At 41.6% G+C, this 123,876-nt stretch overlaps 2 protein-coding genes across 2 annotated transcripts; both read left to right on the forward strand.

Annotated features, from left to right (window-relative positions):
- The first annotated feature begins 1,203 nt into the window (after nucleotides 1-1,203).
- Nucleotides 1,204-15,229, forward strand: hepacam2 (HEPACAM family member 2). Its single transcript, XM_072370215.1, has 9 exons — nucleotides 1,204-1,414; nucleotides 5,237-5,596; nucleotides 5,683-5,970; nucleotides 9,286-9,585; nucleotides 10,997-11,122; nucleotides 11,489-11,510; nucleotides 11,607-11,641; nucleotides 11,954-12,027; nucleotides 12,131-15,229. The coding sequence occupies exons 1-9, from the start codon at nucleotides 1,357-1,359 to the stop codon at nucleotides 12,239-12,241; spliced, it is 1,374 nt and encodes a 457-aa protein (XP_072226316.1). The 5' UTR covers nucleotides 1,204-1,356; the 3' UTR covers nucleotides 12,242-15,229.
- A 2,146-nt stretch (nucleotides 15,230-17,375) lies between these two features.
- On the forward strand, nucleotides 17,376-107,894 carry vps50 (VPS50 EARP/GARPII complex subunit). The gene is made up of 28 exons (XM_072370028.1): nucleotides 17,376-17,535; nucleotides 18,012-18,080; nucleotides 26,100-26,222; nucleotides 27,151-27,222; nucleotides 33,024-33,077; nucleotides 38,500-38,570; nucleotides 39,176-39,293; nucleotides 39,817-39,852; nucleotides 40,261-40,343; nucleotides 46,869-46,911; nucleotides 47,908-48,006; nucleotides 49,836-49,976; nucleotides 56,994-57,126; nucleotides 63,936-64,027; nucleotides 64,178-64,272; nucleotides 65,888-65,986; nucleotides 67,304-67,394; nucleotides 68,076-68,261; nucleotides 69,353-69,471; nucleotides 70,756-70,862; nucleotides 71,917-72,038; nucleotides 75,380-75,460; nucleotides 94,044-94,192; nucleotides 97,170-97,266; nucleotides 97,840-97,998; nucleotides 101,514-101,635; nucleotides 105,028-105,217; nucleotides 105,363-107,894. Exons 1-28 carry the CDS (start codon nucleotides 17,503-17,505, stop codon nucleotides 105,480-105,482), a joined length of 2,904 nt encoding a protein of 967 aa, XP_072226129.1. The 5' UTR covers nucleotides 17,376-17,502; the 3' UTR covers nucleotides 105,483-107,894.
- Nucleotides 107,895-123,876: the final 15,982 nt, after the last annotated feature.

Below are 123,876 nucleotides of genomic sequence, written 5' to 3' on the forward strand. Positions count from 1 at the left end.
TCATTTTATCAATCAAAGTTAAAAATGAAAATTCTGAACCAAGAAGTGTCTCAAAAGGCAGGGCACGGATTTACTTTGAATTAGCCAAATCATGTGTTCCGAAAAACAAATACTGTATTTGCCTGATTAAATAAATAAATGAATACATAAATCCCTGTCCTCAGTTTTTCCTTTAAATAAACACCCCATGATTGAGTACTTGACTGCAGAAAAATAATCTGTTTCTTTAATGGTGCCATCACCACACCAGGCACTCATTTATTCAGCCCACAATGGTCTAATTCATTCACTGTGGAGTCTATTCCCAAACTAACTACATCCTTTCAGAGGATGGGCATTTATTGAAAAAAAAAAAAAAAAAGTTCTACACAAATAACAGGGGGACACACTAAGTGTTTAACATGCCACTTATTTTTTCTAATAATGAACGATTAAACACGAATCGTCGAATGATTAATTCTCACAGAGCGTGTGCACAAGATAGGCAAATTTCTATTGAGATATGGTGCCACCAATTAATCTATCTCGTGTTTCCCTGCAACCATCATTTCATGGACTGTAGCTCTCTGGCGTCTTTGTCAGACAGTAAGAAATTTCCATGTCTCCTCCCAGGGAAAGCAATTAAAACTATAACATAATAATATTTTTAGAGGCTTATTCTTGAGAGAAAAAGGTACAGGTTTCTATTAATATAAACTTTATGCAAACAGCTTGTGAAATGAGGATTAGCTAATGTATTTCTTCTATTTTCTGTGTTCCCCACCGTCTCCCTGAAGGCTGAAAGCAATATGAATATCTTTGAGGAGACATTCCTCACTCAGTTTCGCCCCAGTATCAGTCTCCAATTTACCTCTTATTTCCAGACTTACAACAGGTTCCTGGTCCAATAGCTGATTGTAGTGTCCACCAACAGCTCTGTGGCTTAAAACAACTAAGTGATGTTAGCTGTTAAACGCTTGGTCTCACAGCCTGGGGCAGCATGGAGGCAGCAAACAGCTGGTGCATTATAAGGTAAAGAAACTCAGCTATCACTTTACAGTTTTATGTCTCAGTTTCTCTCTGACAGAGTTAGATCTTCTCCCTAAGGGAGGCTTTTTATGTGGATGTGTGTGTGTGCCAGGTGGACCTCTTCTTGCTCCGAGTGTCACTTTGGGAGGGGCCTATAGCTGCATGCAGGAAAGCTACTGTAGCTCCTCTTATTTCCCTGGCAAATGTTGTCACCACAACCAGTCACATTTCTCTCCTCCTCCTCCTCCACCACCACCTCTTTTTCTTCCTCTTCTCTCCTCCGTCCTACATCCCTCACTCCCTGCCTGCCCTTCAGAGGTCCCAGATATCCCTAAAGGATAAGATGCCATGGAGGCCACCGGAAGAACAGCGCTGTGGGTCTGCTCTGTTCTGTTTGTCTTAACAGGTGAGTGTTGTGCTTCAAAATGTTGTGGTGGGATGCTGTGCCTGAGTTGCCAGGGTGGTGTTTGTGCAACAATAGCAGTTACTGAGGTTGCTGTGTTTAGTTGGTTGGTTGGGTGACACTAAGGGGTCAGTTAAGGATTTTGTGCTTATTGTGGAGTGGCCAATTGTTCATGTAAACCCTATGATTTTTGTCTTTAATGGGTTAGAGAAGCAGTGATGAAATTTTCTTTGCGAATTTCAAAAATAAAAGCATAAAAATGGATCATATCTGGCACGATTAGTCAGTTGCAGGACATGTGGTGTCTGTATCTAAATTTCTTTCTAAATTTGTACGCAATTGTAAACTTTTGAGCAAAACTGTAAATTTATCATTGGGTTTTTTTCCTTCTTTCCTCTTTGCAGCCCTTTTTAATCCAAATTTGAATCTTAAAGTCCATCTTGAGGAGTGGTTTCTGTTGCACGTCCTTTTCACAGTCATATCATCGTGACAATACAGAATTAGCTCTTCTGCTATTGCTGGCTGCAAATGAAGCTAAAAAGACACGGCCTGCGGAAAGGAGAAGTAACCAAACTATAGTTGTGTGACTCAGAGATAACAAAATGGACTAGTGACTCTCACACAAGATGAATCGTAAAAAGTCCCTCAAACACGGAATATCCCCTGCTTTGATGTTTGTATCATCAACCCTCCTTGAGAGGCTCTGTTTGTCTTCTCAGAATACTGACAGAGGATAGTGGTGCTTGAACACGCGCTCCCCGACTTTATTTAGTATCCAAACAATTTGGATATGGGGCGGGGGGGGGCAGTGATAAGGAACAGGTGCTGTTGGTTCTCCACATGTGGCCGTTTCAGTGCGTGTGGGTGGGTTTGCTAAACGAAGATATTCTCTCACCTCAAAGCCCATTGTCAGTGTAATCTCCTCTCTATCACCACAACATTATCCATGGTGTTTGGGGACAACAGTGAAGGAGCGGGCTGGGCACACTTCTCCTCATTCTGCCTTTTCGCTAGCTCTCAGCTGGCGTAAACACAGGCACACTCCTGCTACCGACAACACACACAAACGCACACACAGAAACTGGCCTGCGGGCTTGAGAGTGGAACGTGTCGCAGTGGTGTGTTTGCACTGCATGTATTATTTAGGACATAACACCAGACACACAGAGGATCTATTGTGATGAGCAACTTGGGCAGCAGTGAACAGAAACCGGGCTGACACATGCTGGAGGTCAAGGGATGGAAATAGGGATCAACTCGAGAGAAAGGCGGAGAAGAGGATGGAAAAGAGAGAGATCAGAGAACCATGGAGGAAAGAAAAAAATAAAATAATAATCTTACGATTTTTTTTTTTAAGTCTTTATGGAAATATGAGGTTAATTTGAAACGGCAAACAGAAAACAAGGAAAAGGTGTTCAGATACATCTTCCTGTCGTTTCGTCAATGCTGAAACAGAGAACGAAGACACACAAACAGAAGTGAGACTCGCACAAGAAAGAGGAACTTGAAAGAAAATACTATGAACAAAAAAGTTTGGGTTTACTCACATGGTGTTGTTTAACTCAACCTGGCATCCATGCAAGCACAACCATTTTACCACAGTTTTAAGTCGTAACATCAAATATCACTGGTGGCTCAAATCTGAAATCGACTGAAATAGAAATTTACATGGCAGATTGGGTGATGCTACATAAAAGAGTGAAAAATTCCAATTGAAACGGTGACATCTGCTAAAGAACAATGACTCTGAATTCCATTTGTGTTGTATCTAAGTTGTCCGCTTTGGGTCACTAACCAGTGAACAATCTGTCCTAGCAACCAGTCGCAGGTTAAACAGACAAAGAGGCACAATGGATCAACAATTGTAGTAATATCAGCAAGTGAATGTTTGTTTCATGGCAAGTCATGATCAGACAGGCCCTATCCTTCATTGACAACAGTGATGCCCTGTAGCGTGTTGTGTCAATATTAACGCCCTACAGTTTCAGGACATGGTGAAAAGCAGGATCCAGAAAAAAAAACAAAAAACGGTCCATTTCAGTTTCATTTTATTCCTTTCAGCTGGTCTGTTTGGTGACACAATGGCTGAAAATGTTTCTTCCAAAACTCACAATATAATTTTTCATATAGGACGTATATGCTGTTAGTTTTAGAGCGTGAAAAATCCAATTGACACACCGTGAGACAACAGGAGCCGCAGTTGTAATACACTGTTGTCACACACATAAGCTGTCGGTAGCTACCTGTGATGGGTGGAGGGGTCAAAGCCAGGGCACAGACAGGTAAAAGTCCAACAGGTGAGGGTTATTTAATGGAGCAGGGATAAAAAAAAAAGCAAGGCAAAATTCACTGACTGGGGCAGGGCAAAAAGCCGTAAAACCTAAGCGAGCCGAGGTCGTACACTTAAAAGAAATCTCACAAAATGAGCTCCTTGTGACCAGGAACAGAGACAGCCTGACAGAAAACAAGGGGAGCAAGGACATACAGTGAGTAAATACTGATTACAACTAGGTGTGGGTGGCAGAAAAGCAACATTGACAAAATTAACTAAACACAAAGCAGGTGTGAAGCAAGTACAGGAAGCAAAAAGAGAAGAAACGAGCAGGGACAAGATCAACAACAAAATAAAACAAGAAGTGAATGAAAAGTAGAGTGAAACGAGAGAAGACGGACTGTTTTAAAACCATGTGTCACGCAGGTGTGCTGTAATGGTGGAGGGCTCAGACATGGAGGAGGCTCTGGTTGCCGGCAGGAATAGAAACAAAACAAACAAACCAAAAAGGAAGAAAAAAGGCGACGCATTAAATCATAAACTCTGAAAAAGGGAACTGGAACAAGGCAAGGACAGAGATACTTTGGCATAAGGGGAGAAAACATGGCAAAAAGCTAATACATCAGAAGCTGTTTTGGACACAAAGGATAGCCTAGTGTATATGAGGTAAGAAATGAATCAAACACAGCAGGTATGGCAATAGGAAATTAGGGCCAGGTGTATGGGGTGAGAGGAAAGCAAGATTAACTGAAACACAATGAACAGACTAGAATATGACGAAGAATAAAATCAGCAATTTACCATAAAGATTGCTCAGAACCAAACACAGAACCCATATCATATGGAAATGACTATGGAACTACATAAAACCTTAATCATACCCATAGATCCTGATACCATGACATTACCAATATTGATCCATACTTTTGTGTTTTGGTCAACAATGGACAGATTGGAACCTGGCATGATGGATTCTCTCGTGATCACAATCCTGATCAGATCAAGCCAATCTAGCTGCTTCATAAGCTAACCATCTCGCCCCCATGTGCTTCAAAGCTTTTATTTTTTTTTCATGTCAGTAAGGTTGACATGGACATGCAAGCACAGATAGAATTTTTTTTTTAAAAGAGTCATAAACCAACCTATACTGCCACTTTTTGGAGGAAAGTCCAAATAATCCAGATATTCCCCCAAAGGCATTGGGGGGAAAAACCAGAGAATGAAGAGGTCCAAGTGAGCACCAAGGTTGTCACATAGCTGGTGGATTTTATGACAAGATTGTTTTGTAGCTTTTTGTTTGGCCTTCGAGTGTCCAAAAGTAATTTATTGCAGGTTTAAATGTCATAACCTAGCTGTTCAGCTCAATCTGTTAATTGACGTCAGGAACTGCAAGAGAGCAGACTGGAATGGCATTTTCCTTTCTTTTGATTTCTTTTTAGTTGTAATTGTCAGTTTGAATGCCATATCTCACATATGAGGTCTAATGACTTATCTTATGTCATCTGTTTTCGTCCTTCTCACTTAATTTTTTTCTATTATCTCCACCAACTCAGAGGTCAGCTCCAAATTTATTCATATCCCTTCACTGGTTCGTCATGGCATCGAAGGGAAGTCCCTGCTTCTGTCTGTTGAGACCCACTTTCCGCTGGATGAAGCTGAGATCCAGGGAACTTGGTCTCACACCAAGCTGAGTGGCACCAGGACCACATTGGTCACATTTACCAAAGAAATTTCCATCCCTAACATGGTGTACAGCGACAACCTCGTCTTCAGAAAACCCAACGTGTCTTTGATGATCCAAAAACTAAACCAAGACGATGAAGGGGATTATCACCTGAGCCTCAACATAAAGTTTCATAACAAAACCGGACTGGTTATCAAGGAAGAGAGAACTGTTCATGTAACTGTAGACGGTGAGTTGCATGGTTGCCTGATCTGATTATTTATGATTGGATACTGCCCAAAATGTTCCAACACGTCTTTTTTTCTTTTTTTCTAGTCCCTGTCTCCACTCCAGTCATTGCGAAGAGCCCATCTTATGCAGTCATAGAAGACAGAGCTAATGTAACTTGGACTTGTTCTGTTAAGAGAGGAACAAGAGTTGCGTTTCAGTGGCTCAGGGATAATGACCCACTGTCTCCCGGTGAGAGATACCGCTTTGCTCACGACAACTCCACACTGTTTATCAGCCCTGTGAGAAAAGAGGACAAGGGAACGTATCGCTGTGCGGTCAGCAATCCAGTGAGCCAGAGCCTGGACAGCAGATCAGTGGAACTCAATGTGTACTGTGAGTAGATGTGTCTGTTTCTTCCCCTCCCCTTTACCCTCTGAACAAAAACCCATCCCAACTGGAGCCCAAAAGAGAATCTGATATATGGTATATGGAAAAATGCTGCTGATCTTTGTACATTTTCATGGAAAAGTATCTGAAATGAATACCAGCGGAAAATGTGTTAGATTTCTGAAACGGCAAGTTTTTTGGGACCATGACACTAGGGAAAATTAGTCAAATTCAACCCCTATCTTAGAAACAGCAAGTTGACTTCTACTCTTAACGTTTAGTTTCGATGTAGCGCTATCTATGTATCGGAATCAACAGGAAGTTTCAGTCCAATTGGAATCTCTGATGTCTCTGCTATGAGTGTGATAAATACAATGCCAATTTTGAACTTTGCTGCGGTTTTCAGAGGCCACACTGTCAGTTAGAGGAAAACAAGTTGGTTAACAAGCTAACAATACTCATTTAAAGAGATAATTATTTTTCTAAGCGGGATTGTGTGAAGTGCTGATGAAAAGTCAAAGCACTTTTAGTGAACAGAGGTCAGAGCCTTCTCAGTTTGGGGAATCAGGGAGGAATTCTGATGGGGAAGCACAGATAACAGCAACATTTTGGCCATCTAAAAGACATTCAAAAATGTCATTGCTGTTTCAGTAAAAGATTTTACATGGCATCATTTTTTCATCAGGCAGACCTTGTCACTATTTTCTCAACCAAGGTATGTATATGTACATTTTAAAAGAAATCAAATGAACTAGTTTGGAAGTTCCTGTTCCAATAACAAGCTGTAGAGTACGTCGAGTTTTCGCTTTTGCACATTGCCCTGGAAGTATTGGTCATATGTAAATTTCTGTGAGATCAGCCTATTCGCTGACAGCTAAAAACATATGACTCTTTGGGGAGGGTATTTGCATGGGAGCAGGTTTATCTCACAGGGCTCTCTTCTACCTTAAAAAGCATAGTGTACACTGATAAAGCTTTTCTGTGTTTCAGTTTGAGGTTAAACAAAGAGCCTGATCTGTGAATCTGTGAATCTGTGAATTTGAATCTTTTCATTTCCACAAAAGCCATGAGCCATGTCCTCTGTAATGCATTTCGTTGCATATTTCAGTCTTCAGCGTCTCAACTAAACTCTTAATCCTTTAATGTCCCGCTCTTGTGTGTGGTAGAGCCCATGTTTCAGCGACTACACAGTTCTCATAAAAATTGTGGCGATAAGCCTGCATGAGTCATTACTACAACTCAAATTAGGTATGTAAAGTTAAAGTGCTTGCCTGTTATGGTATCACTTTGCCAAATTTGGATTATTTCACCATAAGGTGATGTATTGATAATTTGTTAAAGTCATTGATTCTAAATATTCTTGCTATAAGGAAATTAAACTATACAACAAAAACTTCCACATTGCCTTTTTCTCATTGAGGACATTAAAGGATTAAGTATCTTGTGCAAACAACTTGATAAAGTCATAATTTATGCTGGCATTGGCAGCGTGTGTTAGATAAGTGGAAATGTATGTTGTTTTAATGCAATGATGTGACAATATTTCTAGCTATTTACTTTAGCTCTAAGTAAAAAGGGGAGAGAATTTGACATCTTGTCGGTATCATCTTTTGTCTTTGACAACTACCCTGATACAGATTCTAAAACTTGAAAATTCTTAACAGTTTTTGACAGAACAGTATAATAGTAGCATTGTATTACAATATCTAGTTTATGCATCAGTGTCACAGTTGTAGTATTTGGAGGAGTTTGCTTCATGTTATACTGTTGGACAAATAACTCATTTTCATTAAATCCTAATGACAAGTAATGTGCTTTCTCTTACGTGAATGTTTTCCAGCACACGCTCAGGGGTGCCCTATTCCAACTTTGCTTTTAAACACACTGTGCAACTAAAGGTATCTTCAGAAATTGGAGACATAGCATTGCTGGCTTCATCAGTTTGCAAGAGTGACCGTATTCAATTAAGACATATTCCCCTTTTTCATCAATGCTCCTCAGTGCTCTATGCAGACATACCCAAAACAGTGAAAGAGAGGACCATGGTATTTGTAATATTTGCCAAATGCACAAGAATGAACAGCAGGACTGGAACTTTACAAGGTTGTACTTTCTGTGCCCACGACTTGGAAGATCCTATCTGATTTTAGAGCCATCATAAGAAATTGTATGCAAGGCTCGCTGTGGATGACCCCTTACCCATTAATTTGTTGTAACAGGCAGTATTATACACGGACTTGATTTGCTGTACACATGCTTGTCAAACTGCTTTCTGTAGATTGCTGATCTCCTGTTTTCTATGTGGAAACCATAATAGAAACATGCATATTTCTGCGGTGGGCCAAACTTACCTGTGTGCATATCCCCTACTCAAAACTGTTTCAGAATCAACAGGAGTCACGCATATGCATTTCAAACTTCACTGGTCTTGTTCTTTATTCAGTCCGAGTTGGATGACAAACTCAAGTGACGGCCTGCTGCTCTGCTTAGCTAAAGTTGCTTGCCGTGGATAGTTGGCAAAAGTCAACCTTTCAAGCTTCATCTCAATAAAAAGGCTTTGTCCCATGACTGATCGTAGCTTGATTCTCCAAACCTCAGGCATGCCATTCTTTAACACAATGCATTTTGGGAGTCATGCTTTCCTGTCCAATCAACATAAATGACATGTAACTGTCTGTGCTGCACAGGAACTTCTGATGAAGTCCCACAAGTGTTAGCTTATTTTGATACCAAGATGCTTTGCACGGAGTTTGTAATTGCAGATAAATTAATTTTGGGCATGTAAATTTCGAGCAGGAACCCAGAAAGACTCCTGGGGCTGAACAGGTTAAATAGACCAATTTATGGGCAGCTCAGCTCACCTATCTGGTTTCATCCTGAAAGCCAAACCTGTGATATTGTAGTTAGAAGTTGAGGATGAATACACATTCAGCATATTCATAAAAACAAAACTGGGGAAGATATTTTCTTTGTCGTAATGCTACTGTTTATATATTGTTTGGAATCCACGTATTACTACTGAAATTTAAGCTAACAAAGTGTTTTGAATCCTCGATCTCACCACCCTTTGTCATTTTCAGAGGCAAACCATATCTATTGAAGATGCTTTCTATTACTCGCATTTACGCAATGTGCCCCCCATATCATTTAAAATATTGTACTCTGCCAATGTTCTGGGCCAGATCACCTTTCCAGGCACTGTAGCTAATGGCCTTTAACCCATTGTGCATTATAATGAGACAGTACAAAAAAAGAAAAAGATAGGCAATATACATTGAATTTAACAGAGCAAACTGTCATTTTTCCCTAACCCCCCTACAGATGGCCCCTACAACTTGGAGGTGAACTCTGGGCAGGGCCTTCGGACAGGGGAGGTGTTCACCATCAACCCTGGAGAGCTGGTCTTTTTTGACTGCCAAGCCGACTCCAACCCGCCAAACAGTTACGTCTGGATCTCCAAGAACCGCAATGCGACTCAAATAATCACAGAGGGCCCGCGGCTGGAGTTGCGCTCCTACAGACTCGCCCAGGCCGAAGAGTACCTGTGCCGTGCCTTCAACAATGTGACGCAGAAACAGGACGAGGCCCAGTTTACTCTGGTGGTGGCCAGCTTAGGAACAGGTGGGTAGAGGGTGGAACACGGCAAGAGAGAGCAGAGCGTGGGTAGGTTTTTGGGAATCCTCTTAGATAAACACTCTGTAAATACTGCGTCATGCCAAAAAGCAGAAGACTCTGATAAGCTTTAAGAGATGATACTTGCCAATAATCACTGGCTAGCTTTGGGAACAGGTGGTTTGATAAAATGCTGGAGCAGGAGCATTGTTCTGCACAACAGCTGAGTAGTGAAGCAGTTTATGGATATGACATGAAATATGCGTGGCTAATCTGAATCTGAGGTTTTATCTCTGTTGCTAGGTTCCAGTGCCTGCAGTCTGTGTTAGAGTTCAATGACTGGGAAAGTAAACAGTGCATGACAGCTGTTGTATTTGTTGACTAAGTTTTAGAGCATTTGGAGTTTCTGTGTGCTTAATGTGACATTGATATGTTGTCTTGGTGATACTGAGTAAGGCGCATTGATGTCCACTGCTGATACTGGCTATTAAGTTGGATGAGTGAGCGGAAGTTGTGTCAGAATTCTATTTTTATTGACATCAAAATCTCTTGCGAAACCGTAACATGAGGATCTTCTAACGACTACATCTTCATAAGATATTTTAGCCCTGTTTGGAGAATCAGGGAAGAGTTCAGACAGGGGAGCTGAGCTAAGAGCTAGTCAGATGTCCTAGCAGTTTGAGCCAGTGCTATACACGGTGAATTTAGTACGAGTCACTTTTGAATTAAACAGATCTTCACTTTTTCACTACTTTCCTAACTGAAGAATGTCAAAGGATAGTGAGTGTTTGTGCTTTTCCAGGCTTTTCATTCATTTTGACTTTTATAACTGTTCTCTTTACTGTCTCTTCTTAGTAGCCATCCTCTTAGTAGTCCTTTGAATACTTCTAAAACAACTAAGTCACACAATACAAACCAAACAACATTCAACAGTAGAACAGCAATTCCTGTGTTGTGAGTTAAAAGTGAAATAACTTATGGTATTCAGTAGAGTGTATGTGAGGATATATCATCTTTAGATTCCTGTTAGAAAGGGTCATCATATGGCAAGCACAACTAACAATTAAAACATTCCAAAAGAATACTCATATTGGCCTTTTTGAACTGATCAGCCATGCTTAGCTTCCTGTCTCTGACTGTGGCTGAGTACCTGATTATACCTTAGGTCAAATAAACATTCAAAAGACATGCATGGGAACTCTAATCTAAATGCTAAGATCATCACACCTTAAAGTTGCCATTAAGATTCATCCCCCGGGGGCCATGAATGTCAACAGTTCATGGAAATCTAGAGAACATAATAAATGTTGTGAAGTGTTTTAGTCTTGACCAAATAGATGACCCGACCATGACATCCATAGAGCCATGCTGTTAGCTTGCCTAAAAACTTTGTGCTCACATCATTGTTGTTTATTAACAGGCAAAGAGAAGCACATCCAGGAAGGTGGATCTTTGTCTCCGCTGGCAGCCATCGCTGTCAGCTCTTTGTTTATCATCGGCTGCATGCTGCTGTTCTTCCTCAGGAAAACGTGCCATCCCAAGAGAGGTGAGACACTATCCTGCTTTTGCTTCGATATAAGAGTTTTCTTCAAGATTGTTTTTTTTTGATACTCATGAATTCAGGCTAACCAGTAAGTCCTGCATTCTATTTGACACGTTCAACACCTAAAATGTGGCAATCTGAGCTGAGATGTGAATATTATCGCTTTAAGATTGCAATCTTTTCCTGGCATGTTGGACTTTGTGCGCTACGTTCTTACATGTTGAAGTTACTCAGAAATGTAAATGTAAAATGCAAATGAAGTCAAACAGAAAGCAAGCAGGGCAAAGTAACATCTCTATTTGAATAAGACAAGGTAATGTTTATGCATGTATTAATAATTATTTCTTTCTATCACTCTGATATCAACAGTGCTCATGAGCATTTATAACAGGTAAGTGACTTTAACATTGAATCAACACCGACATTTATCACCTGCCTTTAAAGCAAATATGTTTTAATTAACTGCTGCATTTGATCATTTTGGCAGACCATTTACAGAGCAGAAAAGGCCTCATCGTTCAGGTAAACTGCTGTTTTTCTATAGATTTGTTTTTACCTTCCAGCATGGTCAAACACTGCATTCATTAAGGTCACCCGCACAACAGATAATGCTCGCTTATTTACATAGAAACACGCCTGACATTATAATTTGGAAGACATTATTGCAAGAAGACTATATTGTAGCAAGCCTGGCTTTACTTCAAGTCATTACTGAAAAACAGGTTTGACATAGTAGGAACCTAAACATGGGCAGGATAACTAAACACACAAAACTAACTAAATTTGAGTCGTAAAAAAAAAGGTGTGTGTGACATAAGAAATATACGTTAACAGGCCACGAGGATGCAACAGAGGATTTCGGCATCTATGAGTTTGTCTCCATACCTGGGAAAATGGAATCTACACAGGTATTTGACATGTTGTACACTTATATGAATTATATTGTACGGTGAGCAACAAGCTCGCTAAAAAATTGTGGTTTTAATTTTCCAACACGTCGCGTTTTTCCAGGTGTCATGCAGATCCCTCTCTCGCCTCGAGTCTATCCAGGACATGCACACCACCATCTACGATGTGATCAGACAGGTTCCCGAAACCCCCAGTCACAGTTTGCTCAAGTGACCACCAACTGGAAAGTTGGGATACAACTTAAAGTCGTTTCACTTGAAAACTTCTGTGTAGCTTTATTCTCTCAAGTGTCTGTTGTCGAAAGCTGAAGCTCTGGGTTTGGTGGCCCAATTTTGTTTGCACAAGGGAAGAGGGAGACTCACTGGAGTAAACAATCTGATCGTGCACTGTTTTATTGTTGAGAGTCTGGGACATGCATTAAATGTCTTTTACTGATATAATTGTGAGGTAAAAACATATGTATTGTTTGGTTTCTTTTTAAATGTGAAAGTGGAACTGAAGTGGAAACGATTTATCATTTCCTTTCAAGAGTGAAATCTTATTAAATCTAGCAAGTCAGTTGCCAGTTTAATGATATTTTGAAGATCTTTTAAAGCAAAACTTCCCAAAATCCCACACACCGATTACTTCTTAAATATAGTCAATTTATTATATGAGTTTATCAATATCTGTAATATATTCTTAATCTAACTTTTCCTGCTAATAGAGTATGTTTTTCGAGAAGTGTTATAATGAATGTGTTTTCTTGTATGAAATTAATTCTGATAGAATGTAAATATTGTACATGGATTACCCTGAAAAGTCTTTATATATATATTATTCTATTACTACATTTTTCCCAAATTCATTTATTCCAACAGAAACTGAGTCCTGTGATAGGAAAAAGAGAAAATAAATCTGCTGATCTGTTTTCGAAGTTGATCCAAACTCCTGTATTTCTGTGTTTACAGCTGGAGAAATAGATTTTACTGAAGCAGATGGAAAAAAAAGAGGACATTTTCTGTCTGGATTTCATCAGAGATCGCCCATTTACAGGCACTTGAATTTATTTGGGGCCCCAACAGGAATAGATCAACATTTTTTTAATGTGAAAAATGTTGTTATTTTTCCCATAGTTTTTCTTGTCCTTAACATTTCCCAGTCCGGGCCATTTTAATGACTAACCCAACACCCCATCCCTCATCATCCATTTTTAAAAAAAAACAAAAAACACAAGATGCCTTGTCAGTGTAACTCGTCACTTGTAACTAATTCCAGCAGTGTAATAAGTTGATAAAGACGGGGAATTTCAGTTTTTCAGTCGACTTAAAAGTTCATTTTTAAAGAGGAGACATGCAACCTTGCAGAGAAGTTACAGCTTCAACTAAGCTTTCAGTGTTACTTAAGACCTTACTTAATATGCTTACGCAGGGGTAACTTAAGGATGGAAATTTATATGGTTTTATTGGTACGAATTCCATTATCTATGTGGCTTATCTGACTCTTAATCAATTCTCTCACTGATTCCTGATGCAAGGAAACAAGCCCATTTGCACAGTTCTTTTTCTTTTAACGTATTTCTATAGCCGATTATAGAAGACTATGTATCCTACCCTACAGTAAATAGGGGTCCCTTTACTGTTGAGCATTGGTGCAACAAATTCTGTGAAGACAAGGTGACTTTCATTCACCCTTTCCTCACTCATCACTTTCTCTGTCTGTGCAGGAAGCGTGAAGAGGTTTAGCTGTGCTGTCTGAAGCTTGAGAGCTAACGTTGGTGGTAGCAGCAGTTTTTTGGGCCACATTTAGGCTTTCTCAGTTAAAGAAAAATGTGCCAGCTTATGGTGCTGATGTGATTTTAATGCAGAATATAGGAACAGATGATCTGCTTGGTTGGTAAACATTAGCAGTAGCACTTGTGTTGCAGAAATACACAACAATCCTAGTACTGAATAACATGTTGTGGAGAAACATTTCTGAGTTTTGCTGTTAAAATAATAATTTTGTGGACAACTAGCACTGCTCCCACCTTCCTTTCTGAAATGTAGCCATGTTTTGGGCTCCTTCTTTTACCATAACTTTGTTGCTATTGCAGCACATAGAACCAGTTCTCAAGTCAAACATGTTCTCACTTCTGTGTCACTTAGGTCGGCCAATGACTTGCGTCTGCCTATGACAGTCTCTTGTGTCTGAAATGCTCCATTGTAAATGCTCCATCTCTGAAGCGTGGCAAACTAGCCACTTGGCAGGCATAATACAATTTTCTTTCATTGTGACACAAGCACTGCAAACGAGGTGTTAAAACTGCTGAAGAGCATCGCCTTCTGTCTGAGAGAATGACTCTCTTTAGTATGGACTTCAGCCCGTTAGTTGACTCATAAGTTATGGAATGCACTGAAGGAAAGGCTTCAAGATCATAAAAACATGTAATGTTAAAAGTGTGTTTTTATACTCATAATTTCAGTCACAAGGGACTGATGTACTTACCTATTAGCAACTAATTTGCCATAGTTTCTGCAAGCATTTCTACAATCCTAACATGTTTGGACCTCTGAGTCGTACCAAAGTTCCCTTGGCTTTGGTACTATGTTGCTCTGGCTGCAATAATACCTGATTACATACATGAGCATGTACCTTAACAACCAACAACTATGTCTGCATAGAAAATTGGATGAATTGCAAAAACATAAAATGCTAACACTTTATTTTAACAGCTGGTCTGCTTCCTGGTTTTGGAAAAAGTTTGCTGTCATGCCTTTCTGTCTTAAAGTCAAGAGATATAGTATAAAAGAGGAAGTCCATGCAATGAGGATGTTGTGGTGAATGAAAGGGTCAAATACAGGACTCTCACTAAAGAGACTGGGACTATCATTTGAGACCAAAAGTCACTGACTGATTTAATATTTTCAATTTTAATCTTTATTATTGCAAATTTCCGTTTGCAATTTGGTCAAGTTTAGGCCATGAAGTCAAATGTTATAAGGGAAAAATGCTTCCACTTGATCAGGCAGAAAATGGGTCACCAGAATTTTGTTTTCCTATCTGCCAACTAGGGCGTCTGTATTTGACCCTGTTTCCACAAATGTAGCATTTTTTTCCTGCTCACACTTACCTTAATTAAATGCTTCAATAAGGAAAATTCTTAATGATAATTAATCCATTTTTGTACAGTTTTCATATCTGTGTTTGTTTTGTACTTTATTAAAACTGAACTGTTTACTATTCCGTGTCACTCGAATATATGTGTTTACTGCCAAAAATGATGTAGTTCAACATGTAACTTTTGATGTTACACTTGTGTCTTTCTTTATAAATGCCTTTTTTTTGTGAGTGTGTAGAATGCTGTGAGCAGTCAGGGCTTGAAATGATCACTTTGTCTTTCACACATTCTGAAAAATAATGTGTAAATAAACGGAACAGTCAAAGCCAGGAAAGCTGTCAATTGTTTTGCTGCTTCACAGTCAGTCTTTACCTGATGTCTTGGCTGTGATATCTCTTTTCCCAAGATTATGGGTCGTATTTATCGTTCCAAAATTGCAGCAGAGTGCTTGTTTATGTCAGCATTTGGTGCATAAGTATGCTGTGTACCTGGCGTAATGTAGAGGCTGGCAGTGACAGACGGATGGTTCAGCATGTGGGAGAGTGCCCTCCACCTGCTCCTGCTGACACTTTGTCACGAGTACATAGGGAAATGTGTGTGTGGGCTTGGTTGGACTAGTGTGTGTACGTGTGTTGAGAGTTAGAATTAAAGGTGCTTTGTTAAGAAAATAGAGACCTGAATTAATGTGCAATTTATCAAATTAGTTATTCTCCCACAACTTTTCAAATATGAATCCCTTAAAGGAAACATATTTTGCTATGATGCAGCTTATTTGCAATAGTCTTTTGAGTGCCTCTAGACAAATGCTACAGCATTAAAAAAAAATCAGCTTCTGAATACTGTAGTACATCAAAAAATGTTTGTCACTTTTGGTGGTTTGTCACTTACTTGTGATTTCAATGATTAAATATGGAGAAATCCTGCATTGTGTGTCTTGTCTAATGGTACTAAATACCCACAAGACAAGGAACTGTAGTTGCATAATTGATGCATATTCACTAATTATGGATTAAAAAAAGGTCAAACTCTGATACCAATCATGATTTATAAAGTGTGGCTAAACATGACGCTCCCCTGCATAACAACAAGTGGCTTATTGAATCTAGCTCTAATTATAGCTTCCGAACAGACCAACTGAGTGTGCTATGTCTTTGTGGTGGCATCTCCGGGTAGAGGTGACCATCTGTTCCGTCTCAGTGTATGCTTTGAGGGAGGCTCCGCAATGTGGACGACTGCCTAACAAACAACAGTGAAGTAAACTCACCTAAGGAGAGCAGCCTCACCTTCATTTGACTGGGAAATAGCTTGAGGCATCATTAACCAGGAACTAGATCTCACAGTGCCTACGGCATGCTGCCTGCTTTTAACCAAGTGCTGCTTGATAGAACACCTGCTGGAGCAATTATAAAGCATGGTGAATTGGTCTGTGTGCACTGTTTTTGTAAATATTTGGAACAGTTGACAGTGCAGAGCCAGCTCTAATTGCTTGGCAGATATTGGAGCTACATGGCACTGATACATAAATTACATAGCATGTTGACATGATTGTTCTTGCCCGTGAATGTAATGTAAATGCAGTTTGCTTAACAGTGCGGCAGTAATAAAGCTCATGAATATAATGTCAACATTTCTAATGCCAAAGGATGCATTTCTGATTGCATCTTGAATACCACAAAACAGTGGACATACAGGTAAAAATAGCTGTTACATCATAAAATACTTGATGGAAGTATCGGTAGGATAATACTGCATTTAGATACAGTATTATACTGCTAATACTTGCATACAGTTTAAAAACAGTTACAGCAAGTTAAAATAATCTACAACTGGAGTAATATAATAAGATTACCCAGTCATCCACAGCAGCTTTGCCTTATTTGGCCACCAAAGGAACAACATGGAATTTCCTTCTTTCTTTCTTTTTTTCTGTAGGCAACATTTGTACTTTTCACACTGTGACACAAGGAGACACAAATAACTATTACTGTGCAATATTCAATCCTCAATCCTGCTCCTCCTCATCTGTATATTACTACCATCCAGTGGTGTTTGACAGCAACACACATTATCGTTGTACAATATAGTACAACATATTTTATTTTATTTTTTAAAATCATTTAATCGTTTTCCTTCACAATAAAAGTCCATACTTTCAATTCCACCTCGGTATTTTCGGTTTAATACGTGACTGATTCCGAAAGGTAACGTCACTCATACACCACGTAAAGAAATCCATTTCCCGAGATGCTTCAAAACTTTTCCGGTTCCTGCTGTGCCAGTCACGTGACAGTGAACTATGGCTTCCCTCTCGCAATGATGGCTTCGCACTGTTGACAACAAGGCAAAATTGAAGCTATAGTTATTTATTTCCCCACGCACATACGTTGGACTTAAGATGCAGAAGATCAAGTCTCTTATGGCCCGCCAGGTGAGTACAGCAGGTCTTCACAGACTGAGCTGTCTCATGACAGCTGCAGATAGCTAGCATGACAGCTAGCTAAGCTAACCGACTAACTTGACAGCTCACCGTTTGGCTCTTTAAAATACACAGTCATCTGTTAATAACTGCAGTTTAGTATGCGATCTTTTTTGCCTCGTATGAAGACATTTGTATTCGTGGTTACACTCACGCCCTTGTGGAACGAGTGTTACCACAAGACAAGCACCCAAAAACAGAGCACAGCAGTGAGAGCTGGGCGGTTAGGGAAGTCCTTAGTTTACACTTAGCCGTTCATTGGACACAACAGAGCACATCACTCTCATAAATATGCCTGTTAGTTCCACTTTTTGCTTAATACTGCAGTGGGCTGTTGAACAGTAAACATAGCGACAACGGGAGCAGTTGAACTCGGAAAAAGAACAAACAAAAACCCTTGGTGTTTATTTGCATCTTTCTTTTGACAGGGCCTGAAAAGCCCCCAGGAGAGCATGGCGGATCTCAGTCCTGTCGAAAACCTGAGGATCCCGAGCAAGGTAAGCTTCACGACGAGGCTGAGACCGAAGCTGTCAGGCTTGTTGGGGGTGGCTGATAGACTTGGGTTGCGTCATATGTAAAATGGACGTGTCACTGAAAAGGTGGGTTTAAGTTGTGTTCTAACAGTGGAGGACAACCTATCCCCTGTTGAAGGAGTCACAGTGAAGGGAGACCTGAGTAGGTCAGCGTTTTACTTTTGACAGTTTTGCAGTCAGCTAAAAATAAAAGTAGCTTTTAATAGCTTTTTTTTTTTTTTTTACCTTGAGGTGAAGAGATCTACACTAACTGCTTCTATGATTGCTGTATTGTGCTTAGCCACTGCAGCACTGTTTAGTGATAATTTTTTATAAAACTGCAAAAATATTTGAATTTTTTTTGTGTTTTTTTTAAGGAGCACAGATTCTGTCAAATACAATTGTATGATGGCTTGATCGTGGTTATGTGCTCTGACCACAGTTGTGTTGCATTCTTTGGAATCACATCTATTTATACTTAATGTGGAGGATATGCATAATTAAGTTGTTTATTTGTGGTGCATCTGCCTACTGTCGTTTTTTGTTTCCTTCATTCAAATTTCACGACCCTAATCCCATCTGTAAATGGGATTAGTCAAACACACCCACAGTATTTTCTAGATGGTAGTAGAAAGGACCGATGCCTCTCATTAACATAATAAAGTGAAATATAGTCTGCTGCGAAAGCATTTCAACATTCTGCCATGGCAGGCTTTAAAAAATATTCCCAGTCAGGCTTCGTCACAGGAAGCATTTGTCATTATCAACTTGTACAAATTCAATTTGTCATGCGCTGACAGAGCAAAACTGCACAGTGGCTTTATATAATGTGCAATCACTTACTTGTCGACACCTCGGTGCACTTTTCGCTCATGGCTTTGCTCTGACTTTGCCTTTTAGTGATGACCTTCTTAATAATGAAGCTGAGTACAAGGCGGCCGACTCTATTTATTCACTGCCGGGTGACATCAGTCTGGGCAATTGAACAAGACGTTTAATTTCTCCCCTTCCAAACTTTTACCCTTTTTTTTTTTGCCGTTGTTTTGAGTGTGACCCCTAGTTTTGCCCGCCAAAGTGTGAGTTGAGTTTCCTTTGTTGTATCCTATTGTGTCGTGTAAGTCTTTGTTGCACGGGTTGAAAATGACCGCAGAGGATAGTAACAGAAGCTGAGTGAATTAAAAAAAACTAACACAGTTTGCCAATAAATGAAAGAAAGATTCAGGGTTTAAAAAGCTAAGATAAGATAGTTATTATTAAGCTAGAGGTGGTCATATGAAGTCGAGGTCATTCATCCTGTTTGTGTTAAGTTTTAGTAGATATTATGAAGCTGTTAGTTCTGCTTCCCACAATGTCACGGTTCAGGTGTAACAAGGGCTGAAATGAAAGCAGGTGTGAGTTTTTCTGGGTTGAAGATTGGTTAATTTTTGTTGACTGCATGTCTCTCCCTGCTTTGGGACTGGTGTCGGGTGACATGCTCTCACTGGGTCGGCCGTAATCAAACTGGGCTTTGGTTTTTGAGCCTGAAATATTAGCCTTTTTTTCCTGCTCGTCCCGAGAGCGGCTGTAGATGTTATCACTCCCGCTGCGTTTGGCTTCGGGCGGCACGAAGCGGCGTGGAACAATGAGACAGAAAATAATGGCCGACAGTCAGCGTGAGTGTGAGGATTGTGTGTCTTCACACCGCTCTCGATCGCCTATGAATTCACGCCAAAACAGAGAGGCTGATTATTTGATGATGTTATGCTTTGACTTAATTTACTTTGCTGCCTGACGTCTCGGCTTACAGGAAAATGAAATGACGCCCACACCGGCCAGGCTTTAATACGCCGCAGTCCTTCCTGTTTCTAGGTGAATAATCCATTACCACTGTCACAGAGGGGAGACTGTATGACTTAACACGCTTCTGCGTGGAGGATAGTGAGGCTGAGGATGCTTCATTGTGTATTATTATGGTGCCGATACTTTGTGATTGGATCCATTCATGTGTTCCCAACCATTTTAGCCCCGACTCAAATCATTTATCATCCCCCAGCAGTTGACAGCAACATCTGGCTAACTGTGAGACGGAGAACTGATGTGGTGATGATTGATAAATTTGCTCTCCGTCTCTGTTTGGACTTAGCTTGAGTTTGTGATACAGTCTGAGTAATAAGCAGGGACAAGCTTTTTGCTGTTGTCGTTTTTTGTTTTGCTCTTTGTCAGAAGAAAATAATAATGAATAAAAAGGTTTTATGAACTGAACAGTTGAGTTTTCAACATTTCTTTGTGAACCGACACTAATAAACTCCACTGTAAGCTTCAGCTGCGGGACATAGACCACAACAGGTAGCGGAGGAAGCTTCCCCGTAGAACTTCCTGTTTGTCCTGTTTGGGTGACAATAAAGGTTAACCATCACCTGGCTTATAACACATGAGCAATATTGAATATTGAAAGTAGTGCTTCTGCTTTATAGCAGGAGGATTGGTCTGCTTTAAGATGTAGCTGTTATTTCTGCAGTTTGAACGGAATGTAGGCTGCGTTATTAGTTGCATTTAGGCCATTGTTCTCACTGCGAGGTAAAAATGAACAAAGACAGAAATGAAATGCGTTCCAGTTAGAATCAGAACTGAGTGGCACGAGCTTCAAAGCATTCTGTTTAAAACTGGAGCAGAAACGGGCATTTAGTTCAAATTCTGTTCAATCCTTTTTGCACAAATCATTTAATTTGAGTAGCATTTATTATCATATGAACCTGTTGTCTATCTAAGATGCTAATTGGATGTAATCTCAAGTGTGGTGGTGTTCTTTTAAAAAAAAACAAAAAAAAAACAACTAAGATTTCATTCCCTTCAAATGACTCTTTGACAGCTGTGATGTTTTCTTTGCTTTTTGCAGTCTGTCTGTGACTCGCCTCTGTTCACTTGTGTGTTCACCCATGTTCTCATGACCCGAATGCACTATTGAATGTCGGTTTTACGAAGAAAAGAGAACCTCATCACAGCATTAAAGCTCATTAAAAAGGACTATGTCCAAAGGCGCTTGTTAGGAGATCTTTAAGTCCCAGTTTGATATCAAGACGTTTCTTTGAAGAGTCGTGAAACTGATGTGACACTTAACTTAAACCTGCTGTCAGATAGTGGAAAGGATACCCCCTAAAGAGCTTTAGGCCGAGCTCGAGCTTTCACAGATGAGCCATAGGCCTTCTGGAGCCGGTTTCTCACACGAACACCAGAACATTTACAGCATCAGGTCCACGCTTCGTCTTCAGTTTATGCTCACATGGGGACTTCATTTGTAGGAAAAACTCAGGGTGAGGCAAACTTTTTTTCTTTTTTTTTTTCCAGCAGTGAGGTGCAGGTAGAAGGGCACAGGAAGCAGAAAGTAACCTGTGGAAATAGCAACGTTTTAGGACTGGCAGACCAGACTGTTTTCGCGTTGATGGCAACACTACACGGAATTTGACAGTGAAAGAGCGACGTATTGCTACATGCAAAATATATATTTACAGAGAAGCAGCTGTTTTCAGCACACCCGTCTGCTCATCTTGAGTTCTTTAGAGGATTACTAGCTGTATTAACACCCGATCTCATCATTTTTTCAGTTATTACTAGTTAGCTGGCTGGGTAAACTGCATTAAGCCCAGAACAAATGTTGTGGGTATTTGTATTCTCATGTGCAGCCCCTTCAGAAAATGTCTCAAACATTTCAGCGCTGCAGTGCATGTGTTGTTGCAGCATGTTTTGTGCTCAGAGGAAGCCAGAGTAGATTTCTTTTGAGTTTTGGTTTAGTTCCCCAACAGGAGACCGAAATGAAACCCATGAGGAAAGGAGCACGTGGCCCACAGTGGAACACGATGGAGGCTGCATCGTGCTCTGTTGCCTTTGGTACTGGAGGCACTGAATGTGTCTAAGAAATGATGAAATCAGGCAATTCACAAGGCTTTTTTTATTTTTTATTTTATTTAGCTGTAGCTAACAATGTCACAGACGTTTAAATGTTAAATTTTATTCAGCAGCAAGATGAGCTGCAGCACGCACCCAACAGACTGAAGAGGGTTTAAATGCATAGTTGTGAGAGAGTGGCAGAAACCACCAGAAGACAAATGTAAGAAGGTTATAGGTGCGAAAAGGCTAATAATTATTCAGGTAAGCTGATTCAGAGTAAATATGGCATCTGTAGCTTGTCAAAAGTTATCCATTTGTATTTTAATGTTATTGTATTTTATTGTAGTTGTCGTCGGGATCATTTTAAACATGGTATTATTTTTACCATATTAGATTTGTCTCTGCATGACATGTACTTTTATTTTTCTTATTATTCCCATGAGCTGATTTGAATACTTACGGTTTATTTAACCTCTTACGGTCATCCCAATATTCACCCTTTTTTAAAAGCACCGTGGTTTGGCGTTGATTTGTTTGAAAGGTGCAGTATAAATAAAGTTGTCTTTATTCCTTCATTTACTCATCTATTTTACCGGGTCATCTAAAATGTACTGACGTCTATGTGACGCAGTGACAAATTTGAGGAGAACTGGTAAATTTTTATTGTGCTATTAAGAGGATTGTTGGCAAAAGGAGCTTTTTTTTTTTTCCCCCTGAAAGGCTGTTTTTACTGCAGGTCCATGCAGTAACAACTTCCCACCAGCAGGGGTCACCCTCAATACACTTATTGCACATTCATTCAAACACTTTTCGACTCCAAGAAGCATTGCCTGCTTAATACTTAGGCATTCTCTGAAATGATACAACTAACACGGTGAGCTGACTCCCAGTATGTGCTTTCTTAGCACAGGGATTAGGGATAGAAATGTGTGGAAGGTAATTTTTCCATTTTTAGTTGACTTATTAAATAATGAGGGGCAGCTCACTTCGGCAGGACCCAGTCATTTGTTTATTTATTTTTTTTACAACGATTAGCAAATGGGTGATTATACATTCAAGAGCCAGACTATGCACTGACTCATACAGCAGCATGACATCACGAACTGCATGTTTTTCAATCAATGAGCGACAGTGCTGAGTGAAAAGTGGAATAATCACGTACTTCCAAGCAAAAATTCAATATCATCTGTTAACTCAGCAGCTGTCAGCAGCGTTGAAGCCTGGATGGTGCTGTTGGCTGTGATTGTATCCTGATATCCCAAAAGACAACCGTTAAACCCCTTCTCAATAGCAGACGGGGATGGAAACCCAGTTAGACTTGTATACATATTCAACACTGAGCACAGTGGGGAGGGTTTTAATTTGTTCATCTAACGAATGATTCCACAGAGGAGATGATTGTCCCCTCTTGTCTTTCTGTTTATCTCACAGGATTTTGAATGAACCTCCTATTATTTTCACACTCTTTTGTTATAATAGGAGCACTGTGTTGTGTCCGGTGCTTTACCCCCCCCCCCTCCAGCACAAAATTCCACTTTGATTCCTTTCTAAAGCTTGTTAAACGTCCTGCACTTTGGATGCAAATGGATATCCTATCTGCACAATCAGATGACAAATTCATTAATTTGCAAAGGATGATGGATGGTTTGTTTGTCCCCCATCCTTCAAAGTGAAATTGGATCAAAGACTTGCAGCGGCTCGCGGTTTTGGGCTTTCCACGAAGGGGACAGGGGTGTTTGTTTAGCTATCGGCCCACACAAGAGCAGGCGAGGAAGGCAATTTTTTAACCCAAGTCTGCCTCACAATTAGTAATTCGCTCAAACATGTTTGAGATTTCGCAAGTCGGTTATAGTGAAAAGAGAAGCCGTTATATGCCAGAGATGCATTTCCCCCAACTGAACTGCAGTGGCTTCAGAGGAGGCGCACCATTGTCTCGCTCACTCCCCTGTCGGCTTCTTCCTGCTGAACGTTTCGCTGTCGGTGAGTCATCCACTCCAGCCCCCCTCCCCTTCTCACTTTCCCTCTCATTTGAGCTGATTTTCCCACCCACCCTTTTGATAGGAAAGCATGATCTCCTGCCTCTCTGCTAACACTCCTTTCCAATCTCAAGCGCTCTCCCACACACATTCTCCCCCCCACGAGGCTCCGGCTCCTTCACCTGATTCAAACGTGGCGTCACGCATGCTTTTGCCTTAAGGCCTGTGCGCACGCGTGCATTCAACACGTTTTAATGCTTCATTTGAATCTTTTCCCCATTTGCACTGTATGAATATGACATGGATAATATTAAAGGGACTCTATGGGTGTGATTACATTAGGTGCTGTTATATTTTACAGCAAACACTAAATTTACTCACCGAAGCATTGCCTCATTTTTAAAAAAATCCCTCATCTGGACACACTCACCTTGACGCTTGCTTACTGCTGGTTGAAAATAGTTGTTATGCAAGATTGTTAACAAAATTTTCTCGATCACTGTCTTCCGAAGGTGTTATTTTAAGAAGTATAATAGCACATCCAGGTATAAATATTCCAGTTATCCCATTATTCCGTGTTGTTATTAAGGGATCAGCTTATTATTAAGCTATTAAGGGAACCATCACACTGTAATGTGCTAATGAATCCCTCATATATATATATATATATATATATATATATATATATATATGACTGAACTCAGCATTAACATGAAAAAAGGCTTCCTGTAACTGCTTGTGTACAGTGAAGCCTCCCAGTATGACACGTGACATGGTTTTATGATGTCATCTTATACAGCAGGCGTGCAGTATTCAGCATTGATGCATTGATGGGTGGAAAGATGGAAGACTTGAGTACCGCACAAAGTTTTTCCCCCACGTTTAAGTAAATTCCCAAAGCTCAAATGAAATGTATAAAGCTGGGTGGCTTTTTGCCATTATTTCATTCGCGTATCGGAGATGTGAGCAAGAAAAGGCGGCTGGAAATGGTAAAGAAATCAAATCGACTAATGCATATAAAAATGATTGAGCTAGCTTGTGAGCTCTAGTTTTTGCCTGTTTCTAAGAAGCAACTTAGCGAATCATGTCTGACCGAAGATCGAAATGATGCGACGAACTGCTGTTTCTGGTCTAAGCCGACAAAACGACGAACTTGCACAAGTTGACTCCCTTAATATAACGTAACATCTCGCATATTCCCGGAGATTAAAGTCATTCCTGAAGAAGAGCTCTCTCTCTGTTTTCCTCTTGTCAGTGTCCGCCCCAGCAGTTTTTGCTTTTTCCTCCTGAAGGCGTGTTTCCTGTTTGGGCAGCTACTTATTCTGGCTCTTGCCTCTTAAGCAGTACTGCCGCCCCCTGGAGACACCTCGCAGCCTACTTTATTCACCTTAAACCAGCCGATGGATGCGTCTGAATTTTTCGTTTGGCTTTTCAAATGAACCGATTCGCTCCACTAGTGAATGGACACCTCACTAATTATAGGGAATGACTTTGTGACTTTTTTTTTTTTGCTCTCTTTTCAGAACTCGGCTTTAACAAAACAAAAGCCCCTCTAACACTTTTATACTGACGCATGACTGCAACTCAGCTCTTCGGGGCAGTCAGGAGAGGATGTGGGCTTAAAAGTTCTTTGTCTGAAAGACAAGCGGCAGCAATAAGCCTTGCTGGATGCTCAGCATGTTAATCAATAAGGCTCTGATGTTTCTTAGAGATTCTCAGAGGGGCAATCTTAGTCCTTTTTATTTTTTATTTTTTTTGTTGAGTAATTCATGTGTTCCAGTCTTTGCTCTCATGGCTGCTTGCCATCCCTTTTGACAGCTGTCCAATGAAACAAGATGCAATCCTTTTCCAAAGCCCTTGATTAACATTTTTCTCCCCCCACCTTTCTGCCCTCTTCTCACACCCTCTCCTTGTCCCTTGTTATCTCGTTATTCTGGTGTCTTCCCACCTTGCTCTTCACCTTTACCTTCATCCCTAACTCTTCTGCACCTCTCCTTTCACCACCTGCCTCTCCTTCCTGTGTTGTTTTCCTCTCTGGCAACTTGCTCTCCTGTCGTCCTGTTTAACATCTCACTTGGTGGTTTCTATTTTCCTTGTTTTCATACTTTCTTTTAACACCGTATCCCTCTTTTTTTTTCTGTCCATCCCCATCCTGTTTTTGCAGGAGGAGTTGCGGGAGCTGAGGCAGCAGCCCATTGACCCCCAGGCTGAGCAGGAGATCATTGACAGCATCGAGGAGGTCTACTTCTCAAATGACTCCTTCGACATGGTGCAACATGAACTGGAGGTCAGACACTCTGCATGAACGCCAGAGCTTCTGTTATCGAGTGAACGATTACAGCTCACTTTAAAACGACGACAAGAGATTTGAGTCCCCCCCCCCCCCCCACCCCCCGTCCCATAAAGTAACGATTCCATCGAACCCACCACATTTCAATAACCTTGATAACAACAGAACTGCATTTCTAATGTGAATGACTATGGCTTATTGTGCACTGAGCCCCATCTGACTGGCAGGAATAAAGCTCTTTTTCACCTGAGCTGCTGTCTCTTACACTTCTGCTGAGCCGCATGCATATCATTGAAGTCCGGATTGATGGATTGCATCCGCTCAACAGAAGAAAGGTGTGAAATCTCATTAGATTTATCTTGGTATTGCTACACCATCTGAAATGAGACTCTCAGTCAAGAGGAAAGTAATTACCTATCATCCTTTGGGCCATGGGTTTGTAATATCTTCTTTCCCTAGCAGAGTTTGTTTGCTGTTTACTAAATGACATCCTCTACCTTCCCGAGTAATCTGGCTCATCATCTGGCAAAGTGTATCGACCGAGCAAATTGTATTATTTTTTTACACTTTTTTAAAAAAAATATTTATTTGAGGTTGAGCGACAGCTGTCTTCAGTCACACCAGTGAAACGAGCTCGAGCTCTTTGAAATGCACAGCGGGATATCGTTTAAAAAAAAAAGAAGAAGAAGAAATTAAGATTCTCAAAAGCGAAGATTAGCTTGATTGCTATAAACGAAATCCCTGCCGAGATCCTTAGCGCAAGAACTTTTATAATACCGTGGTTCTACACGGGGGAGGGGATTGAGGGGGTTAAAGTCTGCGTTTCCACATACAAAAGTGTGTTTGGTGCTATTAGCGGCGTTGGAGGATGCAGCGTAAACAGTCATTATGGTTGCATGTTTAGATCTGATTTGTGTGATTATAGAAACTCCCGCCTGAGCTGAACCTGCAAGAACTGGAGGAGTATAGAGACAAGCTCAAGAGACAGCAGGCCGCGGTAAGTGTCTCCGTGTGTTCCGTCTCGTTCACACAAGCACACACAGGCAACAAAGATCATCTGCTCTAATAAGATGAAGCATTACAGGCTGGGCTAATTATGTAAACTGGTGCAGACATCCGGTCTCTGAAGTAAATGCATCTAGGTTTTTTTTTTCAGTGAATATCAGATTTCTCATTTGCTTTCCGACCTTTTTTTTTCCGTTTTGCACACCTCTGTCAAGGGATGAGAAATCACGTGAAGGCGCTGAAGGCCGTCTTCAACAATGGAGCGTTTTGCCTTTCTGGGTGCAACAAGCTGAGAGATATGTGTCGTCAGAAGTTTGTAGCTCAGAAGCAAAGTTTATTTTCTCCTGATTTTTTTTTTTTTTTCTGAGTTTTTCTCGCATCAAGATCGTTGGAAAGTGTTTTCACTATGGAGGGGGGGGGGTTGACAAACTTCTGTTAATTTCTCCCGTAGCCTCCCGTAGGTCAGCTGTGAAAACAATGTGACAAATCACAATAACCCTTCAATGGGCTGCTATGTTTCTGGACTCTGATCTGAAAACGCTGTGGCGTTTCATTTCCATGGCCCGACACGAGTCGGATGTATATTTTCTGAACATGGTGGCCTTGGAGTTGTGTGTCTCTGGCAGCGGCTGAGATGTGACATTGTGTGTCCTCAGCACCGGTGAGATTAGCTGGCGTCATAAAAAGACTGGATATAAAAGTTTTACGTTTGAAGTGTGGCCATTTGCCGCGGTGCCGTGAAGCTCTTCCCAGGTTAGCAGGGGAAAGTAGTGCCGTGTGTCAAAAATGATAAGAAAAAAAAAAGAGAGAGTCTATTTTGGCCTGAGCAAGCACAGCAAGCACGACCCACAGTGCTGCATCAGCTGTGCAGAAATACAACATTTGAGGAAAAAAAGAAGCACTTAGCATAGGCCCCCGAGTGCAGGATGACTCATCCACATTTTTATTGTTTTCCAGAGAATGACAAGCCGTATAATACCACTATAATACCTACACAACAGATTTCTTTTGTCATTGTTGGGATTGATACTGATGCATAGGTGGCCCAGGGTTCAAGTCATAATGTACAAGAAAATTTAAACAATGCAGTTGATTTCACAAGGATTAGTCTCCCTCTAAGCAGCAGCCCAGTGTGCTAACTATGATTGGAAGAGTCCATGAAAAGGAAAAGACATGAGAAATGGTTGTTAATTGATCAGCGTCTTACAGTATCAGTCTACAGCTCCACAGAGACGTGTTGTTTAAACACTGATTAAGATGTACAGTAAATGTTCCAGTGCAGCAGACCTGGCTGGTATCCTGACAGCAGCCCTGATGTCCACAGAGTCGCAGCGTTAGAAAGAAGGACAACGTATAGATTTTCTTCTGAGCTGAGGATAAATCAATCACGTCTCTGTCCTCACACCGATGACCGATTGATCATCTGTTCTGTCAAAGACAATCGAAGGGGTAAAACAAGTATTACACAGGCAGGATTTTGAGGTTTCTATAGTCTTGAAGTTCTATAACTTGATGGGTTGTGACATTTGCTGTGTGAATGATAATCCTGCAGAGAAGACAGTGGGGGGGGGAAACTAAAAGAGAGATCATGGACTTCACTTAATGGCATTTGAGTTCTTTGTTCCTGAACTCTCGTGGCAGGTTCCCATGACATCAGCAGCGCCTGTGTTGTCTTCCTCAGCAGGTCCATTTCCATAACTCTGAGGTCACTTCGGTACTCACAGTTTCACAGAGTTGGCTTGTCAACATATTCTATTTTTAGAAATATGTGGGAGAGGAGGCAGCTTTTTTTCCCCTCCCTCTGCCCCCGCAGCCTGGTGTAGACTTTACCCACCTTTCTAAGAAGCCTCTAAGCTTTTGCTCATTCTTTTCGCTTCATCATTCCGCCAGCAATCTTCTTTTTGCTCTTTTCCACCTCAACCAACCCCCCCCCCCCCCCCCCCCCCCCCGCCTCACATTCCCCTTTTTCATATGTGCCGGCCATCCTCCACTTCCCCTCCTTTGACAGTTTTGGCTGTAGCCCACAGAGCTGCCTGTTGAGTAAAGACGATGCCTCAGACATGCGGCCCCCGTGGCATGTTGAAACCTGCAAGCCCGCTCGGCCTCAGAGCACACAAGCGTTGTCACACAATTCCTCTCTGAGAGAGAGTGGAAGTCTCTCGCTTCCTCTTCGTTTTTGGCTGTCAGCCCGCAGGCTTCTCATCGGCTGCGGTAATTGGTCCAGTGAGCTGTCAGGCAGAAAATCCGCAACAAGGTTTCTCAGTGAGCTTATCAATGAAAACGTGCTGTCCTGTGTGTACACGAGAGGCCCGGTTTGTCCAGCTCTGTGTTTCGAGTTTTTTTTTTTTGGCGAAGCGTCTTCATCATGTGCATCATTTGACGTACATGTTTAATTTATGGAGATAATAGCTGCTGAATGTTACACTGTTGTGTTTAGTAGCCCGAGCATCTTTTTGATTAGTCTGACCTTTTTAGAATGCTACTGGGAGATCTAGATTACTCTTCTTGCAATTTAACCAGGTGCTTGGTATAAGGGAATTTTTTTTTTTCTTTCTATGTACTGTTCCCTCAGATGAACAGATGAAATTACATCTGTTGGGATTTGGTATTTATATTAAGTGATTTAATTGAGTTCAAATTGAATTTGAACGTGCAATCTGCTTGTTTTAACAGAGCACTCCAGTCCCTCCCAGACAAAGCAGGTGTGGGTATGTGACGTTATCTGTTCCAATGGAACTTACTTAGGTAAAAAAAAAACACACCTCTTCAGTGGTAAAGAAAAGTTGTTAAACTAATTGTTTTCTGTCGTAAAACTCAATAACAATAGCAATAACAGCGAGAGCCCTCCATGAGCGTCACGCTCCGATTTTGGTGAGAACTAAGACCTGATGTGGACTGAAATCAATGTTCTGCACTGCAGATGAGATGCAGGATAAAAAATCCCAAATATGCTAATGGATTCTGGCTTAAAGAGACTGCTGCCTTTTTGAAGTTCTCAACAGAATTGATTTGGCTCCAGAAGCGCTCCAATAAAAGGCGAAAAAAAAAAACACCAAATCCGGCACAGAATGTTTTTGAGATGTTATTAGACTGTGAAGTCATCTGTGCGAATTGTGTACGTGCTGTGGTTCATCAAACTGGTGGCGATCCCCCGCAGCAGATGGGAAGGAAGCGGTAATGGTGCTTTCAGATTTCCCAGCATAGGGTTGCCCTGCGATGGCTCTTCTTACTGATAGCAGATGTGGACAGTCTCCTCACGCTGTACGCCAGTCCGCTACTTTAAGCTGTAAAGGAGCTCAAAGTGGGCATCGGCACTTGGGATGAGAGCGAGAAAGATACTGCACGGTGTGCACCACATGTACTCGAACCTCTGTTTACCATTTTTTTTCTTTCCACTCCTGCTGTGTGGGGAGCTTTGCGTATGAACTGGTACATTGACTCATATTAAGATCTCTTCATGTGAATCAGCGACTGTCGGAGAACACCTGAGCCATTTTTCTGTTGCAGTGTCCAGTCGGAATCTCTGACACACTCCTATGTGGCTCCTCTCAGCGCTGATTGCCTTTTATAGCGTTGAGTCTATGGTGAAACATGCCAGGGTTTGCCAGATGTTTGCTTAATTCCCATGTGACACACTCATTGTAGAAAGCCTTCATTATTACGTATACTATTATTGTATTTATTTAATCATTCGAGCTGCAGTTTACTTCCTTCACAAACATTTCAATGAACTTGATTCGAGTTACACCTTTTGTCCCGAGATTGTAAAATGAGGCAGAGCAACTGCACATGAATATGGTTCAGCACACACACACACATTGACAGAGTTTAACCCAACACCACGTGCTCTGTCTACGTGGAAGGAACTGTCTTTGTAGGAATCTGAGCTCAGTTGATGAGAGGGATGTTGTATGATCACATAAGAAACTTGATAGTTAGAAGTGACTATCCCTTTTTTCCCTTTTTTCCCTTTAAAAAAAGTCATTAGTCATTAGTAATGCTTATGCAATCATTGCCCAGACTTTATCTGGCTCCTTCGGCTTGTTAAAATCTCGCTGGAACAACGTCGTGCTGCGCATAACAAGGTTTCAGTTAGACCATGAAGGATCACATCATAGCGTGATGAATCGGGACACACTTAGCAGTCTTGCAGTGCGATGCATGTATTTTCTTTAACACACAGGTAACAGTCAGTCTGACAGATTTTCTTTTGGCACGTTTCTGCTGGGTCCACTGCTCGTCCGGGTGGTAAACGCGCTTTCTGTGGATGTGCTCTTAATGTCGAGACCCACATCATTTAGTTCTCGGCTCTCTCTGCCACCCTGATATCCGCTGTTACCGAGCAAACTTTTCACTTCTACTGACTCTAGTAGGTGGCAGATAATTTGAATTTAATTGACTGATGCTTGTCTGTCTTGCTAAAAGTAGCAAATATTTATTTTGAGCCAAACACATATTTGAGGTGTTCAGCACCTCTTTATTTGAAGCGAATGCTTGGTAAACTGCACAAGCATTTCCAATCCCTGTAAATAGTGTTTGTTAGCTTTCACTCTCTTACAGTGTGTGAGTTGGAGTGTATTTTTCTTTTCTTCCTTGTTGGTTGCCATTACACACAGTGTGTGTGTTTTGGACAATATTTTGCTCCAGCTGCTAAATATTAAATGCGTCGTGCTTGCTTTGCGACCCGCTCGCTGCACGATTAACCTCCATGTAAATGTGTGTGTGACTTTTACACACTTTAACTACTTTAAGAGGTTCAGTATTGGAAGGTAAAATCAGTGGAATACCAATAGATGGCATTGTGGCTTCATTTTTGCAATTGGCAGTTTTGTGAGTGTTTGAGGTACTATATGCACATTGTTTTCTTTGTCACCCATCTCAAATCCTGTGGGATGAACCGTTTCAGTTGAGCTTCATTTGCCACCTGCTCAGGTCTTTAGGTGGCAACAATGCATGGTTAACACATGCTGAAATGTCATCGCCTCCCCTCACCTCATCCACGGCATACTAGCCAATGCGGCCGCCTCCTCCTCCTCTCTACTTTGAATAGACCTGTGATTATTCTCCCAGAAAACTCCTCTTGTTTTCTGGAAATGTTGCGTCGGTACACAGCGTGTCGCTGCACAAAGTAGCAGAGCGATCTAAATGGAAGAGAGAAGTCTCACTGTGAGTGGGAAAAAGGTTGCTGATTAGAAAAGTTTTAACTGCTGTTCCCATCCGCACGAGTGGACCCCCGCCCTATTCGTTCAGCGAGGCCTTGTTTGTGGGAGCCCTCACGTGAGGTTAAAGTTGATTCGGTTTCCAATGCCCCATCTGCGTTTTCCTGCTCTATCCATCTCGGCTAAAAGCAGCAATGCACCTCACGTTTTAACAGGGGGCTCTTACTGACCTCACAACCACGCTTAATACGCTGCTGTATTCCAAACGCAGGACAGTAGCTCTTTAAATTATTACAGTTCCGCCGTACATCTGAATCAAATTGGTAAAAAAGCACCATGCAGAGGGTAGCTCTTTAGAGATCACAGTAAGAAACCACGGTAATGGTATTGAGGAAGACTCTGAATGAAATGAAACTGAGAAAGCGAGACACTCTCTTAGAAGGGTTTGCTTATTTGGTGCTGTAGATACAGACGGCACTGATTGTTATTCTTGCCCCATCCTCAAAGCAAGATTACAATGCCGTAGCTGTTTCTGTGGGGGGACATGTGGGAGGAACTTCAAAATGTGTTTTTGCTCTCTCTATTTTATTTTTTTGTATTATTATTCTCATCTTTGCTCTTCCTTTCTCTATAGGTTTCTAAAAAGGTTGCCGATCTCATTCTGGAGAAACAGCCCGCTTATGTCAAGGTAAGCTTCCAGTGTCGACTTGAGGTTTTCATCTTGTATTAGTTTGTCAGCTGCTGAAATTTAATCCCAAAACAGATCAGTTGCATTCGACTGTCTGTGTTCGGGAATCGCTCCTTTTCTCAACTGGTGACATGCCGCGGTCGGACGCTGTCAAGGTCACTTTGACGCTGTCAAGGTGTCTGAGAATGTGCTCATAAGGGCGTGTCACCCCCTAAATGACAGGTAACCACGACGATGAAAAATCTGAGTCCATCCACAGATAAGAAAGAAGGGGGCCGTTATCTTGGTGTTCTTCATAAAACAGACAATGTGCTCTTTGTGATGAACGTGCACAGCATAAAGTTTGCAGGAGACCACATTGTCTGTTGTGATTAATCAATTCGTCTCACATTTTGTTTTTGAATAAACAACTTCTGTGGATTGTTGAATCTTAAGCCCTAAATAAAGCTCTATTCGACCGTTTGTGCTGCAGCCGAAGCCGTTCTCGACACACATCTCGGTGTTGGGTAACTCGGTAAACTTGGCTGTGGTAAATTACAGGTGATTTATTGCTTATCAAAAGAAGGACTGCCAGGAGACCAAAGTTCTGCTTTACCAAGAATCATCTTGATTTATCCGATTCAGCCAATAAACTTCACAAGTTCTCAATAGTCCCATCAGATTTACATCTCCACTGATGTTTGGTAGGTTGGATTTAGTCAGTTTTAGTGCAGTTGCTGACTGACAGATTGAACAGATTTGGCTTTCAGTGGAAATTGCTGATTGTTACCATTGATGAGACGGTCTATTAACCGATCATTATTTCTGCGAACGTCCCTTCAGCTCTGCAAATTTAAGGTCACAACTGAGCTTTTAAGTAGACATCGGTGGCTAATTTGGGAGGTTTTCCACCGACCCATCTCAACCTTTGTTCTGTCAGTCTGCTGATGCCAGGGGACATTTGTGTCTCAGTGACACACTAAACCAGCTAGCATTCAGAATCACTTGGACGCTACTCCTCTGTAGTTCATGCTGAAAACTCAATGTGAACATACAGCATATCCTTCAGGGGTTTCTTCCCACTATGTTTTTGCACATTTTTCTCTTTTTATTTTATTTTTTAGTACGTGTCCTCTGTGTGTGGTGTTTGATAAAACGGGGACACAGAAAACACACGTCCAAGGGGCTTCAGGATGCTTCTGCTTACAGCTCCTGTGCTGTGCGTAACGCACCAGTGGACACAAAAAAAAAATAGCACAGAGTCATACACTCATGCCTGAGCGCTTGAGATGTTGAACCGCAGAGCGTCTAATATGATTCATAGCTATAGAGAGACCTGTCTGATCACTCCTGGTCCCCCTGGGACACATGGTCTCCACTTGTGTTCAGAAAGCGTGATGAGATTTTCTCAGGTGAAATATTACACGGATTCCACAGCCAATGCTGTTGATTCATTTACCACCGTTTGTTACTCGTCTTTTAGCGTGTATTATTCAGCTGTGGATATTTTTTTTTGTCCCTTTTTGATGTAAAACCTCTGCATTCGTTGACTCGTCTACTAAAAAATTCAGGAGTTCAAGCTTCGACTGGCCTCTCTTCTGTCCTCAGTTAGATTTGGGCAGTTTCAAACCAAGTCTTGGAGTGGCACGACCCCTAGACTTTACTGGTATTCAGTTATTATCTGGTGCAAATAAATATTTTCTGTATGCCACTGCTGTTGCCTTCACCTTTGATCCCGCTTTCGCCTCCGTTCTAAGAGATGTGTCCAGCATTTGTGGTCATACCTCCCAATAACAAAGGGCTTTTAGGCTTTTTCACTGAGGACACTTGAAATTGACAAGAATTGGATGTGACGGGGTGGCTGATGCCGCTAGTGATGTTCAGGTATCAACACGAACCGTTGAATGTGGTGACCTAAACATATTGTAATGAACCCTGCAGTTGTGCATGCTAAATGGCATTCATATTTGCTTCCCATTGGCTTTGATAAACCAAATTTATCGGGGCAGAGCCCAAACACAGGCATCATTAGAGTTAAAGAGGCGTAGGCTTTGTGTTGGAGGGTCACAGAACAGATCTCTTATGAATGGGTGAATAAAGAAAACTCTCTTGGGAGTTCCGAGCTCCTCCACCTCTCACTCAGAGCTGTGATTGTTGACACTGTCAGAGCCCAGTCGTGCAGTGTAAAAATACAGCCTGACTTGACTCTCGACTTTAAAGTAAAGATTTCTGTCAGCCTATAGTACGTGTTGGGATTTAATTAATTTTTTTCAATAGTGACATTTTGTCTCTCTATTCAAAGTCTTATTCCACAAAGCATTTTCTTAAAGTCGATCGCAGCAATGCCCATAAGCTGTTTATTGGCTTTTTCTCTGGTAAAACCATTATTCAGTCCCCACCGCTGTGCATAGCTACTGTTTTTCACCTGTTACATGAGCCGGAAACGACTGTCAGGTTAAGTGTCACAGACAGGGTGGACAACTCAAAGCTGTGACGTAACAGCAAATCGGTGCCTCAGGCTGGACTCTGAGCGGTCATCACGGTGAACCTGCTTGTCTGTATCGATGTGTGAGTATTCTGAGCCGTCTTTTGTTTTTTCCCACGCGTCTTTGTGCACATAACGAAAGGCCAGAGTTTGTCCATGTCATACCACAAGGCCTTTGTGTTTGCTCATCTGCTGTGTGTGGATGATGGCAGGCGGCGTTTTGGGGCAGACTGCACAGCAGACTGTGGTTTTGTTTGGAGAAGATTCACCTCTGTTGGACCCAGAAAGAAGTGGTTTCTTCCTTGACCAGATTTGCCACTGAGCACATATCTGTTGTCACTTCAGAGACATAATTTGAACCGTTTATATAAATGAAACCGGCCTATGTGAAAGCGTAACTGTTTGTGTTTGTCATACCATTATAGTATTGTGTTTTTCTTTCTTTGTATTTAGCTGTGATACTGACTCTGGTACCATGAATTGCTTCTGCACCTCATGTTAAGTTTAGGTTAAATGAAGTTTTCCCTCATCTTAAAGACTATAAATCAGGTATAGTGTAGGTTTACAGTTATTAAAAATGCTGCAGCTAAGGTTATGGCTCCATGCTCACAGTTTGTGATTCAGTCAGCTGGATTCAGCTTATAAAATTAATCTTTCGAAGGCCCTCGTGAGTCATTTCAGTCCTGGTCACTTCCCATTGCTTGGCACACACAAGCATTTTTCAGATTTTAATGTGTGATTAAGTGGGGGTTCATGGGGTTATTGTCTGGGTGAAGCTTTTTTTCTTGTTTGTATCAATCTTTATTAGTTTATGTCTCACGGGATGACAAGTGGTATTAATATAAGGGATACAATATCTGTTGAACAAGTCAGTGTGATTGATTTTAGCACTGTTTGTAGAGGTTGACGGTGGCTGATACGAATAGCGTACTGTTCCAAAGAAGCCGACGATTAATCGCATTTCCTCTCTTGAAGTTTATGTATTTAAATGATAAGAATTAAGGCTCTATCGTTTTCCCAGAGAGTCGCCGTGTGACAGTTAATCTTTCAAATTTTAGTCTACGCCAGTTTAACATCCACCAGAGCCTGCCGATGGCATGTTTGATTGACGCTAGGGACTGTGTAGCGTGTTTCACTCTATTTTTGTACTTTTCGTTTCCATAGCAACAACGCTCTGCTGCCAACAGATGGCCCCGACAGTTAATTTTCTGAACTATCGCTCTACATCTAGCTGTTTTTGTTTCAGTTGAAATGTGTCCCGACGCTAGATCGAGCCGTCGGGTTGCTGAGAAGTTATTTCTAACATTTTAGAAATAAAATACATTTAATGATTGATTCTTAATATTTTGTGCGTGTGTGAGTCTAAAAGAACAGAGAAGATTCAATCAGGAGTTATTTATATGACGACTCACTGTTAAATCATACTTCATGATCGCAACAATCCTGCTTTAGCTTAGCGCTTTGAATAGTAAGAAGTGTGAAAGTGAAGCACAAATGGAGACGTTTTAACGCGTTCTGCTCCTATTGAAGGTCAAATTCTTCTATATACTTTTTCCCATGAAACCACCACTTTATCTTTTCACCAAGTTTTCTTTTTTGATGTGGATTCAACAAACTGGACATAGAATAGTGATAATTAGAGGTGTCGGCAGATGGAGCTCTGCTGCTGTACTCCCTGTTCTTAATCACACAAGCAAATTCCTCCAATAAAACTGCTTACTTAGCTTACAGTACATCAGAAAAGCAGCTTCGCTAAGACACTGTCAGCTTAGGCAAGGACACAACTCTCTTTGGACTGTCCATGAAACGTTTCTTTTTGTTGGTGTTGATGTTGTTTCTATTCCCCAGAAAAGCATCACATGGCGCGTTTTCCTCCAGAGGAAAAAACCTGGCTAGTTTATAAACCTTTGAATAGTGCTCCGAGGACTTATCAAGATCTTCGTCAGCACTCAAGATCATGAGGGCAGATTGGTTTGAATGGAATCACTGATCTTTTGCCCGCGGCTGAAGTGCTGCTGTCCTTGTTGGTTTTCTTTTTATTACCATTGAAAATTGATTTCCCCAGACCATATTCCATCGGTAAAAGTCCAATTTTTATTCTAACACTGGATCTTTTTTTTTGTAAACAAGTGACACAGCGATGGAAACGAAAAAAAACATCTAACAACCAGCTTCTTCCACCTTAGGCATGGCGTCTGGTAGACCAAGAACATAAAAACACAACAAGGACGAGAAGTGTCTGAGGGGTATGTTTGTTGTCAGCGGCGATCACTCAGGAAGGATAACTGAAATCTCTGTGTCTTGAAAGTTGTTGGCACTGACAGTATAGGCTAACAGCAGCATATTTAAGGTTTGTGTCTGGTTTCGATGTGACTTCACAAACCTGACAAATGTTGCCATGTTCTTTTTTTTTTTTGAGAGGGGAGGTTTTCTCCCGGCAACCCTTTGACTTGTTTCAGTCTAATTTTCTTGTACATTTTGTTGTGCTAACGGAGGCTTGTAGATTCTGAGATGTCGCCCTCTTCGGGTTTCCCCGAGCATTGCGTGGTGAGACTTTAGGGTGAGTTCTGGGGCGTCCAACCCTGGGAAGATTGCCAATGTCTTGACTGTTTCCCACTTGTGAAAAATCTTACTCATAGTGAGAGGATTGGAAGTGGGAAATGGCCTCATGACCCTTCCTGCATTGACGGGCAGCAATAATCGCTTCCGCATTTTGGCTTCAAACAGCGATGTGGTGTCATTGTTCATCTTAGCTTGTATTTATTTCACTAATACACACATTTATTTAATTTAGTGGGGGAAGTGGTTTGCTCAGGAAGTGAATAACTCCTGCATGGAAGTGAATTTAACATTCAAATGAACATTTTAAAATGGGTATACATATACACACTGTATATAATATGCTGCTTTGTGTTATTGATTGTGATCTCTATCACTGTTCTTCGTCTTTAATCACAGGAGCTGGAGAGAGTGACGGCGTTGCAGACCAACCTGCAGCTGGCAGCAGTCATTTGCACTAATGCGAGGAGGTAATGGTGTTCCGTTACGTGCCGCCTATTCGCTAACTGAAACAGCGGCTCGAGCAGCTCGTTCGAACTTGAGCTGCATACTAAGTGCTCGTTTCATAACCGCAATAATCTCCCCTCCTATATTCTCCTTCTGTTGGAGATCACAGTGTTTTGGCACAGTTTGATAGCGCAGAGGAGATTTTCCTGAAACGTGGTGAGAGAAAATAACATTCTGCGAATGTCCGGCTCACCTGGAGCCCATCCCGCAGCCTCGGCTGTTGTAGCCATCTTGTGTGCGCGCTGTCCAATAGGCCCTTCAGGCCACTCGCAAGCTCTCTTGCATTTTGGAACTTTGTAGACGAGTAGTTTGAGTCATGTTGTGATATAAGAATGCTTAAGAACTCATTTGTATGAAATCTTTCTCAGACTACACATTTTCACCTTCAGGCAGCTAAATTAGCTTCTGTTGCTGTCACCACTGCACAGTTTAGACTTGGTACTTGTTTACTAAGCCACTACGTACATCTAGTTGTTATCATTGTTGTTTAACGTTTCATATTGTACGACTCGCAGTGTCTTCGAATGACTGGAAATGGTAAACCTGACCTGGGACTTGTTTTTTGCAGACAACTTAGTGTTTCGAAGGAGGGGTTCACTGAAGCCAGCCTGGGCCTGTTAGCCAATCAGAGGAGACGACAGCTGCTGACAGGTCTACTCAAGTCACTGAGGACCATCAAGACTTTGGTAACATACACTTCAGACATGATATGTGTCATTTAAATTGCGTTTTTAGCGTGTTTAATCTGGTTTACAGTGACGCCCGACCACATATCTCCCCTGAAAAAGTCTCCTTAAACTGCAGGATTACAGAATAAGCTGTACCCAGGACCCAGCTGCACAAGTTTTGCTTAAGTCTTTGAATATTCCAACAATAAAGTAAATAAAAGGAATGCTCTCTTATGCTCACCAACGCTCCTTTTGGACAGGACGGTAGTTTAAGCAGAAACTCTGTGTCATGTTAGATGAATCATTGTAGCCCTCGGTAATGATTGTAACTTGTTCTCCACTTAAATCAAGATGAGGGTTAATCAGACATATTTTGTTTTGATCAAGAAATGATCATTTTCTTGTTTGATTTGCTCATCTTGGGAAAATGTTGAAAATATGCCAACATCGTCCTAGCTGGAAGGCATGAAACTAGCTTCGAGCCAGTTGTGTTATATTTATGTCCTATTATTTTCTCCCTCCCTCTCTCTCTCTCTTATAGCAAAGAACAGATGTAAGACTCAGCGAGATGCTTGAGGTATTGTCATCCCCTACACATACGCACACGTACAGAAATGTTCACAATTGACTTAAAAGGCCAAACATCAGCAGGGATCCAGCACTGAAAGCACAGCCCATGCAAACAGTACACATTCACTGACAAATGCCTATCTGTTGTGAAGGTCAGCAGCAGCGTATGGGATGGATTTGACACCCGCTGTGTGAAAATCCACGGTTACCTGGGCAGTATCAACTGTTTTCAGATATTTGTTGTGTTCGACCGCATCAGAAAACTGACACACAGAAGGGGGGGGGTCGCACACGATGCCGTTTGCAGTTTTTCGGAGTTCACGGAATAGTTGCAAACTACTTTCTGTTAACCCACGCTTCGAATCCGGTGCGTTTGCAAAATCCATTAAATGACCTCACTTCTCTGTTCCTTCAGGAAGAAGACTATCCAGGTGCAATCCAGCTCTGTCTGGAATGCCAAAAGGCCGCCAGCACCTTCAAACACTACAGCTGCATTAGGTACAGTATGATCTGATTGATACAGTGACATTTCACTGTATTCAGCAGGCCAAGAGGGCTTGTACCTCATTATCTGGCTGGCTGGAACATTTCATGATATGAAAATGATTCTTTGGTCTGGAATAGTCTGATGTCTGTTCCGCTCAGACAGAAGATATTTAGACATTGATCTCCTTTTAAAGTGTGTTTCCTTTGAAAAGCCCATTGAATAGAGCCAGACATTTTTGTTTTTAACCTGTTTTTCTCAAAGTTGGAAACTAATTGCTCTATTTAGAGAAACCTCACATGAGTTCTTGTTTCCTCTGGCTTTGTGCATCATCATCTCCTTTTGATGTCAAAAATCGTTTTTTTTATTTTTTTTAAAGCACTTTACGATATGCAGATAACGTAGGTCGGCTTTTAGCTGGGAAATGCGTCTTTCTGCAATCGCAGTTTTCAGCGAAGACAAGAATGCATGTTCAATATGCATCTGGCAGCATCCCACTTAAGCATATTACTGCTCATCCTCCGTAGAGAAGGCATCCAATTACAAGATTTAGGGACTCCGGCAGGCAGCCGGTAAGCCATGCCATAGAGACGGTTGCACGGCAACACACTTTAGCAGACATCTAAAACACAAGAGACACATCAGAAAATAAATAAAAAAACATTCCTGTTGCACGCTAATGCTACGAATATGATAACAACAGACATGTATTTCTGTCCTGGGATTAGAAAGGTTGTTCAAAGAAAGGTGTGTGTGGAAAATCTGCGAGACAACACAGGTTCTAATGTTGTGAACACGAATTGTTGATTGATAAGGAAACATTCTCCGCACATCCTCCCAGTGTTCTCTCCCACTTGGAGCTGCTGTCTTCACTGAGCTGTGGATTTACCCCTAACGGAGATGTGTAGAACTGAACTCGTCACCGATGTTAAACCAGTAGTTTCAAACTTTTGTCTCCCTTCTCTGGCATTGATACTGGTTTAAAAAAAAAAACAATGACCACGTGTTTTTACAGTCTGCTTCTCACAAGAGTAAAAAGTGTGTGCCGCCCCCCCCCCAGCTGGAGTATGTGGAACTTTTCTTGAACTCCCCCTTGGTTTTTCTGCCATGTTCGTAGCTGCTTCAGCCTATTCGTCTCCATCCCTGCAGTTGCTCCCCTCCTCCACAGCTCTGGCGCACATAAAACAGATTTCTACCTGCGTTAGGAATGTCGGCACGGACACCCGGTTTAAATCTCATGTTCGCTGTGAAATCCAGAGACGGTTACCTAGCACAGGTACTTTTAATCAGCGTTTAATGAACTTGTTTGGCAAGGGCTCGCATGTAATGAATCCTCACTTAGAAGTCCCACGCTCGAGGCTGTCAGTGTAGAAATGTGTCTGTAATCATCATAAAATGAAGCACAGCTGTGGCTGCAGGATTTATGCTTTTGGGTCGTTCGTCTGCCCGTCCATCCCAGTCTCGCGAACACAATATCTCTGGAATGCCGTGAGGCAATGCCTTGAAATTTGGGATAAATGTTCACTCATACTCTTGGATTACTGAAAGGTCACCGTGACCGCAGATAACAGATTGTTTAGCATAACTCAAAGACCTCAGACACTGATTACAACAAGGTTTCCCATTAATGCTCTCTCTTTTATTGTAGTTCCCGAAAGTTCCAAACCACATTATACAAATTGCAACTTTAACTTTCATTCTGGATTGATCATTTTGTTTCTGATTTGTTTTAGTGGCAGCTGCCTGAAAACATCCTTGCCACGCACACCTGTGCTTTGTTTTTCAATTACAGACAGAATTTGTGTCATATAGATGACACCGTGTCACTTCTGTGCCACAGAGAGCCGGGATTTCTGAGGTGTAATCGAGAGTTGCTGTTACATTTTCCTTAATTACACTATTTGTGATCATTCCAGTTAAGCTTCAGCAGGAGCAAAGTACAATAAGAAGACCTCGCCAGTTTATTCATAGCCACAGTGCCTTCCTGCTCCTCCTTATGGTTGCAGTGCAGGTTCTCTTATGGCAGCAGAATCCCAAGCAGAGTTGGTTCCACTTCATTTCTCCCATTTGCCTATTTGTGGCCAACATTATGTAGCACTTTTACTGTATGCAGAGGCGAATTGATGCATTTCTGTCATTTTCATGACTGCTGCCGATTTTTGGCTGGTGCCTCAACAGCTCTTGTCAACCTGCTTCTTTATTTAGATGCTCAAAATATTTTCGGTTGATTGGATTTTCACGTGAGCTGCTGGATTTTTCTGCCGTAATAGGTGGTGACAGCAGGAAGCAAAGAATACAGAGGGGTCCACTCTGAAAGTGCTGCAAAGAAGTGCCATAAGATGATCTGAACCGTGAAACTTTGAACACGCACAGATGCAGGCAATGGTGACTTTGTCAAGAGAAATCCACGTGGAAATATGCACACGTCTGTGTATTTATCTCTCTGTCTAGGAATATAGGAAAACAAAAGCAAAAAACAAGGAAATGTAGGGGTTGAGAAACAGAAGTGATAGGATTGAACCATTTACAGCTCCTACAGACTCGAAGCCCAAAACTCAGTCACAAGCTTTTTAGCAATGACGTCGGCACAAAATATCTGAAAAGAGAAATGAAATTTTGGTTCGGAAGCGTAAAACTCTGTATAAAACCGAAAACAAACCAAAAAGATCTTATCATGTTCTGTTCAGGCATGATCCATTTTCTCCAATGAACCCTGTCCTCTTCGGCCCCTCAGGTTTCTTTTCTTTTTTTTTTTTTTTTTTACCCACATAACCTCCTCTTTCTTTCTCCGTTCCCCTGCCATGTTTTGCTCTTTGAAGCGCTCCTCTTTGCCTCCGAGCTTCCACCCCTCGTGCCCTGTAGCGGTGGCGAACGTGACGGCAGCAACATGTGAACATCCGGCAGGCCCTTTGAAGCACAGTGCATATTGCCTCTTTAGCGAATCAATGTGGAGGAGCTAATCTTAAAGCCTAATGTATATCTATCGTCTGTGATAATTGAAAAAGGGTAGAGAGTGAAATGTAAAGGGGGAAAAAAAGGCCTCTCTTGGTTTCCATGTGACGCTGTTTCAGTCCTTGTGGTCCCTGCAGGGAACAGATTGTTAATTAGTTTTTTTTCCTCCTCATCTGTTATTTATGCATTCTTTCTGATCATGAAAGCATGGCCGTATGTTGGGAGGAGCTGCATCTACACAGTCACTGGACGCTGTGATTAAGTATTTTGCATTAAACAGGCCACGGACACAGATTAGTGGTGTTTCACAGGCAGTTACATACTGTGGAGGGTTCCTGGTTATACCAGTAGGAGACTTATTGGTTTGGCTTACTTTTGTTCAGGTTAAGTTAAGTAGAGCTTCTAAGTTGATTGGAGAGAGCATCTTTATGAACTGAGTTAAACTGTTTTAAAGGGGTTTTGTTCAAAGGTAAAAACCGAAGCACATCTAAAGAGTGGTATTTGTTCCAAATGAGTGAGAATCTGTTTTCTGTTCTGTGTATTTTAGTTTGACCATTCATTGTGGGTCATATTGAGCCCTGGTGCTGCTCTGTTGTCGATGTTTATCACTCTTTAACGTCTGCCAAGCCGTGGGGACTGGTTCCTGCTTTTCTCTGATTTCTTTTCAATACTATAACCCAAAAGCAGGGTTAGACTAAAATGCTCAGTAATGAACTGGGCCTTGATCCTCTTGGCCAGAGCCTCTTTGGTATATCTCCTTATGGTGGCTGCCAGAAGTCTAAGCCTTTGCTTGCGCGCTCCTGGGCCTTGCTTGTGAACATTCAGATGTATTTCCTCAGTAACCTGGATGTGACATTGATTAGTTCACCTCTCTTTAGTTAAGCCAGCTTTCTAATGTCTTTATTTTCTTTACCCTTGGTGCCTGCTGATAACACTGGCCCTGGTTTTTCCTTCTCGTCCTGCAGCTGAAAATTTCCGGTGTTATCGTTGCCGTGGCACATATTCACCTCACTGGATTCAGGTGGGGAAGTAGTGGCGATCGCAGCCTGTTTGTCATCTTCAGAGTTGAGCTTCGCACACTCACTGTTGGCTGTCGCTCCGTATTGCTTTTGGATCCGTGACCAGTATGACATCAGTATTTAGCTCATTTGGCATCTATTGTTCCACCGCTTAGCTCAAGTTGTGTTAACACATCTGGTAACCAGCTATGTCTCACGCTCGAACACGCACAGGCACACACAGGCTCGTCCAAAAAGGGTAGCGGCGTCTAATTTTGTTACCTGTTTTGCAAAGTGCAAGTGGGACTCAGTCTACAGTCTCCTCTCCGTTTCTCTGATCCCTCCTGCACACTTTCTATCCCCAGCTAAAGCCAAGTTGCTTAATTAGCAATTTGTTAAGGACACTCTCTCCCTAGGGCAGCTGCAGGCTCACAAGGCACAACATAAGAGATGAGCTGACCTGAAAAAGACCCCAAGCAAAGTAGGGACAGAGGCAGGAAAACTGTGGAACAGAGGATGATTATGAGTGGATGCAGTGCGGGTTGGGGGAGTCACAAGGGAATTGACTTTGTGTCTTGGGATCTGCAAAAAAGTTGCGATTCTTGTGGCTGAAAGCATTTTGTTGGATGAGACGAAATCTGAGCAAGCACTAAGGATGTGCCGACATGTCGTGTCTTTGAAAGAATTGCTCTTGCATGTAAACAAGTGCATAGTCACAGCTTTCACCCAGTGATTTCCCTGTAGAAATGCGTAGCTTACTTGTTTGATTGAAATGAATAATATATTTTGAAACTGAGCCAAGGTGAACCCAAGCACAGGACACAGACTCTAACAAAGGTTAAATGCTTTTTCTTTTGTTTGCAAATTGTAGCAGGCTGAGGAAAGTGAGCTGGATGAAACTGAAGGCAGTGGGGGAAGCATGTGGGACAAACCTGAGGCTGATCTGGGACTTGGAATGGCAGTAGAGAGGGAGCAGGCGGGCAAATGGCTGGGTTGAACTGAGCATACAGACTAGCAAAATACTGTAAGCAGCTCACAAACGAATAACCATGGTGGAATTTCAGCTTGCTGTGGGTGTGGGTGACAGAACAACCTGGCAAAGGCTCGGTGGGAAGTTTTGGTCGATGTAATGCTGCATCGGATGAGGTAATGGATGTGCAAGTGTGCCATCTTCTTAACCTTTTGCCAGCCATTGTTGTGCTTTTCGGAGCTGCTGTGGAGCCTTGCACGGATGCAGTGGGTTAGGATGCTCTCAGTGGTCCAGCAATGGTAGGAGAGCAGCACTTGCTGAGAAAGGCCTCGTTTTTTGCCAGCATTCTCAGAATGCATTCTGAGAATGCTGGCAATGTCCCCGCAAGATCACCTGAGATGTGTGTCTCCCAGGAATTTGAAGCTTGAGACTCGTGCCACACGGTCTCTGTTGATTAGAATAGAAGTGTAGTTCTTATTACCGGATCTCCAAGCCAGTTACGAGCTCCGTGGCTTTTTACGTGTTCAGAGCCAAGTTGTGTGCTGCGCACCATCTCACCAGATTTTCCACGTCTGCTCAGCAGGCCGATTCATCAGAATGAAAAAGCCACTCAGTCACTGTTATGTCATCTGCAAATGGTGTTAGTTTTATAATGGTGTTAGTTCTGCGCACAGACACAGTCATTAGTGTAGAACAAGTGCAGGATTGCCCCCCCCCCCCCCCCCAAGAGTTATGCGGGAGGAGAGATGAGTGCCTGGATCCACCACTTGTGGCTTCCCTGACAGGAAGCTGAGGATCCAGTTGCACTGGATGCCCAGCACTTAATGAATAAGCTGGGAAGTGGCAACAGTATTAAAGGCAGCGCTAAAGCCCACAAAAAACATCCTCACATTTTGTGCCCTGCCCGTCCAGATGTGTCACAGCTGTGCGAAGAGCTAAAGAGATTGCGTCCTCTGTGGATCTATGATGCTTTGGCACTGGGACAATGACTTGACGCATCTTGGAACTGTTTCCAGCTCCAGGGAGCGATTGAAGATATCAGTAAAAACCTCAGCAAGCTGTTCAGCACAGCTTCTGAGCATATCTACCCGAGTCTGTGGCTTTCTGAGGGTTAACCCTCTGCAGCGAGCGCCTGCATCATGTGTGCACAGCTTGCTGGTGGGGGGTCCTGTTTTCCTTTGTGGGTGTGATCCCTGCAGGTGGAAATGTGGTTACTGGATTCAAGACGAGCAAATAAGTTCTTAAAGTCATTGGCCAATGTGACATCAGTATGGGGATGAACAAAGCCTCCTTTGTGGTCAGTAATCCCTCTGATGCTCTTCCGCGTGCCCCTAGTGTCCATGACGTTAAACTGGGCTTCCACACGTTGCCTGTAGATGTTCTTCAACCTTTTTTTAAGGATAGACCTGGCAACACTGTAGTCAGCTGCCTCTCCTGTTTTTGAATGCCCGGTCACCTGCTTTCCAGAGGTTTTTCTCTTTGTTTATCCATGGCTTCTGGTCTGGAAACCCAACCATATCTATGGTGACATTATCCACAAATGTGAAAATGAACTGAAAGTTGTTCGCTGACTTGACATTCACCCTTAATACCTTTTTTTTCCCCCCTTTGTTCCACAGTGAACTGAATTCGAAACTACAAGACACTCTGGAGCAAATAGAGGTTTGTGCTTTCCTACTTTATCACCAACTCTATTACAAAAAGCATGGTCACTGTAGACAAAACACAGTGTACAATATTTCTTTCCTGCCTCGTAATCTTCCAGAAGTTTTTATCTGAAAAAGGCATTTTTCTACTCCATTTTGACATTTTCTCTGTCATTTACGGTCTGTCAAAATGTTTTTTTTTTTTTTTTGTCACACACGGAGAGCCGTTGGTAGGTGTGTGCAAGCACAGTAGATTACATCCGTTTAATCTCTACTTTCTGTCATGATGTTTGTGCGCGGAAAATGGTTATGCAGATTCAATTATCTCTGCTCTGCTGCCACTTCGTTTCAGTAGATTAATTATTTGCAGGTTTATCTGTACACAGGAGGTACACGCATACAAAGCCGCTCGCGAATGCTGTTTGTTTACCTGTCAGCACGACTTAGCGAGCGAGCGACGCAAAATCCTCTAAATCAGAGATGTAAACACATGCAGAATGTCACACATTTCAACAGTCGGGTCCCGTAAGTTGGTTTTAGCACACTTGAGTTTCCCTGTTTTGCGCCCCTCCGGGTATCCCCGTTGCATACATTGCTCATTTACCTCATTTACTGTTCGCTTCAGTCTTTGCGTTATGCACAAGTGGAGCTTTGCACATGCGGCTTAAGAAAATGTTGGATGTTGCAAGTCATTTGATCGCTTAGCCTTTGTCAGCGCTTTGCTCTTTGAGCTGAGATTATTGCGTCAAGACTATCACATCCTTCTTCCTTCGAGTTTCTTACGCAACTTGCCTTACTTTCTTCGGCTCTTTTTTCTTTGACTTACACACACATACAGTATATACACCCACATCCACATCCAATTACCTGCCCTTGGCCTGATAGCTTTACATCTGAACATCTATGTGCATCCCAATCCCCGGTCTTAACGTTGATAATCCCTCTTTTTTTTTTCTCTTTCCCTTACTATGCTCCCCTCATTCCCTTGTCATCTATCTATTTCTGGCTCCAGGAGCAGCTTGATGTCGCCCTTTCGAAGACCTGCAAGCACTTTGATGTTTTGCACTACACCAAGGTCCAGCTGGCTTACACGCTTCTGGGCAAAACGCAGGTCAGTGATTGGACTGGACTCCATGTCTTTGGGAAATGGCTGAACACAGCTGGATGTGATGACTTGCTTGTTGATCTCACTTAATTTTGCATTTTATTTATTTATTTATTTTTTTAACCCGTTTGCACCAAATCGGCAAAGATCATATTCAGACGACCCTTTACAAGCTTCAAATTGTGAATGTTCACTTTTGCCTGTCACGGCCAATTGAAATTGCCGGTACAGCTGTTAAACAGGAAGTGGGTCAAACTTCTATCCAAACCAAATGTGGTTATTGCAGTCATTTATTTATTTATTTATTTTTTTTAGTTGTTCTTACAACTCAAAATAGGAAAAAATAGAAAAAAAACAATGCTGTTTGGTTTTTTTTTTCTTGAAAACCAGCCTCAGTCTAACACTGACTTCCATGGGGTTGATTGATTTCAGATTTTTATTTTTCATTCGGATATGGATGAAAATAACTAAACAATCAGTGGGGCAGATGTAACAAAATCCAACTATCATGCAGCCTCCATTTTACTTGGCAGTGTGTTAGTTCTTTGAGGGGTATTTTGCTTTGCTTAAAGCAGGAATTTGAAATCAAAGTTTATGTTAGTGAGCCGAATTAACTCTCAGTGCCTTTCATAGTGGCTGTTATTCACAACTAGAGCCACTGTTAATATTAGGAATACGCAGGTTGTCTTTTTACGTCCGCAGGCTTCGTCGAGGCTACTGTCACGCCCCCTTTTAAATTGCCCCTTGGGGAAAAATAAAGTGATCTGAATCGAATTGAAGGCTTGTTGAGAACAAATTATATATTTATGATTACTGTGATGATTTTCAGACACATGTTCAGGCCTTGCACAGGCAGTGGTTTCCACGGTGTTTGCAGGACTCGTGAGGTGAAACTCCCCTTAGAAAGAAGAGGGGGGCGGGGAAACCTCTGAATTCCTTCTGTGGCAGCAGGGCGTTTGAATGGATGGGGTGGGGGGGTTATTTTGTGGTCATAAGCTTCTGGTAAGAAAATCTAATTACACTGCAACACCCGTTACTTAGGGCATTGCTCCATACTGTGCCTGCGTCTCATGCAGCTCCAGTGTCCTCATTTCTCTGGTGCCCAGTGGTGAGACAGATGGGAGGGAGGGAGGGAGGGAGGGAGGGAGGGAGGGAGGAAAAATGTTGGTTAATGTAAGTTGACTGCAGAGTGAAGGATGACTGACTCGAACCCAAAGAGGACACAGTGTGGTGGAGCAGGACTGTATTGTTGTCCAGAGGATTCGGAAACTAATTCCTGAATTCTACTTTGTTTTATGTTTGTATTACAGTTGCTTTAGTGCAAAAAATGCTGCATGCTGCAAGACCAAATGAGAAAAAGATGGCAATTAATTACTTGCATTAGATTTGACACTTTAACAGTAATTGGGAACGTTTTCCTTTAAGTGCTCTGATTATTGATTCTAATGAAATGGCTCCACACTAGATAAATAGCACCGGTTTAAACGGAGCTAGAGGAATTTAGCTGTGCTGCCACACTATAGATGACATGAATATCATTCTGTCTTTGTCTTTTTCTATTTGTTCCACATCCCATTTGCTTCACTGCTGACATTTTCCGCAGCAGGCTGTGAATTAGGGAAGACAAAATGGCCCATTTTCAATCGGACTTGACTGCAGCTGCCTAAGATGTGTGCAGATGATTCAAAATATCAAGCTTGCTGTATGCGTCTCCATGAAGTTTAATTCGGCAAATTCTTCCTGCTGTCTGCCTTTCCACTGATCATGACTGGTGGGCAGACAGCGACATGCTGACGCAATAGTTTTCGTAACAGTCCGTTTGACTCTCTCTGCAGACCGCTATGGACCAGCTGCACATGCACTTCACCCAGGCCATCCACAACACTGTGTTCCAGGTGGTGCTGGGATACGTTGAGCTGTGTGCCGGCAACGCCGACACAAAGTTCCAGAAGATGCAGTATAAAGACCTGTGCACGGTAAGGAAGTGGCGTGAATCTTACCCTTTTAAAAATGATTAGTCTTTTCTGCCGGTAGTTGAGCAGCTTGCTCCACTTAAGCTGATTTGCGTAAAGACTAAACATGTTTTTGGTCTGTAATGTGCAAAGTTGAATGAAACGTGCAAAGCCCACACGGTGCTGTGATAATGCACACTAAACTCCTGCTTTCACTTGCACCTACTCCTTAATTTGTATACAGCCCAGAGCAAAGTGCCTTACTTCAGGATAAAAGAGTTCCCTTGTAGGGTGAAATTAAGAAGGAGAGGAGAGTGTGGAGAGAGTGATTGAGAGCCCAGTGCGTTGTTGCCCTTCATGAGATTATTCATCTTGCTCACAGTTCAGAGCCACTGCTCTGCAGCAGCAGCACTTTTTGACTGGCCCACACACCTCGAGTCTTTTTCTTTCCCCCCCAAATCGAAATGAATCTAACTTGCACGTCCAGCAAGCTGCAACTTTGCCAATTCATCATGAACTTGCTGGAAGGGAGTCTTCCTCCCCAGGGGCTGCGTTGCTCTCCGACCTACGAAGCAGAAGGGAAATGTAAATGTTTAGGTAAATGTTATTGTGTCCCCCTGTGAGCCGTTTCCTTACAGTTTCTCCCGATGTCTCAGCTGCTCCTGTGAATTCCTCCCTGACCCTTTAGCTCCATGTTTGGCGTTGCACTTTGACGGCACAACATTAGCCACGGCCGTTGGCAGCTGTGCTCATGTCACTTATGGCCCGTCCTTTACCTCTTACCTTTGTGCTACCTCTTCCCGCTGTCACCTCTCATCGCTGCCAGTTCTGTTTTGATGGTACTTTGTAGCCTTGGAGGAGCTCTTCCTTTTTATTCTAACCCTTGTTAAAATCTTCAGGATCAGGGCTCCTTTTGGTTGTGTCTGGGTTTTTCCTTTTTGAGCTGTTTATCACACACTCATGGGATTTTGTATGCAGTGTATTTTCTACTCTAAACTGAGGCAATAAACTGAACTATTCTTACCTTTTACCATCATTCCCTGTCTCCTTTTTGTTTTGGCTTTTTTTTTTTTTTGTTGTTGTTGTTCTCTTATTTTCATCCTGTGCTGCCTTTTTGGAAGCTCTGTCATGGATCTGAAAAATGGTGTGCATGAAACTGTGCGCGAGTTGCACATTGATCATAGTGTTTACTCGTGTTTGATAGATTTGCTGTCAGTGCGGCGTGTTGCCTGGATGATTCGACGAATACGCGCATTTACCCTTTACTCTTTACACTTACTGACCGGGCTAAGGCTGGGACGATACGCTATTTCATTCTCATCTGTGTGATGATGATGATAGATATGGCTGCACACGCACACTCACACACACGCGCACACACAAAGAGGCACATGAACACCCACATGCACTTGATCTGAGCCAGTAAAAGCATTTTCAGCCCATCTGCATTGAGTTTTATTGGAAAAGTGTTTTGCTTACTTTGACTTCTTACAGTAGATTATTGTCTAATATTGTTATATATATATATATATATATATATATATATATATATATATATATATAAAATATATATAAAAAGGTTAGAGAGGTTATCTTGTTCCTATGTGACATAAATGTGCGTTGCCATGACGGACTGTGATTGGCTGAGGTTGTTTGGAGCATAGAGTGCACGCCTGTCCTCCTCTTCGATGTTGTTTTTGATTTTGCTTTTCGCTTCTTTCCTCCAGCTCACATTCAAACCGATTTTTTTCCTCTTTACCAACACACTGGAGTCCCGTTCTCCCGTGGAGCTTCCCCTGCGGTCAGCTCGCCGATCATGTGGAAATTGTGTCGATAGAAATGAAAAGTTGGCGTTTGTGGCGATGAGCAAACTTGAGAGTCTGTTCCCCCAGATAAATGAGGCTTACGTAAAGGCTGCAGCCACATCGCACACCGCCTGAACTCGCCGCTGAGTTATGCGCTTTAAAAATTCAAGGGAGATGGGATCACCGAGAAAAGGTCAGTTCCGATTTTGAAGGGGTCATATTAATTTTACATCAACATCTCATTATTGAGATGGTCCGTCTGACTTTTTATTTTCCTCATGCAAGTGGGAAAGATAAATTCCAAAATCTTAGGAGAAAAGTAGCTGGATAAGCATTAAACTAGTGCAATGTAGAAAGCTGTGAGCTCTGCTGCTGATGAAATATCTGGTAAAAAACAGTGATCAATCAGTCTCCGTATTGGTTAAAAGCTGACCTTCAAGGCTGTGTTGTGTCTGACGTAAGCATCAGATATTCATTCATTTTTTTCAGACTCCAGTGATGTTTTTTTTTTTTGTTAATCAGCGCTCACCTTGTGCTGTTGCAGGTTTCTTCACTGTAGTAAAAAAAAAAAAGAAAAAAAAAACAATAAGAAATACCCTGCTGCAGGGCAGGCTCTTATGGATGGAAAATGGTCTTTTCTAGTTATTTCTCAGCCGCTACAGTGAAGAATATCAGAATACTGCAGCTGAGTTTCTGGTTGTTTTCCCCCAAAGGAATGTTTTCTTTGATTATAATCTTAAGGCGAGCATAACCAATTTATCAGATGCTGTTCTCTGTAGCCGCTCGGATGGTTTTTTTTGTATATTTCAGAGAAATCTCTTGAATTCGGATGATGCGTTGACATTACTTTCGAGTTTAGGTCTGTTTGGGAAATCTCACACTTTGGTCAATAGTTTTCTTCTTTTTTTTTTTTCTTTTTTTTTTAAAAGCTTATGTCATTTTTATGACACATCAAGAAGCAGCTTACAAAGGCTGTGCTTGCTGGGTTGGGTTTGTTGTTTATTTAAAAAATTTCAAAATGACAAGTAGCTTTGAGTGAAACGGTGCGACTTTAAGGCGGTTACTGATGAAACGCTCACAGTGACATGTTGGGAATAACCCGACGCCATCTCTGTGAAAGGGGAAATTGTACCTCCTCGTAAAAAAATGGGGCTCATCCTCAGTTAGTATTTTTTATTTTAATTTTCCGAACATTCAAACTAACCCAGCCTACCTTTTGTCAGTGGTTTGCAGCGCTTTTCTCTTTGCTCACCAGCTCCAGATTCTGATACTTCCATGAAATGAACTGATCCTCACGCTTGTGTAGCGACTCCATTCCAGGAGTAAATACATCGGATTGCACAGATGTGTTCAGTTTGAAAAGTGTCCATTTTCCTCGCCAACTTTGCGGACTTCTAAACCAAATTAGGATCCTATAAGAAAGAGTGAGTTGTTCAATTGTTTGCCCGCAAAAACGGGTTCACACATTGCATTTAATGGTCCTCTCAAGAAGAGCGGCACGCGACTGTCGCTAAAAAGGCACCGCTTGAATGTCTTCTGTAACATATGCCATTGTTTTCATGCGTACTCGTCCGCACGCCCTCTCCTTCAATTCAGGAAGTGCTTTCAGCTCATTGTTCTTTAACGAGCCCCCTTGCTTGTCGTATGCTGTGTGCACAACGATGGGTGCTGCAGCAATCTTCAGAAAACACAGGATCTCAAACCTTCTTCCTCCACCTCCCATCACTCTGCTTGTTCAAGGAAGGTTGATGGTCGCTCAAATCAACATTGTATTTCTTGCTTTCCGAGCTGCAGGTGTGACAAAGCATTTTTTTGTAATTCGTCCCCATCAAACACATGCAGACACACACAAAAACAGGACAGGAAAGCAGTTCTGTGTGGGCACAGCCCAGGTTACTTCCTCTCATTAAGCTTCAATGAAGATCTTAACCCACACGCTCTTAACACCCCTCATTGCAGTTGCTTGGCAACATGCTGCTTTGACATGGTTGGCTGATGGTAATCATGGAACAACAGTATAAGGCAGGCTTTGTCTCAACTGCCCTATTAGCTTCCCTATCTGACTTGTCCTGCTGGATTCTGTGTGTAATTTTAGCGTTATCTATATTCATTTATTTGAGATGGCTTTCCAAATCAAACTACATATTTATAGCTTGTGGAAACTGTAAATATGTAATATGTAATCTGTGGAAAGTCACCGTCTTTGTTCCAAAGCGCTACCCAACGTCCTTATTAAATTGGGGAGAAAAAAAAAAAGATTTTAAGTATAATGTTACCTCTGCTGGTGAATCACCTGAATCTTAATGGCTGAAAGTTCTTTCAATGGCTAAATTGAAAGAACTTTCAAGCACCTTAGAGGCACGTTTGCCTGGTTGTAAATGCAACGACCCGTCTGTCTCCATTTGGACTGCGATAACTTCAGCGATTAAATGTTCTGAAGTTATGGTTTCTTTTGATGTTTTCCAGTTCTTTTTCTTTTTTAAAGGATGTCTGCATTTTATTTTTCATGGACTGGTGTGTGTTTATTGTTGTGCTATTACTGTTGTCTATTTTGGTCGGGCCAGTATTGGAAAGGCAAATCTAAATCTCAATAGTTAATAACGGTTACAAAAAACAGCATTTCTGGTCGCTCGTTTTCTTTCACAGCCAAAACTGAGATTATCCAGCAACTACTGAGCTGAATCTTACTACAGTACTTATTTTGTAGTAGACGTGGTCAAACACTGTGTCAAAAATAACAGTCTGTTAGATATCTGATGGCAACCGAAGCGTCATGTCTGATTGGTCGGGATGCTGTTCCAGAGTTTCCTACATCATGGTTTTACCTAACCCTCATTTTCAAAGTGTGCATGAGCCAGACGGACATGGAAATAACATGGAAAGTAGAATCCTCTCAGGTGAGGGAAACAGTTTGTTCAATGAATTTGAACGTTTCGGAAACGTTTTGAAAAACCGACCAATGCCTGAATGACGAGAGGCTAACGATAAGAATCGCAGTATTATCTGACCCAACAAATGAAGAAAAATGACTTAATTCGTATTAGTTCTTAATGGCATTTCTGATTTAATTTGTCACGTCCTGGAAAATGCCAAGAAAATATCAAAGATCAAAAAGTTTTTATTGGTCGCCGAACTGATGTGAACTAGAGGGCGGAGCCTAATAAGACCATTGTAGCGGACCAGTCATAGCCACCTGAGCTTTTTTTGAGATGGGGAGCGCCCTCTCCAATTTCATGGAAGCGTAAATACATTTCCTGTGTCTTAAGAGCTTTTTTTAGAACTATAGCTGCACAGGTAGTAGGAAGCCATATCAGGGATTTAACCTCCTGCTGATGTTGTTCACAAGAGAATAACCAGAAAGAAACATAAAATCATTCAAGCTGGGCTACACTAACTTAAAAGAAAACTTTAATGTGCTCCATAACACTGTAATTACATCTCTTAATTGTTATTGACCCTGAGGATTTAGAGAATTCCACCCTTTCTTTTCTTTTGTTCTATTTGGGCACATTTCCGAATATGACGGATAAGGTTTGTGGTAAATTATACAGATACGTGGATTCAGCAGAGATCAAAATGAACATTTCCAAAATGTCTGTAAAGTGTGTCTACAGATTTGTGGTATTTACAGCTGAAACCGTGCCTAAACGTTTCACTTGCGCTGCTCTTTGCACACATAACTGCACATTCTGGGACTGACTGCCGTTTTGCCACCACTTGCTTTACAATAAAAGATAGATGCGTAAATAAATAAATAAATGGATACACAGGTGGAATGTTTTTTGATGTGCAGCAGTAAAAGATCCATGTTGAAGCATTTGATTTCTCTGACATGTTCATTCTGTTACACTGTATTGTTTGGCGCGGGGGTGTTGTGTTTTTCAGGAATGCACTTTCAGCATTTCTGACAATAATATTTCTCAGCACTTGAGTCGTGCCATTTGTGCCTTTCAGCAGCCTTGGGAAGCAGCTCTGTGTTGATATAATAATCCAAGCCAAGCCAACCAGTATGTGATACTTTGTTGCCGAGCGCTTTCAGTCATGAATTTACTTCAGATTTCCTTCTGAGTAATGTTCTGTTCTGAGATTACCTGGCTGGTGTTGGTTTGTTACTCACGATCTCTGGGACATGCTGAATGGAAAAAAAAAAAAAAAGATGGCAGGTAGGGAACTTCTCCCACTGTGTAGCTGGTCTTGTGGCCTGTTTGCATGAAATCTAGCAGGTTTCTTTTCCAGAAGCTTATCGTTATTGTGGGTTAAACAAAGGAAAATGTGGCTGCTGTCCTCTGCTTTCTTTCAACTCGTTGTGATTAATTTGCCTCCGAACATGTTGGCTGGACTCTGCCAGTTGATTGTCATGGATAAAATTTTAATTCCAGGTGCATATTTTTCCTGGCTTTCTGAGTAAAAGGCTTGGAATCAGGCACGTCATTTATACGGTCAGATGAGCAGATATGCAGATGGGTTCGCAATTGTTATTGTTATTGTTCAGTGAGTACAGCATCAGAGAATAATGACCAGCAAAGGGCTGGAGCTGCTCTCCAGGAACTACATTGCTGTCTGTGGGCACCGAGTAACGCACGTTTTTTGGACAGATTGGACCAGAGTAGAACTTGTCTGGAGGGATCTATCTGTGGATCGTGGGATCGCCCTTTTCGCTGCATCGGGAGCACTTTGTCAATCTTCTTGGAACAGCGAATTCTGAAGTCTAAAACCTCTGGACATTTGTCTGTGACCTTAGTCTCACAGGAACGGCGAGATAACCGTCAAAATCTCCCTGTTTGTTCTGTCAAAGAACAGGTAAAGATAGAAAAAGAAAGTCATAGGACTTCCTACTATCTTGAAATGGTGAAATGTTGCACTTTCAACAAGGTTTTATTATGAATATATTTATTTCTGAGAATTGTGATCTATTTGTTTTTACACACTGTGCCAACTTTCTCCCTAATTCACAGGAACTTGATACAACAACAAACTGCATTCATATATATTTTAAATCTCTTGAGTGACTTGGAATGTTTTGGACTGTTATCACTTTACTGAAGTTTTAACAATTGCAAATAATCTCTTTATGCTCGTTTGAGCTCACCAACATCGTTATAAAGTAATATGTCACCCAATGTAGAGCACAGGTATATGACAAAGAATACCTCAAGCTATATCAAATGATTCATTAAAAAAAAGCATCACGTGTGACATTCCTTTGATTTGATTTCCTTTACTTGTCTTTTGGCAGCATATCACCCTCGACAGCTACATCCCCTGCCTGACAGATCTATGTAAGGCTCTGTGGGAGGTGATGCTGAGCTACCACCGGACGATGCAGTGGCACGAGGAGCATGACAAACAGGGGAACGCACCCTCTCCAGGTAAATCTCGTTTTCACCTCTACTTGAAAAAAAATCTGCTTCCTGTCCCTTTTTAAATTGTGAATCATCCTCAGCTACAGTGTCGGCTCAGTTCATTTTCACACTTGGTGGAGTTCCTTTTGCTTTTGATTTCCACATAAAGTACGTTTATCGGTGGAGTTTACAGAAAGGGAGCCTATGAAAAGAAAAGAGATGTGCGCAAGTGCTGAAGCACACTGCATGGTGTAGTGGACCGTGCACTTAAGTGGCAAAAATCCAAGTTCACCCCTGGAAAATCGGCTTAATTGCCCTCGAGTTGCAACCTACCAATGTGAAAACATCAACCTTCAGAAGCTCTGTTGTGTTTGAGCGGCAGCCTCCCCCGAATAGTTGAAATCTTTCACGGTGTCCTAAACGAAACGTGCCACATTCTTGTTGACAGCAGTTCTCCCCTTCCTGTGCTTATTTTTGGCACATACGCTGTCAGGTATGAGCGGTAAACAGAGATCTGCCATATTAGTGTAATTGAAGGCGCATTTTCATTTCCTGTACTGTACGCGGTTCATTAGGTGTATGGATGAGGGCACAAAGGATGTCCTGAAAGGTGGGTGATGTTCTTTGTTCGCGCAGTCTTTCATTAGATGCCATCATCCTCGGCAACAAAATAACACACGTTGTATTGCCTTTCACATCCTTCATCTCACCAGTTGATTGGCTGTCACTTCTTGCCTCGATTTAGACATTGACCTCGACCTTGGCTTTGTCTAAGGTGTCACCTCATTTTCTTTATGCTTGTTTGTGTGTGTGTGGAAGCATGCAGGGCCCCTTAGACGGATTTATTGTATGAGCTTAGTTACACTTGTGAAGGATAAACATAAACAAGAGGCCATCTGAGCTCTGATAGTGAGCCCTTCTTATTAAAGTGGAAATGGCACTATCATTTCTAGTCATTTAATTCTTAATATTGGGTTCCTCTAGATTAGTTTTGCGCACTTAGGAACTCCAAATAGTTTGTAATTAGTTCAGACTGATGGAAGCTTTCTCTTGGGGGAAGCTGCCAACTGAGAACGAGGGGATGTGGCTAAAGTTGCTGACCGGTTGAATTCCTGGAGGTCTGCTTAAGGTGCAGGGAAGGTGGATGATGGTGACTTGTGAATGCATACTACTACAGTTGCCAACGAGAAAGCCATGACAAAAGATAAACAAGAAAAAACTGTGAGAAACGCGCTGTTTGCAAGCATGAGATGCGGCCATATGTGTTGGAGGCAAAATCGGATCCTGAAGATTAAAGTGTGCAGTGATGAAACGACCCCAATGTAAGCTTCAGTCTCCCCGTAAGGCGGTGTTGTACCGGTTCATAAACCGACATCCGGGAAGTGTAGCGCACAAATCCAAACCTTTTTCCCGACTGTGTTGCTGGCCAGGGTGAACAAACTCCAACGAATGATCCACGATTGTTGGGTCTTCAGAAAGTCCTCATAACTGAAAAAACATCACAGCAAATCCATCCATCATCTGCCGCTTCTCCGGGGATCGGGCCGCGGGGGCAGCAGCTTGAAAAAAGCAGCAGAGACCCGATTCTGAGGTCGCCAAATCGGACCCCCTCAACGCCCTGGCTGCACCTAGAAATTCTGCCCATAAAGATTATGAACAGAATCGGGGACAAAGGACAGCCCCGACGGCGTCCAACCCTCACCGGAAACAAGTCCCACTTACTTACCAGGGAGGCTGAGGAGTGTGATGCCCCTGTAGTTGGAACACACCCTTTTTACTGAGGGAGAAATCACTTCTTCTTTTTAAATGCTCGCGATGGATGACCTGTACGCCCATGGAGGTCAGGGGAGCTACAGCTGCCTGCAGAATGCCACATAAAAGGAAATCACCTACGCTTGAGAAAAGTCTTGTGAGAAAGAGTTTAAGACCACTGGGTAAAACGAGATCCTTCTGCATAGAAATACTAAAAACATTTGAGCATTTGGTGATGTTTAAGGTACAAGATACAGGTTTAAGATGCATCCTTTTAACACTGCAGACCAGCCAGACAATATGGAATAGCATGACATGGGATTTGTAGCTTCATCTTCAATCCATACAACCAATGCATGCACAGTTAACATAGATAAGCAGATGGTATATCTCAAACATGTATTCACACAGATCCTTTTTGTGGCAACTGAAAATATGTCCCTAATAGGTTAATGGCCCAATTTAAACACAAATATACACAAAGCCAATCTAACATACCAGCATTTATCTGCTTTGAAGAACAAATCTCTGCTACTTTCCTTTTGTGTAATGTTATCACACGACTTTCACGTGTACAGGGTTGTTGCATTTGATAAGATGTGCTTGGAAACCAAAATAATAACTTGAAAGCATGTGGAAAAATGTAGAACTCTGTTGTGCAGATAGGAAATAAGAAATGTCGGAATAGGACCATTAAATTGTTTTTGATTATTTTTGTGTTGATGATAGAAAAAATGACTCCCAGGATCTCCTATCAGACAGTCCGGATACTGTAATGTTGTAAGTACTAGATGCATTAGTCCAACCATTTAGCTCTGTAAGTGGCATCTGACTAGCTGACCATGCTGCCTTTGTTAAATGCATCTTTCCTTCACATCAGAATTTGCAGAACTATTGGGCAAATCAATTTTTCTGCTCCGGGCTACTGTTGGGACGCAGTGATATATCGGCCTTTATCAATTTTCAAGCAACTGGAATGTTAGTATCTCCAGAAACATTAATTCAGTCTATAAACTTTAGGAAACGATAGACACACAAAACTCAGTGTGGAGGCTTCAAAGAAACTTTCTACCGATCTATTTTTTTTTGTTTTGTTTGAAGTATGATGTGGTCTGTGACCATGACCTCATGACAGACGCTGGCTCTGCTCACAAAATTCCACTTTAGCCTTGCTAATAGCTGTATGCTTTTCAAAATGGCAACATAACAAATGAGTTTTTCCGAGTGCGTTAGCTTCACTAACTCTGGTTCCCTTCAGGCAGCACACACTGATGCAAGCTTCAACTGACGGTGAACGCGAGGACCCAAGGTTTCCTCGCATCGTAATAAGATTCTGAGCGTTGTTCGCTTCAGTGTTGCGACAGCTGGATGTGAGCTGTACAGAGATGCACACACACATCAAGTAAAAATGCATAAAGAATCACCTTTTTAAAGATTATACTGCTCCGAATGTTGACCAAGTGAAGTGCTGGACTTTCGGGTGCTCCAGTCGAGATGTATGGGAGATCAGTCAAGAATCCCTGATCACATGGTGTTTTCGTAGCCTTTGATTTACACTGTAAAATGATTTACTGATACAAATACGTTCTTTGATAAGTATAGAATTAAGCGACAAGGTTGCGTGATGTTCTGATGTTCTGATCTGTCATCAGGCAGCATGTGCTTTCAGTCAATTTCTCAAGTCACGATCGGAACAAAAGCGGCTAAAGAACGCCTCAGTGATGAAAAAGAAGTAGTTGCATTTAAAACGAGAGAAAACAGCCATGAGAGGACTGACAGCTTTTTGCTTCATCTTCGGCCGATCAGAGCATGACCTGTGCTGTCGAGCCACAGTCTTGCTTTGAGATGATTAGTAGGCAGACAAATGTACTGATGCAGCCTGTTGAACAACACTTGGAAGCAGCAGAGTATGAGCTGGTGTTCTGTCAGAAAAATCACAACAATCTCTTTTTGTGTTTTAAAAATGATTTATTTTTTTTATTAAAAGCCTCATTAGAGAGGTCCTGCGCAGACACCTTTACGCATGAATGGGACACATGTCCACAGTTAGCGCCCCACAATTACATAGAAGTATATTACAAAAATCCTTAAAGAAATAAAAATCACCGTTATTCTGTGCGAGATCAGGGCACCCTTTGTTGAATCTTTTTTTCCTATTTGTGTTGCGTTCTGTACAGCATTTTGGTCCACAGTGGTTGTTTTAATTATGCTTTATATATGCATTTCATTTGATTTGATTTAAGTGAAATTTCTAAACCATGCGGTGCAGGTCCTCTGGCCAATTTTGCCCAAATGTGTGCAACTACTGGCCAAGGAAATTCCTCTTTTTCAATGAATTTGTTGCACAGAAACAGATTAAAAAAAAAAAGAAAAAAAAAAAGCAGTGAACGCTTACTTGGCAGCCGACGGTTTGTCACAGTATCAGGATTTATGGTAGAAAAGTAGCACAGCGAGGATGGTGATGAGGTGCTGCTCACTGGAAATTGTTTTTGTTGTACGAGTCATGGTTTGAAGCCAGTGGGGAGCTCAACTCCATTAGAGCTTTCCTTTTGAATCGCCAATATCTGTTGCTCCATTGCTTTCAAAGGTCAAATGCTGGTTAACACCTATGGATCAGCAAAGGGTGGCTTTCGCTAGCATTTATCACTACGTCCTCTCACAGTAACAAGACGTTCTAAGTAAGTAATCTGTGGGGGGAGGGGTTCTACACCTTCTCTATGTGTTAACAGCAGGAAATAATACTGACCTAAACAACAGTGACAACAAGAATGGAGTTGGGTAAAGTTATGGGGATTTAGGGTTAGGCTTATAAGGTATCACAACCCCGTAGTTATGATACTTTCTCCCTAAATATTTCCTGCGTTCTGTTTCCACACAGCCCATCATTCCCAGTGCCTCCAGTGTGCTAATTAAATTAAACCTCAATACATCGCCATGTCTTCCGAGCCTTGTGTTCGTATGGTGCACGACACGGTTATTTTCACCTGTCTGGTCCCTATTTAAGACTCCTATTGAAAGTGACAGAGAGCGACGCAGCAATGTTGTTGTCATAGTGTCAACTGTTTTAAAATCACAGAAGGGTTTGTGCAGTTAATATAAAAGAAGAAAATGAGGGTGTGAGGTTGAATTTAAAATGCATCGTAAGAACATTACCCAAAGAAAAGAATTGGATATAAGAGGCAACGTACTGTTGAAAAGGAAAGACCATCCTAAAGAAGCAAGGTACTGTTTTTTACACATTAGGACAAGCTTACATCTAATTGTTATAAAGGTTTTTTACGTGGAAACAGTCACGGTCAAATTTAGCTCAAAAAGTCAGCAGAAACATCAGTAAAAAAAAAAAAAAGGAAAAGTAAAAGCACCCTTGGCCCGAGAAGCTTTTCGTGGTGCTGTGGGCATAGAGACCTTCTTGCAGTGATTTGTATAATTGTCCACCCGTCACAATTTGCTAAGTTCCTTGAATTACATGCGACCTTGAACTGTGTGTTAAATCTCTAAAACCCACTTCAGTGGGATTCAGATTTGGGCGTTCACTTTGCCATTTACACTGCGGCTCCACTTCTTGTTACAGAAGCACGGTTTGCATCTACTTCTGAGCTCGATGATTGCTATTAGTTGGTAGCCGTAGAGAATAATTATCCATAATGGTTAGATGCAGAGGTACTATTTCTTGCAAGAATGCAACTCCTAAAGTGGCGCTTGGTCTTCTTTTCCTGCAAACAATCTTGCTTGTCTAGCATGCAAAGTAGTTGTTATTCACTCTGATATCTGTGATATGAATTGGCTATAAAAGAACAGAATAGAAACATTTTTAAAGAGTACTGATTTTGTAACACATTGTTCACGGTTTGAGACTATCGTGAGGTTATCCCTGAAACTGTTTAAACGATGGACTCGGACACAAACGTGCAAGCTTGAGTCCATACGACATGTCTTTTGAAACATAAATGAGCTCAAGTGGATTTAGACCGATAACATATGCGGATAATAAAGATGTCCGTACACGTGTTTTAAAGCAGGTTAATGTTTATTGATGATTCAATTGATCAGTTAATAGGGGTTTGAGTGGACCACATTGTCTGGGCTTAGAATAAAACTGGTGCACTTGAAAAGCAAGCCTGTGCATGTGCTGCAGCTATGTTCACGAGTGGAAAAAGCCTGTTCAGAAGGGAGCATTCATCGTCAAAGTGCACAAATATGGTCCCACGAGTAAGTGGCTTTCCAGTCAGACAGACCCTTACTTTTGTGTGCTGTGTGGTTTCCTCAGTTTCGTGTTGTTGAGGTAGTTTTTCTTTCAATAATGATCGCCGACAGATGTTCAAGGAAATTTTAGTTTTTGCACATTGTGGCGCTGCTTTTCCATGACTATGATGAGCAGTATTAATAAACAGAGTAACCAAGAGTAGTGTTTGACCAACATAGTCCACTTTCCCTCATCCAATTGCTTTCCAGTAATGTAATATAACTGCCGCTGGCTTTTCTAAAAAATCCATTTCATACCGGGGCAAGCAGCTTGAGATTTATTGAAGCAATTTTCCAACGAAAGGAAAGTATTGATGTTGCTGTAACACGGCACCACATGGCAGTGTGTCTCATCCGCGAGAACCGAACGGAACACACGAAAGAGAGGGTCGTCACGTCATGTCTGACAGTGAACGGGACTTCATCACCTCATTTAATGGTCGTCCAGCGTTGTCCGATCGGGCTCTAAGCCTCTGCCAGTCTTTGGGCTCTGCTGGGAGTACATGACCTTCACTCTTGTCAGATGCTGACTGGCAGGCGCAGACAGCTGTTCTCAGCTGAGTCATGAACTGACACCGAAGGACGCTCGACTTCACTTATGTGCCAGATTTACAGATCAAATGCACCGCATTTACCCGATTAATTGTATCATGCAATATACAATTATTTTACTGTTATCAGAGGATTTATTTTTTCCTCCATCAACCGAAGCGTTACCAAAGACTGATCCAGTGTGCAGTACGCCTCACTGTGCAAACGTCCATTGAAAATGATGTTAATAAAGATAATTCCATCAGTCTCTATCCAGTTGCTGTCACCTTTATTCTTTTGATTACCTGTAGATGATGCTGCAACAGCAGAGTCTGATGAGCTGATGGTGGACCGCAGCTACGTAAAGAAGAAGCTGGAGCACGGACTCACTCGGATCTGGCAGGTTTGAAAGTAGTCTCCTTTCCCGTCTCCTTTCTCCCTCTCTCTTCTTCTTTTTTAAAAACCCGTTTCGGCCTCATATCTTTCAGGTTTTTTTTTTTTCTCGTCTCCTCCCACATATCGCCCTGACCCTTTGATTTCCTCCCCCGCACAGGATGTCCAGCTGAAAGTGAAGGCCTACATCCTGGGAACAGACATGTCCAACTTTAAATACGACGATTTCATCATGGTACTGGATGTCATCAGCAGGTAGACCTCGGGATCGGTGCAGCAGGCTCCTTTTTATTTCCACTAATTGGTCTTCATTGTCTGTCACCCCCTTCCTGCGTCATATTAATCAGGTTGAACTGCAGCACATGCAGAGTCGGTCAGTCACATACTAACGAACCCACTGAAATTAGACAAAGGCACTTATAAACGCACCTCCGTCATAATCTTTATTTTGGGTTAAGTGCACTTGCATTAAGGCATTAAAGCTTTTTCAAACATACTGATTTAATTTTGCCAGCTCATAACGATGTAATACTCCAGTTTAATTGACATTAATGGACCGCATAAATAGGAATTTACACACTATCATTACAGTCGTTGATCTGTGTTCCGGTCTTGTGGTGCTCGGCACAATATTATTCTATTTGGCAAGGTAATCTGTGCTCAGCTGGAAGAGTTTTTGTTGGTACAAAACATTTGGATTTTTTATGATTTGTCCCATCAGTCAAACCAAGAATCGATATTAAGACATTTTATTAAGACTTTTCAAAATTTGTCCGACTGGCTTATTCTACATGACGTTTTGTAGAAACAAACAGATCCCCATCAGTTTTGATCAGACACCATTTTCTGTGTGCTGTATTAGAAAAGGTAAGGCGAGTCTATTTGTAAACTTGTTTCGGAAAAAACAAAGGCAGCCCCAAGTGCTTTACATCAAGCTAAGAGAGAGAAAAAGGCATGGCAACGGACATTAAAATCCGAGAAGAAATGGCATTCCTGAACATGACTCTCATAAAAACTTCAAATCGTAGCAGAGAAGAACCTGTGCAGTAACCGAGATAAAAGTGCAGACAAGTGGAGGCAATTTTGAAATGGAATAAGTGGAGATGGCATATTAATTAGAGGGTCGATATTGGCAGACACGATTGGCCGGTCATTATGTCAGTCAGGCAGAGCTGCTTGCTTCCTCTGCTCGTCGTTGCAGATGATGTCTGTCTCATGACCGGCGAGCTGCAAAAGCAAATGCATACATTGTATCCGGCTGCCGCTGCTGGCTCAGCTGTCTGTCAGACTGACCCGGCAGAAATCCTTGGGAGGCTTTGAGCCCGATGGCCTGCTTTTGATGTTTCTGCCTACTTTTTATTCTATTTTCATTTATTTATTTTTTGCTAAATAAAATGATATCGGAAAATCCCCTTTACAGTTGTTAAAAACAGGGATGTTTTTTGCTCAGACACATATTTCATAGGTTCATTGCAGGTTAATTTTTGCAGGGAAATCTCTATACAATAATACAATTGTTGTGTTATCTTTACTGCGCTCACCCTAATTTCTATTGGTTGCAGCGATGTGTACATCCACACCTGTAAATATACTTTCTTCCATCAGATTACTTTCCTCGTGACTATGAAATTGCTAAAAAAGTCAACTTCAAGGCATCTTGCACTGTAAAACATCTGGTTGTTACATGATCTTTCACCATAGTCATTTTAGCACTGTGGTGTACTTGGATTTAGAAAGTTTAGTCTGTTTATCAACTCACTTCTACTTTTAACTCGCAGTCCCATTTCAAAATGCCACTTTCAGCGTCTCTTGTTAATATTTTCTCACCGCTTGTGTGTTAAACATCATTCGCTCCTTCCTGCTCTTTCAGGTTGATGCAGGTTGGTGAGGAGTTCTGCGGCAGCAAGTCGGAGGTCCTGCAGGAGTCCATCAAACGCCAGAGTGTCAACTACTTTAAAAACTATCACAGGTGAGATGCGCCGACCTTTTGTCTTTTATCGTGTGCCGATTAAAGCACGTGTTTACAGAGGACTGCAGGTAAGGATGATACAGAGTAGAAACAAACTCCTTGGATGCAGCATGTGCTTGTCTCCTGAGATAAACTCTACACAAGTTAAATGCACTGGCTGCCTCTTACACTCTATTCCTGATGCAACCCTTTTTGGAGTAGAGGTGCAATTACATCGCACCTTTCACTGAAGAGAAAGCCCATTTCCATCTTGATTATATAAACCCCTGCCAACCTCATAAATATGTATTTTTTGACACAAACCGCAGCACATTATCACAGATGACCTGAATTAATGAGAGTTGAGGTTATCCATCAAACATCATCGATAAAATGCTTAAATATCTGGTTTCTAATGAGCGTCACCATTCCTGGGTTGCAAAATGGCCAAGAAAAAAAAAGAAAAAGGAAATATGACTTTGGGTTTGAGGTAATCTTGGTGTGAAATTGAGCTGGCAAGTGAAAAAGAGAGTAAGAGGTGACTGACCCAGAGATGGAGGACAGGAGCAGGAGGAGGAGGAGGAGGAGGAGCACCAGCAGCACATGAAGAATTGCACTGCAGGCAAGGAGACTTTCAGGGTGCATTGAGTTTGATTCATTTTCCAGTCCAGCGTCATTCCCCAAGAAGCCATCAGTGAATTTCGACTGTATTTGTCCATCAGGTGCCTGCATTAACACTCCAGCATCTATTGGTGTGTATTGTTGCTCTAAGGATGCAAGGCTTAGAATATCATCAAAGTTAAAACATTATAAATATCAAGTTAATGTAAAATATCAATGTTTTCTGAACTTATTTGCTCTTTAGTTTATTTGGTCCTTTAATTATTTGTATGAATAGCATGATGCTTCATAAAATATTACTGTGAATGTGCTACACTTTGCTCAAGTCAGCCACATGCGGAACATTTTCTGTTCCCCTGTCCTCCCGTGTTTTATCACTCTAATATTTCCAACGGCAACACTAAGCGCTGCCGCTGTGTTTGAAGTCAACACTGCGCTGACATTTCACACAGAATGACCTGGTATTAACCTGGCAGGTGAGGACCAGGGTGGCAGCTCGGAGCTGTGAACACATAGAAACTTACACAGGCAACTCGTACCCCTCCCGCTGCTTGCTGAGCATCAGTGACCTTTGCGTGTTGTCTTTTTGTCTGTTTATTTAATAGGGCCCATCAAAGCACGGGGGGCTGTTTGAATATATGAAATTACATCAGCTGATTAATACACAGATACTTTTTTTTTTTCCCCCATATTCTTTCTCTTTGCACAACCCTCCAGGGCGCGACTGGAAGAGCTGAGGATGTTTCTGGAAAATGAGACGTGGGAGCTGTGTCCGGTCAAGTCGAACTTTAACATCGCTCAGCTCCATGTGAGTAAGACACATCACAGGAGTGAAAAGGTGAAGCCTAACAGCATTCATTTATCCCCACATTGTCACTCATCTCACACCCCACCACTGTGAAATTGGCATAAGGACATGAAACTCTTGAAATGATCCTTCTGAATGTGTGTTTGTTCACTGCGCGCTGCACAGCCCAGATGAAGATCAAACGACTCTTGTCCCTTGTGGGATGTTCGTTAGAGGATTTTACTTCCCATGCTCATGGGCAACAGTTTAAAAACAAGACCTTGAGAGCCTCGTGTGGCTCAATTGTTGCTGATGTCTCAAGCCTATATATATATATATATATATATATATATACATATATTAATATTAGAACCAACGTGCAGAAAATCTAATTGCTAGATTTTTTTTCAGCTCAATTCACTAAGAAACAGAAGACCTCAAATTGAGTTTATTCCAATCAAGTTTTTCTTTTTTTTCTTCATCTCTGCTTTGCTTTGGCACACTTCGCAACAAACAAACATACCAAAAAACCTCCATCAAAAGTCTGCTTGCATACCTTTGTTAAATAACTCTTGGCCTGTATTTCAAAATGTTCTAAGCTTGTTCACCAAAATTGAAAAGGAGTCCATTTTTTTTTCGATATTGAGATTCGCTGCACGGCACTTTGTCCCATCTGTTTTTTTTCCATCCACTCCGATCCAGGAGTTTAAGTTCATGGGCCAGTGTCGCTCTCCGTCCATTTCACCGAGCAAACAGGCCGTTTCCTCGTCCACCCCGGCTCAGGAGGAGCTGTCGCTGTTCCAGCAGTTCCTTCAGGAGGGGAACCCCTTTGAGATGCACATTGAGCAAAAGGAAGAAGAGACGGAGGATGTGCTTGCATCCAACGGGGTAGGTGTCTGCAAAACGAAAGGACAGAACGCACCGTTTACTGGTCAAAAGGTTGCAAGTCAAATATTTTCGGGATTTTGATGTTGATATTTGATTTAAAAAAACAAAACCTGTACTGTCTGAGTATTTATGGCTATTGTTATAGATTAAGCAGTTTCATACGTGGTCGTTTCCTCTATTTGTGTCTACAAATCAAATGCCGGCTTGTTTACTGCTACCAGAAAGACATACGTGCATGACGTGTGTCACGGCAATAAGCTGAGAAAAACACCAAAAAAGTTCATAAAGGAGACAGGCTGATTTGGGAGATATTTGCTATAAGTTATCAAGACCATCCAGCATGCAGCTGTCAAAATCCGATCCTCTCATGTGGGAGACCTTTTTATTTCTCAGAAACAGAGGCCGCTTCACCTCATGAGTGCTGCGCCGACCGCTTTGGTGCCACATATAATTGAGAGAGAAAAAAAAAAAAGAAAGTGGCACACTGCTCATCTGTCAGTAGGCATTGTGCACCTGCTTCCTCAAAGAAAGCAAACTTCTCTTTGTCAAGGCTTTTGATGGATTTACAGAGCATGGATGCAGTGATCCAGAGAAAACCACCTTGTGCTTTGGATGTCACGTGCATCTGCTCCTTCCATCGCTACAGTGGTGTTAAGCCCCAAATCTTTTTTTTTTTTCTTTAAGGTTCATTTGTTGGAGTAAGCAGTTTTTTTTTTTTCCTCCTGATTTTACAGATGTCCTGACAACCAGACTGTTTGATATGGTGATACTTTTTTTTTTTTTCCTGGTTCAACACCTGAAATAACAGAGCAGGAATTAATAAGCAGGGCTTACAGAAGCCTTAGTATGGTGTGATCTTTTGCTTGTAAGCCAGTATGATACTGAAGAGAAGGATTCTGCTGACAAAGACAATATTATTATTTCAAAAAGGAGGTATCTGAACCCTCCTCTGACTGATTAACGAATGTCTTTTTCCACTTCAAGCCAGTCATTTGAGGGCTACATTGAAATTCATGTCTTTTGTACTTGTTCTTTGCACTGACATTATCTCCGCAAGGTCAATCTGATCTTTCTCCTTTCTGTTCTCCAAGTATGAGTCAGACGAGCTGGAGAAAAGCGTTTATCAGGACTACGACAGTGACAGCGACGTCCCCGAGGAGCTCAAGCAGGACTATGTTGATGAGCAGACAGGCGATGCCCCTCTCAAGAGGTCGGTTCTAAGTCAAGTTGTCACAGTGTGTCACATCAAACTGACACACAGGTCAGGAGATGGCTTATCAGAGTATGACTCTTCAGGTGAACAGAAACGTGCACAGTCCATAGCGGCAGCTCCTGTTACTCAAATACCAATTCCAGTAAACCGATCTCTCTTTGCATCTCTCTCTACCCTGAACTCGGCTTCGTAAGTGTGTGAAATCGCGCATTAAGCCAGTGTTCATGCCTTTAGCGACAACAGTTTTAGCTCACCGCTGTCTCACCCTGATTTTCAGGCAGGAAGCTTTGAGGAAGATTGTCTTCCCATGAAAACTTCTCATTATTTTCCATTCCCACCTAAGTTATTGGTAACTGTTGAGCAATTAATCGCTGTTTGATAAAGGTGAAAGCTTTTTTCTTCTTTTTTTTTTTTAAACCTTGTGTGTAAAGCATTTATTTGTATTGAAAAGAGACAGTTTTTGTGTATTTGCCTCCTTTATAACTGGAAAGTGTTGAATCCTAAAGGACCTATAATACACACAAGCGAAACCATCTTAGCACGCTACATCTGTCATTTTTCAGGTCCTCTTCTTATATTTAGTTTATAAATAACTGCTTTAATGCGGTGCTGCACTTGATGCAGCCCGTTGGAGCTGAATTTGATCTAACTCCTTGTTCAGCTCATGTTTTATACCAGATTTGTACAGGAAGCAAAACATCCAGCACTATTAATTATTCAGTGTGGAGGCTTTGTTCTGATGACTATTTCATGTAATGTAACTTCCGGTGTCCCATTCATCGCGTTGTGGTGTTTCTGCTCCATGTCCTCGTACCCCACAGGTCTGACATTTCTGATTTGATTGCTTTAAGTGTTTCTCCACTTCCTGCTCGCGGTCCCATTTATATTAACCCGACACACCTGACATATTAATTGCTCATTTCCCATTTTATGAGCAGGGATTACGAATGGTTTATTATTGAGTGGGCTGCAGGGTCACATTTGGAAATAAGATGGCCGATGTAACGGCTGCTTGCTAATATGCCTCAGTGAGCTCTGTGTCAGGGTTCTGGTGCTCCCGGATCACTAGTTCAGAGACTTCACCATCTGGGTCTATCTGTATTTCCTGCCATGTGTAATGGTTCCCGATTGATCAATTACAAGACTTTGACCCACACTAAAGGTTTCGAACCAGGCTTGTTATTGCAGAGAATTAGCGATGTTAACATGCATTAGTGTGTCTCCTTTCTCATGGTTCCACCCTGCTTTCTCCGACACCCCTTTCTCCCCTGCGTCCTTCAGTGTGTCCCGAGAGACCATAAGAAGCAAGAAAAGGTCGGACTACAACCTTAATAAGACCAATGCACCGATTCTCACCAACACCACCCTCAATGTCATCAGGCTTGTCGGTAGGTACTGCCCACATGCACACTCTCTGCAACTAAACTCTCCTCCAGAGCAGCCCAAACCCTCCTGTGGCCCGCTGAGATTTCAATTTATTAATCAATTAATCAAATTGTTGCGACCGGCACGCCCCGTGTCTGTGTGACTGAGCTGCACTAATAATAGTTAGCCTTCGCCCTGAGCTCTGACCTTCCATTTCCAAAGACACGCTCGTGTGTCTTTGTGATGTGCCTTTCAGGACATTTGGACCCCTTGTCGACTAAGATCGCTCTTGGGTGACATCACCTCATGAAGGGATTTTTATGTTTTTCTTCCCTGTGTCGTCGTCTTGGGGCTGGGACCCTGGTCCAGTTTGGAAACACTTAACACAAATAATTTTTGGTTTTCAGTTAAAAATGGTTTATGCTCTCTTTCTTTTTCTTTTTTTCCCCCTCCTTTTTTGTTATTTCACACAGCGATTCAGAACTATGTGGGAGAACTTGAAGCAAGGAAATGGCTATGTTTGATTTCATGTTTCACTTCTAATTCAGTCCCTGCAGAGCTGTAAAGGAATTTGATTGAGTTCTTGGTACAAAATTTAAGTGAAAGGGTGTAAAAAGAATGAGAGTGTGAGGGAAAAAGTGCTCTTTCAGCGGCAACGCCAGAGAGATTGAATTTCTACCCCCCCCCTTCATCAGTTCAGTCATTGGTAACCTTGTTACATCCCTTTACCTTCTCTATTTATAGCTTTTATTACCTTTATGCGAAATTAGATCCTTGCAATTTGTATGCAAATGCAACATGTTCCCTAAAGGATGTCGGCCCATCATGATTATCTTACTGTAGTTTAGCTCTTTTAATGTCAGAGAAGATTTACTTACGAACAAAAAGCCTGTCATTCTTCATAAAACTGATGCTTGGTCTATAAATACCGAAAAGCACAGAAATGATCTGAATGTCCCCCTGCATCACACTGTGCTCTCTGAAATACATTCAGGGGGCCACACAACTTTGAGTATAACAAAATATGTTTTGTCACAGTTTTTTTATTTTGTCCTCTTTTGGCCCTCTCTATTACAGGAAAGTACATGCAGATGATGAACATTCTGAAACCAATTGCCTTTGATGTCATCCACTGTGTATCGCAGCTCTTCGACTACTACCTTTATGCCGTATACACCTTCTTTGGACGCAATGACATGGTACAGTATTTCATATCCCCGCGGCATCTTCTGTTCCATGTAGGATTATTAAACCGAATATTGGCTAACTTTTTAATCATCTGATCATTTTCGATCCATTAAAGACATATTTCGCATGCTTTGAGATTCATTAGAAAATAAGCCACTTTGTTGTTAGATGAAGTATGACCATACCCCTTCTAGTAAAGCATAGAGGTGGGAATGTCAAAGGCTGGGGCTGTTTTTTTTCTCCTTACAGCTGCGAACTTGAATATTCTGATGGGAAATTTAATTCGAAAGTGAAGAGGAAATTTGAAAACTTGAAGGAATTTGCCAAAAGATAATTCAAGCGACAGAAGTTGCTCTGTCGGCAAGGTAACGATCCAAAGCTTACCAGCTGGCTTTTGAATGGATACGTTCTCTGGGAGAAAATCAGAGAAAGCTCTTTTATTGAGCCCTTATCTGAACCTTTACCTATGAGACACAGTATAAACACAGCATTTTCAGCATTTTGATGCTCCACTGGGGAGAAACTAACCATTTCGGTGGCTGAAATAAGGAGAAAACTGCACTGAACCAGTAATACAATACAATGTCATTAAAAATATATATATACATTTTTTTTCTGGATTATTTGAGTGACGTGTAATTGTGACTTCTTTCCTTTAAATGAATGCCAATTGCTTTGACATTTGAGATCAAATTTGACCTTTTTTTTTCCAAGATTATGAGTTGTGGGAGAAAATGTGATGAAGTCACTGTTAAGCTGCACTGTTGGTACACTAAACAGCATAAAGGCACGAGAAGAGAGTGATGGGTGTAAGTGTTGTGATGTGCATCATATGACTTTTGATAGCGCCACAGAAAAGAAAGAAATGTGCGATTCTGTCAGTTATAGCCGACAAGTAATTCAGTTTTTGTTTTGGGTTTGCTGTGTTAGTGTTTTGTTTTGTTAGTTTCATGTATTGGATTATATAAAGTGAGACCTGAAAATAGATAAATAGATATTTAAAAACATCGACTTGAGCAATAGAGTCCAACAGTCCCATTTGAACCCAGTTTCATTTGAACTGCAATCATGTCATTTATTTTGTGCCTGACAGAGAATAAAAAAAAAAAACAGCATTTGTGTCTTTATCACCCTCAGGGAAGTTGTAATGATAGCATCAAAATGACTTCTGTCCCATGGAGATGGAAAATATAGAGGAAAAAAGGCTCCTTGGGGGCCTCTTTTATTCAGATTATTGGCATGTTTATGTGTGTGTGGAGGAGAGATGAGGAAATTTTGAGAGATGTTAACTTATCAGTGGCTCTTTCTCAACTCTGGGTCTATGTACAGTATACCAATGTGTGTTAAGACATTCATTTATGTATTTATTCATCAGCATTACTCTCTGCTGTATCTTAAACTCATTTGCTTTTGACACGTAATGCTCCAAGTCTGCATCTTCCATTGCTTGTTTTTGTCCGTTTAGCCGCATCCTCGATCATTTTTTTCCTGCTCCTTTCACTTAGCAGCCCATGTCACCCCACTGACTTTTACCATCAATACTCCCGAGCCACTTTCTATCCCATCTCTATGTTCTGTTCATCTCTCTGTAACTCTCACTTTCACTTTTTAACCACCTGTGCTTAAATACCCCAAAGAGTCATTCATGAGACCATCCATTTCATTAATGGGTCTCAGTCAAAGAGACACGGAGAGTAAAATGCTAATGTCCCCATGAATCTTTAAAAAGCCTCTGGAAATTGCCCGGCACATATGCTGGTGTTTTGACCCAGACTCTGCTCTCTTTACTCTGCTGGAATCAAGATGGAGCTGCTTGACTTCTCCACTCGAGGAGTAATGGCTGGGCATTAATATTTAAAAGGGAAAATACAGCAATTATCTGTGTGTACAGCCACACTGTCTCCAGTGTCACACAAATGCTAAAGTTGCGTCGTGTGATGTGCTCACAGATTCTTCATGGCTGTGAATAACTCGACTTTCAGCTTCGGAAGGTCGGGAGAGAGGCAGATTGACTCAGTTTTGGAGATGTGATTGTTTCGAAACTCTGGAAACTTGCACCCCGTGGGAATACCTTGGATATTTCACTCATGTGTCTACTCTACTCTACTGTAGACGGATATAAAACAAAAAAAAAAAGTCTGCGTTGAAATACAGTGGCAGAAATATGGGAGGTGAAAGGCTGCCTATCAAAACACAGAGGCAGGAAAAGTGAACTGAAAAAGGGAGAGCACATCGGGAAAGTGTCTGACACTTAACTGGATCCCCTTAAAAGTGAGCAGTAATGCAAGTAGTTATTTTTCTCTCTCAAGCCGTGACTCCCAGAAGGTAGCTCACATTGGATGTTATCTAACATGCACGTGTGCAGGGTTCATACTACAATAAAACAGCTTTCCGACTCCTCTCTGTCTTATCTTTAAAACCATAGCAGGAAAAGTAGAGATATGTTGAATCTTACCGTAAAGAATGGGATAGGCTCAAAAATACCAGCCTCCTTAATCCCCACAGCGGAACTCCTGTTGTGCGCTTCTGTCGCATCCCACCAACCTCCTAAATCTAACGTTTGACGATTGTTGAATTTCTCCTCATCTCACCTGGCTGTTCATCGGTTTCTCATTAGTTTGAGCAAGTCACAGCTCATTTCACTGTGAAGCGACAGCAGTGTGTACATGTCTCTAATTCTGTTTGTTTGCTGACTTCTTTTCTTTTCAGTTCTGTTGTTCTTTCTCCACAGTGTTGCTGTTAAAGGTTTTAGCTTTTGCTTCTTGTTTTCTTTTTTTTTTTTCCTTTCTGCTGCCCGTTTGCCATCCATAGCCTGTCCCAAGCCCATCTTTGCCCACTTATGGTGGGAGAGAGGCGGTTACTACCAGAGTGGTGGGCCCTGCCTGTTTGGTAAGAGCGCACCCCAAAGTGTTACTAATGACTGATATAAGGCGGCGCTGCCTTGTGAGTCCGGAGCACTTGACCAACGTATGTGGTGTGGTTGTTTTGAAGCTCTTCAGATGCGCATGATTTGCTTTCTTAAGTGACATCAAGCACATCTCAAAGGGATTTCAGAGGCATTTCGATGTCGAAGTTGCTGTGCTGCTACCCTGTACATACCTCTCCTCTCTCTGCGCTGTCGCCTCTCTGATTGTTTGATTTTGATGCCTGTGTGCCTGAGTCTGCTAGAAGTAGGAAGCAAAGATTATCTAGTCTTAAATTATTTTAGAAGAAAGCAGATCTTGCTGCGTTTGTGTGTGTGTGTGTGTGTGTATAGTTTTGAACCCTACTGAAGTATGTTCTTAAAGAAGAAAGTTTCAGTGCACCGTACCGACACTCACCACGTGTATATCTGTGTGTATGCATTCTACAGTATGAGTCATCAGGTCTGGGTCTTATCAGCAGCAGACTGAGAACCACACTGAACCGGATCCAAGAGAGCCTCATCGACATGGTAAGACTGCAACTGTCTCATATTCTACTCTCTGCCTCACCTTCTTCTTCTACTCATCATCTTTCTCCTTCTTTCTCTTTCACCAGTCCTCGTTACCTCATCGCCACTCTGACACAAACACGATCTCACCACATATCCTCTGTCCACGTGAGCCTCCGTTCTCTTTATGCCTCTCCCTTTTTTTTTTTTTTTGTTCTTCCTTGTCCATTTTATTCATTCCGACCATTACCGCATGCGTGATCGTACTGTTAAAAGAGCCCACAGCCGGTGTCACCACAAAATGCATTATGGGTCGTCATCATCTGGCCAGTGGTCACCTCCCAGCTCGCTCACAGACACGAGCACACGGACACCTCCATCTCTTAATGTGGGCAGCCGACGGTGGGTGTTATTCCATTAGGGCCCTCGATCTCTCCTCCCTTTGCTAATGTGACATGGAGACAATCGGTGTGGTGCAGACCACACTCTGCAACTCTTTTGTCTGGCAGTCTGTCCTTCTTTTGTCTCTCTCGACCTCTAACTCGATGAGACAAATGTCCTCCCTCACTTCTTCCTTAAATTTTTCTCCATATCTGGCAGCGTTTTTTGCCCTGTTATCAACGAAACCATAAACGAACGATCATCTGGTCTCACCCTGCGGTGGTTTTGCCCATTGATGCGGACGAGGCTGTGGATCTTCTGGTTTTCCTAGATATTGCTTTTAAAAGGAAATGGAAGTAATAAGTCATGTCCCTTGAGACCAATTAAGGTCTGCTGTAAATGCAGCAAATTAACTTTAAAAAAAAAAAAAAAAAAGCAATTAAAATGTCAGTTGTGCTCATTTTTATTCAGAAGCAGTAGCTCATATTTGATTTTAGAACAATACGAACCTCTGAGCTCCCGTTGCTGCGTAGATGGATTAGGTTTGTTGCATATGACACAAATAGTGACACAGTCAGTCGGCTCTGAAATGAAAAAGAAAATGTTTTTTCTTTTCCCAATGAGAAATTCCTTAAAGATTTCAATCTTGCTTTTCTCTTTCTGACGACCGATGGGGCTTTCTTGTATTTTTCGATTAACGATTATACCTAATACCTAAGAAAGTGTGTTTTAAAACGAAACTCTTGTGTAAAATGTGCAATCTTAAGATTTTTTTTAAATGATCGGCTTTCATACGATGGCTTTGTTCCTCCGTGTTTCAGCCGGCTGTGGCACCGCACAGGTGTGATACGGCAAATAGTTTCTTTTCAGGTAATTTCATATTCTCAGACAGCTTTTAAAAGGGATCAAAGAGTTTGTCAACTCACTTGAGGAGCGAGCGCTGCTCCACATGAAACGAAATTACGATTCTCTGTTGCAAGCTAGTAAAAACGGAGCAGGAGAAGCTCTCGTTTAATTTCTTTGGTATTTAAGTGTGTCAGCAAATACCTCAAGAGCTGAAATACAACATGGTGTCAATCGGATGTCAGAAATGTTGTCTTTTAAACTTTTTTCAGCTAATCAAACATTTTGTGAGAGAAATGACTGAGAATGGCTGTTGAGAGTAATGAATGAGTGCATAAGAGGACGGGGGACAGTGACAACATATTACAAAGAATTAGCATGTCAGACACAAGCGCTTCCCTTTTTCCATCTTCATGCCTCTGAAAAAAGCTGGAGTTTTCACAGGAACGTGGAGGGAAACTGAACACAGACTGAACAGAGAGCAGCTCTGTACGATTTTAATGACACAAACAAAGCAAACACTGCTTTTGTTAACATCTACACGGTCCTCCAGTTTCTCTTAATGAATAACGTCCGCACTAGATCAAATGTGCCATGTGATCAAGATAATGCTCTAATGTGAACGTTCTCAATACCATTTCCAGATTTAGAACATGTATAGAAAAAAAAATGTGCTAAATAGTGAATATTATATTATATATTTATACAAATGTTTTTTCATTTGAACATAGTTTCACTGTCACAGACCAGCATGAAAGCAAAGAGTTTGACCGTCGCTGTGTTCAGCATCTTGAGTTTTCAGGATGCATAATACACAGTGATGGGTGACATGATGACAAGCCATTCTGGCACCCATCAGCGGCAGTCTCGTCATTATCTTACTGTAAATCTCATCAGAATATAATAGGTCCAACTAGCAGCACTTTTTGCATGTAGCCACAGAAAGTATTTTTCCCACAGCAGGGAGCGCACAACTTCCGAGTGACCGTTGAAGCAAAGCATTTATTTGACAGCACAGCATAAAGAGTATTTCGCCGGTAATGGCTTTACTGGTTACTTACCTGTAATGCTCATAGCTGAGCACTAAGGAAGCAGAAAACATAAAAAAAAAATAGATCATGAAAGCAGGGGAAGGAAAACGAACACTGGTTACAAAATCACACAAAAGACTCATAAATGATCCAAACCTTGAATAGCCTTACTTAACAGCATGTATTTTAGCTTCAGGGGCTACTCTTGGTAGCCTTTTACACCTAGGTAATTTTCAAGGTGAATTATGAGCCATTTTCGGATGTCAGGAAGGCTGCAGCTGACTTGCTCGGTGCTCGGCTGCTTTCTTCAGAGACCATGTATACGCTCTGAACTGTTCAGCTGATTAAAATGAGTCGGATGGTTGGATAAACTAGATGTGGGGAGAGATGGGAGAGGAGTGTAATGCACTGAGACATGTTGGAGTTTCGGTGAGAGAATCCTCTCGGAATACAAAATGCTACTAAATTTAATCCACACGGCTGCATGCGTGCGTTTCAGATGAGCATAATCCTATCGCTATTGTGTCTGATTACAAGCTATTTCAAATTAGCTCAGAGGTCGGGTTTTGTAACTTCACCCGTCCTTTCCCTGCGTTTTATTAGCAAATGCTTTTAGCTTGTTCTTTCTCATAGGCAAAACTGTTATAGCTCCTCTCAAAAGCCTGTTTTCTTCAAAGGGACACTGCACACCTTCATGTTTCCTTGGGTTTCATCGTTTTATACCTTGCTCTCCTCTCTCTTCGCTTCACATTGTTATCCTCTAACATACATCTCGCAGAAACACAAGTTATCATTCATAAGTTACAAATTCTTCCGTGATTCTTCCATATTCCATTCTTTTATGCAGGTAGTTCCACTGCACAGTGGATATGTGCATGCAGAGTACACACACACTTCTCCGCTTGCATGCAAATAGACACACTCACACTCTAGAGATTATGACAGGTTCGACCTCATTTGTAAACGTATTACAAAGTTAATTGCACGCTGCGTGTCATTTGAAGTTCTAAATCCTTGCGGTTTTGTTCCCCTGATTTGCCATCGCAACAGTTTGGTTCCAAAGCCAAAGTGCTGGTAATGACTCAGAGTCCCACGTGAACAGCAGTGAGACTCGCCTGCTTTCGGGTAGAGAGTGGCTCCAGTTCAAAGCAGGTGATCTGCAGGGGAAAAAAAAAGCCTAAGATCATCGCCTAGTTTTTAAGCTCTCCCCGCCACCATGTTCTTGATTACCTCTGAGTTTTATGAATCTTTACTTGGAAAATCTTCAAATCCTCCCACCACATTGCCTGGGGCACCTTCTCTGACCGTGTCCTATCCGAATAATGCCATGAACCTCGTCTGTGGTCATATTGACATTGCTGGAAAGTTCAGCTGTGACAGCCGCTGAGAGCTGTTGCTGCAAGCAGTGTTGTGAAGAGGGTTAACAAAGACTAGCATTTGCAGTGATATCAACTAACTAACCTTTCACTTCTCTTCCTATTCAGATCAGCAGTAGCAAGGCTGGTATTTCTTCTATCCATGTCATTTCTTTTGCAATACTTAAACAGTCTTGTCATTTCTATCATTTCTCCCTTTTTTTTCTCCTTCTTTTTATCTGTTTACCCTATCATCTTATCCTTTTTCATGCCTCTTAACTCTCATCATCACAGGCCGCTACTTGTTCAGTTCACAGCTTACTGGTGCATGTGACTGAAAACAGTGTTTGTGCATTTGATTTTCGTTCCACCGTTTTCTGGAGTCAACCCACAGTTCTGCGATGAGTTCATTAACGTAGACGTGTGCGCGTTCATTTGCCCGCTCATGCTTTTCCTGCCTTGGCACCGAAACGAGAGTGAAAGGTGGGGAGGATTTCTCCACTGGCACCGTTGTACACAAATGTACAGAAAAGACACACAGACGGGCAAGAAAACGTGCACGTTCACCACTTCATGTTGGGATATTCTGATACTCAGCAGCCATATTAGCACATTACTCTCTACATATGCGAACACTGTCTGCTGTACCTCTTCCTAAGCTTACTCTGGCCTGATAGAAACTACACCCCCTGGTCTGTTGCCTCTCACTGGACATTGAACCGAGTCATTAGATGTGAGCCTGTGCACTTTTAAATTTTTCAGATGTGTTGTTGAAGGCTTTTCGTAACCCTTGAAGTCCCAAAGAGCCTGCGTCATTGTCCGCCTTGAAAACCGGCTGTTCCTTTCAGCAACTGAACCCTTTGCCCTCTGATGGAACATTTGATTGAGCTGCATTGGCACTCAGCTTCAGGTCTAAGGAAAGGAGTAAAGGCAGGGTCAGAATTTATGCTTGTGACTTCAGTGCCACACACACACACACACACACACACACACACACACAGTGTGGGGACTTTGAGCAATGACGCAGTTGTTCATCTGTAAACACATGTTCACCAAAAGTTTCGGCGCATGCACAGAATAAAATCCCGCCTGGAGTTTTGTTTCACAGGTTTACAATTTCTCGATATACTCAAAAATCTTATGGAGACAAATTTTAGCCCAGTTTTCACTTTGAGGACACATCGCTGTCTCAACTGGCCCATAGGGGATTGCCTTTTGGCAGGGCTTATAGATTGTAATTAAGCATCTTGGTGGGCTTGTTTATGCTGTACTTGACAGAATGTCACAAGAATTGACATTTTGTTGCAAAACACACACACATTTCATCGCAGGTCATACTCCTTCGCTGTGATGAGGAGACAGTTTATCCCTCCGGATAAGAAACGCAGCCTCCTGTCTGCAGCCTCCCATAAACCTTTGCCAGTGGCTCCTCGCACCTCTCACTGTGACGGGCACAGAAAAGAGCAAAATCGTGCACTTTCTTTTGATGTGTGTCATGGCTTCTCTTTGCTCCTGACTTTCGTAGCATTTTGGTTTCTTCCTTTTTATTTTTCTTTGCCCAATGACTCAAGAAAAGATTTCTCCGCTTGTGTCTCGGCCAGGTTTTGTCATTCCAGAGCAGGTGAGCAGACCACCAGCTGTGGGATGCGCAAGTTGCCTAAGATAGGCTCAGAGGGTCTGGCGATGTTGCACAAAACAAATGAAGACCCCAATTCCATTTGACATTCATCGAATGAAAACCAAATTTCTGGCGTTAGAGGGACAAAGAAGCACAATAGGATCCTCTTGGCAGTAATAACTTTACCGCCAGTCCATTTCACTTGGATATAAATTTCTGTGGAATGGGTTTGAGACGGAGTCAGCAGTCAATCATGCTAGACTGAGACACTTGGACTGAGAGATCGCTTTTCAGAAGCATCCTTCACAGTGCGTGGTTGCAGGATTATCAGGCTGTGGGAGTTTACAGAGCTCATAAGAATAGAGATTTTGTTCTGGAGTGTCATTTAAAAATTGATTTAGATTTCTTTAAGTGTTTTGTCTGGAAGCTGGTTTTCAAAAAGAGCCAGTGAGTATTGTTTGAAAGGCACAGGAAGCAAATTTGCTTTTGTTTTTACTCACTTCAAAGGAATAGTCCATTTTTTATTTTTTTTTTTTCAGGGCCGTTTGAAGTTCTCGTGAGTAATCGATGTCGGAGCGCTCTCGGTTTCGGACGATCAGTAACATATGTCGATGGACCAGCCAAGCTTAAAGCTGCTCCGACAGGTTCCGTGAGCAGAGTGAATCTTTGGCCACCTATAGCACCAGACGATTGTTTACTTTGGAACTACACTTGCTCAGCTGCAGAACGTCCGTGGAGCGACGCACACGTAACCCAGCCGTTTTCATGCAAAAGCGAAGTGTCGTAAAAGTCCACAATGTAGCATTCACTCACACCTCTATGAATGTTGAGTCTTTTTAGATGCGCTTTTCTCATGAATCCCCTCCGAGAGTAGCTTTGAACTGAATCAGGAACCCACTGTCCACTACAGGCAAGACACTCACTAATGCTCCATACAGCCCAATAAAAGAAAAGCCCTTTGTAAGAGCAAATGTTGGTGGTAAAAGAAGGCCATTAATAATGTGATAGTGATGAAACTGAAACAGTCTTCTTGAATAAAAATGACTCACAGTTTGTCTTGCAGGTGACAGCAGAGCAAAGAGATGCTAATTATCTCTCTGAACGTTGTGCTCTGGCACCACGAACCATCTGAAGAGAGTCCTTCTAACAGTAGCCACTAATGTGTCCAATAGATTGTCACACAGCGACCTCTTTCTGCATGACAGCCGTCGGACTGCGTGGAGACGAGCGCCGTCGGTTCGAGGGCAAGCGTCCTCCGTTGGCTGCTCACGGTCAAATAAACTTTGTTTAACGCATCGTATTTGGGCAAATGGACTTGAAATGATGCAAGACAAAGGGTTAAGCGAGTGCTGTAGCGGTTGAAGTGGAGATGTGTCATGAGATTGTTGTCGTAGAAATGAGAAAAAAAAAAAAAAAAAAAACCTCTCTGATGCGTCAGAGGTTTTTTTGGGCAGCTTCTGAGCACCCTGCCAGCAGTTTTCTGCCAGAGAAAAGTCGCCATGTGGACAGGGGCCCTTAAACTTAAGGTGAACTGTATTCATTCTTTAACGTTGTTGCTTCCAGCTTCTTCCTTTTTTTGCTCTGATAGGTAAGCCAATGTCCTGGGGTTTTGCATGTTATTTGATACAGAGAGCCAGCTCCCATCTGACAGATAGTGCCTCCAGTACCCACCACAAAACTCGATGAGATCAAATCACCCATTGTCCTGCCTCAAAGAAAAGAAAAACAGACTTTGTTGGAGTCAATAAAAACCCTTCGGCTGCGGTGAGAAAGGTAGAGGCTACTGTTTGTCTCTGCGCTGCACACTTGTCATGAGGCAGTTTGGGAAACCGCCACAACCCAGCTTTTGGATGGTTTTTTTGTGCTCTTTATCAGAGGTGTTTTGTTAGGTTGAAAGAGCAAAATGAGATGAAACGTCCTCTGTGGAGACGGAATCATTTTTCTGAGAAGAGCTGTTCGTCCCGATCGATACAAAGCTTCTGTTCCGCTTCTCTCAGAGGCATTGTGGGAAAGGGCTTACATGTCCCATGTGGATATCATGAAACACAGCAGAATCTCATTATACTTGAGCTGCAACATACACAGAAACTGCGCTCGAACGCGCTCACAGTGTCTCATTAAGAAGCATTCTTCAGCTGGGTAAATATTTCAGACCTCTTATCTGTGATCCCTTTGAGGAAAAACAGTGGGGACTGATAGTCATCAGGCCACTGCTCCATCCCTGTTTTCTAGTCTTGTTCAAAGCTTCGCTCTTATCTGTTTTGAAATCCTTCCATGGATGTTCAGTTTTACGAGACATATTTTCATTGGGAATAGCAGAGTTTAATTTCTAATCGTTACAACCACACAGATAAGACCCCTTTCCTTTGATGTCCTCTGACAATGCAGCTGGCCTACATGGGGAAACCATATTTGGCACAGAAGGCTAAGGTCCTTATGGACATTGTGGACAAGCTGTCATTTCTCAGCTCCTGGCTGTTTGCAAAGCTCAGCGGATCACAGGACTGGGTGTGATGCTACTCTCTGAAATTACCAATGAAATAATGGCTGGGCTTCAAGTAATTGCAGTTGCAAAGTTTGTCTGCCACATGCAGTTAATGCCAGAAGCATATTTTCTTATATGTAAACTTGAGAAGGCGCCATTGCTTCCACATTCTGACTCTCCTTTTTTTTTTTTTTAATACTAATTGACTCATCATTGATGGTTGACTCGGAGGATACAGCAGGGGTGACGAAGTGTGGTGTCTGCACCACAAGTGCAGAATGTGACCGTGAAGTCAATGCAGGCAGAAAGGAAGATGTGAAAAATGAAATGAATATGAAGACGGAGGCATCTGTAAATAGGATCTCTCGCCAGTATCAATCGTATTCTTGTTCATAGTTTTGTTAAAGGCATCCAGAGCAATCAGTGTGTCTACCAAAAACTGGCGTATTTCTGTTATGCTTCATGATTTGTTGCCAGATGTATGTACACCGTTTGAAGTGTGCATACTCTGCCAGTGTCCTGTTTTGAACAAAGGAGGCTGAATTTACTCAATTGTTTCTTCCCTTGCCCCCCTGATCCGCCTCCTCCCGTGAAGTTTGGGTTGACAGAGACGCAAATAGCAGCGATGCCACACATGAGAATAACACCTTTTCCCCTCCTCACTGATTAGCTAAACATCCGCAGTCATTTTTAAAATGTCCAAATTCAAAGAAAATTGATGATTTTGATGACTAAAATTGAAAAAGAAACCCCAAAACTGACAGTTGTGTAGATGTGATTGTTTCCTTGTTGTCTCCAGATATGTCTTCTCTATAACTGGGCTGTAATTGGTTTGAATTGCACCACATCTTTGAGCTGGTGGTGGTACTTTATAAAGAAAACTGGGTTGAATTTACAGGAAGTTAGTGTGATACATGGCTAATCTGATTAGGGGCTGAGACAAACTGTGATATGCATGTACAAACTTGTTTGTAATGTCTTCTAAGGTAAAGGCTTGAATTACCTACAGTGAGCTTTAACCGTAACTGTTGAGACGTCTCCGCGAGCAGAGCGGTCTCGATGTTTGAATAAAAAAAACTCAAAAGAAGAGAGAAAAACAGAACACTTAAGCTGGAACTATCTGTCAAACGGAAAGCATGTTTTTTTTTTTTTTTTTTTTTACTCATCGTTTAGCATCAAAGGTCTTTAAAGTGGTTCATTAACTCGAGGACCACTTCAGAGCGCCATTGCTAGACAGATAATTAAAACACTGAGCTCAAAGGTTGTTTTTTTAAAATCCCATTATGTTCCTGCACATTTAACCGAGCATTTAGCTGCCCACACACACACGTTCTTTTTTTTTTTTGTAATGTTAAAATGCAATGCGTTTTATTTAAAAGTGTTTTATTAAAAAGGAAACGGAGCGCTGTGGTTATTGATTGTGTGCAGATGGATTGTCCTTCGCTTGTTCTCCATAAATGAGGCTCTGTAGCCGCTGGACAGGGCCACTTGAGGAGCTTTCTGTAGGGTAGAAACTAGTATAATACAATGTTCAAATAAAGCTCGCCCTGTTTATTTTGTCAAAGTAACTCCTTTTTAACCTTACCTGCTGATGTTAACAGTCTGGATTTCCCACGCAGAGGTCTGCCACCTGATGGAAAAGGATTTCTGTGTTTTAGAGAAGTTAAAGTTGGACCCCATGAATAAATAGTTCAGTTGAAAAAGGGATCCACACAAAATAGGACAAATACACTGTTGGAATCAGTTTAGAAATAAATGAATGCTGAAACCTGAAATATGAATTTGGTTTTGATTAGTTTTTGAGTTTTCCATTTTTCTTTTTCTTTAAGCGTTTTAATTAGCTCAGTCATTTATCTGCTCTTTTTAGCCTTTTAATTTAGACTCTCTTTGACACTTTGGGGCTGGTGCCGGTCAGAGACGGCAAAGATTCAATCCAATAATGCTTTGTTAATCCCTGGAGGGAGGTTATATGAGTGTACTGCAGCAGGCTGCCTCTGGTGTGGCGCCATTTAATTTGTGCTTGAATTGAAATAAAGGACAAACCAAGCACGAACTGTAGCAGCTGACAGTATGGGATTCTTATGGAATTAACAGGCTTGAGTCTTGTTTTCATGGTTGATATCGAGTCGGTTCTTTTATTACACATCTATCTAAAAAGCTAAGTGTGCCTTTTTTTGGATGCCATTCAAATACGGCGTTTCTGAGAGGAGTTTTCACATTAGTCAGATACATTTGCTTCATTCATAGGAGTTGAAATGCCTTTGGTCATTGTTACAAACTCTCCCGACAACACTTTGCTTCTCTTGTTTGTCAGGGCTCGCTGTAGCGCTCCATCCTCTCCTTTTGTCCACGTTTCTTGGGTATTTATCAGAAATCATTGGAGGACTTTTTGTATAAGAGCGCTGAGGTGGATGTCTTTCACAGTGAGAAATAAAAGCAAGCATCATTTCTCACCATTCGCCTGCCAAATTGATGCCTGTTGAATAGACAGGAACCTGCCTCTGAGAGTTTGTTAAGGAAAATCTGAAAAGCTGTGTGATTTGTGAATATCTTGTCAGTGAGCGGTTTGTCAAAGCAGCCTTTGGCTCTGACACTGAGACTGCTGTGACAAATGCAGCACGTGCATTTTGTAACCCTTTCACTATAAAACAGTTATCTCTCATCTGGATGCACACAATGTGGTTTTTTTAAATTTTTTTTATTTTATTTTTTTTCAAAGAGGAAACGATTCAGCCAACTTTCATCTGAAACTCACTCCGGCTCTCAGCCACTAATACTGTGCTCATGTTAATCCTGCATCTGTCAAACCTTTAATTTGTTTCTTTTTCTGCCCATGACCAGGAAACTGTGAGTAATGAATAGACACTCTGTGCTAAAACCTTATACTGCCGGTCTTAAACAACGTGTTTAAGGCAGTTACGTATTTTATTTTTTCATCAAAAACGGAAAATGCGCCACTCATTACCCCCTTAAATAAAATAAAATTAAGTGAGTCTTTTTATAGGGGCCTAAAGGTGCCTGTGAAGTCACGTCAGATATGGTGAGAATTGCAAAGCTGGTTTAACGGCACCCTTAGAAAACCTATAACCCAACAATAACTTTGAGTTTATTCTGCCACTTCAAGGTGTCAGATTTGCCTCCAACTGATTTCATGAGATCAACAATTTAGTTCACTTCACTTATGTGAAGACCTTCCTGAAGCTAAACTGTGCAAATTGTGTTTTTCACCATGAAACAGAAGTTAATTAGTTGTTGCTGTGTTTTCTCTTACTGTATAATACTGCAGCCACTTTGTCTCATCGTGTCTTGCATCCAAAAAAAAATAGCTTCAGTAAGGACACCGTAGCTCGTATGTTTTAATTCTGCTGTGCAGGTGTTTCACTCTGTTAAAGCCAAAGTAGACAAAACTTACCTCTACTCCTCTGGCAGTGTTTTCCACAAAGTCCTGTGCACCTCAGCAGAATTTCTCTACTCAAACAGGGATTATTATCTGAAACGTTGTTTCACCGAAACGACCTACACCCCAAGTCAGAGATGAAGGGGCTTTTGACAAAATTCATTGAGAGTATCACCCAGATCATATTTTACTTTCTGCTCCCTTCTGTTGTCAGAGTCGAGCGAGCTGATATCAGTCCTGACTGAAACCCCCGGGGTGCTGAGACTCATGGAAATAGCTGAATGAGTTCTGAACAAACCGGAAAGAGAGACTCCCTCAGTAGTTCACTCCTAACTGTCTAACTGAAAACAAGTGACTTATTTAAAGCTTGATGGAGATCCTTGTCTTGTCTAATCTGGTCCTAAAAAGAGGTGAGTGTAATCTCCATGGAAACCGTAAGATGTACGCAAGGCAGATTTGAAAGACTAGATCAGGTTAATGGATAACCTTTTTTTAAAAAGAATATATTGGTTACAGAGACGGGTGCTAAGGCTTAGAGACAGGGTAACCACCTGTAGCCCTGTCCTAATGGGATAAGGGTGGAAGAGAAAAGGGTGGAGGAAATGGTAAGGCATAGTTGGGGACTCTTATGTTGTCTCTCCACCTTTGTCTTTCCCCTTTGTATGAGTATTTTCTTTTATTCCTTTTTTTTAAAGATTATTTTATGATATTTACTTGTAATTTTTCTCTTTCCTTTTGTTCTCTCGGTTTTCTGGAGCTTTCTTCTCTAGCTGCTCGGTTCTTGGTTAAACTCGAGCTTCTGCAGTAAACCGTAAAGCTCAGGGAGCTGCCTGCAGGTTGTTGCTCCTTTAAAATGTGAAGTTTGATTTGTTTTTTGTATTTTTTCTCCTTGTGCCTGGCTTGTCTTCTTCCTCCATTTGAAACAATCTCGCACAGAGCGAGTCTTTGTTTCTCCAACAAGTGCACTTTCTGCCTCCATGTTTCGTCTTTGCGAGCCATCTGCTCCTTCATGCTGCCTCCAAAAGCATCACAAGCGCTCGGCCATGCTTCTTCACTCTTCTTCTTCTTCACCCTTTTTCTTGACTTGTCTTGTGGTCCTTTTGAGGAGCTCGCGTTCTTCCTTTAGCGCTTCATGGAGCCGTCTCACCTCCTACAAAAAACACAACACGAAGCATCTGACAATGTTTTAAAATGAGTCTATTGTATTTGAATCCATAGAGTTCAGTGATGTTTCCTAATTTCCAACTTATAATGGGAATAGTTTCACCAGACTATTTCTTTCATTCTCTAGTTCTTCTCCAGTCGACCTTGACGATAATTTCCGCGGGAGCACTGAGGTGGCCGTCTCCAGAGTGAGAAACGAAAGCAGACATATTGTCGTTCCCATCAGCTGCCAAACTGATGTCAGCTAAGCAGACAGACAGCTTCCTCTGACAGTTTGAATTTTTTTTGCCTCAGAAAGGCTGTGTGATTAGTGAATATTTTCTGAGTGAACAGTTTGTACCCAGCCTTTGGCTCCGACACTGGGACTGCTCAAGCAATTTGAAAGCGTTTCACTGTAGAACAGTTATCCCATACCTGGGTGCATTTGATACTTTTCTCCCCCCCCCGAAAGGAGTAATTCATGACTTTTACTAGAAACTCAGTCCAGCTCATAAACACTCATTTATTTCCACATGCGTTTCTGTTTCTTGAACAGGAAACGAAATAATGAAGCAACTTTCTCCATGTTGTCTTTAACGTATTTAGTAACACTGCAGATAGCAAATGTAATGGTGAACGAATGATCTTTTTGTGTGTTGTCTGCAGTCTGCTTTTTGCTGCGAAAGTGCAGCTTTAATATTTCTTTCATCTGGACGGAGGAGAAAAATGTAAACTCCCTCAAGATATCTGCGGCAGCTGCAGGATTTAAATCAAATGAAGGGAGACCTCTTCGCTATAAGTCAAGCTTTTTGGAACGGTCTTCCTCATCCCTCCTTCTTCGGCCCCCTTATGGCTTTGAAAAATCGCAGGCTCTTAATTTATCCAATATGGCATTCTTTTGCGCGCACATGGCAACGCAGAAAGCACATGGTTTACTTTTGTCTCACTTATGCCATCTGTCATTTTGATCGATTGTCAGAAGAAAGTGAAAACAAGTGCTTGCGCCGTGTTATCTTTGAGGATAAAAAAAACAACAAAAAACAACGAGTTACGCTGCAGTTACTCGACGGTTATGTCCACGGCGATCACGAAAAGGTGATGCGTAGGGCTGAATCGATTTGATTTAGTTTTCTGGTGAATCTAAGGGTTCCACCAGCTGTAGTGTATTGTGGGCCGACGTCGCCGCAGTAGACAGAGTCCAGACACGTGAATGCGCCAGTGGAATGATCCGTTTCAAAATAAACACACGAGCTATCTACAAAAATAATAAAAAAAACAACTGGCACAAGATTAAGAAAAATGAAGATGTGCAATCTCTCCTGTTGCATCAATCAATTTATGGGAAAAGATAAACTTTCTAATCTCGGGGGACTCGGCTGATTGGCCTGAACTTTATGACACACTTGTATCCATCAAATTAACAAGCGAGGTTCAATTTTATCGTATCCAACGTGATTTCCATGTTTATCCCCCGAAGTTCTTTGAAAAAATTCAGGACCACTAAAAAGGCAAGCACGATTTTCTGTTAATGCTATCAGTTACGGTCACATTCAGTTTGCCCTTGTAAGCGTTCAACGACAGTTGGCAGCTCGCTAAGGTTGCATCACATTTCATTCAGGAACGTCGAAGAGACAGAACCTTGCTGAGGTTAGTACAAGCAGCGGTGTAAATCACCCCCCCCCCCACCACCTAAGAGCATGTTTACGCTCTCTTTCTGCAGAGTTGAAATAAAGACATTGTATGAAATCCTAAATGTCACAGCTGTTGGTTGGGTTTTTTTTTTCCCCTTTTTTCATACTTTACATTTCCAGACAGCCTTTTCCTTTTGCCTGAAGGGCCCCTGCAGAGTTGCATGCATTTTGAAAAGAAAAATGCAGCTTTTCACCCTTAACTCTCGTTTCCCGGAGCTTGCATTTTCGCAGGACGGTCAAGCATCATATAAGACCAAAGCAGACTTTGCTGTAATGCCAGACAAACACAGATGAAGCTTAATTGAACTGATGGGATGAAAGCAGAATGTACAGCTGTGTGCATAATTTTGATAAGTGAGTGAAGGTAATGGTCATATGCCCATTCCTTTTTAATTTTTTTATTATAAAACCCTCATAGAAATGGCACAATCCAACAAACATGCTCTGAATCTCACAAAAACATTGTTATGCACACTTAAGGTGGTTTTTGTCTTTTTTTCTTTTAAGATTTGAAACTCAAAAGACTAGAAGTAGAAGGACAGCTTTACCAAATAAGTTCTGATAAAGAGCAAATGTTCTCTTCTTAAAATAAACTTCTTAAAATAAATCTTCTTAAAATAAACATGTTGCGGCCAAGCTAAAAATGGAAGAATATTAACAACCATTGAGAAAAAAATAAATAAATAAAAAATACAGACTGCAATTATTATGCTCCCCGTTTTTCTAAAGTGTATGGCAAACGCAACAGGTTTGTTTCCATGGTGACATAAATTCAGAATTATTAGCTCCGAACCAGCGAACGGAAACATGCGCAGTTTCGTTTCTGAAAAATTCCATAAGTTTGCTTCAGTTTTGCGTGATATTTCTATGTAAGCTGGTGTAAAAACGCCATTAAAGGGAGCTTTGTATTGTCGTAAAGACAAGAAACTTCGGAGAGAAGCCCATGTGTGCTCAGCTGTGGTAGAGCCCGCTGAGAGGAGACATCTAAGAAGGTTGTTTCTTTTTTCTTAAACTATGAGACTATCTGCTTCCTCCCTTTTGGGCACCTTTGAATTCCGACTTTCACGTGTAGAGGCATTTCTTTTCTCTTATGATAGTTTGCCGCTGCGTGCTGAAAATCCCTCTAGGTGCCCTTTTTGTGTCATCTGCAAGCACGGCGGTCTCAGCAGATCTTAAGGAGGAAACCGGTCAAAAATAGCTTTTCTTTTTAGCGGCAGCACATTTGAGAGAACAGAGCTCCAGCTGGCCACGTGAATAACACGGGACCGTGACTTCATAGGGCATATGAGTAACATAAGTTGGAGCCAAGAGGTAATAAGGTGCAGGAATGAGACATTAAGTCACGGTCACAGCTTTATGATTCAGTGATCAAGACTTGCAGCATAACATTAAACAGCACGAGGAAAGTGTGAGGCGGCTGTTCATGTTGTTGCTGCAATAAATGACTGCAGTCGTACGTTGTTATGCCTGCAAACATCATGCTGTGAAAGCCATGAACAAAAAAACGCCTTTCTATGATCTTTCTAAAGAGACGCATTGTTCTTCATTTTAGTGTCGGTATTCTCCTCCGGCTCCTAGTTGGTGAAATTAACGACTCGCCAGATGTTTGCATAATGTCGGCTGTACACCGCGTCTTTTATCAACGCTGACACCGTGCATTACCACAAGAGACTGCAGGATGGCTTTACAATTAAGTTCACAATGAAATGGAATAGATTGAATCCACTTCATCCTTGCCTTAGGTATGATGATGGCTCAGTAAACAACAGCCACAGGTGTCACGTCTTCATGTCTCATTAACTTGTGGCCTTGCACACTTGTGGAGTTATTTCCTCTCGTGGGCACACAGTAATGCTTTCTCCATCAGCATCATCGGTGGGCTTTGGGTAAGATATTAAGAGGATTGTGGCACATTTCACAAAAAAGCAGTACAAACGCTGCTCTGTCTGAAATATTTACTTGCTATCGTGCAACTTTCAGGTCACTTTGCACGTCAGCCACACAAATGGCCACCAGCCACTGCTTTACAGCCTTTTATTTTTTTTTCTGTTTGTTCAATCATTTTCCAAAACTTGCATCATTTGTTGTTGTTAGAAGTTGGTGGTAATGGGTTCTCTGGATGAGCTCCATAACCACAGCACGTTTGTCATGTTAGATGTTGAAAAGAAGGCCTCTTTCTCGTGACTTTTATACGTTCTGGTTTTTAGTGACTTAGCAGACGTCTTTATAAATGTCTGAAGTGGATTTAAATCCCTCAGTGCTTTGGATAATGGCGCTCTTTGAACAGATCTCTATGTGTGACAATGGGATGAAAGAAGCAGGAACTTTACCAGAGTGAATTAGATTTGGAACGTGTAACGGTGAACTTACCATAAATCTCCTCTTTTTCTTTATGCGTTCAGCATGTTGTTTTCCGGCATTCGGTTTTTATCTCCAAAACAACAATCTTAATAAAAAGCAGGGCCGTTTAGAAAAAAAAAAAAAAGTGGCAGCAGGGTTGTTTAACTCATGCAACATACTCGCATAACTTAACGCTTGAGAAAGCAAACAAACATCAGGGCTGTCAAGTTGGAATTTGGATAAAAAAAATGTAAAGCTTTAACTCGGAGCTACAGCTGTTCCTCCCCTTTCCCTGAGTTCAGAAATAGCCTCCGTCTCAGCGTGATCAGCTGAACACGCGCCAAAGTGCGCAAACTTTGATGGACGCTCCGCAGCCTCTCGCCAAAGTAAAGAAAGTCTCCACATTTGTGTACAGAGGTGTCCAGTTAAGTTTTATATCTTGCTTTCTTATTCTCAACGTTCTCAGTCCTAACAACTCTTTGCCATGAGATGCTTGCATCTCCAGAGTGATGTTAGAAGGAGCTTTTATGCGAAGGCTTATTTTTCTCCAGATAAAGTTTTCTGCAACACTCGAGAGAAGTGAGAGGTCCCGGAAAGGTTTCAGTCATGGCACAGGAGAAGAGAGCAGCAGGTCTGAGTCATAAACTGTCTGCAGAGCTCCTCACTCTGCATTCTTTATTGCGTCTTGTGCGCTGGATTGTTGCTGCTGGAGTGTTTCTGTGAACGGTTGGCTGTTTGCGGGGCGCGCAAGATGTCATCATTTAAAACAAAAATGTTACATCCTCCGCCTTTTTTTTTCTCCTGCTCTCTGCGAATGAACTTTAAATCTTACTTTCGGAGCTGTAAACTGGTGTCATGCGGGCCGTTTATCACAGATGTTTTGATATTGCTGTTGTCAGTTTTTTGGATTAATTCAGAGCGCTGTAACCATTTGTTTTTTTTATTATGTCACGCTTTGATTTACACCTCAGTAGCTCGATCGCTTGTCTCCTCCTCCTCCTCGCTTGGTGCTGTCTCGGTTAGAAAATCTTTTGCACAGGTATTCTTGGTCCAGATTACACTGAACTGCATTATGTAAGTGGGTGATATGGCGCAGCATTAATCCCCACAATTTGTTAATTACCTGTGTGATTTGCTATGGATGTGCCACGGGCTGTTAAAGAGATCTTTGAAGCTGCAGAGTGAAAATTCGGTGTACCAATGTGATATTATGGCACCAAGTCATGTTTTATTGAAACGATAGGGTGATCTGGCCTGCGGCGTGAAATCTTAATGGGTTTTTATGCAGATGCAGATTCTCATGATCGATATGAAGGGACTTAGTCTGTTTCAGTTGTTTTTTTCCAAATGAACGGACAGAAGGCTTGCGTGACGGAGAGGTGGTATTGGAGTGAAAGGAGATAAATGCAGATAAAAGTGTGTGAGGAGCGTTTGCTCAGCAGGATTTTAGAGCACGTGCGCTTCGGGTGCAACGGAGTTCCACAAAAACTGACTGAATTTCAGATTCACAAGCTCACATTTACATTGTTGTTGGGACAGGTTAACTGTGAAAAGTAACTGTGGAGCGGTGCTATAGCACAGCGGCTCGTCCAACTGCTCCAATGAACAGTAACCATGAAAAAGAACGTGTTAATCGTGTTTCCGAAGGAAAGTTCCCTTTGGACAACGGATGTAGCTCCAGTTGTTTAAGTGCCCGAGCGCGCTCACACCCACGTGCCCATATTTTAGTTGCGGCTCACGTCTGTCACTGCTGCTCCTACGGCTCCGAGTTCACGTTCATTTGTTAACTCCGACGAACACATGATCAAGTGTTTGACTGCCTTTATTAACAATTCATGAAGTCATCAGGTTGCAACTAATCTTTGAACAAAATGAACCTATCCAGAGGATGAAATCTCTGTACACCATTAGCAATCCAATGACTGCGAGGGACTGTGAAGTGAAGAATCTAGTTGAAAACGCACATTTAGACCCAAACACTGATAGACATGAGCATGGAAGTAATGATTAAGGTACACAGGCATGAATAAAGGCTTTGTAAATGGCTGAATGAAGTTGATTCATTATAGATGATGGTACTTCTAATGAAATGGCCTCCAGAATTTCAACTTGAAAGAAATATGATCAAAGAGTGAAGGGCTGGTTTGTTCAATAGAGCTAAATTAAATATCAGTGCTCATTAGTTCATAATTGTTTGTTTTAATTTGTCCTCTTGCTTGATGCGATCACGCAAATGCATTCACATGCATTCCTTCAAAGAATACATGTGAATTTTCAGCGTTTCTGGCTCAGCAAGCTAACTTGCTCGTCTTTCTTTCAGGATCCTGTGGGGGAGAATGCAGGAGTCCACGCCCCTGCAGAGGACCGAAAGGAGAAGGTGCCCAGCCCCCACCTCAGCCAAATGGTGGTCCTTACTAACAGCGGGTCTCTCTATGGACTGGCACAGAGAGTGGTGGCCACAGAGTCTCTGTAAGTGGACGCTGCTCAACAGTGGAACTGCTTACATACAGACACTTGTGTGGTCCTGGCCGTTATAACTCAGCAGTTGTCCTCATCAGAGTATGCTGTCCGATAAAGTCAAAGAAGCTGGTTCTCACGACTCTCTCTCATCAGGCAGTTTTACAAAGAGTGTGTTATGCGTCATGTGTGTGAGAATACACTGTGCGAGCTCCCTTTAACTGCCGTTTTTGATCAGATAGTTTCACCCTTTCGCTTTGTGTTATCTGTTTGTCAGTCTACTATTTATTTAGATTGTTTATTCATTCCACCATGAGCACTAAACGGAGGACGCTCGCCCTCATACCGTCGATGGATGAGCTTGTCACAGCTCAATCTGACAGCCGTGGAGCAGAGAGAGGACTGGCGCAGTCTGTCGGAGACGGCAGCGCGATGAATATCACAGTCATGTGCGAATGCTGCTATCAGAAGAAGCCCAGTTCCGAGCCTGTTTTAAGTTAAACGAGGGAGAGTTTTAAGTGACAGTTTCGGAGAGTTCAGGGTGATTATTAACCCAACAGGGTTTCTGTGTTATCTGCAAAACAGACCGCTGGTCATTTTCATTTTAATAAGCTGTTTGAGCTTCTTTGCCATCACATTATGAATTTTCCCGTCAACCTTCCATATCTGGCTGATCTGCTCCTGCGAAGGGTCTGTTCTTTGTGTCATGTCATGGCCGACCACTCGGGATAGGCAGACACGAGAGCAAGTTTCTCTTGTGTTTTCCCGGTTACTTGGGTGACAGTTTCTGCTCAAAGAGAAGCAGCCATGACGGCACGAAGAGTTGAGAGATATTGAACTTGGAGCAGCTGCAGAGAAAAAGGTGGAGGGCTGTGAAAAATGACTCTGGGTGCAGAGGTTTTCCTCGAGGCAACTGTATATGCTCTCCATTCATTTAAGCCCTGGATCTCTGGGGAGGAAAAAAAAAAAAAGCTCTATGTGGACACAAGGCCTACCAGAGAAAAGAATTCCCGCCTCTTTTCATTTTATCTTGTCCTTATTTTAAACTGATACAATCGCTCCTCCCCAACAGATTTATTTTCCCCGTCTCGTTTAGCCTGTGAGGTCTCTCTCCATCTCTGTCTTTGCTTCTTACATCTACAAACACTACACAATGCCACCCTCATACATAATTAGGTCAAGCTATCATCGGTGCTGACAGCCCTTAAACCCTGAGAGGCCTGCCGCTTGCAACAACAGCTTAATAATGAAAGACTACAAAGCATGGGCCTCATATCCTCGCCCAAAACATTTGTGTGTGTGTGTACTCCAGGCACCCAACGAGCTCTTAAGAAATACAAATGTGAAAGAGCTAAAGGGCAGAGGTGAAGATGTGTCTTAGGCAACATTAGAAAACAAAAGATTCTCCAAGGAGATTGAAGCTGGTTTATTCAGGGTACGAAAAGGTTGTTTTTTTGTTGTTTAGAAGGCTTAGAAAGAACCCCTCGACATCATCATCATCTTCATATGCCATTTTAATCAGCACAAACATGAGATGTTCAGCGTTAAAGTGGACAAATATTAACATCAGAGTAACCTCTGAGTAAAAGTCAAGGATGACGGGACGAAGAACAGATCATCTTGCTGTTGTTCTACCCTGTAGCTGTTGTTCTGGTTGTTGCATTTGTCCTGACATGATGACATAACTGTGAACTGCTGGGTGCGTTTGTTCCCGCCCACCAACACACACACACACACTGCGCTATGCTAGGGTGCGGTAAATACAAGGTGTTCCAGCTTAGCGTAAATGTGATTTCCTCTGCTCCGTGAAAACAACACATGCTCTCCAGAGTGCAGTTATTGCCATTAAACGTAGCATTCAGTGTCAAGACTTCTGTTTGGCTTCCCCCGCAGATGGTCACTGCGGTCGGCAGCGAGCTCATCTATTTTATTATCAGCCGCAAATAAAGAAGTCATCAACGTGACACTTGTGAACACTACAGCCAAGAGTTATGTGTTGTTATTAGAGAATATTAAAAAAAAAAAAGACCATCCCCAAGTGCTCAGTTTGTTGTTTTTGTTCCAAAAAAAATATAAAAGAGAGGAACTTTCAATAATTGTGTCACTATCTAAATACTCATTGATCCAACTGCATAAACAGGTCTTGTGGCTGAATATTTGAGGGATCGGTCTGGCTATCACTGGAAACTAAAATAAATGTCCATCCTAACTACACATTTTTCATACACTTCATCATTGCTGCTCTGCTTCACTTTCTGAGGACGTTGCTGTTCAGCGTCGTTTCTCAATGAATTCAAAGCAGATCCGCTCCCGTTGGCCAGTACTTGGTGTGTAAAGCCATTCAGAGTCTAACGTGGTTTTCTTCATGTGAAGTGCATTTTTTGAATCTTTGCCTTTAACCTGGAACAGCGGTGAAATCCATTATATGAACCTTTCTCCACTGTGTTAAAGTCCAGATAGCTCTAAACGCCTGCCCTTTTTCTTCAGCTTCAGAGCATTCGATCAGCCCAGTCAAAAGGGCTTTGTTTGGTCAGAGCTGGTGGAACAGGGCTGTTAGTTCTGTCTGCATTCATTTATTAATTTATTTTTCCTCCATATTTCTCACTCTGCTGTTTCGATCGATCTCTTTATTTTCACAGATCCATTCACTGCAATGTGATACGTCGGACATAAGTAATGCTTCGAGTATATGGTGCGAGGTCGGTTTTAGAACAGTGGATGTATGCGGTGAACACATTAGAGTGTGTTCAACTTAATTATCTGTTACATTAAGCTGTAATAAACACGGGTTGAAATTTGGACTGCTGGAACAGAAAATAATAGATTTTCTCCAAGCGTGTAAGAGCGCATCACTGAGGCTAAAGCCTCATGACATCAGCACAGAAGTCAAGTCATGGAATCTAACATGTCTGATCTACGCGATAAAACACGTTGAAACGATAAAACAAGCTTTTGTACCACAAACATGATGATTGATTTTTCTTTTCAGCGTGTTTCTGGCTGAGCAGTTTGAATCCCTGCAGTCCCACTTGGATACGATGATGCCCGCAGCCAAGAAACCGTTCCTCCAACAGTTTTATTCCCAGGTATTGTATTCTTTGATGTATTTGTACCTCCGACTGAAACAAACTGTTCTGATTATACGCAGTGACCTCACACCATCGCCATCTCTTATAGCCAGGGTTGTTCCAAACATCAAAGATTTCATCATTACGGAGTCTAAAATGAAATGACGTCATTTTTATCATTTGTCATTGTTCCCTTTGCAAAAGTATTCCTTTTGTTGTTACATCTGGTGTTTGACATCAACTTAGAATTCACTTCTGTTACTTAGAGCTACGCAAACAGCTCTGTGTTTTCTTTGTTTTCTCCCTTTCTTTCTCCTTCTGACATTTGGCATGTTTCAGTAGAGGTGCAGGTCTGTTTCCTTTTAACACCAGATGAATGTCATGTCCTATGAGTTCACACAAGCAAACTTTACAGCAACCTCTCCTTCTATATGTAATAACATTACATTATTTGCACAATGCCTTCATCTCAGAGGAGACCTTGACTTCTTGTCCTTCTCAACGCTACATAACATTAAGGAGCGTGTCTAACACGGTGCACTTCTGCAGAACATATATTGTCATACATTTATTCTCCCTTTCCACTTGCAGACGGTGTCCACGGCCAGCGAGCTGCGAAAACCGATCTACTGGATCGTGGCAGCAAAGGCCATCGACTATGAACAAATGCTGCTCATGATGGCCGGAGTTAAATGGGACATCAGAGAGATAATGTCACAGCACAACATATATGTGGACGTTCTGTTGAAGGTAACAATCCATTAGTGTTAGATTTCACTGTTTATATTGTGAAGTCTTATATGAAAGGCTGTAAAGCATCCTGACCTAAACCGCAGTGTCAGACTGTGATTATCTGTGTCCTTTTGCAGTTGCGTCATCAAGGATTCAGAGCGTCAGCTAACTTTTTGCACTCGTTGAACCAGTGCTTCTAAACTGATAATCTTACAAAACTGCTTCAGTCAGGAGCACTGCTTCAATCACCATCAGAATATTTAGATTCCTCCCTCTTAGCTGCATTACTGACAAAAGCTTTGATGAATAAATAGATAACTTAGTTTTAAAATGATGAACCGGCACATTGTTATTTCTGAAAATTGTCCTTTTTTTTTTTTTAAATAAAGTAATTTAATTTCAATGCAAATTCAGCCTCCCCTGCTGACCTTGGCCGGCCTCAGAGATCCATCAGCGCATCGGCCCCTGCAGAGCTGAAGCACCTGGCTGCTTTTGCGTAGTTTGATTGTTCTGTGTTATAAGTTTCAGGTCGAATCTGCAAACTAGTTTTGAAAAAAGAACCGATGGTTCCAGAATGCAAGCCAAGCCGCGTTGGATGATGGTGCGCCAAGAAAATGAAACTCGCTTTAGCTCTCCATTCTCGCATTTATTTCTTATTAATAGAATGTAGGCGCTCTCTTAAGGTAATGGTTGCAGTCTGGAGCGGTGTGATACCCTGTTAATGTAACGATATTAACTCGTGCATCTTTAAAGTTTTCAGAGCAGCTGGAAACTGGTCACTGCTACATTTTTCTCTTTTTGTGCTCCGTTCTGCCACTGGGTGCGGAGACGAGGCCCGGGGCACTGCTGCAGCAACTGTTGCTCGGGTTTACTGGAGATATAATTGCCAAACACCTGAATCAGAATCGCTTCTACATGGCGGAAGTTCAATCTTCGTTCCTGGCTGTAGGTTTATTCGGAGACCCGTCAACGTAAATTATTTGAGATGTGGTGAATAATTTATGGTTGAGAGGACATCTGAGCTCATCGGTCCCAGAGGTTTTTTTGCTTTTTCTTTTTTAAATGAGAAAGCTTTTCTTTAAACGTGTGTCTTTATGCATGCTGGCCGCCTTCCACATCATGAATTTTGCATGGAGGGCAAAGGGACACACAATCCACGTGTCGTCCGCTTTTTCCACTTTTTTTTAATGGAGAATCCAAAATCTGATCAAGAATATCATTATTAGTCCAATTTTAAATGAAAAAGTTAGTTAGTGATGGGAAATAAAAGCTCAGAAGATGATGATCAACATGTAAACGTGGAGAGAAAAGGGGCTTGGTCTACAGCACAGTACAACCCATCGTATGTATGTGCTGGGATGTTAACAGGAGAACCCTTCGCTTTCATATCACTTTTACTTTTTTTTTTAACTTTCCTTCGGCATTAAGGTGATGAAGTGATTACTTTTAGCGCAATGAGTGAATCAGTGATTCGGTTGCTCATGTTTCTACCCAAAGGCTAACTCGCTGTATCCATGGTGATGTTACTGTTCCTGCTTCTTGTAAAAGTTTATCTCAGTTTTCTAGTTTTGACTCGACCATAAAAGTCTCAAATACAGAAAGCGAGCAGTTATCTATAGACTCAGATTCTTCTATGAATAACAAAACGATTAATCTTGTCATTCAGCTATGAAGAGAACGAATGATACACTGGCCGATACACTGCACTAGTTTGTTTGTTCCTGATGGCCGGAGCCAGAAAGGCCCGAAGGGGCTCGCTGTGGTGTGAAATCATGAGCAGACCAGCGCCGAGTCAACACAAAGCTTCGTATTGTGTGCGCATCAGTTTACGCAGCTGTTGGTTCACTCGCACATAAAAATCACAGATGTTGAATAGATAAATGAACGCACACACAGTTGCAGTTAAACGCTGTTTGCTTTTAAAAAAGGAAAAACACAAACCCAACGTTTCTGGGTCCCAGATGACTCGATGAATCTTTGTGCGGCACCGGCTGTTCAGCAGTTTGGCTTAACTCATTTCGTTTATGATGCAAACTGCCTGCAAAGGAAATCGGTCTCAGTTGCCTGGTTTAAAATTCCTATCTGTGTCAAATCGGTCCAGCTGATGGACCGACATGAAGAACATAACAGCTAACATGTACTTTTCCCCCCATCAAGTGCTAATGGCCTCCCCCGTAAACTTGTCAGACGCTCCTCACACATATGCGTCGTGTTATGGTGCCCTGACTGGAAAGAGTGGGCTGTGTTCGCAGATATTTTATTCATGACTTCAGGTTTGATAGCTGTCATTTCACAATGGCACTTAATTTGCATATAAAGTGGCAAGAAAATGTAGAAGCATCAGAGTGACTTCATTGACAAATATGTCGGGTGAGAAATCATTGGGAGATTGTTTGTGAATGAGGGACAGTTCGTATTTGTGTGCCAAACGAATGGGAGTTGCTGGCTTAAAATCCAGGCCCCCCCCCCTCCTTTTTTTAAAATTCGATGCGACTTGAATTAAAGACACATCTGCGAGCGTGCGAACCCTGGAAATCCACCTGCTTCGCTGAAAATCCATCACATCTATCGACTCTGCTCGTGTACTGTTTCACTGACATAAAATGTCATAATTGTACAATTTCATCCATAATTGAACAACCTGACGTGAGAGAGGCTACAAACGAGGGGCATCAAAACACAGCACGCATTCTGTGGCGGGTGGATGGCGTTGTGATGTTTGGGTCCCGCAGCCGACATCTTACTTTAGGATATTTCCTCTTAATGTTTTGTCTCATCATCTTCTCATATGATTTCTTTGTATCTCCATCTTGTTTCTCTTTCTTTTTTCTCTGCATTGATGTGTGCAAGGTATTTGAACAAAAATAGATGAATAGGCAGTACATGGGCATCAAGGGGAGCTTTATCATTCATAAAGCCTCCCGTGGCAAAGCAAATGTGTTTGGCACTACGTGATATTCAGGTTGCTGCTCTGCTCGCCATGATGCTGGACAGGTCAAGGTTAAGCATTATGAGGCCAATTCTAACCAGATCTATAAAAGTGATTCATGCTTGGTGTTACAATGTGACTGAAAATACTTAAGTTCACCCACAAATAGACCTTTTAAGTTGCTGTACTGTTATGGTATTATTAGGTGCATTTTGCATTTATTATTAGATTTTTGCCAAACCTGACAGCAGACTTCATTCAAGCACAAACTATTTGTTTTTACACACAATTTGTAAACTTTTTGTACAATAATCCAGTTCTCTAGATGCCGTACTGTGGTGAAAAATAATTCCCGATCGATTGATCTGCTCTATTTTTACCCTGCATGTTGGGGGAAAAAAAGGAAGCAGTAGCAGTATATTCCTCACAGTTCAATAACTGAACTGTTCAGCTCACAGCTTGAGGGGGTTTTATAACACCTATCCAGATAAATCTGGTATCTTAGATTAGAAAAGAAAAAAACCTTTCATAAAGACAGATATGTTACTGTATTTTTGTATGTTACTAAGTGTGTTCACTTTTGCTCTCTGTGCCGCTTTTGCAGGAGTTTGAGCAGTTTAACAAGCGGCTGGACGATGTTTCCAGGCATGTGCGCATCCCCCTGCCCGTCTCCAATGTCCTCTGGGAACACTGCATCCGCTTGGCCAACAGGACTCTTGTCGAGGGGTAAGAAAGCGAGAACGCAGCCCTTCAGCATAAGGAGGACATGTGACGCCTCGGGTCACTTATGTGAAGCTCTGGCCAGAGATGGCTTTTTTTTTTACACTGATTGTTGATTATTATTGAACGTGGGGGGTGAAATGAAAGAAACATTTCATCCTGGGACATGTTTTCCTATTACTTTCTTGGAATTGTCTCTGACATGATGCTGTGGGGGGAGCACAAAAAAACAATAAGATTGGTCAGTTTACATTTTAAGAGAGTTAATTATTTGCTTTCCAAGCAAAATGTGTTCTGTTTCCCCTGGTTTTGATTGTTCTCCACTGACTCTGTTTTGCTCTCTGGTTACAGTCATGCTGTAAACAGTCATTAAGTCTGTTATGTGCAGATACCAGACCGGCATGTCTTACTTATTTCATCGCAGTGATTTGAGGTCCCACACTCGAAAGATTTGTTTTCCTCCCCTTTGGCCTTTTTTTTTTTATTTGACTTTACGCCACGTGAAATCCAAAGGAAAAATCTGCTTCAAACCTCGTCAACAAACACAGTGACCCAGTGGAAACACTCGCAGTGCTTGAGACTCTCTAAACTCCTGCCATCTCCTCCCCTCCTCATGCTGACAACCATCTGTGCCAGGCACATCTTTTAAGTTCCACCAAACGCCCATCAGGGAGCAGCCAGACGGGGGACACTCACACAAACAGCATCATGCTCTTGACACATCCCTTGTAATGCATTTCACCACTTTCTCCCTTGAAAGCGAGAGATATGGGTTGTGAAGGGTGACGGCACGTTACAGCGTTGTTAGTTTTGACGTTATTGTTTTTTGGGTTTTTTTTCTTTCTTTTAGCGCTTGCACCCCCACCATCTCGTTACTTGCCAGCCATATGTAGAGCGTATGTGTGAAGTAGGGTTTTAGATGGAAGGTGCGATGAATCCCTCCGATCAGACAGGCTCGTGTGAACACTGAGTCAGTACGGCTGGGTGGTGGCAAAAAGACGAATTAACAGCTGCTAATTGTCTTGAGGTTTCACACGTTTTTAACGGAAGCAAGAAGAGGGATGCTGGTGTTTGTTGCTGAAGGTGTCATGGACCGCTGGGTTGTGGGATTGCAGCCACAGAAAATGGTTTTGGTGAAAAAGAGAAAAGCTCCCTTTGGGGTTTTGTGCTGTGTTTTAAGAAGCAGGGCAAACAATTGATGTTACTTGTAGGTGGAAGGCTGGCCCTTATCAACTGAGAAAAGGGAAAACGTTTACCTCACTGCACATTGGCTGCGGACTTTTGTTCTCATTGCTTAAGAGAACTTTTGAACCCTTTCCAATGAGCAAATGGGCCCATTAAGCCTGTGCTGCTCGGCCACTTTGAGCTGCTGTTGCAGATTTCTGCAGCCTGTTTGGTTTTCTGAGTACACTCCCTCCACAGACATAAACAGGCTGATGCACACACACACACACACACACACACTCTTCCCACCTCACTGGTACACCAGGATATGGTGGTCGTGGTTGTTTGTTTGTGCTCCGACTTCCTCCGCCTCTCCTATCCAGGACTCGTCTCCCCTTTTGTGACACACAAAAAGGGTTATGTTCGCATTCTGTGCTGGAACTTAAACACCCAGCACCAAACTCCGACAGCCCTGACAAGCAAAAGAGGAAGAGAGGGCGAGGATGACAGCGAGAGGTGATGAAAGAGAGAGGGCGAGGCAGAAAATGAAAACTGAACAGAGGAAAGCTAAAGTGTGACAGAGAGAGCACACCTGTCTGTGCTGTGTGGGGTGTTAATACACCGGAGACGTCACTTTCACTGTGGAAGACAACGGTCCCACACACACACACACACACATACACTCACCAGCCATGACTCATGAAAGAGGCACAAAACGAAAAAACTCTCGTTGAAATGGGCACAAATGTCCATTCACTTTGTTAATTTTTATTTCTTAATTATCTTGATTTATAAACGCATTGTGACTTTCAAAGGAATCTACTCAAAAAGTCAGTACAAGGAGATTTCTGAAATATGGTAGACAATCCATTAAGGCAAGCAACAAAGGAGCGCAAGCAGAACCAAACAAAGAAAGGAAAGAAAAGTGAAGTTGAACCGAATGAAATGGGTCAGATGGGAAATGAACTTACATTTTCTGGTTGGTGTTCAGTTGGTGGTCCAATCAAGTCTTTCTTTTTTTTTTTTTTTTTTTTTGTTAGGAATAAGCATCTTCAAGAACACAAAATTAATATGCAACTTTTGTTTTATTGAACTGCAGGAAACTGCATTGGATTTGCACATACTGTCACTCAACTGGTCTTCAAACAGATTTTTTATTTATTTAGTTTTTTCAAATGTAATTGGAGGTTATATTAAATGCTAAACCAATAACACTGTTTTGTAAAGGACATCGCCATTGCAGTTCTGGTTTGTGCCAAATCTCATCAGTTGCAAGGACTTCTGTGTCCAAGCTAAAGCTTAGAATTTTAAAGCAGTACTTTTTTTGAGACGTTTGATGAAATTGTAACAAGATCTTGCCTGGTACACATGAGCTTCTAACTTGATCAGCTAAAATCCGTCAGGACTGAGTGAGAACTACAAGTGGGAGTCTCTGACGGGCTTCAATCACTGCCTCTTCTTTAGTTGCCGTGGTTACTGGTTACTAGTTTTGTTTGAATGACGAGCAGGGAAGGACTCAGCAAGCAGAACTGAGGCGCAACAGAGTGGGAGGGACGTGGCGAGATATATTGTCCACCTTGTTCTTAAAGTTGCCAAATTCTCCTCAGTTACTGTCAGAAGATAGTTTATTCACAGAAGTCTTCTGTTTAATTCTCATCAGTGAACCAATAAATTTTACCCAACTTTTCTACTCGAGTTTTTAGCAGAATTATGATTCCCTCCCACTTGTACCATTTTGACTCCAAGGGTAAATAAAACATTGTCATAGTAGTAGTCAAAACACATCTTCTTTTGCATTACAGATTAACAGGGAAGGGGGGGGGGGGCTGTAGCAAGTGCAAGAAAGCTACATAGAAGGAAAACCACTAGTCCGTGCAGGCATAGAGGTACAGAAAGAAAAAGTGCTGTGGGGGGATAGCACTTTATATTAATAGCACTCAGGACAGGCAGACAGTGTGCTTATGTAGGCTAATAAAGCAGCAACAGTCCAGGTTTGAAGACTTGTCATTTCTTTTTCATCAGAGGGGTGTGAATTTTAGATTTGTCGAGGGTGCAGATATTAGGTTTGAGTATTCATGAGTGGACGCCGTGTGTTGTGAAACATAACCCCCCCGATCAGACACCTATGTCCACCCAAATGAAAAATGACTGACTTTATTTGCCCTCCAGTCATTTCCTACCCAAATGCTTAGAGCAGTGCTCTTCTCTCCCTGCCTCTCTGTCCTCCACTGTAGCTACGCAAACGTGAAGAAATGCAGCAACGAGGGCCGGGCCCTGATGCAGCTGGACTTCCAACAGTTCCTGATGAAGCTGGAAAAGCTGACGGACCTGCGACCCATCCCCGACAAGGAGTTTGTTGAGACCTACATCAAGGCCTATTACCTGACTGAGAATGATATGGAGCAGTTTATCAAGAACCACCGGGTGAGAATGTGAAGCCGGCTCGTAAATAAGAGGATGTGTCCAGGTGTTCGGCAGCTGGGCTGAAATGTGAACATCTGCATTTCTGTGAAAGTTAAATTCCTTAAAAGACATGATGTTCTGACTGACCCTGTGTGTGTTTCTGTAGGAATACTCCATGAAGCAGCTAGCCAACTTGGTGAACGTTTGTCTGGGTTCACATATAAACAAGAAGGCTCGTCAGAAACTTCTAGCAGCCATCGATGACATTGACAGACCCAAGAGATAGAATTGTGAACGGATCAAGCCCCCCCCCCCACCTGGGATGGAAACCTGCCCTTAAAGATGGAAACCTCTAAAGAGACGAACCCATGTGAAGTGGAGCCAAGCTTAGCTGGAAGGTCTTAATTTAAAGGAGAAATGCTGTGTTCAACATGCTGTACAGTACAGACGGTGGTAGAGCTGCACTTAGAAACAAATAAATGTAATATTCATGTTAGCCAGTTGGTGATTATATATCAATCGTGTCTTTACATGGTCAAAACTGTAAACGGCTGCTTGTTGAATTCTCTCTGTGACAAGCACTCAAGCATGCTCTCCTGTTTTCATACTCACACTGGCAAACTTATTAGATTATTCTGCAAGTTGTTCGCTGCCTAAAGGACTTCCATCTCCTCCGTGATTTAGTTTCTTTTCCCACATAAACTCCAACAAATAAAGGATCCAGCAACGGACGTCATTGTGATGTGTCGCTTGACTTTGAAGCTCTTTATGACATTCTGTGTTTTGTTTTTTTTACCCCCTCCCCCACAAACGAGCTCAATATCTGACTCGACGCCTACCTTCAACGAGTGAAAATGTAAAAGTTGCTAAATTTGATTTGCAGAACGATTTCAGCCACGCAGACGATAGCGCTTCTCCGGTGAGCAAACTTTGTTAGTTGTGCCCCTTTATCTGAACGTGTTCACTCATGGAGAGACACTGGATTGGCGTCATTGTTCACTTTAATGACTTATTATTTCGGCTCGTACTGTAAGCTTGCTGTATATTGTCTGGCTTCAGGGTGTTTTTCTGTGCCTGACTGGATTCTCTGCTTCTCTGTGTTGTTTTTTGTTTTGTTCACAAATAAGATAAATCTAATATAAAGATGATGATCCTGAAAGTAATATAACTCGCTGTGGCTGGCATTAACACTGACAAATGATATCCGCGCCAGCTGCATTTGTCTGGCACCTGTCATATCTGAGGAGGGAATTGTTTTATCGCCCCGTGAGGAGTTTTTGGAAGTCTTTGTGAAAAACTTTGACCTTTTTGCTACATTTTTTTAATCCGTTTGGTAGGTTTGTGGGTACTTTGGAGTTAGTTAACTTAACCAAGAGTTAAGTTATTATGCCCATCGCATATAATCTAAATCATAAAGCCACCATTAAATGATGTATTCACAGCCATCCTCACAGATCTTTGGTCAGATTGACAGTTTTCCAGTTCTCCATTCGTTCTTTTACCTTGCTGAATTGTTTGTGGGCGTCTGTCCAGCTTATCAGGTTTGGAACCAACCGGCCAATAAAAATGTCAAATTTTGCGTAGTATATTTGATATAAGTAAGTGTTGAAGGAAAACATATAATATATAAGTGAATGAGGTTGAAAAAACTGAAAAAACATAACATAATGAACATAAAACTTCCCCAGTTTATTTTTTAGAAGTGCATTCAAGTGTATAAACATTGCATTTCTTGGAATTTTATGTTTAAACATGATGAGATGTTGTATAATTTAATTTGTCGCGATAAACATGCTTCCATACTTTCGTACATTTTCTGTAGACGGTTCTTCTTTTTTTCTGTAAATAACCATTCTAAGTAGCCCTTCGAAAATCCCGTAAATGCACATTCTAAGCATGACCCAATCCTCTCTGTAAAACTGCCTTTTTATTCTAAAGCGGCAGAACAAATTCTAGCGTTATATTTCCATTGCTTTTTTTTTTTAAGCAATAATTATTTTAGACAAAGAGTACACAAAGCACTTTTTTTGTGTGTTTTGACTCATTTTTGAGTTCTTGTATAAGAGAAAATCTTGGATGAAATTAGCCATGTAGATTACACATTTCCCTAATCATAATGATGGTTATACAACATTAATTAACCCCCTTTGAATCACTAGTTAAGGTGGAAAAATAGAAATAAAGTGGCTGTAACTTGATGAATGATTCTCATGTGACTTTAATGTTTAAGATTTCTCCATCATATAAATTAATCTCGCACCAGCAAAAGAAAGAACAAAACAAAAGATTTTTTTCTCCTTTTGTCCTTTGGTTTTTGGGAACCTCCATTTAACTGTTTTCATAAGTTCAGCCTGGGCTGACCAGTAGAGAAAAAAAACAAAAACGACACGTGAAGTTACAGGTTTTGATACAGCTTTGATATATCTGCAGGAAAAATACTGTAAATGTGAATGTTTTGAGCGATGTCTATTTATTTCTCGCCTTGTGTCTTGTCTTTTTTTGTTGTTTTTTTAATATGACGACTGCTGGTAGCGTGCTGTCATTTAACGCCTCTCTTGTAACTCCTGAATCAGATACAACTATTTAAATTGTCAAACAATGTAGACAGTCAAGTGCACTATAGTTAAAATCTTTGATGAGTGTTGGAACTGTAGGTAGAACCAGGATGTTTCTAACACAATAAACACACTAACAAACACATGTTGACTGTATGTGTCACTTTGTCTAGGCTGATATGAACATAGGATATTTGACCTTTTAGAGATCTGTGCCTCTGCAGCTTAAGTAGTTCAATTTTCACTCTGTATGAGTAAAAGTAAGCGGAATATTTCTCCTTTATAAAAACCTCGCTTACTGAGCAGAAGTTGATCCTATGATTTGTGTGCACATCTCTCCAAAGAGGGCTGTAACACAAATATTAAGCCTAACCTTTCCTTTTTTTTCTTTTTCAGACAAGTGAAAGTTTCACTACTGTCTGCAACACGCTCGTCCCCACAGCATCTGACTTGGAGGGGGCACATCTTTGCTTTACTGGCTTTACAGTAAATAATAATAATAATACATTTTATTTGTATTGCACTTTAAATTTTATCAATCTCAAAGTGCTACAGAGCAGAAAAATAAGAAAAATGTATATATATTTACAAGGAGAGCCTATAAAAGACATTTTAGCAATAAGCTTTCTTAAAAAGATGAGTTTTTAGGTCTCGTTTAAAAGCCTCTGCAGTCTGTGGGGCCCTCAGGTGGTTGGGGAGAGTGTTCCACATCCTCGGAGCTGCAGAGGCCCAATCGCCCATAGTGCGGAGCTTGGCTCTGGGGGCTTGGAGGGTGTTCTTGGTGCATGTCCGTGAATGCACTGATGAGTGAGGAGGGAGACCTTGTACTCCATTCTGAGTGAGACGGGGAGCCAGTGTAATGATTTCAGAACGGGGTTGATGTGGTTGATTTGCGGCCCCTTAACAGCATCCTGGCAGCGCTGTTTCGGATGGGTTGCAGTCTCTGGATGTTCTTGCTAGAGATTCCGATGAGGAGAGCATTACAGTAATCCAGCCTGGAGGAGCTTCTCTGCATCTGCCAGGGTGAGTGTTGGACGGAGTTTAGCGATGTTCCTGAGGTGGTAAAACGCTGTCTTACAGAGGTGTTTGAAGTGGGTGTCAAAAGTGAGTCGGGGGTCCATTTTAACACCTAGGATGGTGACAGATGTGGAAAGGAGGATGTTTTGACCAGAGAAGGTGATACAGGTGATGGTGGAAGAGCGGAGCTGATGTGGTATGCCAACTAGGATGGCTTCTGTTTTTGAACTATTCAGCTGAAGAAAATTGAGCTTCATCCACGCCTCTATCTCCTCCAGACAGTTGGTGAGTGTGGATGTTGAGAGGGAAGCGAGAAGTGGGGGTTGTCATCAAGTAGAGCTGTGTGTCATCAGCGTAGCAATGGTAGGATACCCCGTGCCTGCTGATGATATTGCCCAGGGGAAGCAGATAGAGGGTGAAGAGGGTGGGGCCCAGCACTTAGCCCAGAGGGACACCGCAGGTGACGTTGTGGATGTGTGACTTCGCTTTGCCCAGGGCGATGTATTCCGTTCTGTCGGTCAGATATGAGGTAAACCAGTTATGTACGTTATCGGAGAGTCCAGTGGTGTATTTCAGACTGTGAAGGAGGATGTTGTGGTCAACAGCAGTTGTGAGGTCCAAATGATGCAACGAAGGAGCATTCCTGGTACTTTCGTTCTCGATCCACAGTTAACACTCATTCACTGCCCTCCACGGTTTTGTACGTTCACACTTCGGCAGTATTGAACCATTCATCCCATGTGTGTGAGACATCTTTTCTGGCAGAGCTTTCCTCACCCTCCCACCCGCTGATTCATAACCCCCTTGAAGCCAATCTTCCCACTGTCCTCGTGTGACATATCAGGGGTGCCCAGCTTGATCCTGCCCCTCGTGTTAGGCTGTGGCCCACTTACCCTTTCAGATAAAAGACCACACTGTCTGTGCTTCTGCGTGTCTGCATCTCTGCCAAATGAGGCAAGCCTGTTGAAATCACTATCTCCAACCCACATGGCCTCGATCCCTTCACTGTTCACACAGACTTCATTTATGTCTATTCACACATGTTTAATTGAGAACAATCGCTGGCAGAACCTATTAGCAGTGTTTACTTTGCAATGGTGGCTGATAGGATAAGATGTGGCGGGAACGACTGAGAAAGGATGCTCGTGAGGAGCTGCAGATAGTTGTACGAGAAAGAAGGAGATGACAAGCTGGAGAGCAGGCAGTGTTTGTCTCTGAGAGTTTCTCTAAACAAAAAGAAAAAAGATGCATGTTTTCTGAGGCACAGGAAAGTCTTTGATACAATGAAGCATTCTTCTGAATTCATTCAAGTAAAACCTCACTAATTACCAACTCAGATTGGACTATTTCAAAATTGCTTGAATGTATATTATCTAGTGAGCGGTGCATGAGTGAGCAAAAAGGACTGATCTCTCACTCAGCCAGGGGCTAATTTCTTATTAGCGTTGCACCCTTTAAAAAGATGCCATAAGAATAATTATAGGGCTTAAATCAAAGGTTTTGACACTGTGAATTGTCAGTTATTGGTAACACCCTCTTTGGCATGTATCACTGCTAATAAATAATGTCTCAAGCCACTAGATCATTCTTATCATCTTATCCTATTATCTATCTCCTTAACATCATGTCTAGGTTGGGGAACTAATGGTAAAACACTTCAGTGGACTGTAGCCTTTTAGGGGTGTTTTTCCATTATCATTTGATTGTAGAAGTCATATTCTTTTCATCATCACCTTTTATACGAACAGTGTGGTGTTAGTTTCCAGAATTTACTGGTATCTACTACCATCCATTCTTCCCTGTGCCACTGGCTAGAACACAAGGCCAATGCCTGGTCAATCCTTACTTAGCAGTTTGAGGGAAGTAGTTCATCCTTTTCTCTTCAAACAAGAGTTTTCTGGGAGAGTCCTCGGGTTCATCTTCACCATCTCAGCTTTCTGATCTTTCCCAACTACACTATTAACTAAGGAAACATGTACCCCAAAGTCACTTCTAGCTTCTTTTTTTTTGTGAGCATCAGATGTTAACAGTGCTGAACAGCTGCTTAGAGGAGCTACTGATAGGGCACAGTTATCTGAGATATTCCCTAAGCATTTGCATGATGGCCATTTCCTCCTACCCACGCTAAAGTTCTACCCTTAAAAAGGTGATAAAAATTGAACCTCGCTTTTGTGTTTTTCAAATATCAGCTCATCTTCTGCTGACCTGGCTGTGCTCACTAAAAGATTCTGAACTACTTTGCCATTCTCCCGTACCAGCCTCTTACAAAGAGGCATGTAGTAAGTACGTTTGTGAAGAAACTACTGTTGGACTGACTTTCATTAATGTTGTGGAGTAGGTTCATGGGAAAAAAGGAATAATTGAAGGAATAGAAGAAATATGTTACGCTGTGGATATGGATCACTGTTGTTAAGTGTGCAAAATACAACATTCTGCTGGGTGGAGGACCACTTTCTTTGACTCCAACTCTAGTTAAAATTGTGTCATGCTTGTGACATTCCTCTTAATATGTGAACACAAAATAAGCCCAGGGATAAAGAGCTCTATAGTTTGTCTTCCTCATCAGGACAGCTGTCACTCAGTGTCAGACAGAGAGGAGAGGAACACAATGAGAGTTCATCTCAAGAGACATAGGCCTGGAAAACAATTTGGTGTGTCAGGCAAATTGGAACTCTCATCCACACATGAAGACCTTTTAATCCCAGTGTCTCACTCTGTAAGAGCAGAAAATCGAAAAGTGTGCCCAGGGAGCTGTGCACGGTTTAGACAAACCCATTCGCTCTCTTATAATGACAGTTGCGTGTTCACAGAGCTTTTCATTAAAGCACTCCTATTGAATTAGCCCCATCACTAACAAACCTGCCAGGGGATGGGAACTTGTGTTTGTCCAAAGAAATGGCAGCCATGTCTCCCAGTCCCCAGGGAGGGCAGTTCAGATATGTCCATGGTGTGTAATTGAATGACATGCCAGTTGTTGCACTGTGCAAATTTGTTCAACCTGATCAGGGAAAGTAGAGTAGTAGTAAGCCAGTGAAATCAGTATTAGTTTGAAATAATTCGATACACTTTTCTGACAGCATGAAACCGCATGAGTTATGTTCAGTTCAAAGACACCCCTCATTTTGCAGTAATTAATGAACAGTGTCAGTGGTTTTTTTTTTCATCTTTTTGACTGACATCACGGATGAAAGCAGATAAGTCTTCTGTACAAACTTTAATGATGGCCCTCTGAGAACCTTGCTTCACCAGTTGCTGCTAATTTGTTGCTTGACTAGCTGTGCTTGGGCGGGAACAAGTGCTTTGTGTGGTTGTAAACACGAGTGGGGCAGAAAATCCTCTCAAGAAACAGTAAAGGTCTGTTTACAGCTGACAGGACTCTGAAAGGAAAAGTTCACCGTGTAACCTTCGCTTGAAGTGAAAGTTGTCAAAACCATTCGGGGGATTCAGTGAGTTGAACTCAAGTTTTAGGGCGACGATTTGTTTTGAAGCAGCAGCAATTAAACGCAGCAGAAGAATCGTTGACTTTATTTGTGTCGTGATTCAAAAGGATGTACAAATTTGGCTCTTACATTTCTCCTTAAAAACAAGAACCGTCGACATACATGTGAGATGTGGAACTATTTGTTCCAGTTCACACACGTTTTACAGGCTGCGGGGTCAATACTCCTCCCTCTCAGGAATCTGTATTGATTTATCTCTTCTGGTCTAAACTACCAGTTTTCATACAGCTTGAAATAGAGGGACAGTGTTTTATCAACATTTCAAAGTAAAAAAAGCTTTATTTTTCCACAAAGTGACTCGGATGAATGTCTCAGGTCATCAGTTTGCTTGCAACAATGACTTCTTCTGCATATCTTCGTTTCATAATCTCAGTTCCAGGCAAATGGCCTCCTAATGGAATAACGGTTAATGACATTTTCATTTAGAGAGCACTGGAGATTAACTTATCTTGATGGTCAATGCCTCTTTGAGCATGAAAAAGGATGACTTTACCTTGTTGCATATTTATTGCTGGAAAATAATTTGGGCTGTCCTACATTACATAAACCCAGTCTATCATATCATGCTTTCTCATTTTCTTTTGATGCTTGAAATCTCATTTAGACGGTCCTTTCCGTGCAGATCAACAGAGGACAGTTATTTGATACTGCAAACTCTGTCCTCCACTTTGCAATTAGCAGATAATGTGCACAACCCATCTAACATCTCTGATACTAAGAAATAAAGTGTGAGCTGCGACCTCCACGGTTCTAAATAGAGGCCAAAGCCAAACAGCCCAAAAAACTTAGATAACAAACTCCTTTTTTTGGTAAGGCAGTAGTTATATAGTTATTCAGTGCAACAATTCACTGGCTTTGTACCTATGACCATTTTCGGTGGAGGGGGGGCAGGCAGTACTCTACTATGGAAAAGGTATAAAATTCTCTTGAAAACATCGAGGCAGCCTCGGTGCTGACTGATTAAACTGTGAGAAAAAAAAGCACCATTATGTAAAAAGTAGTAGAATCAAGACTAAAAGCAGTGGAACAAAGAGAGAATGGATAGAGGGGAGGGGGGCAGGATATGGGCTGACAAGGAGGCAATCTTAGTTCCCTAAGTTGTTGTAGATTTGGAGAGCTCAGAGGTGACATCACTGAAATTGGAGAAAGATTTCTTTTGTCAGCCTCTGCAGGGGTTCTCAATATTTTTTTTTCCATCACAGTCACAACTCTGCAGAGCAGTCTGGTTTCTTATTCCCCACCCCTGCAATGGAAATGAGCCTTGTGTCTGTGATTTAGATAGCATGCCACCCACAACCAAAGAGCCACGGTCGCACTTGGGGAAAGTTCAAATTTCACTGCAGTCATAAATATTTGTGTCCTAAAGTACAAAGTTTCAAGGCACTTCATGTAAAAAGACAAATCTGAGAGCACGGACATTCAGTACTTTATGCTGTACTGAGAAACATTGTTCTTCTTTTAAATGCATGTACGTGTGCCATAGGTGTTAAAGCTCCAGGACTGATCACTCTCTTATTCCTTGCGAAAACGTCTGCTCCAGAGATGCTGAAGTGAAACAATGACAGAGGCAGCGGCTGCTTCACGCCAGCGATGAACCGCGTCCTCCTTCGTGCTTCTTTTTCATGTATTTGTTTAATTGCTTTTCTGTTCCGGTAACCAATACATCGTAGCCCTGAAGCCCTTTCTGAGAAACCCTGAATATTTATTTTTGCTTTTTTTTTTTTTTGTTCTTGCACTGACCTGATTTTGCATTCCCGACAACAAACGACTAATTTCCACCGTCTCTAATAAGTGTGGCATGAATGGGGTCCGTAAGCACACTAGGAGAGTGTAGCTCACACTAATGGGTTGAATATTTTTATCTACTAGTAAACAAATATTGATAACAAAAGATAATTTCACGGCCTCGGCCTCGGCCTCTTGAGTTCACCCTTTCACAGAGCTGAAAATAGGGTGGTGACGTGGTGTGTTGTCAGACATGTTGTACATAAAAGAGCCTTTGTGCATCATCAGTTGCAGTATCTCACACAATCCTAATTGTGTTTGTGGGTTACTTGTGGCCTAAACATGGACATGTTTCTAATGAGCGTGAGCATATATGTGTGTGTGTGTGTGTGTAAATTAAACCTTATTTCTGCGTACTGTAAAGGGAGTGTGAAACCAATGCCTCATCACTGTTGACAGTATATTCAACACTACTGACTGCGGGGTGAGCTCCACTGTATATCGTTTAAATGAGATGAATCTTTTACAGACTGATGCTGACGTCAGAAATTGAGAATGAAAGAAAAAAATCTGATAGCTGTTTTTTTTTTTTATAACCTTCACAAGTTCAGACAGCACCCAGCACAGCATAATGCCACTAAAGGTCACTTTTGTGGACGGCATTCTGTCTGGACTGCTGCTTTTGAAAGAACAATGTGACGTGAATGGGAGAATAAATAAATAAATAAATACCTTCAGCTTTAAAAAACACAGCAAAAATATTCTGATTCTGATGGCTTTTATTGAAGCTCGTATAGGTCTGCCTGCCGGCGGGTGTGAAGGTGCATTTCATACCCGCTGTGAAGCGTAGAAATCAAAGTTTCACACAAAGGCTGTTTATTGTCTCGTCATGTGAAAAAGAAAGTATGCCCCCTGTCATTTGGAAAGTTTCACGCATCAGGATACACATCTGCTCCATTAAAATGAGGTAAACACAACCTTAGAGGAACAAAAACACATGACATGTCACATGGTGTCATAATTCATTTGACAAAAACTAAGATAAAATGCAGAAGCATTCCATGAAAAACTAAGAAAACAACATTATTCAGTAGTTTGCAGAAGCATCTTGAGCAGCAATAAGTTGAAAAAATTATTTTCTTTATGACTTTATCAATATCTCATGCTGTTGGGGAGGAAGTTTGACCCGCTCTTCCTCATTCCATTGTTGTCCTGTTTGTCACTCACTCACCATAATAGTGTTACATCTTTTATAGAAGACTTACAGAGGATTTGTCAGACAAAGACAGATAGACATACTTCATACACTCCTTGAATGCAGTGATGCTTTATTATAATGTGCTGGACATACAAAGTTACTTGACACATATACAAATGCTAGCAGAATCGATTGCCTACATGTCAAATTTGAGGTGATGGACTGCACAAAATGAGCTGTCTTTGGTTAATCACACACATTTCTCCACAACAATTACATAACACAAATTTGTGCACACCCTTAACTCTTTTTGGCTGTGTCCTCTGTGTCCACCTACACAAGCATAATCTTAAGATCTTCAATATACGGGTTACCATTAGTTTTTGTCTTCCATGAAAAAAAGTTGGTGAAAAATCTGTTTTTAGAGCCACAATGGCCTCATTAATGTTGGTTGTGTGCAAATATTTCAGAAATGTGGCCACAGTGCAACATATCTCTAATGTGGTTACTTTTTAGACAGGCGACCTACAGATCTGGTTCTGTTGCATATTTTCTTGATAATTTCTCACATTCTGCTTCTCAGACTGAGGAGGACACTTCCCACATCTCTTACATGTCTGGAGTCACGGCACTCAGGAATTCTCAGTGCGTAAGAAAATTCCAACAATGACATGTGGATGTTAGCGCTAGCATGCTTCATTGGCTCCTTAGCTCCTGGCTCCAGGCGTCATAACTCATAATTTCCTATTTTGAACAATGTAACACTTTCAGTATTCTTAAAGATGAGTTTCAGTGCTCCGTATGGCAGATGAAGAATGACTGTTGACATTTTAAACAGCTTGACTCACTAAATAGGGGATTGGATTGTGAAAGAGAAGCCTTGCTCTTTGTCATTTGTTTCACCATTCTCACCCTTTGTGTTCGACTATTTCTTCTAGTTTGTTTAGTTTTTGTTGTAAAGCAACTCTGGTTTGCTTTAAAAACACTTTATTAGAAAATATAACATTCCATTCATTGAGGATTGTGGGTATGCACTTATACACGGCTCAGTCACAGCATTTTAATCTGGTCTGAACTTTGACTGGATCAATGAGAAAACTGGATTCTTCCATTTTCCAGCAGTTCTGTTGTAGATTTGATGCGGTGCCTGAGATCATTGTACTACTGCTTGCGCCGGTTTGGGGGGGAATTTAACAGATGACCTCACATTTGACTCTGGAATATTTTGGAGTTCATGATAGTCTCCTGAACTGCAAGGTGCCAGTAAGAAACGTTTCAGGGTGTACTTAGTTTTTCACACTACTTTTACATCCTGTCTTAGTACGTAATACGTAACATATAGTATGTTGTTGTTTATCTGAGGTTATATTCACCTAATTTTAGGACCTGTTCAGGACTAGTTGATTCTAACCATGTCCTGATAATCATGCTTTCTTTTTTGCGTGATTATATATTCCATTTCAGTGATGGGGTTGTCATAAGACCCAACATGTTCCTGTTGGCTGTCCATGTTTCTCATTACTCAGAGGAAAGTGGGGGATTTAACAGAGTCTCTGTGACGGGGACACTAAATGAGGCTTTAAGTAGTGGACACGTTTTTTTTTTAACACTAATTACTGCCAGTCTTTGCCTGGCTCCAATATACTATGTGTGTATGTCTGTGTGTGTCACAGAGTTACACAATATATATATATATATATTTCGTGATATGTGCAACTAATGAACAGGTATTCTGTACGATGTGAAGAATAATATAGAAACTCAGTGCCTTCCCACTTAAAGCTTTAAGCATTTAAGCATTAAGGTAATAAAGGTTAAGCATTAGAGGGTAATTTGAGCTATTTACAGTTTGGATCTTCTTTTCAGATGGCAGTTTTTGTTGTTGTTCTTCATGGTTTGGTGACATGTATGGGGCCTGGCAGTTATCATTGTGCACAAGCACCGTCTTAAACTAAAATGTATGCAGAGATAAATCAAAAGGAGCGAGTAAAACAGATGTGTTGAGGAATGATGTAAAATAATAAAAAGAGCTTCATTTTCATCACCTTAATTTTTACCACTTACTTTTTTGATACTTCCAACCCTCTTATGTGAGTCTTCAGCATGGTTAATTCAGCAGTGGAGCCGTCACAGTCTCATCCTTTTTACAGAACAGAGCCTCTGTAGTCAGAAATAACTGTGGAACTGTTAAATACTATAAATAGACTCTTGACATCTGTAACAAAGTACAATTCTGAGATGACTGTGCCTGACTGTTAAATTTTCAGGATTTTTTACACAGTGTTTTGACCTCGATCATATTTGCTTTTTGAGAAAAAGATGAGCAGTTGCACGCTGGAAGTCTACAATCCCCTCATCTCACAGTCCCTCCTATCTGAGAACACTTTGATTCTGACCTTTTGATTAGCACATACGGCCTTCAAGATTTGTCCGTTTTGGTCTTGACGTTGTTAATCAGGCGGATTTAGGTGTGTACCAGGGGAATAAGGATTATAGCCAGGCTGCAGCGTGAGCTCATTGCTACCGAGCAGAATGCTGACAGCTTTTTCAGGGTCTCCCTTTGGATATGCCAGGATGATGGAAACTGCATATGGTGAAAATCCTCCCTTCCAATCCCACTTAGGCTTCCACCAATATTATTCAAATATTCAAATCATCCCTGGAATTGTCTTGAGGTCTGACAACCCTCCAATGTGGGTGCATTAGACATCTGTCTTGTGCTTGGGCTTGAGTTTTCTCCAACTGTTAAATATTTGCACAGGTGGCCGCCGACTGTGTTCCTTTCAAACAGAATAGGCAGAAAAGCCACCATGTTTTCTCTCTGTTAAAAAGAAAATAATTTACCTTATTTTTGCTTCTTTCTCTTTCTCCCCCGAGTCATTCATCATCTATAAGTTATGGTTGTGTCAGGGTCACTGTGAGTAAACTGTTTTCATGCATACAACCTGTAACACTATTCCAGCCCCCTGGGGGAGATGGGTTTGATAAATACAAAGAATATTATCTTACAGCCTTTTAGAGTGAGACAGATTGATACTATCTGAGGCCTGATTTGTCCTTGATAGGTGATACTGGGTTGTGTGCCAGCTAGTGTGTCACAAGCAGATCAGACTGACAGTACACAACACCTCATCTTGTGTGGATTGTTGTTTAGTTTTTTTTCTCCTCCAAACCCAGTAAGGCATATTATCCTGCGGTGGGGTAACCGTTTTAAAGTGGCTGAACACAACCTGAGTACATGAAGTGCCTGAAGTGTTTGGGCTCTTTATGTTGAATTGATCAATCTGTGTGTAGAACACACACACACAAACGCTGTGAGAGCTCATGCTTTTGTAGCAGTGGAAGACATAATGCACACAGAGGTCCTGGGGTTCGTTTCAGCCTTTAAATCCTCTTTTAATATTGGAAAGAGGCCCATTCAAGCTTCAACGGTTTAGCTCAGATCAGAATGTTTTTTAATGTTTAACAGATTACTTTTAACCTCTTGGCAAGAGACTGAATTTACTAAAATGTGGTTCTATTATGTACTATTTCCTAGTACATCATTTTTAAGCAAGACATTGACAGGGTGTTTTTATCCCATTAAAAGGCACCGCCTGCTCATTAAGCTAAGATGATGCTTTGGCAGTCTGAGTGTCCATCATTTTATTTCAGCACAGACTTTCTTCTTTGTGTTTCCAGCTGGAAACAATGCAGCCAGTCAGTTCTGCTGTCATTTTATTTTTTTTCACTATTCTCACTTGTTAAATTGTCACAAACAGAACTGTAGGCCATCATTTTGCAAACTTGGTTCTGAAAAAGTTCATGTATAGAACATAGAAGAATAAGAATGAGAATCAAATGACCCGCAAATAATTTTATCGCTATATTAATTTGATGAGCGTGACTCCTCCCACAAAAGGTAGATTTATATCATGCAATACAAGTTATGATAATTTTTCATGCTAAAATCTAGTCAGGTAGTTTAGAAGAACCCTACAAAATAGCAAGTAAAAGCAGAAGTGAAGTAAAAAGAAAGTGTTGGAATAACTGGGTTAGACGGGGACCCAAACTCCGTTCTCCTGAAAGACAGCAGTATACATCTCTTCCAAGACACCGGGCCGCTAAAATGGACTGTTTTTATCTTTCATAACTGTAAAAACTTCCTTTAGCAATATTTTTAAGGAACACCGTGAGATCTTATTCCAATATGTTTGTTTTTTTGTCCACACCTAAAAACATAAAGTTCCATCCCAGAACATGAATCAATTTGATTATGTTTCACAGACTCTCATAAGACTGCAATGGAACAAAGGAAATAAGAGATTTATGGGAATATTAATCACTTGTTACTCATTTCCAGACATTTATGAAAGCTGTAAAACCTCTTTCTTGTGATATCTCTCTGCAGGGATAGTAAAATATAAGTGCTGCTCCTGCTGTGCTGACAGCCTTCTCAAAATGCTTTGAGCACTGTGGAAAATCCAAAAGCGCAGTCTGAGCATGGAAGGGAAGCTCTGGCTTCAACAGCTGCATTTAACAAGGCTCTGCGGTCCTGTAACCTTAAGCACTTCGGATTTTTGCCTGGTTTTGTGTCAAAGAATGATGACACCAGTGCATGTCTGTATTTCCACACAGCAGATGTTGAAATTAGAGGCTCAGATGTTACCTGCAGTTTAGTAGTGAGGGATCAGTCTGGAGAAGCTTTTTCTGCATGCTTCTGTTAGGCCTCAGCCTTGTTAAATGTTTCCCCCTGTAGTAAAATGAAGCCTCAGTCAGCTGTATTATGACAGAATCTTGATGACAGTAGGGTCTATGAGGTAAACAAACTTTCTGGATTAACTCAGCAGGAGCTGTGATTATAACTAACAATGTCCTTCTGTTCAATTCTAAATCAAACTGTTCATATTGCCTGAAGTCTGACACACAGACTTCACAAGAAGGATCATAAAAACTTGAGTTCCTGGTTAGCGTAAATGTACACTGAATGTTTAGTCTGACATTCCACATCCCCGAGTAACATGTCTGGCATCTTAAAATAATTTGAGGCCCGAGAGAAATATTTGTATTCTCTCAGAGATCTCAGAACAAAGTGATTTATTCAACACTCTTCTGAGGCGTAAGTAGGACTTTTACAGAATTGCTTTATGTCCGTAGAAGCTAAAGAATTGGATTATTTGTGTCACTGCAATTATTTTGACACCGAAATGAGTACTTGCATTTGCTCTAAGGAATGGAAAAATGTTTGGTCGGACCAGAAACCAAAAAAACACAGCGGCAGAAATAAATTGTTGTTTAATGGAAATTCTCTCCAGCACTGCGGCGTGTGCTCTGTCAAGTGCCCATATAATTAATGATTTGCCTCACAAATCTCATCAGCGCATAATGAGGGAACAAGTGCTATTAGAAAGACATCAGTGAGATGGTTATCTTTAGAGATGTATTGGAAGCCGTGGGCACACTGACAGGCTCACCCCTGCTTTTAGGACAGGCAAGATGTGAACGGAAGTTTTATGACGTTTGATGCACTCAGGAGGTGATATTGACTCCATGCCATGCCGTTTTGGCTTCCGTGACTGAGCAGATATGCACTGCTTCTTGCCAGGGTTTCTTTCGAGGCAGCATGACTGAGTAGTCAAGTGATGTCAGGAGCCACGCGACAAAATTAACAGCAGCCTCGAGCACATGTTGATGAATCCACCTTCACTGCTGCTAAATTTGATAAGTATGTGTTTTTTTGCAAATGCTGTTTTTCTCTTTTTACATTTCTGCAACTCTACAAATTACAGCAACCACTGTGCCTGAGGCTTCCCGCCCCTCTGTTTTGCCACAAAATAAGATGCTCAGATGGATGTTGCAGCACACAAGTGGATCAGTGATTCGCTGTGGGGTATTGCTTTGGCACTTATGTTCTTAATATCAAAGGGTTTAAATCAAAAGGGCTTAGATAATTACAGTATCATGCAGCAAGCATTGTTTCACAATAATACTTCAAAGGATATGAAAACACTGAGGTCATTTGAGATTATAATTTCTAAGTGTTGAATGTTATCTTGAAGGGGGAGTTATTTCATTAACTTGTCTCTACTTCTCTCTCCATAAGCTTCTGTGGGGGGGTTGCTAATTTCTTAAATAGAAAAACTCTATCAAGTGGAATTCAACAATCCAATAAAAATCTTAACAGTTTTGGGTTTTGTGAATAAATTGACTTGCCCTTTGAAACGTGCAAAAGTGCCTTAAGAACATCGTGTTAAAAACAGGACACAGTGGCTTTAAAATGAGACATTCAATGCTTCTGGGAATTATCTGCCAATCATCAACTAATAGAGGTAAAAAAATAAATTCTCCTACTGCAGGAACATTATGAAAAATTATCCGTTAATTCCTGTCACGACCTAGACAGCCAGTCTCTCATGAGCAGATATGATGATGGTAAAAATAAGTCACTGAATGAGAGGAGATTGTCATTTTTTTTCAAGCAGTGACACTGAATACAAAACAGCACACATTATGCTAAAAAAAAAAAAATCAGCCGGCTAATAAATGCATGCTTGGTTGGTGGTTGATAATGTAAAAGCCAGCACGTTATCATGACTTGGACCAAAAATCACGGCAAAAGACTGTGCAGTCAAAGAAAAGAAGCTGGATTTGAAAGAGTAAGTTCAAGGGTACGTTAAAAACACCAGGCAGGCAAACAAATTTTAGAGAGCTGGCTGAGACTACCCACCCCCTCAAAAAAAAGAGAGAAAGAGAAAAATGAGGCACCAAGTCCAAAACCCATGGAGAGATTAATCAGGTAGTCCAAGAAAATACACGACACACAAAGACAAGCTGGCAAATGAACAGTGGCAGCGTAGCAGTATGTTGACAGCAGGGGTGATATGAGAGGGTCAGGTGAGTGAAGAGGAGGGGCAGGTCAGGTGATACAAGTGCTGGGAAAACGCAGGCAGGTTGAATTGGCAACAACAACAGTGTTATCAGTTGGAAACAAACAACTAGACCAACAACAAAACCCCAACCACAAAAAAATCATCTCAACCCTATATTTGAATGATAATAATCCAAGACAAAATAGCAAATGCTTTTCAATTTTTCTCAAGTCCAAGAGAAACTGAATTTTTTACTAATAAAAATGATAACTCTGAATGATGCAAAATGTAGAAGTAGGGCCAGGTGGAAGGGCCAATGGATGAAACTGGGATTGGGTACATTATTTGAAATAATGTCTCATCCAGCTTGTTATGAACATACAGTTAAAAAAACTATGCATTAGTGCTCATGGCAACTTGCACATCTGTGAAGCACCATTAATGCTGTAAGAGATTTTGTGTGCACCAGTTAGCTGTTCTTTATTACCTCTCAGGCTAACCGGTTTCTCCCTGTGCACCTGCTCTTTTAGTCAAACACTGTGGCTACAACTTGACAATCTTTGGTCTCTGGGTGCTCCAGGCATGCTCATAGGCTGTGACAGTGAGCTTGGTAAGCGTGTGCTGCAGGGACAAAAGCTATAGTGCAGTGTAGCCAAGAGAAAAAATGGACACAGAAAAGCTGCTATGAAAACACCTGCGGATGAATTAAACGGTCATCTGAGTCTTTGTGGGTAACTGAATCAAGATGAAATGCTTCCTATCTTAGGTTTCTTCGGGCAGCAAAGTCCAAAAACCAGACTCTTCACCAGCTTCACATGTTTCCACGGCTCCAATATAATAAAATCTCAATGATCAGTTTTAGATGAGGTGCACTCTATGAGAATGAAAGATGGGAGCATGAAGGGGAGAAAATTTACCATCCATCGGAACCATCTGAGCAGTTATGATGACATGGTTTTCCAGGATGTTTCACAGTGTCGTGTTTCACACTGTTGAGTGAAACCACACACATGGCCACATTTACAGGCAATCTTTAAACTCTCCGGAACACATTTTGGCTTTTGTCCAGTGTGCTGTGACAATGTCGCTGTCAGCGAACGTTCTGAGATGCTTAAAATAGACGGCCTCTGACATGTTTCTGAAGCTTCCCAGGCCGACACGCTCCCAAGATGGAAACTTTTAAGAACAACTGACATCTTTCTCCACCGACAGCATTGTTCTGCAGATTTTGCCAAAGATAAAACCCACACCAGCAGGCTTGTTGCATCTCAATCATTGCATGAATCACTATCTCTGACCTTACATTCAAAAGCTAATTTCAAACTTTGCATTAAATTATTATTGTAATGATTCATTTTGACGCAAAAAGGGGTCGAGCTGAGCACTATTCATTAGAAGTATGTCTTCTCTTGGCTGTGCCATAAGAATTCAGCAGAGCCTGAAATTGTGAACTAGACAGAAGCTCCTTATATAAAAGCTGAAAAATACTCTCACAAATTGCAGATCTCATTCCTGCTAATGTGATAACAAGCTTCATTCATCCCAGTCTAATCTAATCCAGTCTAATCCATTCATTTATCGGACAATGTCAGTAGATTTGATCCTGTTGCAAATATTGGATTCTGGTTTTGGGAATCCAGCTGAACCTTTAGAATGAAATGTGGCTGTAAAGCACTGCCAAGCTTGAGGAATCACAAAGCAAGACACCAAATGGTGTCAGATTTCCTTTGTTTTCCCTGCATGCTCATTATACAAAAATCGCTCAACCCTGAAATATTGACAAGAAAAGCATTGGCAAAGGAGGATGCAGCTGAATCGTGAGAGAATGTTGCAGGAG

This window comes from Leuresthes tenuis, unplaced genomic scaffold (genome assembly GCF_036924035.1).
Source record: "Leuresthes tenuis unplaced genomic scaffold, fLeuTen1.0.hap1 SCAF_18, whole genome shotgun sequence".
Lineage (NCBI taxonomy): Eukaryota > Metazoa > Chordata > Actinopteri > Atheriniformes > Atherinopsidae > Leuresthes > Leuresthes tenuis.

Coding starts and splice junctions, on each gene's coding strand:
- hepacam2 (XM_072370215.1), top strand. CDS start 1,357: ATGGAGGCCACCGGAAGAACAGCGCTGTGGGTCTGCTCTGTTCTGTTT. Junction 11,642..11,953: donor GAAAAGGCCTCATCGTTCAG/GTAAACTGCTGT, acceptor ATACGTTAACAG/GCCACGAGGATGCAACAGAG. Junction 12,028..12,130: donor GGAAAATGGAATCTACACAG/GTATTTGACATG, acceptor GCGTTTTTCCAG/GTGTCATGCAGATCCCTCTC.
- vps50 (XM_072370028.1), top strand. CDS start 17,503: ATGCAGAAGATCAAGTCTCTTATGGCCCGCCAG. Junction 33,078..38,499: donor AACAGCCCGCTTATGTCAAG/GTAAGCTTCCAG, acceptor CTTTAATCACAG/GAGCTGGAGAGAGTGACGGC. Junction 105,218..105,362: donor AGTTTATCAAGAACCACCGG/GTGAGAATGTGA, acceptor GTGTTTCTGTAG/GAATACTCCATGAAGCAGCT.